Source organism: Humulus lupulus, chromosome 7 (assembly GCF_963169125.1).
Source record: "Humulus lupulus chromosome 7, drHumLupu1.1, whole genome shotgun sequence".
Taxonomy (NCBI): domain Eukaryota; kingdom Viridiplantae; phylum Streptophyta; class Magnoliopsida; order Rosales; family Cannabaceae; genus Humulus; species Humulus lupulus.
Window position 1 is genome coordinate 114,520,577 of NC_084799.1, and position 144,179 is coordinate 114,664,755.

At 40.6% G+C, this 144,179-nt stretch overlaps 1 protein-coding gene across 1 annotated transcript; it reads left to right on the forward strand.

Annotated features, from left to right (window-relative positions):
• Positions 1-50,418: 50,418 nt before the first annotated feature.
• On the forward strand, positions 50,419-97,867 carry LOC133792095 (uncharacterized). Its single transcript, XM_062230004.1, has 3 exons — positions 50,419-50,823; positions 96,940-97,527; positions 97,629-97,867. The coding sequence occupies exons 1-2, from the start codon at positions 50,419-50,421 to the stop codon at positions 97,390-97,392; spliced, it is 858 nt and encodes a 285-aa protein (XP_062085988.1). The 3' UTR covers positions 97,393-97,527; positions 97,629-97,867.
• Positions 97,868-144,179: the final 46,312 nt, after the last annotated feature.

Genomic DNA, 144,179 nt, shown 5'->3' on the forward strand with positions numbered 1-144,179 from the left:
AAATCTTTCCCAAACCCAAAAACAAACTTATCAACACCTCACACTCATCCCAAGCATCCCAAGAACCCATAACCCAAGCTCAAGCAACCCAAACCTCAAGATCTACCATAATGAACCTTAAACCCAAAAATTCAGTCAATCATCAAAGTTAAGGACTTAGAAATCATACCGTGGATGGAAATTCGACCTTGAGTTGAACCCTAGACCTCCTTAGCTTGATCCTTCTCAACCTTGGCCTGATTTCCCCAAAAATTCCCATCTATTTAGCTCAAATACACAGCTCAAACCAGTCAAGCCCTAAAACTGAAACTTCTAAAAACTTACCTCAAATTTCTGATGTGTTCTTGCTAATCCCTAGCCAATCTTCAAGTCTAGCTTAGGGTCCTTGATGCTCAGCTTACCCTAGCTCACCACTGAGATTAGCTCCAAGAAAATGAAGGGAAATGGTGGGAGAGCCACAAACCGATCCTTTGAAGAAAACCCACACTGTTTTTCTCTCTTTTCTTTTTCTTCCTTCTTCTTTCTTTTCTACATCCTTACCACTCTTTTCTACCAATTCCACTAAGTATAAAGATCCCTTTAACTTATCTCTAAAAATCCTAAAGACCAAAATGCCCTCCCTATTAATTCTAAACCTTTTTGTCCATGTAGGGCCATTTTAGTCATTTTACCCAATTCCCACTAATTCCTCGAGTGTCTCTAATAATTTCCCGCTTGCTACCCAATACCTGATTAATCACCAAATATACAATCCTCATCATCAAGATTAACCTCAATATATTTTTCAAATTTCCCATTTAAACTCCCCAGGCTTAACCCAAGTCGGGTATAAATTCCCGCTTTGACTTTTCCGCTAACCCGCTCATTCTAGGATCGTCTCGAGTCACAGATCACAGATATCAACACGGTCATGCCCAAAGTGGCCAAATTACAATTATGCTCTTTCTAAGACAATCAGGTCTACATGCATACTAATACACATAGTCATGCATCTCAAATAGTCAAATAGTCATATAACATGCATTAAATCATAATCATGCATTTAACTCATTAAAGTCACACACAAAATCCCATTATGCCCTCCAGGCACACTAATCAAGGCCCTTAAGCCTTATTAGCGATTTTGGGTCGTTACAGTTACACACAGAAAGAAAGGGTTGACTATGAAGAAACCTTTTCTCCTGTAGCCATGCTAAAATCCATTTGTATACTCTTGTCCATAGTTGCGTGCATGGATTATGAGATTTGGCAAATGAATGTCAAAACAACTTTTCTGAATGGCTACCTTGACGAAACCATTTACATGTCTCAACCAGAAGGGTTCGAGTTAAAAGGTCAAGAGCAAAAAGTTTGCAAGTTTCTTAGATCCATTTATGGACTCAAACAAGCTTCTAGATCTTGGAATCTTAGATTTGATGACACAATTAAAACGTTTGGTTTTGAACAAAATGTTGACGAACCTTGTGTTTATAAACAAATCAAAGATGGTGTAGTAGTATTCCTCGTTCTTTATGTTGATGGTATATTACTGATTGGAAATGACGTAGCATCATTATCAAAAGTAAAGAACTGGTTAGCTGAACAATTCCAAATGAAATATTTGGGAGAAGCAAAGTATGTTATGGGCATTAAGATTCTTAGAGATAGACAGAACAAAACTTTGGCATTGTCTCAAGCAACTTATATTGATAAGGTGCTAGAACGCTTTAGTATGCAAAACTCCAAAAAGGGTGATATGCCAACCCGTTCTGGAGTATTCCTTTCCAAAGAGCAGTGTCCCAAAACACCTCAGGAAGAGGAAGACATGAGACAATATCCCTATGCCTCAGCAGTGGGCAGTCTAATGTACGCCATGTTGTGTACAAGACCTAACATTTGTTATGTAGTAGGGATAGTCAGTCGTTGTCAATCCAATCCTAGATTGAGTCATTGGACTGCAGTAAAGAATATTCTCAAGTATCTTAGAAATACTAGAGATTATATACTTGTATACTCAGGTGGAGACCTGAACCCCACTGGTTACACTGATTCTGATTTTCAATCAGACAGAGATAGTCGGAAATCGACTTCTGGATCAATGTTTACTCTTGGAGGAGGAGCAGTAGTTTGGCGAAGTATTAAACAAACCAGCATTGCAGACTCCACCATGGAAGCCGAGTATATAGCGGCTTGTGAAGCAGCTAAGGAGGATGTGTTGCTCAAAAAGTTCTATTCCGATCTGGAAGTTGTACCAGATGTGGATAAGCCACTAGTCCTATAATGTGACAACAGTGGGGCAGTAGCTAACTCAAAGGAACCACGGAGTCACAAGAGGGGAAAGCACATCGAGAGGAAGTATCACTTGCTAAGAGAGATAGTTCATCGAGGAGATGTTGCAGTTATGAAGATAGCTTCAGAGCATAATCTTGCACATCCTTTCACAAAGACTTTATCTATAAAATCTTTTAAGGAGCATGTAAGAAACATGGGAATGAGAGAGATGCATCATTTACTTTAGGGCAAGTGGGAGATTGTTGGAAATGTGCCCTGAAAGCATATGTAGTAGACATTGTTTTTTTTTTGAAATAAATAAATAAATTGAATTTGTTAGGCATATATTTTATGGACTGTATTATTCTATGATAATATTATGTAAATATCAAGAAAATTCCTAAGTTCATGTATGTAATCTCAAACACGTATTAGTACGGGAGGATTGTGTTTGAGATAAATGCACTTGAATAGTTCGTAGTAAAATAAAGTTATGGAATCTTTAGATTAATTACTGCAAGTACGGTACACTAGTATTATGAATACATATGATCTAGATCCGGATCACTAGTTTGGTAGGACACTGTAGTGGAGGTGCTTTATATATTAGAGAATATATAGAACTGGACCAGATATGTTTATTAATACTTAGTTAAATACCGTTTCGAAGTATTAATTAAATATATCAACTGATGATCATATACAAATAGATCTTAATCCTGAAGTTACTATGAAATCCTGTTTATGTTATATGAGTTCTTTGATTCACTTGTTAGGGTCTGTCAGAATGATCAGGCTAGAAACTTTTGTTTTGGGAACTCATTAATATAGATGGCTGGGGGCATAGTATACAGATATGGAATCTATACCTTCTCGCAAGAGATTGAATAATGGTTCTCTTAAGGGTTGACTTTTGGGACTGAAAGGTTATTGAGCTCAAATTCATAATTTATTATGAATTAACCTTCACTAGTAAAGTCAATGGTACTTAAGGAAATAAGAGATAATTAAAAGGGTAAAACGATAATTTTATTCCTGATTAATTATGAATCATTATTAGAGGGTCAAGTTGTATGCAATGATTATATCAATGGACGCTTTATGATTATAAAGTACTCAGTAAATGAAATGTCTATAATTACAAGACTGCAGTCTCATATTTATAGTGGAATAATCATGAGATTAATAAATTAAGATTATTTGATTAAAGAGTTTAATTAATAATCTCAAAATTATTAGAGCTTGGAATTATAAGTCCATAGGTCCTCATAGCGGCTCTATCAACACTGTTCAAGGTAAGAGTTGCTATGAAGGGAAAATAGTTTAAAGACATATTTAAGAAGAAACTTGTTCTTCAGGCAAAATATGCAATTATATGATAATAGTGATTAATTAATTAATTACAAATCAGTTGTAGTTAACAAAATTAATTAATATTTAATTATTGTATAATTTTCGAAATTATATTAAATAATTAAATTAATTTTCAAATTTTAATTAAATAATTAATTATAATTTTCGAAATTATAATAAATTAAATATTTATTTTCAAAAATTTTGGATTTAATTAATTGGTAGAATTAATTAAATATATTTATTTGAGTGGGAGATAATGATCTGATAAGTTCAAATTGGATTTGAATTTAAAAGATTAATATTTATTCAAATAATTAATTATATTTGATAATTAATTAAAAATATAATTAATTTGAATTCAAATTTGAATTAGTTATCAGGTTGTTAGATCTTATTTGACAAAGTAATTTGAATAAATAATTAAATAAAACTTGAAAAACCAATATCCCTAGAAATTAGGAAGCTACACGTTCACACACAGTCCATAGACTGTGTGTGGCGTGTAGGGCATGCTTTTTTCAGGGATGGGATTTTCAATTTTATTTATTTAATTAATTAATTAATGGATAATTCAAAAATTGGTTTTTGGATTTTTTCATTAATGGAATAATTAAAAATTAAATTGTAAAATGGTTACAGATTTATTTTTTAAAATTTTGAATATTTTCTGTTAAGTATGACTGATCAGAAAATTATTCAGATAAGAGAAGTGAAGAGAGTGAGACTACTCTTAATATTCTCTCTGTGAAAAATAGAACGATAGTTTTCTCTCCCTGAAAATAAAGAACCAATTCTCAGGCCTATTCTCTTGATCTCATGAGTTGAGTACATCAAGTAGAATCACAAATAAACTATCATTCATTCTCTAAGTGCACACACATTTCTTGAGGTGTAGAGAACGCTTTGGAAGATCTTGGTGTGAGTACGTAGGAGCAGCTTGGATAGGAAGATCGTTCTAAATACGAAAAGATAGCAAGGACACTTGATAGGCTTCAAGAGGTATGAATTCTATCCTTACCTTGTTTATGATTAATGTATGTATATTAATGGATCTGCATATTTAAAGGTAGTTTAAATATGTTACAAAAATTTTGTTGTACACTAGGCCAACCACACCACCATTCCGCTGCGTATTAGGAAACTCGTTCCTAACAGAAACCATAGTAAAAAAACCACTTAAATCCTTAATTGAATAAAAAAAAGTAAATGGAATGCAAAATTATTGAGAAAAACTCAGTCAATTCAAAGTGGATCTAACTCTATGAGCTGGGGTTTCTCTGCTTCTTCTCATGCTTCTTCTCAGATAATAGGATTACAAAAGGCCCTCTTGGTTATGTAATTGATTCCTTGAGTGTGATAAATATTTTTTAAAAAAAAGATTAAATGATTATATACTAACAGTATAATAAAAATGAACCTGGTGGTATAAAGTGGTGGGTGAAGTATGAGCTTTTAGAACGAAGTACTTTCCAGCAGATGAACAAAAACGACCTCTGTAACAAGAGAAAATTAAAAAAAGGTCATGAACAAATACAAACCCCATAACACCAAATCATACTGAAACCCAAAACAACCAATACCAAACAAAAGATCAATACAAACTAAATTTAATATAATCGCTTTTCCCAAATAGTTGTGTTCCCTCTGCTCTTTCTCGATACCCACAATATAAAAAATTACAAACATATATATATATTGATCATATTCAAAAGGTTTTAATGATATTAAATTGAAATCTAAAAAAAAAAAGAAAAAATATATACCTGTGTATGTGTGTGTGAGAGAGAGAGAGAGGGCGAGATAGCCGAGAGACTGAGTGTAAGAGAGTGAGGCAGATGAGGGGTGCAATGGTTTAGACTTTAGGGATTAAGATGATGAGAAAAGAGAAAACCCTTCATTTTTGTTTTTATTTTTTCTTTAGCCTTCAAAAATTTCATTTGGCGCCTATAGTAATTCATTTGGCGCCATAAGCATTCTGTGTTTTCCACTTAAAAAAAATTGATTTATTTGCATAAATCAGTAAAGCTTTTTAAAATATGTAATATTTGACTGTAACATTTGGTCAAAATTGTTGTAGTGTTAAAGATTATTCTTCTATAATTGCAACTTTAGAAGAAATATAGGAGACTATAGATGATGAAGATGAATTACCAATAGCTATGAGATATTATTTTCTCATATATAGGTTCACCTCTAAGATGAAATTCCAATTCACTAATGAGCAAAAACATAGAATCTATATGAATCTTCCCTGAGGAAATTTTGAGGCTCAAGATAATGATACTTATGAGGAGATAGATGATGATATGTTAGATGAAGGGTCACATGTAGAAGATCTTGATTTTTAGATTAGTTTATTTCTTTATTTATTTATTATCTTTGCATTTATGATTGTACTTAGTGAAAGCCTTTTTCCAAATGAATACTATTGTTATTTTTGAATGACATGTATGAGTTTGATATTTTATACAATCATAATAAACTTAAATAAATAAATAATGACCAAGTTCGGTGAGGGTGGATACAAATCAATGGACCAGGTTTTATATCGACAGTTAGGGGGCCATAGTAGTGGGAACGATTTTACTGATCCCAACCCTCCCTTAATATGGTTAACTTTGGAACAACGACGAGTTTCAAGCCTAAGAATTAAGTCATGTAGGATGATTGGAAACAGACTTAGAAATAATAAAGATGACTTATTTTTCTAAGTATAGAAACGCACCGTAATAATAAAGAAGGCTTATATAATTCTTCATAAGAAATCATAATTAGTAGGTCTGAGTTATGTTTGCTTAGCCTAAGTTTTTTTTAGAGGCTATTAGGGTAAGTTCTAACATGTTTTTCACGATTGTTAGAACTCTGCTGAAGATGTCGCTCTGAAGGTCTGCACGCACCAATGCCAATGCCCCCAGCATCGCTCAAGAGACTAATGTAGCCCCTCCAGTTCATAGATTGGGAGCGCGTGCTACCACTGTTGCTGCAAACCAAAGTGTACCGCCACCACCGGTTGACAACACTGCAAAAATTGTCAGGCTACGAAAAAAAGTGGAGGAATTGCTGTAGCAACAGCAACAACAGGCCCAGCCACAGCCACAGACTTAGACTCAGCCTCAACCGCAGCCTCAGCAAATGGCACCGCAACAAGTAGATCCTTATGGGGGGTGGCCAATGGCGAACTATGTGCCCTACCCATCTCAGTACATGGAGCCAATCTACGAGCAGTTTCGTAAGCAACATGCTCCAAACTTTTAATGGACAACCGACCCCCTCGAGACAGAAGAATGGCTCAGAAATGTAGAACCGATCCTAGCACACATGAATCTCGGCAACGCGGACCGCATATCCTGCGTTTCGTCTCTGCTAAAGAAGGATGCTAGAATATGGCGGGACCTAGTACAGCAAACTCGCGATGTCACCACCATTACATGGACAAGATTTGTGGAGTTGTTCCACAAGAAGTTCTACAACTCGGCAGTCATCGCTACAAGGGTCGAGGAGTTCACTAGTCTGAAGCAGGGCAACTTGACGGTAGTAGAGTATGCTCGGTAGTTTGACCGACTAGCCAAGTTTGCACTAGAGTTGGTTCCAACTGACTTTCTAAGGGTTACCAAGTTCGTTAAAGGACTTAGACCAAATATTGAGCTAGGGGTTAAGCTAGCAAATCTTGGAACTACTACTTATGTCGATGTTCTAGAAACGGCTATAGAAGTAGAAAGGCTTTAGGCAAATGTTAGTAAGGAGGAGGCCAGTAAGCCTGAGCCTAAGTAGCAGAGTCAACCTCAGAATGGTCGGAACAACCACCACAATAGCCATCAGCCTAGAAACAATAATGGTCAGAAAAGAAGTCATCCTGACAATAAGCAATCCAACAATGATAAAAGAGCACAGACGAACAATGGAGGTAGTAGGTCGGGTTATGTAGAATACCTGCAATGATCTAAGTGCGAAAAGAAACATCCAGGTGAGTGTAATGCAAATGCCAAGGGGTGCTACAATTATGGTCTGGAGGGTCACCAAAAGAGAGAATGTCCCCAGCTCAAGCCAGAAGAGAGAAGGGACAACAAGATGGTTCCTGCCAGAGTCTTTGCCTTGACCCAGGGAGAAGGAGAAGCTGAAGCTAGTAACAAAGTGGTCACAGGTCAGATTCCTATCCTCAATAATGTATGTTTAGTATTATTTGATTCATAAGCCACTCACTCGTATATCTCATTAGGAATGATAGAGAAATTAGACAAACCTTGTGAAAGATTTAGAACTAGGTTTGTGAAAGAATTGCCTTCAGGTGAAATAGTCCTATCATCACGGATAGTAAGAGGCGTACTGATCAAATTGAGGACGTAGAACTAGAAGGAGACCTGATAGAGCTGGAGATTAAAGACTTTGATGTGATACTAGGCATGGATTGGCTAGCAAGGCATGGCGCAACCATCGACTGCAGACGTAAACAAGTGACATTCAAGACTCCTGATGGTCAGAGACTATGCTTTATGGGAAAGGTTTCAGGACTATGTACGTCGCTTATTTCGTCCCTCAAAGGTCAGAGGACAATAGAAAAAGGATGTCACACATTCTTAGCCAGCGTCACGGACGTGGTAAAGGAAACACCACTAAAGGTTGGAGACGTCCACAGTAAAAGGAATTACCAGAAGTATTTCCTGACGACTTACCAGGGTTGCCGCCGACTCGGGAAATTGACTTCATAATCGAGCTAGTATCGGGCACCAAGCCTATCTCCAAGGCACCATATCGGATGGCACCTACCAAACTCAAGGAGTTAAAGATGCAGCTACAAGAACTCTTAGACTTGGGTTTCATTAGACCAAGCCATTAGCCATGGGGAGCTCCAGTTCTATTTGTGAAGAAGAAGGACAGAAGCATCTGGATTTGTATAGATTATAGCGAGCTGAATAAGGTGACAATTAAGAATAAGTACCCGCTAACCCGTATTGACAACTTGTTTGATCAACTCCGAGGAGTGACCATATTTTCAAAGATTGATTTACGGTCCATTACCCGTATTTACCAGCTCAAAGTACGAGAAGAGGATATTCCCTAGACAGCTTTTAGAACTCATTATGGACATTACGAGTTTCTAGTTATGTATTTTGGTCTTACCAATGCTCCAGCCGCATTTATGGATTTAATGAATAAGGTCTTCAAAGATTACTTGGGCAAATTTTTGTAGTGTTCATCGATGATATTTTGGTGTATTCCAAGGATGAAGTTAAGCACGAGGAACATTTAAGAATGACAATGTTGCGACAAAAAGAGCATCAACTTTACGCCAAGTTCAAGAAGTGCAAATTTTGGCTTTCACAAGTAGCGTTCCTCGACCACATAGTATCCAAGGACGGAGTTTCTATAGACCCAACTAAGATAGAGGCTGTGAAGGATTGGCCAAGACCTAAGAATACGTTTGAGGTAAGAATTTTTCTTGGACTAGCAGGTTATTATCGGAGATATGTAGAAGGCTTCTCTAAGATAGCAAATGTTCAACTGGACAGATAAGTGTGAAGAGAGCTTCCAGTTGCTTAAGGATAAGCTATGCTCAACACCAGTACTTTGTGTACTGACACCCAACGACAAGTTTGTAGTGTACTATGATGCGTCGAAACAAGGTTTGGGTTGTGTACTGATGCAGAATGACAAAGTGATAGCCTACGCCTCAAGGCAGCTGAAGGAATACGAGCAATGCTATCCAACATACAATATGGAGTTGGCAGCGGTGGTCTTTGCATTGAAAATCTGGCGCCATTATCTTTATGGAGAACAGTGTAAGATTTATACTGATCACAAAAGCTTAAAGTATTTCTTCACGCTGAAGGAGCTCAACATGAGGCAGCGCAGGTGGTTAGAATTAGTAAAGGATTATGAATGGGAAATCCTACACCACCCGGGAAAAGCAAACGTAGTTGCTGATGCACTAAGCAGAAAGAGTTACGAGAATCTAGCTACAATATTCGAAATAGAAAAGTCGCTACAGTAAGAGCTGATCAATGCCGGAATAGAAATAGTCATTGGTCAACTGGCTAACTTGTCCATCCAACCAAGTATGTTAGAAGATATACGAATTGAGCAAGGGCATGATGGCATATTAGTATCTCACACAGCTGCAGTTAAAGAAGGCAAGGCCACATAATTCTCGATCTCAGGACAGGGGTTTTTTAGATATAAGGATCGGGTATGCGTGTCGAATGATCAAGGAATTAAGATCAAGATTTTAGGAGAAGCGTACAATACCCCATACTCAGTTCACCCAGGGTCGACTAAGATGACTCACGATCTTAAGGCATTGTATTGGTGGTTGGGAATGAAGAAGGATGTAGCGAAGTATGTGTCTAATTGTTTAGTATACCAGCAAGTGAAAGCAGAACATCAGTGACCTGCAGGCTTATTGCAACTGCTTAGTATTCTAGAATGGAAGTGGGAAGACATAGCCAGGGATTTCGTGATGAGTTTTCCACGAACAAATAAATAGCACGTCTCGGCTTGGGTAGTAGTAGATAGACTAACCAAGTCAGCTCACTTCCTGCCTGTCAAGACTACGTATACAACAGATCAGTACGCAGACGTGTATGCCAGAGAAATAGTAAGACTGCATGGAATCCCTAAAACCATAGTATCTGATATAGGATCGGTGTTTACATCAAGATGTTGGGGAAGCTTGCAGCAAGCTATGGGCACCAACTTAAGTCTTAGTACGACATTTCATCCACAGACCGATGGTCAGTCCGAGCGTACCATACCAATTTTAGAAGATATGTTGTGCGCTTGTGTACTTGATTTTGGAGGATCATGGAGTAAGTATTTGTCGCTGATAGAATTCTCCTACAACAATAGCTACCTGTCAACAATCGGGATGGCACCCTATGAGTTGCTTTATGGAAGGAGGTGTCGATCGCCGTTACATTGGGACGAGGTAGGAGAAAGGCAACTTCTTGTACCCGAATGTGTTAGAGAGGCTCAGGATGCAGTAGCACTGGTTAGAAAGCGTATGCTCGCTGCTCAGAGTCGACAGAACAGTTATGCGGATGCCAAGCAACATGATGTGGAATTCAATTTTGGAGATCAAGTCTTCTTAAAGAAATCTCCTATGAAAGGTGTGAAGCGGTTTGGGAAGAAAGTCAGGCTTAGTCCCCGGTTTATAGGTCCTTTTGAGATATTGGACAAGGTGGGAACAGTTGCATATAGATTAGCCCTACCGCCAACTCTAGCAGATAGTCACAATGTGTTCCACATCTCGATGCTGCTTAGATATGTGTCAAACCCATCTCACGTCCTCAAGTACGATATGATAACACTCCAGATTGACTTGAGTTACGAGGAACGACTGGTTAGCATCCTAGACAGAGGGATGAAGGAATTACGATCTAAGAGTACTCCAATAGTCAAGGTCCTATGGAGCAATAGTTCTGAACGGGAGGCAACGTGGGAGTTGGAGGAAGACATGTTAGCCCGGTATCCAGAATTGTTTGGTAAGTAAATTTCGGGGACGAAAATCTTTTAAGTAGGGGAGAATTTTAAAGTCCCAGAATATTTACTTAGCTAGCTAGATAGATAGTAGTAGTAGTTAGTATTAGTTAGTAGTATGTTAGTTACTGTGGATTTTGGTTCAAGTCGGGACTTAGTTGGAAACTCATAGCAACAGTTATGGATTTTATAAGTTTAACCTATAGTTTAAGAATATTAATTATATCATAAGGTTTGATTAATATTGCTGGTCGTAGAAATATATTTATTATAACCTAAGGTTTAGATAGAACCATTAAGAGCATGACACTTGTCATAATCACGTTTATTAAAGATTTAAGTATTTTGATGAATAGATTAATTAAAAGAAAGATCCAGAAGCTTTAGAACCTTCTTAAAACTGTAAGGATCGTACTATGACTCAGTCAAAGCTATTTTATCAATTCAAAATATGCTGAAAAAGTGCAAATACGTGTTAGATAAATCAACACATGCTGATATATCGCAACTACAGGGGTTGATATATTGCCTACGGAAGATACAGAAAACACTTCGATTTTGCACGAATGATTGAATGGAGATGTGGAATATAAGGGGAGGCGATATATCGCATATGGGGGGTGATATATTGGCTCCAAGATGTTTTTTTTTTAAAGTTTGGTTTTTAATTTTGAAAATTACCCTTAACCACTTAGACCTGCCTTTGAATGATTTTGACCGAGTTTTGGGCGTCAGTTGAACAAAAATTCAAATCTTTTTCATTTTATATTCATTTTTTTATTCAAATTAAAAGGGGTTAGTTTCACTCCTTGAACTCTATAAATAGGACCTAGTACTCAACGATTTTCTTCATTCTTCAAGAAGTCTTCAGAGCCTCCAAGTTGCTAGTGTTACTATAGAGAGATACACTTGGGTTTTGGGTTAAAGCTTTATCATTCTAAGCTTTTCTAAACACTTGGGAAGTGAGATATAGTGAGATTTTGGTATTGAGGTTTAGATCAATTCATAAGATTATTCAAGGTATTCTTATCCCTAAGTTCAGTTCTTTATGGTTATTTAGTTTTCTTTTATTCAGATCCTAACTCTTGTTTATGATTCTTGATTAGGTATTTAAGTTCTTGAAACTTAAGGTTCTTCTTGGTAAGTTTCTTCTTTGATGGCTTAGTGTTCTTTTCATCTCTTTTTCTTTAGATTCTCACCTTTTTTACTGTTGGTTTATAGGAGTGTTCTAATCCCGTTCTTGTTCCCAAAAATCGCAGCTTTTGGTAAGGAAAATAGGTTAGATTTTATGTGCTTATATGTTATGATATGTTTATGTTATGATATGTATATGTATAATATGTCTTGTAGTCCTTGGGCATATGACTTGTTTAGATAACATGCCCCAATAATATGTTTTATAGTCCTTGGGCATATGGCTTGTTTAGCTAGCAATCCCCAAGAATTTATGGGCATATGACTTGCTTAGCTAGCAAGCGCTTCAAATTTATGGGTCTATGACTTGCTTAGCTAACAAGCCCCAAGAATTTATGATGGTCGTTAATATTGTAGTCCTACATGATATATGTTTTTATAGTCATATGTTTTATGGTATATGTTTATGATATAGTCTTATGTTTATGATTTATGATGTATGTTTTATAGATTTTCCTTACTGGGCATTAGGCTCATTCCATTATTTTTAGTGTGAGATAGGAAATTGAGTATGGAAGGCAAAAGGATTCTTTTTAGCTTGGCTTGTGTGTTAAGGAGAATGGAATGAGTGGACTGCGTGTCGATCGAGGATGACGTTATTTAGTCTTTTGAAATTCCGCACTTAGTTTTTAAACAATTGAATTAAAGTTTATATTTTATGTTTTATAAACAATGGGATCCCATACCATAGCATATTTTATTTAATATTTTTATCTTATCTTGTATTTGATACAATATTTTGGGTTTTCAATAAAGATATGTTATTTCTTATGTTTGTATCCATATAGTAGTAGCTGTGTCTAGTAGTTTTAATGGTCCAAGGTCTTAGAAATAGTTGGGTCATTGCATCAACCTTGCTGTTCCTCCACAATACCTTAACCGAAGGTATTGTTTTATTCCCGAGGACCTTGTCCTTTCTGTTTATGTTCTGGATTGGATGTTCCTCATAGGAGAGATCTACCTCAAGCTCTAGATCTTCATAACTCAAAACATGAGTCATATCAAATACATAGCTCCGAAGACCTGAAATGTGAAATACGTTATGCACTGCCGAAAATGCCGATGGTAAGGCCATCCTGTAAGCCACCTGACCAATCCTCTCTAGGAACTGAAATGGACCTACAAATCTAGGGTTGAGCTTGCCCTTCTTCCCAAATCTTCTCACCCCTTTCCATGGAGAGACTCTAAGGAAAACATAGTCTCCCACTTGGAACTCCACGTTCCTGCGCTTGGGATCTGCATAAATTTTTTGCTTACTCTGAGAAGCGAGCATCCGAGCTTTAATATTCTCAATGGCCTCACTGTTCCTCTGAACTGCTTCAGGACCCAAGTATCTCCTTTCTCCTATGTCATCCCAATGAATGGGAGATCTGCATTTCCAACCATACAACATCTCATAAGGCGCACCCCAATGGTCGACTGATAACTGTTGTTGTAGGATAACTTTATCGAAGATAGACACTTACTCCAGGATCCACCAAAGTCCAGTACACATGCTCACAGCATGTCCTCAAATATCTTATTCGTGCTCTTAGATTGTCCATCTGCCTGAGGATGATAAGCAGTTGTTGACGGTGAGAACTTGTCAACTAAGTTAAGTTATAAAAATAGTAATGTAGGGATTATCAAAAGAAAAGCTTTAGAAATCTAAGTAGAAACTCCAAGAATAATTACAGAAGAAAAATGGTGAACTCAATTTGTATTGATTATGGTGCAATGCTACAGTAATTTTTCCAACCCCTTTCAATGTTGAAGAGGGGTTCCCTTTATAGGGGGCTCTAATGGCCCCAGATACATGGTGGTCCAGGGGACCAGATGGTACATGAGTACCCCAGCACGAGAGTAGCTTCAGAGGTAGTGGTGTCGACTCCTGTACATGATCAGAGTTAGTGGGAGCACTTCCCCTTTGGTACCTGATTGTACCTCGACTACTTGCCCAGTACGGGTGTCAGAAGAAGTCGCACTAGATGTAGTGGTGCAGGTGGTTGTGGTGTCGATCCTAACACATGGTTACCAACATACAGGCAGTGCCTTAACCATTGGTAGGAACTTGTACCACTTACACCTGTCTAGTACAGTCCCCAGAATCACGCCCTTGTACTCCCCCTGCCGTACGACCCGCTCCCATACACATGCTTTGTATTTGGAGGTCTCTCTCGTGTGTTCATGATATGCCCTTGCTCCAACCTCCTTTCACTTCGCAAAATATAAGTGAACTTGTAGCCTTGAGTATGCTAAGCAGAGGGGTGTTGTACCCCACTGGTGGCACCTTCCTAAGAAAGTAAAGATGGGTCTCCTCAGCGGGGCCTATGCTTATGTGGGAGCGGGGACACAGCTAAGGTGAGGCGAGTCCTCACGGACGGCCATGCGGAGGGGCCTCAATGAAGGCCTCGCGGATGGCCTCGCGGGCACAAGGGCACGCGGACGCGCACATGTGCGAGGCCGCACGGGCACACGGGCGCGTGGGCCCAAGGCGAGGGATGCACGGGGCTTGGCCTCGCGAAGGACCGTTCATGCAAGGAGCCTTGGGGTGTCGAGGGGGTCCACGAGGTGCTTTCCTCTTTGTGGCACAGACCCATGCATGCGAGGCGATGGATCGGTGGCCTCGCGAGGAGGTGGTGACCCGAGGGCGTCGCGGAGGCATATGCATATGAGGGCCTCGCATGGTACATGTGTGTACTTAGGCGTTTCTGGGACCTTAGTACGTATTTCGGGCCTGTCACAAGCATAGATATTTGAGCATCCACACTTGCCCCCTAGACTAGGAGAGGACCTTTAGGTGCTTTTGTAGACTCTTCTCTTTAATTCTTATAAATAGGCCCTCATGCCAGGTATACTAGTTACACTCAATCTTCTTAGCTTAGTGGTATTTAGACCTTTGCTCCTTTCAAGAGGTAAGGGGTTCAATCCCCCACAACCTCACTTTTATTATAGTTTCCTCTTTATATATATATATATATTTGGGATAATCTTTGGTATATCTATACCCCTTAATATATTTGGAGGCTAACACATCTTTTCTGTTTATTTTTGCAGACGCGTACTTTCGACCACTTAGCTCTTTTTGACTGTGACGGTACTTTTGGGCCTCAACCTCCTTTTGACCACGACAACGTCTAATTTCTACAGCTTGAGGTATATTCTCTTTTCCCTTGTTTTCATTGGGACAATATTAGCACCACTCGGGATGGGGTAAGTTGGTCTGAGTCTGTCGTGAGTTAGTTTTAAGGCATGCCCCTTTATTTATACCCTGTAATGGATCATTTAGGGTGTTTGCATCTAGAGGTTTTAAGCCCATTCCTTTGTGTTTTGTAGCAATCCTCTCATTTATACGTGAACCCCTTTTTGCTTTCGGGACGAGGTCTCATGGCCAGTGACGGTTCGTTCGGCATACCTCCGGGGGTTGAGTTTGTTGACTTGTCTTTAGACTCAGAGTCACCTGAGGAAAACCCTTACCAAGACTATGACTCCTTAAAGCAGGCCTGTATCCGTCATCTTGAGTACATGGCTGAACTTAGGCGTAAAATTTGGGTGGTGGAGAGTGAAATTGACTCGGTGTTGAGAGGAGACGAAGCACCTTTCACCCTAACCTTAGTGACCATGTAGCGAGCCTTAGGGTGACCCTTTTAGATTTGCAGGGGGAGTTGGAGTTTATGGAGGGACATCTTCCGCTTGAGCCCTCCAGCCCATCCTCGCCTGATGACTGTCATGGGGTCGCTTCTGCTTCTCTTTAGCTCTTATTTTCGATCTTCCCTAGCTTAGCGCTTCCGCAGCTGGTGCCCCGGTGGAAGACTCTTGCTAGGAAGAGAAAATGGAGGGTCAAGTGTTCTGTCTCTTCCTCACCTTTTTCTTTTGGTTTTGCAGATATGCCGAGGGCACAAAAATAGGTATCCACCAATGAACCGGATGATGCTCCTTTAATGGCATCCACCCTGGTGTCACATGTGTCAGAAAATAAACTGAGAGAAATTGTGAAGCACTACTGTGTTCCTCCAGAGTACGCCTTATACACTCCTTTGGAGATATGCCGGGCTGACTGCCCTAGTCCCGGCTTTGTGGCCCTTAGTGAGCACATCCTGAAGGCGGGTGGTACCATCCCGTTACACCCGTTCTTCGTTGCGGTCCTCAATTACTTTGACCTTGCTCCACTTCAGCTGGCACCCAATAGTTGGCTGATCTTGAGCTGCCTTTTTATTGCGTTTGCGGAACTTGTGAAACGTGCTCCTACGGCGCTAGAGGTGCAGTTCCTATGCAATCTCATGCCCTCCCCCAATTCCAAGGACTTCAATTACCTGCAAAAAGCCAATAACGAGGTCCCTTTGATAGAGGGCTCAGTGTCCAACCCGGGGTCCTGGAAGCAGGAATTTTTCTTCGTGAAAGGCCCCCTCTCTATTCGCGAGCACTTCCGTGCCACTCCCAGCAAGTACCCTAAGCCACATTTTCTCTCTTCTTCTTTTATTAATTTATTGTTTCATGACTTATGTTTGTGTCAACCATGGTGTGGATTATGCAGAGCAATTCGCCGAACCCGTAGTTATTGGGTCGGAAGCGAAAGCTGTGAAGAAGTTTATCAACGCTGACCCTGCTATGAAAAAGGCTGCGTACCTATTCACCGTGGAAAATATGAACCTCCACAAACTGTCCCCAGTCTTAGATCCTAGGTTGCTGTGGACCATCCCTGGGTCCAAGAAGATGAAGGCAGCATTGGCCGAGCCTTGCCCAGATAAAGGTGGGGCTGAGGATGTGCCAGAGGAAGCCTCCCTTGAACGTAGGGGACCTCACCAGCTGTCCTCATCTCTCGGGGGATGCCCTCCTTTTGTCTCTTTTGACCCGAACATGCCATTTTGGGGAGTTTTGTTTGCCCCGACCCTGAGGACTATGACGCTTTCACTTAGGCTCTCCTCGACCCTGGTCCATCGGGGGCTTACTTTGCCAATCTTCCTGCACCCCCTTTTGATCTACCGGGGCCTCACTTTTCCAATTTTCCTGCGCCGCCTCTCGTTTCAGCGAGCGGGTCGTCTGTCCTCACCCAGCCAGGTGCCCCTGGCCTGGATGGGGCGCCCTGGGTGAATCGTATGGCGACCTCTTACGAACGGCGGTACGTCTAAATCGCCTCAGACCTCCCCGAATCTGACTGGAACAGTCTTGGGAGTTTTGCTCTGTCGGACCTTGGGGAGACCTTGACGCACACTACCGCTTGGGTGAGTTCATGCATCTTGTGTCGGTCTTGTTATTATTGCGATTTTTTTTTTGTTACTTATCATTGTTGTTGTTATCTTTCTTGTGCAGGCTTATACTGTGGCTCAACGGTTTGTCGACTCGGCTAACAATCTCTCCACGTCGAGTACTGAGAGGGACCGTCTCACGGCTCGGGTCCAGGAGCTCGAGAGAGAGCTTGATGAAACCCAGACTAAGCTAAAAAGGGTTCAGACCAAACTTTCTATCTCATCAAAAAGGAAGCAGAAGGAGGTTGCCAAAGCCACGATGCTGCAGGACAAAGTTACTAGCCTAGAGGGCGAACTCCAAGGGGCCAAGGTTATTGCGGCTGCGTCGCAGGAGAGAGTTGCTTCTTTAGAGGTCGAACTTGAGGTTGCTAGGGCCGATGTACCCGCGTCGCAGGAGAGAGTCGCTTCCTTAGAGGTGGATAAGATAGCTATTGAGTACAGGTCCATAGAGCGTGCCCTTTACGGTGTGTGGAGGCAGGATCCCAACTTTGATTTTTCTTCTTTTGGCAAGCACGCCGTTGCTCGAGCAGCTGGGTGGAGCGCCCGTGGCAGGAGGCCCTGAAGTTGTTATTCCATAACTTCTGTCAGCTAGCCCGCTGTGGGTGTATGCTCATTTTGAGCCTTTGTAATATCATTATTATTACTTTTTTCTTGTAAATCTTGCCATGTTACCAAGACTCCTTTTTTAATATATACATGAGTGGTTATTTATCTCTTATCCCTCTGTGTTTGAGGTCTTTTTGAGCCTGCATGATGGGGTTTGGTAGGTTCCCCTCTTTTATTATCAGGCTAGAGGTCCTTTGGAGCCCATGTGAAAGGGTTCAATGGGTCCTTTTTTGGTGCCCCTTGACTATTTCTATAAGGATATTTTGACCCCTTGGGTTTGAGCTATCCTTTTATATATTTTTGTGCGCACTTATTATTTTTTGCGAGAAGCATCCTTCTCGTCATTATTCATAGTACTACTTTTGCAAGGGTCTCTTTTAGGACCCTTTTTGGCTAGACGGCTTGGTGGGCGCTCTAGGCTTATTGGTGGGTGCTCTCTCTAAGGTATTTCCTCTTGTGGGAGCATCTGCCTTTATTTGGAAGTGTGTTGTTGTTTTTTTTTTGTAAGACCTTTTGGCCTCCTTGATGTTCATAAGGGTAGCTAATCCTTGTGAACCCAAGAGATGCCTTGTAAGGTCCTCTCCCTGTTTATAAGGGTTCATCACACACTCTTTTATATATATATAAGGACTTCGTTTAAGGCCCTGATATAAGGGGTCCTTTTGGGATCCCCCTGTTAGAGGGTCCTTTTTAGGATCCTCCTGCTAGAGGGTCCTTTTTAGGATCCTCCTGCTTGCTGTGTGCTTTGCCCTCACGGGCCACTATTCCCCCCCAAGTGTCTGGTGAAGTTTATTTCGGCAGGCACTTTGATTGATGCCCACATAAAGTAGAAAAAATAGCGTGCGAAGATGTGACCAGTTTCATTCATAGAATTCAGGTTACAACCATACATATAAGACTTACATAAAAGAAAAAAAAGTTACACCTACTTGGGAGGTTATCTAAGTAACCTCTTTGATTTTTGTCTACCAAGCTAAGATAACATGCAACACGCTGAAAAACGATACTGCTTGCATTGGGTGCGGACGCCTCACTGGTAGTACTTCCTAAGGTGCTCTGCATTCCATGCTCGAGGTATGACAGTGTCGTCCATGTGCGCCACCTTATAAGTGTTTGGGGTATGCATTGAGTGACTTGGTAGGGCCCCTCCCAATTCGCCCCTAGCAACCCCGCCCCTGGGTCTCGCGTGTTGGGGAGTACTTTTCTCAGCACCAGGTCACCAACTCTGAAAGTTCTCTCTCACACCCTCGAGTTGTAATACCTTGCTGCGCGCTGCTGGTATACCGCCATTCTCATTTGTGCCTTTTCCCTTTTTTCTTCTAGCATGTCCAAGCTCTCAGCCAGAGCTACACGGTTGGCCTCGTCCCCGTACGCCTGTATTTTGAAGGAATTAACCCGCATCTCAACTGAGAGGACAGCCTCGCATCTGTATGCTAAGGAGAATGGGGACTCTCTAGTGGTCGTGCGCGGGGTGGTTCTGTAGGCCCATAGCACATTTGGCAGCTCCTCCACCCAGGCTCCCTTCATCTTCTCTAGCTTGGTTTTCAAGTTCTTTTTACTTGCCCATTGGCCTGTGGGTGCACAACTACTGAGAAACTTCTCCTTATCCCTCTTTCCCTACAATATTCCTCGAAGGCTCCTCCCTCGAACTGGGTGCCGTTGTCGGAAATAATTTTGTAGGGCACTCCGTATCTACAGACAATGAATTTGTTGACAAAAGAGGTGATATGCTTGGACGTTATCTTCACGAGGGGTTCCGCTTCAACCCACTTGGTGAAGTAGTCCACAGCCACCACCGCGTACTTCGCTCCTCCCCTACCCACAGGAAGGGCGCCGATCAAGTCTATCCCCCAGATAGCAAAGGGCCAGGGGCTGGTCATGCTAGTTAACTCATTTGGGGGCTTCTGAGTGTAGTTTGCGTGCCTCTGGAATTTGTCGCATTTCCTGGCAAAGTCATTTGCATCTTTCTCCATAGAGGGCCAGTAGTACCCTTGTCTCATGGCCTTCCTGGCCGTGGAGGGTCCACTCTCATGGTTGCCACACTCACCCTCAAGTATCTCATGCAGTACTCTCAGCGCCTCCTCCTCCTCTGCACATCGCAGAAGTGGCATCGAGAACCCTCTCTTGTATGGAACCCCGTCTACCAAGGTGTACCTAGCAGCCTTATACACCAACCTTCGAGCCTCTTTCTTGTCCACAGGCAAGGTTCCTTCCTCCAGGTATCTCTTAATCGGTTCAGCCCACGACTCCTTTGGAACACTAACCATGTGTATGTCTGCGTTTACGATGCTGGGTCTAGGTAAGTATTCCATAGGTATCGACTCCAGGATATCCCCATCCTTAGTGGAAGCCAGTTTTTCGAGGGCATCAGCATGGGAATTCCTCTCTCTTGGGATCTGCTCTATACTATATTCCACCAATCGTCCCAGATAGCCCTTCACCTTTTCCAAGTATGCAGCCATCTTGGGACCTCTCGCCTGATATTCACCTTTCACTTGGTACACCACCAATTGCGAGTCGCTAAAAATACGAAGGCGTGTCACCTTTAGCTCCTAGGCTAATTGCAAGCCTGCCAAGAGCGCTTTGTACTCCACCTCGTTGTTGGAGGCCTCAAACCCAAACTGGATTGCACAGTACATCTTCTGTCCTTCGGGTCCCGTCATCATGATACCTTCTCCAGACCCTCCTTCATTGGATGCCCCGTCCACATGCATGCTCCATTCCTCTTGACCCCTTTGCTCTTCCTCTATGACTGATCGCCCCCCTTCTTCACTTCTTCCTTCATTCGGCTGACTGGTGAACTCCACTATGAAGTCTGCCAGCACTTGTCCATTGATGGAAGCTCTTGGGGTATAAACGATATCGAATTGGCTCAACTCGATCGACCATTTCATCAGCCTTCCTGAGGTCTCAGGTTTATGTAAGACCTGTCTCAAAGGACTATCAGTGAGAACTTTGATTGCATGAGCATGGAAGTAGGGTCTCAACTTCCTTGAAGCCACAACTAATGCATATGCCAACTTTTCAATTTCTGGGTACCGATTCTCCGCATCCACCAACCGCTTGTTGATATAGTACACGGGTTGTTGATGTTTCTTGTCCCCTCTAACTAAGGCCAAGCTTATGGCATGTTCAGACACTACCAAGTATAAGTATAGCTTTTCACCTTTTTCAGGTTTTGCCAGCAAGGGTGGCTTCCCCAAGTGCTCCTTCAAGTTAATAAATGCCTCTTCACATTCCTCATCCCAAGCGAACCTTTTGCTCCCTTTTAGGATGTTAAAGAAGGGGAGGCACTTGTCAGTTGACCTCGAAATAAATCTGTTAAGGGCTTCAACCCTTGCCGTTAGGCATTGCACTTCCTTCTTGTTCTTGGGTGGGCTCATTTCTATCAGGGCCTTTATCTTATCAGGATTGGCCTCGATGCCTCTGGAGTTGACCATGAAGCCCAGGAATTTCCCCGAGGATACACCGAAAGTGCACTTGATGGGATTCAACTTCATTCAATACCTCCTGAGTATGTCAAACATCTCACCTAGGTCCTTGTTGAGTTCTGCGGCATTCTTGGTTTTCACCAGCATATCGTCAACATATACCTCCATGTTTCTCCCTATCTGGTTGGCGAACATCTTATTGACCAACCTTTGATAGGTGGCACCCGCGTTCTTCAACCCGAAGGGAATCACCTTATAGCAGTAGAGTCCTTTATCCATTATAAATGACGTATGCTCTTCATCAGCTGGGTTCATAGGAATCTGGTTGTATCGAAAGTAGGCATCCATGAAGCTGAGTAATTCATGCCCTGCCGTCGCATCCACCAATTGACCTATTCTCGGGAGCAGGAAACTATCCTTAGGACAAGCTTTATTCAGGTTTGAGAAGTCGACGCAAGTCCATTTTCCATTCGGTTTTGGGACTAGTACTGGATTCGACACCCATATAGGGTAAAATGACTCGCGGATAAACCCATTGGTCTTCAGCTTGTCAACCTCTTCCTTTAAGGCTGCGTACCTCTCCGGGTCCAGCGCCCGCCTCTTCTGCCTAACGGGCCTCGCTTCAGGGGAGATATTCAAATGGTGGCACATAACACTGGGATCTATACCCACCATATCTTCGTGACTCCACGCGAATACATCCAGATTATCCTTCAAAAACCTTATCAACTCCTCCTTCACGTCGCTCTGCAGGCTTTTTCCTACCTTCAGTTTTCTCAATGGTTCCTCCACTACTATAACCTCCTCTACTTCCTCCACAGGTTCTGCTCCTGACTCCTCCACGGTTCGGGGGTCTAGCTCCTGTGGGCTCCCCGCGGGCACACGTAGCGCCTCGTGTATCACCAAGGCCATTAGTTCCAGTGGTTTCACAGATGCACGGAGGGAGGTATTGTAACACTCCCTTGCTTCTCTCTGTTCTCCTTTCATACTAGCTACTACTCCTGGAATTGGGAACTTGAGGACCAAGTGATATATAGAAGTTATGGCTTTCAATTCTCTTAGGGATGGTCTCCCCAATACTGCATTGAAAGCTGAAACACAATATACCACGACGAAGTTAGCCATGACGGCAGTCTGCCGGGGTTGCTCCCCCATGGTGAGTGCCAACTCAATCATCCCTAGGGGTCGCACCGAGTTCCCCGTGAATCCATAAAGGGAAGATTGGCAGGGCTTCAGGTGGCGATGCCCAATGCCATATTTTCCAAGGCAGGGCGATACAAGATATCCACTGAGCTTCCATTGTCGACCAGGACCTGATGCACACGCATATTGGCCAACTGAACTATCAACACCAGTGGGTCGTTATGGAGAAAAGGCACCCCCCGTGCATCCTTCTCTGTGAATGTGATTGAGTCATTTTCTCCCTTGAAGCTTTTCGGGGGTCGTTGCTCCAAACTCATGACACAGGGTGGCGGACTTTGCCTGGCTTCCCTAGCATACCTGTCTCGTCCCTTTCGAGAATCTCCCCCAAACGCTAGACCTCCGAAAATGGTTTGGACTTCCCCCTGTATCTCTGGGGCTCGTCCTTGCACCTGGGACATCGCAGGCTCGTCCTTCAGCTTCGGCCTTTCTCTTCTGACGTATCAGCCTAGGTGCCCCCTGTGGATGAGCTCCTCAATTTCTTCCTTCAAATGGATGCACTCTGCTGTGGTGTGACCGATATCCTTGTGGTACTGGCAGTATCTACTGGGATCCCTTTTGGATCGGTCCTTTCTCATCGGTGGGGGCTTCTTGAAGGGAACTCGATCTTCGTTGGTGAGGTATATATGCTCCCTGGTATCTGTAAGGTTCGTATAGAAAGTGTAAGCCGTCTCCCTATGACCGCTCCCCCGTTTGGTCTTTCTCTGTTGATCATCCCTCGACCCTTCATACACCCTTTTCTTCTTTGCTCCATTCAACCCTTCATTAGTTGGGGGCTTTACGTTGGACTCCTCCTTTCCTGCCTTTAAGTTTGCATGGCCATCCTCCACACGAATGTACTTCTGCGCCCTCTCGTAGAATTCATCTAGGTCGGTGACTTCCCTCTTCAGCATATTATCCCACAATTTGCTTCTCGAGCGCACTCCGGCTGTAATGGCCATTTTTAACTCTCGGCGGGTCAGGCTCCCCACTTTAGCGGCCTCCATGTTGAACCTGTGAATGTAGCTCTTCAGACTCTCCTTTTCTCCTTGTTTCACATTGGCAAGACTGGTGCCTGGCATCGTGTAGTCCCGCATGGCGTGGTGCTGTTGGAGGAATTCATCAGAAAAATGTTGCCAGGACCTGATGGACCCTGGCCTAAGTCTTTTGAACCATTTGTATGTGGGTCCTTTCAATGTGACAGCAAAGCAGTTGCATCTGGCTCCGCTACTAATTCCCCTTAGTTTCATCAGATCGTTAAATGCGTCCAAATGGTACTTCGGATCTGTGTTTCCTTCGTAGGGGGTCATATAGGGCTCCTTAAAATTGGCAGGGAGCCAGATGGCTTGGATCTCCCTAACGAAGGGTGACTCATGGTCAAACTCTTCCTCAAAAGCTTGACCTCCAGAGGTGGTGACGATCTTGCTTCGCAGGCTCCTCATTTCTGTGTCTAGGTCCTGCCTCCTCTTGCTTAGGGAGTCCCTTAAAGCGGACGGGTTAAGATCCCCCTTTCCTTTGCCCTCTCGAGGCGCCATAGGGGGCGTGGTCCTTTTACCCGTCCTCTTCTTGTTGAGCTCCTCCCGTAAATCTGAGGGTGCTCTCTTTGAGGTGACCTCGTCATCGTTGCGAGGGGCAGCATTGGTCTTCGACTCTGGTTTCTGGGCCTGCTTCGGTGGTTCAGGATGTTCGCGTTGCTTCATTCGGGGGGTGTTACTAGTGGAGAGTCGAGTCCTCCCATCATCTACCGGAACGGTGGTCTCTGCCCCCTCCTGACCTTTCTCTTTTCTCTTGGGCAAGGTCACGCTTGACTTACCTTGCAATAGGCCATTCAGCACCTCTTGCATATTCTCCAGGGTGGTCTCCAACCTTTGGTTCTTACGGTGCAGCTCACGTATTTCCTCTTCATAGAACCGAGATTTAGAACTCGAGCTCACGGAATGGACCCGGGGATGCTTATCATATCTACACGTCGAGGGGCCCAGGTCCTGCCGGCCGGAGTTCGGTACTTGTGGTGGTTTAGGGAGCGGAAACTCTTTGGCGTTCCCGGGTAGTGCAGTGGTTGCCCTTGGAGGATTCTCACCAGGCGGGATGGCCGGTGATGAGACCTCCCTATCATCCTCGTGAACCTCAGGGTCCCTTGGGGGCTCCACATCTCAAGGTGGAGGAGGATCCTTCATGGAGGCCTTCAGCTGAACTCCGTTAAGGTGGACTTCCACCTCTCGTGGCTCCCTGAGTCGCTTTGAACGTCTCGGCATTTCTTCTTACTGGGAGTAGTGGTAGAACAGTAGCTTGGTACTTAGCTTCCCACAGACGGCGCCAAACTGTTGACGATGAGAACTCGTCAACTAAGTTAAGTTATAAAAATAGTAACGTAGGGATTATCAAAAGAAAAGATTTAGAAATCTAAGTAGAAACTCCAAGAATAATTGCAGAAGAAAAATGGTGAACTCAGTTTGTATTGATTATGGTGCAATGCTACAGTAATTTTTCCAACCCCTTTCAATGTTGAAGAGGGGTTCCCTTTATAGGGGGCTCTAATGGCCCCAGACACGTGGTGGTCCAGGGGACTAGATGGTACATGAGTACCCCAGGAGGAGAGTAGCTTCAGAGGTAGTGGTGTCGACTCCCGTACATGATCAGGGTTGGTGGGAGCACTTCCCCTTTGGTACCTGATCGTACCTCAACTACTTGCCCAGTACGGGTGTCAGAAGAAGTCGCACCAGATGTAGTGGTGCAGGTGGTTGTGGTGTCGATCCTGACACATGGTTACCAATGTACAGGCAGTGCCTTTGCCATTGGTAGGAACTTGTACCACCTACACCTGTCTAGTACGGTCTCCAGTATCACGTCCTTGCACTCCCCCTGCCGTACGACCCGCTCCCATACACAGGCTTCGTATTTGGAGGTCTCTCTCGTGTGTTCATGATATGCCCTTTCTTCAACCTCCTTTCACTTCGCGAAATATAAGTGCACTTGTAGCCTTGAGTATGCTAAGCAGAGGGGTGTTGTACCCCGCTGGTGACACCTTCCTAAGAAAGTAAAGATGGGCCTCCTCACCGAGGCCTATGCTTGTGTTGGAGCACGGACACAACTAAGGCGAGGCGAGGCCTCACGGACGGCCACGTGGAGGGGCCTCACTAAAGGCCTTGCGGGTGGCCTCGTGGAGGCATATGCATATGAGGGCCTCGCATGGTACATGTGTGTACTTAGGCGTTTCTGGGACCTTAGCACGTATTTCGGGCCTGTCACAAGCGTGGACATTTGAGCATCCACAGAAGTACTGAACTTCAACTGTGTTCTCATGGCCTTATGTAAACTCCCCACAGAACTTGGAAGTAAAAGTATGGTCCCGATCTGACACGATCGACCTCAGTGCTCCATGGAGGCGCACGATCTCTATGACATAGAGATCTACGTACTGATCAACTATATATATGTAGTCCTCACTGGTAAGAAGTGAGATGACTTGGTATAGCCATCCACAATAACCCATACTAAATCATGTTGACCAACAGTCTTGGGTAACCCCACCACGAAATCCATCATGATGTCCTCCCATTTCAACTCTGGGATATCCAGAGGCTGCAATATCCCTACCGGCCTCTAATGCTTAGCCTTGACCTATTGACATGTCAAGCACTTAGCCAAATATTCCACTACATCCTTCTTCATCCCCGTCCACCAATACAATGATCTCACATCCTGATACATCTTCGTGGTGCCTAGATGCAAAGAGTAAGGAGTAGTGTGAGATTCATCCAGAATCTCTCACCTCATAGCAGTGTCTAACAAAACACATATCCGACCCTTGTATCTCAATAAGCCTAAATCAGACACTGTATATTCTCTGGATACTCCATCCAAAACATCCTCTCTAATCTTGATCAATTGTGGATCACCCAACTGACCATCCTTTATTCTTTCCGACAATGTAGACTTTAGCGTAATATTGGCCGACTGGCCCACCAGCAACTCTATACTAGCTCTGGTCATATCATTTTCTAACTCTCTGGCTATCAGCCTCGCACTATAAATCTGTCGCGAACCCTTCCAACTGAAAGTATCAGCTACCACGTTGGCCTTTCCTGGGTGATGTAAAATCTCACAATCATAATCTTTTACTAACTCCATCCAACGCCTTTGTCTCATATTCAGGACTTTCTGGGTGAAGAAGTACTTCAGGCTCTTGTGGTCAGTGTAAATCTCACACTTCTCCCCATAAAGGTAATGCCTCCATTCCTTTAATGCAAAGACCACAGCTGCCAACTCTAAATCATGAGTGGGATATCTCTGTTCATACTCCTTTAGCTGACATGAGGCATAAGCAATCACCTTTCCTAACTACATCAAAACATAACCCAAACCTTGATGTGATGCATCACAGTATATCACAAACTTCTCCTGATATGTTGGGAGACTCAGAACTGGAGCTGCAATCAACCTTGGCTTTAGTTCCTGGAAGTTGTTCTCACACTTGTCTGACCACACAAACTTCTGATTCTTGCATGTTAGCTCTGTCAATGAAGTGGCAATCTTAAAGAACCCTTCCACAAAACATCTGTAATAACTGGCCAACCCAAGGAAACTTCTAACCTTAGAAGTATTCTTTGGCCTTGGCCAATCCCTGACTGCCTTAATCTTGGCTGGATCTACTTTAATCCCCTCCTTACTGACAATGTGCCCAAGGAAAGATACCTGAGATAACCAGAACTCACATTTCTTGAACTTTGCAAATAGTCTTTGCTCCCTCAATCTCTGTAGAATAAACCTTAGATGCTGCTCATGCTCTGACTCTGACTGAGAATAAACCAAAATATCATCAATGAAGACGATCACAAACTGGTCCAGATAATCCTTGAACATTCTATCCATTAAATCCATAAAAGCAGCTTGGGCATTAGTCAATCCAAAAGACATGACTAAGAACTCATAATGCCCATATCTAGTGTGAAAAGCCTATAATGACCCAACTATTTCTAAGACCTTGAACCATTAAATCTACTAGATATAACTACTATTTTGGGAAACATACATAAGAAATAACATAACTGTAATGCCCTACTTCCTTAGAGCCGTTACTAAGTGAGTTTTAAGACAAAACAGTGTGCAATGAACTCGCTAACCGAGGTTTTGAAACAAAAGTGTGACTAATTAAAAGCTAGGGCTGTAATCTTTGAAAATGCGACGTTTAATTAAAAAGCTTCTAGTATTAAACACTTGGGATCCCAAAATAAGGCCTGAAAACTATTTACATATTGAAATAAGTTTACAGTTGATTAATCATAAAAATCATAGATTATTACAGCCATTTTCGAATAAACCCCCAACCAAAGCAGTCGGGCAGGCCAAACATGTACGCGTCGCTTCACGCTCTCTGTACTCATGGTTGGTTGACTCAGCCTTTGCCCTTACCTGCAACACGAAGCACCCGTGAGCCGAAGCCCAGCAAGAAAACTCAAGCATTTCATAACATATGCAAAATATACTGTTAATCATATCAGATAATCCACAGATAAACAAGTCAACCATTAGACTAAGCAAACACTGCCCTGCCGCCCCAGAACCCTTACCGCAGCCTGGGGTCTCGGTCCTCACCGCAAGGATCTCACACATATCCTCTGGGTTCCGGGCCCTGCCCTGACCATAAGCATCCCATGTGCTTAGTGTTACTTCCGGCTCCGCTGCCGTACCCGGCCTACGCCGCACTCGGCCCTTGCCGTTCATTTCATTATAATCATATATAGCATAAATCAAGCAACATTCAAACAAATGCCAATTTATTTAAATCTGCACCCTAACATGTAATGCAATATAGGGCCATGCCCGACAATCATCTCATCATGCAACATGCAATATAGGGCCATGCCCGGCAATCACACTATGGGCCCACGCCCTATCCTACGGGTGTTATAGTTTTCTTACCTGTATTCCGAGCCTCCTGATGCACTAAAGCCGCGAGCACGGTCCTCTAGCACGAGCCTCACCAACAACCTAGTCACAACACACAAGAAACATCCCTCAATACTAATCAACCCAAAACCACTTCCCGGGACCAATCCCGCACTCTCGGGACCTCTAAAACCTTAAAACAACACCCCGGAGACATCCCCCGAACCCCGGGAGCAAAGGCCTAAAATTGCCAAAAATGTCATCTTGAAATTGGCCTTGTGCCGCGGCACCCATCAGTCAGGGGCTCCCTCGCCGCGGCACGAAAAACCTGTGCCGCGGCACGCCTTCGCAGACCCAGAATTCTGGGTTTTCCCTTCGCGTTTTCCCGAGCTTCAACCTCTCCAAATCACCCCAAACCAATACCTAAACCCCAAAACTCAAATCCAAACTTCATATGAACAATCTAACAACCTATAGACACTAGAAACAAGATCAAAACATCAACACACCCAAGATCCACACCTTTGATCTTAAATTTCAGCAACTAACCCAAAACTCAACAATGCTTAGCTTAGGCATTTAAATTCCTCAAATCAAAACGAAACCCAAACTTAAATAGGTATAAAACCCTTACCTCAAATGGAGAATCCACACAAAGCTTCCTTGATTTCCTCCTAGACTCCCACTTCTCCTTCTCTTCTTCTTCTTTTCTTTTTGCTTGCCCTAGCTCTTCTTTCTCCTTCTCTTCAATTTCTATCAAAGCCTCAAGTGAACCCAAATGCCCAAACCGTACCCCCTATATCCCAGCTGAGAATTTCATAATCCCCTTGCCAAAAGACCAAATTACCCCTTCCTACTAATCCTTCTTAGCTAAACCTTCAAGGGCACTTAAGTCTTTACACTTTCATTTCAATTCTACCACTTTCTATCTTAAAACTTGTTACCCACAGAAGTTACAAACGGTTACCCAGGTTACTCAATCACCAATAACCAATACCCGCTAAATCTCAACTTAGCCATAAAATTCCCGAGGTACCCCTAGGCTCCTCCCGAGCCGGCTAAAGAATTCCCGTTGTGACTCTTAAGTTAAATTTGCTCTCTAGGACCGTCTCGGCACGTGCATCACAATAATAACACCACACTCACGTGGTACAAATCACGGAATACAATTATCACATATATGTCCTCAGCGGGCTAAAATTACAATTATGCCCTTCAAACACAATCAGGGCCTACATGCATACTAATACACATAGACATGCATCTCAGATAAATAAATAGTCAAATAACATGCTTTAAGTCATAACCATGCATTTAACTCATAAAATCACACATAATTCCCATCGTGCCCTCCTGGCACGCTAATCAAGGCCCTTAAGCCTTATTAGCGAATTTGGGTCGTTACAATAACTTTATTGAAAACCCAAAATATTGTACCAATACAAAATAAGGTAAAAATATAAAATAAAATGTAATATGGTATGGTATGGTATGGGATCCCATTGTTTATAAAACATACAACATAAACTTTAATTCAATTGTTCAAAAACTAAGTGCGGAATTACAAAAGAAACATAATTCAAAAGACTAAATAACGTCATCCTCGATCGACATGCAGTCCATTCATTCAATTCATCCTTAACACACAAGCCAAGCTGCCAAGAATCCTTCCACCTTCCATAATCATTTTCCTACATCAAGCTAAAAATAAAGGAGTGAGCCTAATGCCCAACAAGGAAAATCTACTAAAAACATACATCATAAATCATAAACATAAGACTATATCATAAACATATGACTATAAAAACATATATCACAAAGGACTACAAAATTAATGGCCATTAACTCATTAACATGGCATGTGATAAACCATCTAGGTCATTTGTCTACTAATTGAGGTAGGTTATATCACATGGTAGTATATGATAACCCATCTAGGTCCTCTACTAGTCGAGGTAGGGTAAATCATAACTCTAACCCATGGAAATGATAAATAATCTTGGGGTTTTCTATCTAAGAAACTATAAGCCCCAAGCAACATAAAAACATTGAGGTTTGCTAGCTAAGCAACTATAAGCCCCAAGCAACATAAGAACATTGGGGTTGCTAGCTAAGCAACTATAAGCCCCAAAGACTACAAGACATATTCATACATAAATATACATATCATAACGTAAAACATATAATAACATAAACATAAAAGCACATATAATCTATCATGTATTCCTTACCAAAAGTCAGGATATTTGGGAACAAAAACGGGATTAGAACACTCCTATGGTGAGAATCTAAAGAAAAAGAGATGAAAATAACACTAAACCATCCAAGAAGAAACTTACCAAGAAGAACCTTAAGTTTCAAGAACTTAAATACCTAATCAAGAATCATAAACAAGAGTTAGGTTTTGAATAAAAGAAAAGTATAGAATCATAAAGAACTGAACTTAGGGATAAGAATATCTTGAATGATCTTATGAATTGATCTAAACCTCAATACCGAAATCTCACTATATCTCACTTCCCAAGTGTTTAGAAAATCTTAGAATGATAAAGCTTTTAGCCCAAAACCCAAGTGTTTCTCTCTATAGTAACACTAACAACTTGGAGGCTCTGAAGACTGCTTGAAGAATGAAGAAAATGACTAAGTACTAGGTCCTATTTATAGAGTTCAAGGAGTGAAACTAACCCCTTTTAATTTGAATAAATAAATGAATATAAAATGAAAAAGATTTGAATTTTCATTCAACAGACGCCCAGAACTCGGTCAAAATCATTCAAAGGCAGGTCTAAGTGGTTAAGGGTAATTTTCAAAATTTAAAACCAAACTTTCAAAAAACCCATCTTGGAGTCGATATATCGCCCCCCATAGGCGATATATTGCCTCCCCCTATATTCCTGAGCCCCGTTCGATCGTTCGTGCAAAGTTGACGTGTTTTCTGTATCTTCCGTAGGCGATATATCGACCCCTATGTTGCGATATATCGGCATACGTTGATATATCAAACATGTATTTGCAGTCTTTCAGCATAATTTGAATTGGATAAACAGCTATGACTGAGCCTAAACGTGATCCTAACAATTTCTGGAAGGTTCTAGAGCTTCTAGATCTTTCTTTTATTAAAACTATCCATAAAAAATACTTAATTCCTTAATAAACATAATTATGACAAGTGTCATGCTCTTAATGGTTCTATCTAAACCTTAGGTTATAATAAATAATATATCTAGAACCAGCAATATTAATCAAACCTTATGTTATAATTAATATTCTTAAATTATAGGTTAAACTTATAAAATCCAGAACTGTTGCTATGAGTTTCCAACTAAGTCCCAACTTGAACCAAAATCCACGGAATCTAAAAACTAATACTAACTACTACAACTATCTAGCTATCTAAGTAAAAATTATGGGACTCTACAATTCTCCCCTACTAAAAAGAATTTTGTCCTTGAAATTTACTTACCAAACAATTCTGGATACCGGGCTAACATGTCTTCCTCCAACTCCCACGTTGCCTCCTGTTTAGAACTATTACTCCATAGGACCTTGACTATCGAAATACTCTTAGATCGTAATTCCTTCATCCCTCTATCTAGGATGCTAACCGGTCGCTCCTCATAACTCAAGTCTTTCTAGAGTGCTATCGTATCGTACTTGAGGACGTGAGATGGGTCTGACACATGTCTACGCAGCATCAAGATGTGGAACACATCGTGGCTATTTCCTAAAGCTGGCGATAGAGCTAATCTATATGCAACTGTTCTCACCTTGTCCAATATCTCAAAAGGACCTATAAACCGGGGATGGAGCTTTCCTTTGTTCCCAAACTGCTTTACACCTTTCATAGGAGATATCTTTAAGAAGAGTTTATCTCCAACTTTGAATTCCACATCATGCCGCTTGGCATCCACATAACTTTTCTAATGGCTCTGAGCAGCGAACATACACTTTCTAATCAGTGCTACTGCATCCTGAGCCTCTCTAACAGCTTCTGGCCCAAGAAGTTTCCTTTCTCCTACCTCGTCCCAATGTAATGGCGATCGACACTGTAACGACCCGGATTTTCAAGACTCAATAATGCGGAAATATAAATGTTTTCATTTAACAAAATGTCTCAAAAACCCATAGAAAAAAAAAACTTTTTAAAAAGTCGTATGGCCATACTTAACATTTAGTTACAAACATGTTTTACAAAGATTAGAGTGAGCCTAGTTTAGGAAAATTACACAACATTTCCAAAAATAAAAAGGCTTCCCAAAAGGTCGGTCCACATGTACATTTGCAAGGAAGACTCCAGCGCTCACTGCTCTGCCTTGCCCTTGCTCTTACCTACAACATGAAACAACTAGGTAAGCGAAAACGCTTAGTAAGATCAACTTTCAAACAAAGCATGTAGAGAATTAGGGTTCCGGACCCATCCAGACCCTACACAATCAATTTCAAGAACGCTAAAGCGTCCTGGCAAACTTATGGTCATGCCTGATAACCAAGGATAAATTAATTCATAACTAGATAAAAATCCTGCACTCAGAAAAATCCCAGAACAAGCAGATATATTATATCACAACTATATCTTATCAACAAATATATCCCTGCACTCAGAAAATCCCATAGCAAGCAGATATATTATATCACAACTATATCTTATCAATAATTATATCCCTGCACTCAGAAAATCCCAGAGCAAGCATATATATTATATCACCATATAATTCGAGACCAACGCTCGACAATTTCCAACAATTCATGCGTAACGCGCCCTCCAACATAATTGCTAATCTGTAAAAGAGAACTGAGTCCCCACACTAAGATCTAGCCAATAAATATTCTCATCAAGGGTAACTATCGTGTTACCTAGGGCATCGCTACATATTCAAGAGTGTAATCCAATTTACACGATTTTATGGAGACTTCTATGTTAATCAGTGGTGCTGGTGAGCAGCTGCCCCTAGGGTGTTCAACCTCACTCTCTCTTGGCAACCCCTAGTATCTCTAGGCACTCTCACGGAATGGCCAATATTCACGGCTGCTATCCGGGAATAACTTATCAGAGCACTTGCTCGGATTTTAACCGTCCAATGATTAAGTAAGCATGAGGGCCCCTAGGTTTAACCAGCTTATCCTCATCTCATGGCCACTCGTCTCGGTAATGAACCGGACATAAATAAAATCAAGCAGTGTGACGGGGATCAACCGTCTAGGATATGACAGACTTCTACCGTTCATATTTTCTAAATCAGCACTCACTAGACTAACGTCTCTAAGCAACTTTCTATGACAGCCTATGTATATGCATGTATCCCTATACTAACATACAAGACAATAATCATTTCATGTTGCAGCCATACAATATAAGTTGACTTACTTGGAGTCCTTAGCGCTCAGCAAGTTTTCACCCTCCAACGTTCAGTCCAGTTACGCTTAGCCAATACTGTAGTTATCCATACAGTATACTCGGATTAATAATGGCACTAATAATTCATTATTATTATTTTGGGCAGTTTGGTCATTTTAATAAAAGTCATTTGTAAGGATTTACAATCCTTATTTGGTTTTAAACCTATTAAGGAAAGTTATACAAAATATTCGAGACTAAACCCTAAGTCTCGGGGAGACCTATCCTAAGGTCTCGATACCTAGGCTCGGGTATCACAATGGTATTTCCCACAATCCGCTAAAAATCATATTCTTTCCAGGTATCGCTATTAACCCGCACTTTCGACTAGTCGGTTAAAATATGTAAGATTTTAGCCGGTATTATATCCAGAAAATACAAATAAATTCCTTAATTATTTTTAAAGAAAATAAACTCTTTAAATTTTCCTTTTATTTTTCTTAAGGTTTTAATATCTAAAAACTGTTTTAAGAAAATTGCCTTATTTGTCTTAATTAGGAAAACCGTTATAAATTTCTCATCTTGACTAATTAATTTTCCAAAAGCAATTAATCAATTTTACTTAATAGGAAAATAATTTATTTAATTATTTTTCTCAAAATATAGGGTTTTAAACCCTCTTTTAATTTATTAACTATTAATAAATTAAATCTCTTATTTTTAAAAAGAATAAAAACTCTTTAATAAAAATAATTCATTTAAACTCAAAGGGATAATTTTAGTGAAAATATGATTTCAAGACTTACCAATTTATATCTTGAAATAAGCAAAATTTTACTTTTTACCTTATGTTCCAAAATCTCATTTTTACACTAAGTGTGAAAAACCTAAATTTCACATTTTTAACTACATACTTCGTTAGTTCATAACTTGAAATTTACTTACCCAATTGTTACCAAAATTTCCCAATTCCATTTTTGTTATGCCATTTAGCCCTTTGTAAAATCTTAGGTCAAAATGAGCATTTTTGATTGGTGAAATCATTTTCCAACAATGAGGTAAAAATGACCTTATTTTCAAGTCCTTATTTTTTCCAAACTTTGACAGTTAATAAATTTCAAACCGTTCAATATTTTCTTACCAAATTTTACAGTGGAATAATAGGTTATGCCAGTAATATTTCCACAAAATTGTAGAAAAAACTGGGTTCATTTGCCCTATACAGTGGCTGTCCAAACTTGGTTCCGAAAATAAGAATACGAAAAAACAGTTTTTTTACCTAATCTTTGAAATAGCATAACTTACTCATTTCTAAACATTTTTTTGTGTTTCAAAAGCTCAATTTTATGTACTCAATCTCAACAACATCACAGTACAATTTAATTTTACAAAAACAATATACAGTGGCTGCTTGACCCCTTGGATGTCACAGCTCAAAACATGTTTTGTTTTAGGGTATCCTACAAAACCCTTGGGGGTTTTGGTTCCCATTTTCAAAAATCAATACACATGCATCATAAAAATTATTAAACAACTACCATAACCTTATTACATCATCAACAAGAAACTCTAAGCATTAGATATACAAAATAATGCTTAAAACTAAAAACCCTACAACAAAATCATCAAAAGTAAACTTTTTACCTCTTTGGTGTTCTTGCTTAAGGTTTGGACCTTCCTATAAGCTTTGACTCCTTCAAAACCTTTCAAAAACCCTAACAAACTTCCCCCAACAACATAGTCAATTAGCTATTTGAAACTCTATGCTTAAAACTTTACAAAAGCCTAGATTAGTGAAAGTTTACCTTAGGGAAAACCCTTTCTAGACCAAGACTTAGCTTCCAAGTTTCTTTGGTGTTCTTGGGGTTGAAAATGGAGAGAACACTTGAGAGAGTCTTCAAAAATCAGATGAGAGTGAATGAGGGAGGGAGAGTGGTCGGATTTGGGGGTTAGAATGGCTCACACAACTCTTCAAAATATCACAAAACACTTGAGTGCTTTTCTACCCACTTGCCCACTTGACTTCTTAATTAAATGGGATTTGAATTTTATAAAATTGGGTTCACACCACTCTAAAATAGCACATGGCCAGCCACCCTTTTCCATATATGTGACCATTAATTTTTTTGATTTTTTGATTTTTTTATTTTTTATAAAGGTTAATAAAGGTTTATAAGAAGAAAAGTCCAAATTGACTTTTGACACCTTTTTTCACTCTTATTAAGTTTTAATCACCAAACTTAACATTAATTAATTAAATTAAATGTCTCTCACATTTAATTTAATTAATCACATAATAAAATTTAACCTAAGGTCCATTCATGGAATAAAATTCCCCATTTCGGCAAAATTAGGCATTTAACACAAAATGCCCTAAAATTTCCATTTTCTTTTAGGTTTATTATTTTTGACCAAACTTTAACTTTTATGAATGTATATTATGCCCAAAATATAATTTCCATGATTTTTCATTTTATTTTCCGAGATTTTTACCCGATCAGGGTTTTTGTGTCGGTCTAGGACCGAAAGTCTTGTCTTGACTTTTAAAATCACAAAATTCATATTTTGGCTAGCAATAACTCATGGAATACTTACAAACAAAATATAATATTATTTAAAATAATATTCTTAACCCGGGGGAAAAATACCGACCCGAGTCGTTTAAAGGTACCCAAAAACGTAGGACGTTACAGACACCTCCTTCAATAGAGCAACTCTTAGAGTGCCATCCCGATCGTTGACTGGTAGCTATTGTTGTAGGAGAATTCTATCAGCGGCAAATACTTACTCCATGATCCTCCGAAATCAAGTACACAAGCGTGCAACATATCCTCTAAAATATGTATGGTACGCTTGGACTGACCATCGGTTTGAGGATGTAATGTCGTACTAAGACTTAACTTGGTACCCATAGCTTGCTGCAAGCTTCCCCAAAATCTCGATGTAAACACCGACCCTCTATCGGATACTATGGTCTTAGGGATTCCATGCAGTCTTACTATTTCTCGAACATAAATGTCTCCATACCAATTTGCTGTGTGCGTAGTCTTGACAGGCAAGAAGTGAGCTGACTTACTTAGTCTATCTACTACTACCCCAGCCAAGTCGTGTTGCGTATTTGTTCGTGGTAGTCATTTCACGAAATCCATGGCTTTGTCTTGCCACTTCCATTCTAGGATACTAAGCGGTTGCAATAAGCCTACAGGTCACTGATGTTCTGATTTCACTTGCTGGCATACTAAGCATTTAGACACATACTCTGCTACGTCTTTCTCCATTCCTAGCCACCAATACAATGCCTTAAGGTTGTGATTCATCTTTGTCGACCCTGGGTGAACTGAGGATGGGGTATTGTGTGCTTCTTCAAAAATCTTCATCTTAATTCCATAATCATTCGGCATGCATACCCGGTCCTTATATCTCAAGAACCCTTGCCCTAATATAGAGAAATATGTGGCCTTGCCTTCTTTAACTACAGCTATGTGAGATACTAATGTGTCATCATGCCCTAGCCTGATCAGTATATCTTCTAACAGAGTTGACTGGATGGAAAAGTTAGCTAGTTGACTAATGACTACTTCTATTCTGGCATTGATCAGTTCTTGCTGAAGTGGCTTTTTTTCCGGATATTGCTGCTAGATTCCCGTAACTCTTTCTGCTTAGCGCATCAGCAACTACGTTTGCTTTTTCCTGAGTGGTATAGGATTTCGAAGTCATAATCCTTTACTAATTCTAACCACCTACGCTGCCTCATGTTGAGCTCCTTTTGAGTGAAGAAATACTTTAAACTTTTGTGATCCGTATAAATCTCACACCGTTCTCCATAAAGATAATGGCGCCAGATTTTCAATGCAAAGACCACCGCTGCCAATTCCATATCGTGCGTTGGATAGCGATTCTCGTATTCCTTCAGCTGCCTTGAGGCGTAGGCTATCACTTTGTCATTCTGCATTAGCACACAACCCAAACCCTGCTTCAGCACATCACAGTAGACTACAAACTTTTCGTTGGGTGTCGGTACACAAAATACTGGTGCTGAGCATAGCTTATCCTTAAGCAACTGGAAACTTTCTTCACACTAATCTGTCCAGTTGAACCTTTGTTGTTTCTGGGTCAGCTTGGTAAGTGGAGTGGCTATCATAGAAAATCCTTCTACAAACCTCCGATAATATCCTGCTAGCCCCAGAAAACTTCTTACCTCTAACGTGTTCTTCAGTCTTGGCCAATCCTTCATAGCCTCTACCCTAGTTGGGTCTACAGAAACTCCGTCCTTGGATACTATGTGGCCGAGGAACACTACCTGTGAAAGCCAAATTCACACTTCTTGAACTTGGCGTATAGTTGATGATCTTTTAGTCGCAACATGGTCAATCTTAAATGTTCCTCGTGTTTGATTTCGTCCTTTGAATACACCAAAATATATTCGATGAACACTACGAAGAATTTGTCCAAGTAATCCTTGAAGACCCTATTCATTAAATCCATAAATGTGGCTGGAGCATTGGTAAGACCAAAAGACATAACTAGAAACTCGTAGTGTCCATAACGAGTTCTAAAAGTTGTCTTGGGAATATCCTATTCTCATACTTTGAGCTAGTGATACCTAGCCCGTAAATCATTCTTTGAAAACACGGTCGCGCCTCGGAGTTGATCAGATAAGTCGTCAATCTGGGGTAGTGGGTACTCATTCTTAATTGTCACCTTATTCAGCTCGCGGTAATCTATACACATCTGCATGCTTCTGTCCTTCTTCTTCACAAATAGAACTGGTGCTCCCCATGGCGAATGGCTCGATCTAATGAATCCCAAGTCTATGAGTTCTTGTAGTTGTGTCTTTAACTCCTTGAGTTCGGTCGGTGCCATCCAGTATGGTGCCTTTGAGATAGGCTCGGTGTCCAGTACTAGTTCGATTGTGAATTCAATTTCCCGAGTCGACGGCAACCCTGGTAAGTCGTTAGGAAATACTTCTGGGAATTCCTTTATAATGCGGACATCTCCAACCTTTAGTGGTGTTTCCTTTACCACATCCATGACGCTGGCTAAGAATGCGTGACATCATTTTTCTATCATCCTCTGAGCTTTGAGGGACGAAATAAGCGGCGTATGTAATCCTGAAACCTTTCCCATAAAGTATAGTCTCTGACCATCAAGAGTCTCGAACGTCACTTTCTTGTGTCTACAGTCGATGGTTGCACCATGCCTTGCTAGCCAGTCCATGCCCAGTATCACGTCGAAGTCTTTGATCTCTAGTTCTATCAGGTCTCCTTGTAGTTCTATGTCCTCAATTTTGATCGGAACGCCTCGTACTATCCGTGATGAAAGGCTATTTCACCCGAAGGCAATTCCATTACCAACCTAGTTCTAAATCTTTCACAAGGTTTGTCTAATTTCTCTATCATTCCTAGCGAGATATACAAGTGTGTGGCTCCTGAATCAAATAATACTGAACATACATTATTGAGGATAGGAATCTGACCTATGACCACTTTGTTACTAGCTTTAGCTTCTCCCTGGGTCAAGGCAAAGACTCTGGGAGGAACCATCTTGTTGTCTCTTTTCTCGTCTTGCTTGAGCTATGGACTTTCTTTCTTCCGGTGACCCTCCTGATCACAATTGTAACATCCTTTGGTGTTTGCACGACACTCACCAGGATGTTTCTTTTGGCACTTAGAACACTGCGGGTATTCTACATAACCCAGCTTACTACCTCCATTGTTTGTCCGTGCTCTTTTATCGTTGTCAGACTGCTTATTGTCAGGATGCCTTCTCTTTTGACCATTATTGTTGCTAAGCTTATGGTTGTTGTTATTCTGACCATTCTGATGTTGACTCTGTTGTTTAGGGCCAGGCTTACTGGCCGTCTCCTTACTAACATTCGCCTGAAGCCATTCTACTTCTATTGTCATTTCTAGAGCATCGGCATAAGTAGTAGTTCCAGGGTTTGCTGGCTTAACGCCTAGCTCAAACTTTGGTCTGAGTCCTCTTACAAACTTGGTAACCCTCAGAAAATCGGTTGGGTCCAGCTCTGGAGAAAACTTGGCTAGTCGATCAAATTGTTGAGCATACTCTGCTACCGATAAGTTACCCTGTTTCAGACTGGTGGACTCCTCGACCCTTGTAGCGATGATTGTCGAGTTATAATACTTCTTATGGAACAACTCCACACATCTTGTCCATGTCATGGTAGCGACGTCATGAGTCTGCTGAACAAGGTCCCATAATATTCTATGTAGAGTCCTAGAATATTTCCTTAGCTAGCTAGATAGTAGTAGTAGCAATAGTAGTTGGTAGTCTGTTAGTTACTGTGGATTTTGGTTCAAGTCGGGACTTAGTTGGAAACTCATAGCAGCAGTTATGGATTTTATAAGTTTAACCTATAGTTTAAGAACATTAATTATAACATAAGGTTTGATTAATATTGCTGGTCATAGAAATATATTTATTATAACCTAAGGTTTAGATAGAACCATTAAGAGCATGACACTTGTCATAGTCATGATTATTAAGGAATTAGATATTTTGATGAATAATTTTAATAAAAGAAAGATCTAGAAGCTATAGATCCTTCCAGCAGCTATTAGGATCGTATTATGATTCAGTCAAAGTTGCTTATCCAATTCAAATTATGCTGAAAAAGTACAAATACATGTTTAATATATCAACGTATGCCGATATATCGCAGCATAGGGGCCGATATATCGCCTACGGAAGATACGGAAAACACGTCGACTTTCCACAAACGATTGATCGAGGCTTGGGAATATAGGGGGAGGCGACATATTGCCTATGGGGGGTGATATATTAGCTCCATATGACTTTTTTTTGAAAAGTTTGGTTTTTCCATTTTGAAAATAGCTTTAACCACTTAGACATGCCTTTGAACGATTTTGACCGAGTTCTGGGCGTTAGTTGAATGAAAATTCAAATCTATTTCATTTCATAATCATTTATTTATTCAAATTAAAAAGGGTTAGTTTCACTCCTTGAACTCTATAAATAGGACCTAGTGCTCAGCCATTTTCTTCATTCTTCAAGCATTTGATCAGAGCCTCCAAGGAGCTAGTGTTACTATAGAGAGATACACTTGGGGAGTGAGAAATAGTGTGATTTTGGTATTGAGGTTTAGACCAATTCATATGGTCATTCAAGGTATTCCTATTCCTAAGCTCAGTTCTATATGGTTCTTTAGTTTTCTGTAGTTTCTTTTATTCAGATCCTAACTCTTGTTCATGATTCTTAATTAGGTATTTAAGTTCTTGAAACTTAAGGTCCTTCTTGGTAAGTTTCTTCTTGATGGTTTAGTTCTCATTTCATCTTTATTGTTTAGAGATTCTCACCATTTTACTGGTAGTTTATACGAGTTTCTAATCCCGTTCTTGTTCCCAAACATCCTGTCTTTTGGTAAGGAAAATAGGATAGATTTTATGTGCTTATATGTTATGATATGTTTATGCTATGATATGTATATGTATGATATGTTTTTAGTCGCTTGGGCATATGACTTGCTTAGATAGCAAGCCCCAAGATTATTTATCATTTCGTGGGTTAGAGTTATGATTTACCCTACCTCGACTAGTAGAGGATCTAGATGGGTTATCATATACTACCATGTGATCTACCTACCTCGATTAGTAGATAGAGGACCTAGATGGTTTATCACATGCCATGTTAATGAGTTAATGGCCATTAATATTGTAGTTCTATATGATATACATTTCTTTTATAATCATATGTTTTCTAGTATATGTTTATGATATAGTTTTATGCTTATATGTGTTAGTAGATTTTCCTTGCTGGGCATTAGGCTCACTCCTTTATTTTAGTGTGATACAGGAAAATAAATATGGAAAGCGAAAGGATTCTTGGCAGCTTGGCTTGTCTGTTAAGGTTGAATGGAATGAATGGACTGCGTGTCGATCGAGGATGATGTCATTTATTCTTTTGAATTATGTTTATTTTGTAATTATGCAAATAGTAGTTAAACAAATTTAAAGTTTATGTTTTATATTTTTATAAACAATGGGTACCCATACCATATTACATTTTATTTTATACTTTTATGTTATTGATACAATATTTATTTTGGATTTTCAATAAAGATATGTTATTTCTTATGTTGTATCAAAATAATAGTAGCTATGTCTAGTAGTTTTTAATGGTCCAAGATCTTAGAAATAGTTGGGTCATTACATTCTAGCATCTTTCTTTAAAAGAGATGAAACACAGGATATGCGGTCTGCGTTGCCTAGGTTCATGTGCACTAGGATCGGCTCTACATTTCTAAGCCATTCTTTTGCCTCGAAGGGGTCTGTTGTCCCTTCAAAGTTTGGAGCGTGTTGCTTACGAAACCGCTCATATATTGGCTCCATGTACTAAGCTGGGTAAGGAGCATAGTTCGCCATTGGCCATCCTCCATAAGTACCTACTTGTTGGGGTGCTTGAACCGCTGGTTAAGGCTGAGGCTGAGGCTGAGTCTGAGTTTGTGGCCGCGGCTGAGCCTGCTGTCGCTATTGCTACAACAATTCCTCCACTTATTGTCGTAGCCTGACAATTTCTGCGGTGTTGTCAATCGAAGGTGGAGGTGCACTTCTGTTAGCAGCAGTATTGGAAGCACACGTTCCCCTTCTGCAAACTGAAGGGGCTTCGTTAGTCTCATGAGCGACGCTTGAGCCATTAGCGTATGTGTGTGCAGACCTTCTGAGCGACATCTTCAGCGGAGTTCTAACAGTCGAGAAAAGCATGTTAGAACTTACCCTAATAGACTCTAAGGCAAAACTTAGGTTGAGCGAAGGTAACTCAGACCTATTAATTATGATTTCTTATGAAAAATTATGTAAGCCTTCTTTATAATTAGGGTGTGTTTCTATACTTAGAAAAATAAGCCATCTTTATTATTTTCTAAGTCTGTTTCTAATCATCCTATATGACTTAATTCTCAGGCTCGAAACTTGTCGTAGTTCCAAAGTTAACCATATTGAGGGAGGGTTGGGATCAGTAAAATCGTTCCCACTACTATGGCCCCCTAACTCTCACTATAGAACCCGGTCCATTGATTTGTATCCACCCATACCGAACTTGGTCATTATTTATTAAATTTATTATTTATTATGACTGTAAAAAAAATCAAACTCATACATGTTAAAAAAATAATAACAATAATATTCATTTGGAAAAAGGATTTCACTAGATACAATCATAAATACAAAAATAAATAAAGAAATAAACTAATCTAAAAATCAGGATCTTCTACATCTGCCCTTCATCTAACATATCTTCATCTATCTCCTCATAAGCATCATTATCTTGAGCCTCAAAATTTCCTCGAGGAAGGTTCGTAAAGATTCTATGTTTTTGCTCATTAGTGGATTGAAATTCCATCCTAGAGGTGAACCTAAGTATGAGAAAATAATATCTCATAGCTGCTGGTAATTCATCTCCATCATCTATAGTCTCCCATATTTCTTCTAAAGCTGAAATTACAGAAGGATAATCTTTAAAAAGCCTAATCACTAAAACATATTGCTCCTTAGCTCTTATCATGATTTGCTTAGTAGTTTGGAGGTGAACTATCTCCTTGTGGAATAAGAGTAATATCCAAGTAATTCTTTCTAACACTTTTACTGTATTCCTTAGCTCTTTAATCCTTTTTAATGCCTTAATGGCTCGAATATACCTGGAGGGGGAGTTGTCTCTTTGGTAGGAGTTGGTGCAGGAGGGTCCTTCGTTCGAGCCCTGTTTGTAGATGGGTCACTGCAGCCTTCTCCTAGCTGGCGCCTGTTCGATTTTTTCCCGCTCGCAGGAGTGGCGGTAGTAGGATTGGTGTATAGGTCGAAAGCTCTCTCGGCAGGCATATCTGCAAGGAAGGAAACATACGAAAAATCAGGAAATATAATTAGAGGTGTTGGCTAAATCAAAGAAATGAGAGCAAAGAAATTATGAGTAAAATACCCGAGCTACAACTATTGGTCGCTACATTATTTATTGTACTACTGCTACACTCACTCTCTGGCTTGAAGAAGTCTGAATTTAAATTAGGCGTGTATTCAAAGTTGTCATCCCCATCAAATAAATGACAAGGAATGGACAAACTATCTAAGAGTGAGAAGTCAGTACCGTTCTCATTTGAAGACTCTAGAGTAGGCTCGGGATGCTCAGAAGCCTTCTACTTGCCCTTTCCTGATGGAGCAGGGGCAGCAGCTGCTCGTGGGGTGTTGGAAGGTTCCTTGATAGTCACTCCCATTGTCCTCTTCCTCGGAGGTTATGACATATCTTGGTGCTGCTCGGGAACTTCTTCACCGGTAGCACTTCCCGCAGTTGACTCCCTCACATTCTGGTGAGGGGCCAAAAGGCCAACCAGCCTTAGATTATTCTCTGTGACCAGCTCTTTGATGCTTTTTTCTATATTTGTCATTCTAGCCAGGGATGCTGCTCGTATCTCCATCTCTGGAGTAGGAGCTAGTCGGTGCCATGGACCTGAATAACACCTTCAAAGGAGTGTGCAGAAAAGTTAAAGGAAATAATTGACCAGTGAATAAATAACTTACCTCCTTCAATGAAGGAAATATTGTTGGAGACCAAATCCGTTGTTAAAAAGTACTCTTGGAAGTACTTTCCCACATTGGACTTGTGGGTAATATCACTCAGGAAAGTGCGAGCAGATTCCTGATGATAGAAGTGAAAGAAACCAGTGTTGTTTTGGTTGGGGTTGGATTTTAGATCAAACAGATAATTGATCTTGTGTGGCGCCAAAATGGGCCACTTATTGTGATTGTAAAGAATATAGAGAGCAGAGAGCACTCTATATCCGTTTGGGGTGATTTTAAAGGGGGCGACCTCGAAATAGTTTGCCACCCCCTGGAAAAATGGATGAAGAGGCAAGGTTGCCCCTGCCTCAATATGATATCTCGACTAGGCGGCCCCAGGCAGGTTTTCCCGCTGGTCGATGGATGGTTTGATTAGGGTCACCCCACGAAGTCTGTACTTCTTGAGGTAATTCCCTACCATCCTAGCTGTAATATTGCTAGGAGGTGCAACGTACCATTCTAGCTCTTGTCAAAGGACATCTTGAAGGCGGGCTTTTATTTGGATTTCTAGCTGGGAGGTGCTTTCAGACTAAGGTCTGGACGATGGATTTTCAGCCCGAGGAGCAGGCTGCTCAGCAAGAGGAGTGGTTGTTTTCTTTCTCTTTTGAGCAATGGATTTTACTTGACCCATGTTTCTTGGACTATTTTTGGAATAACGTTGCTCATGTATAAAAGTTAAGCTTTCATACGACCAGCAGCATTATAAAAAAACATTAAATTCTATGCGAACAGTTTGGGAAACGGATTAAAAAACAGAAGTGAAAAGTTTTTAAGGAAAAACTTTTCGACTCTGGAAGGGCGGAAAAAACACAGTTTTTTCTACATGCTTAAAAATCGAATTCGATTTTACGTCCTAAATCAATAATCCTAACTCCCAAGCTAATTCCTGGGCCTCCTGTAGTGTTTTTTCCTTATCTAATTGTGCTCATATTTACATACCCATTTACCCCAAAACGGTTTTTTCCAAGAACATGCAAGAACTCAAAGGCCGAAACAGATATGAAACAAAAATGGTATTTCAGCGACTAAAAAGTTCGAGAAACTTACTTGAATAAAGATTGGAGCAAATTTCTGAAACGTTAAGTGGCTGGGCAGAAATTCCGTGAGTCGTCAAGATCGTCCGAGTTTCTGGGTTTTTTACGCTCTATTCTTCAGTGTTCTTGGGGAGAAAGTGAAAAGTAAAAAGTAAAAAATGATTTTGAGGAGTTATTTATATTGGTCGTAGTGCGGTTACCAAGGTAATAATGAGAGGTTATTTTTCGAGGCAAGGGAAAACGTGATAGCCGTCCTACACCTTTTTGGGAAACTGTAGTTATATGATTGGTTGCCTTTTTTGAGAAGGCATGGATGACTCTGACAGATTTGACAAGGCATACGAAAGGTCGGTTGTCTAAGTTTACTTTACGCTGGTCGCAGTAAAATAAACTTGGAGGGAAAATGTCTACCCAAAAATGGCTCCTGATGACATGACAGGATTGTCCTACACGTGGCAGGCACGTGACGACTTTAAGTGAATGAATCTTGTTCAACCATTAACCAGAAAGTCATTGATTTATCAAGCATCATGCTTAGGAGCGACCTGTCTGGTCGCATACTTTCATTTACTTCCTTTTCGATGTGCAATCTTGTAATATTTGCATTAATTGTAATTTATTTTATCACCTAGATACATGAGTCTTAATAGTAATTAAGGCCCATCGGCCCATGTAATCTTCTTGAGCCTATAAATAAGAATCAAAGGGCTCAAGGAAGGGGACTTTTTTTGGAACTTTTTGTCTTTGTACTCTGAGAGAAAAATATAGGGTGATTATCCACCGAAGTTATAATCTTCTCAAGGCTTGTGAAACTTGTGAACCCTAGTTCATTGATCACAGTGTTTGGATTCAACATCAATAACAACACTAAGTGGACGTAGGTCATTACCATCCAATTGGGGTCGAACCACTATAAATCGTTTGTGTCGTTTCCTTTCCATTTGATTTTCTTCTTATTTATCTCATTTTATATCATTTATCTCACTTCGTGTCATTGACCAATCTGAGGGTCAACATAAATGAACCGTTGCTCTGATACCAACTATAATGACTCAACTATTTATAAGACCTTGGACCATTAAATGTACTAGATATAACTACTAGTTTGGGAAACATACATAAGAAATAACATAATTTTATTGAAACCCCAAAATATTGTACCAATACAAAATAAGGTAAAAATATAAAATAAAATGTAATATGGTATGGTATTGTATCGTATGGTATGGTATGGGATCCCATTGTTTATAAAACATACAACATAAACTTTAATTCAATTGTTCAAAAACTAAGTGCGAAATTACAAAAGAAACATAATTCAAAATACTAAATAACGTCATCCTCGATCGACACACAGTCCATTCATTCCATTCATCCTTAACACACAAGCCAAGCTGCCAAGAATCCTTCCGCCTTACATAATCATTTTCTTGCGTCAAGCTAAAAATAAAGGAGTGAGCCTAATGCCCGGCAAGGAAAATCTACTAAAAACATACATCATAAATCATAAACATAAGACTATATCATAAACATATACTATAAAACATATGACTATTAAAACATATATCACGAAGGACTACAAAATTAATGGCCATTAACTCATTAACATGGAATGTGATAAACCATCTAGGTCCTATGTCTACTAATCGAGGTAGGTTATATCACATGGTAGTATATGATAACCCATCTAGGTCCTCTACTAGTCGAGGTAGGGTAAATCATAACTCTAACCCATGAAAATGATAAATAATCTTGGGGTTTGCTATCTAAGAAACTATAAGCTCCAAGCGACATAAAAACATTGAGGTTTGCTAGTTAAGTAACTATAAGCCCCAATAAAAATAAAAAGATTGGGGTTTGCTAACTAAGCAACTATAAGCCCCAAAGACTACAAGACATATTCATACATAAATATTGTTGACCCAGATTTTGGCCAACTGACACGGAGTCAAAATACGATTGACGTGGATAAAAACGTTGAAAAGAATGTGATGACGAAAATAATAAAGACACAAGATTTTATAGTGGTTCGGCCTCAGGATATGGTAATAACCTACGTCCACTTGAATTGTTATTGAAATAAGATCCAGAGGGGTGATCAAAGAACTGGGGTTCAATGAGTTTCACTAACCTCTGAAGAAGAAAATACAATTATTCTAGTGTAATCTCTCTCTAATCTCAAATGACCTCTTTTGCTCAAAAGAAAAAGATCGAATCCTCTTCCGTGAGCCATCCTTTTCTATTTATAAGCTCAGGGAAGATTTACATTGATTTGTTACAGATATTCTTTCCTAAATAATCGGATACTTAGGAAATCATGTGAGATAATTTCGCATTCCATCATAACTTCCTAAGATTTCCTCCGCGTATAATGTTCGTATGACCAGTCTGGTCGTATGAAGAAACCGATCGCATGATACTGGATGTCTTCCTGGTCAATAGTCGAACACAGATTCTGACAGGTGTCAGCCACGTGTAATTAATGCCTGCCATGTCATTCATTTCTAATTTTAGGGATAACATTTTCCCCCCAAGTTTGTTTAGTGCGACCAGCAATAAAGAAACTTAAAGGAACAACCGTTCACATTCCCACGATGTCTGTCAGAATCCCCGTGCATTTTCGAAAACTGTGACATAATTATGTCTAATCAAGCATTTTCAGTTTCCAAAAAGGCAATTTGACGGCTTATACACTTCCCCACGTTTTGAAAGTGGGAGGTGATGATTACTGCCTTTTGGCCATCCCTTCGATCCCTATAAGTAGGCTTTTCTTCCCCTTTAAGAAATTTTTACTCACCATCTTTGCCAAAATTTTCAAGAACTTGCACCAGAGTTTAGAGCTTCAAAAACCAGTCTGACGCTTAGCCGAAGGTCTTCCGGTTCGAGTTTTCATCTTCTTCCGAATCTCCATCTTCACCTAGGTAAGAACTTCGTTCCTTAAACTTTCTGCTACGCCATGCATGCCGTTTTTATGCTCTGCGACCTCTGTGTTCTTGAATAGGGTTTTTTGGTATAAACCGCGTATCGCTTGGTACGAGTGCATTTTTATGCTTTGTATAGGTCAGGACTATAGTTTGATAGTTAGGATCTCTGGTTTGGGACGTTAGGTATTCAACCTTTAAGCAAGGTGAAAAAATCGAAATTTTTTCCCGCCCTTCAGGAGTCGAAAAAGTTCTCTTTTAAGAAAATAGTTTACTTTCCTTTTTATTTTTATCTGTTTTTCAAACTACCCACGTTGAAATTAGCGTAGGATTAGGATGCTGCTGGTTATCTAGGCACGAGCAACATTATCCCAATCTTCCACACTACTTCGCGGATTGTCTGATCTCCTCCATTGTCTGTTTGTAGTTCATACGCAAGACCCTTGGGGGGGAGAAAGACCTATTGAAGACGAACTCTTGGCCCAACTGCTCGAAGGTGAAGAGAATCCACACACATTGATTCCAGAAATCCCCTTTTCACGTCCTAACCCAAATCCTCCACCAGTTCCCAACCAGAAAATGGCCAGAACTAAAACCAAAGCTAGAAAAAGATGCAACCTTAACTCTCCAAGTCAGCCTTCTGCTAATGCCCCCTCGAGCAGTGGTTGAGGTGAATTCCTTCCTGAAACCGAAGTTTAGAGGCGTGCCCGTCCTCGTCATACCGACCAACCGGCTGTCGAGTGGCACGTCGTTTCCCCAAGTTCGGTGACCATTCGTATGATCGCCAACTATTTAAACAAATACAATCTGACGGGGGTGACCCTGGTCAGACCTTCCATCGACCAGCGAGCCAACCTACCAGGGGGGGGCTGATAGCGCCTGGTCGAGGTACCATATCGAGGCGGGCGCCACCCTGCCTCTTCATTCGTTCTTTCAAGGGGTGGCAAACTACTTTGGGGTGGCCCCTTTTCAAATCACCGCAAATGGGTATAGGATGCTGACCGCGCTCTATATCCTCTATAAGCTCAAGAAATGGCCAGCTCCTTCTCCTCACGAGGTCAATTTTCTGTTCGACCTTAAGTCCAACCCCAACCAGGATGGTACGGGGTTCTTTCATTTCTACCACCAGGAGACCGGACGCACCTTTCTGTCTGATACCACTCATATCTCCAACGTGGGGAAGTACCATCAAGAGTACTTCCTTACGCGCGACATTGCCGCAGAAAACCCGGCCTTCACTTGAGGAGGTAAAGAGAATAATAATCCTTGAACCAGTAGTTTCCGTACTTTGATCTTTTCTTGTCATAATACTTCGTTGTTCCAATGTGTTCCAGGTCCATGGTTATGTCCGACCCCCACTCCAGGAATGGAGTCGAGGGCAGCACTCTTAGCCAGCATGCCAAGTGCTGCTAAGAGTGTTAAGAACTTAATTAATGAGGCTAACCTTAGGTTGGCTGGCCTTCAGGGCTCTAAACCTGCGACTAACGAACCCGCGAGGGGTGGTGTCAATGCCGATGTGGAACTTGAGCAGGGACCCGAGCAGCAACCTCAGGTATCCCCTCCTCGGAGGAGGCCAACTGGGGTTACAATCAGGGAACCTGCTGTTTCCCATCGAGCAGCGGAATCATCAGTCCCCAAGGGCAAGGGGAAACAAAAGGCTGCTGAGCCTACCGAACTATCTGACGACTCGTTGGATGTAAACGGTACATCATTCTCGTTTTTGAATAATCTGCCAATCCATTCTCATCTATTTGATGGGGATGGCAACTTTAGGAACGCCCCTTCTTTAAATTCAGATTTCTTCTAGAAACTAGGTAGTCTAGTAGATAATGTTACGACCAGTAGGTGTAGCTCGGGTACCTTTTGTAATCCTTCTACTCTAATCTCTGTTTTCTCGCGACCCTTTAATCTCATTGTTTGAATTGTTTCTCTTTGTGCAGGTATGGACTCCGGGGACTTCTTTGACCACTACCAAGTTGTCGTTGACTCTTCTGTCCTGAAGAAGGACAGTAAAAGGGCTCGAGGGGAAAGTAGCAAGACCCCTTCAAAGAAGGCCCGGACAGAAGATGCACCTGCCACAGCCCCTTCCAAGGAGGGCTTACCACCTCCGCCCCTCTCTGAGCAGACGACCCCCGCGCCCGTCAATCCACGGCCCTCGTCAAAGGCCGTAGACAAAGAGACTTTGGACCACTCGTCTGAAGGCTCCCTATCCAGCCACATAGTTGGCATGGCCAGGGAGAGAATATATCGGCTCTCGAAGCACAAACGCAGCCAGACCACCATCAATGACACTGCCACAATGCACATCGACCAGATCATTAATAGAGGGTTGAATGAGATAGCCAGCGTAAGTCGTCTTTTTCTGCTTTGTCGTTTATGCTAGACTTCCCTTCCTAACTCTCATTTTTTCTTCAGGGGTTTTTTTCTTTGACTGCTAGCTGGCACCGTGCTGGGGCAATGGTCTCTCGAGAGAATAACTTCGACTCCAGGCTTGCCCAGGCTAAGCAAGCGCTTGAGGCTGATAACAACAAGCTGCTCGTGGAGAACCAGGAGTTGTCTAAGCTGAACGAGCAACTTTGCGAGGACCAAGCCACTCTCACCTAGGAGCTTCAGGAGAGTCAAGGGGCCTTGAAGAAAGCCAACGAGGAGCGGAATAAATGGAGGGAAAGTGTTGTACTTAACACCCAAGAGTGTAAGCAGCTCAATCTTGATCTGATCCCCAGCAGATATGAGGCGAAGAGGCTCGAGGGACGAGTGCAGGAACTTGAGGGGCGCGTTCAGGAGCTTGAAGGGCGCACTCAGAAGCTCGAGGAGGATGGGGCCAGAAATCTGAAGAAGTACAAGGAAGCCACCTTCCTCAGTTTTTACGATTTTTGGAAGCACAACCGAGGGGCCAAAATTAACTATCTCTCCAAGTGGTTGCAAAGAATGCTGATGGCGCAGTGCACTGCTCGGCTGGAGGCAGAGGAGAGAGCTAAGGCCAAGGCCCCTACTGCTGATGCTAAGGCTGATCCTCCGGCTAACAAGAGCGCTCCTAATCCAGAAGACCCTCCTGCTCCCCAGTAATTTTCTTTTTATTTTTCACAGTTTTTATGGCCCACGGGCCTACTTGTAAAGACAATTTATCTTTCATTGCTGCGACTTTTTACTTATACTTGAACGATTACATCCGAGTAGTACTGCACGTGGTGTAAAAGGTTTTTTTTCCTTTTAATTTCATATTTACATCCGAGCACTAATGCTCGCGTTGTAAACGATTGCCTTGCTGATATTACAATAGTTCTTTTATTATAATACCTATTCGCATGACCGAACTTAGCATAGTACTTTGGTTTGATTTTTCAAAATATAAATTTTGAAAAATGCTCTAAGTACCGTAGCATGCTTTCACTTATTTTGTTCATGTGTTTACATACCTTATGGTACGCTTCGCTATCGATGTATCTTATATGCCCCCCAAGTGATCGAGGAGCTTTAGGTCCTTGGTCACTTGCCTTGACCACGACTTGTTCGAACATTGCTGCTCATAATAGAATTCAACACTTGTAATACAGCAAAACAACACACGTAATGAACAAATACTTGTAAAAATAAATTTACAAAGGTTGGCAAGAATGACTGGCTGCGCACAGTCCCTTATAATCTCGTATTAAAATGGACTAAACATGTCTGTACGAGGGATCTTAAAAAAGATCTTACACTTATAAGCGATTAGCCATACAACGTGGCTAACCCTTTTTCGAAACTTGTAAAAAGTAAGAATTAATACAAGCCAGTTCTTTAAGAAGGACTGTTCATTGGTAGTATTTGCGCAGGTGTTCTCCATTCCAGTAACGTGGAACGAGATCTCCATTTAAGCGTGCAAGTTTATAGGTGCCCGGGTGAAGGACTTCTTCGATCTAGTACGGTCCTTCCCAGTTTGGTCCGAGTACTCCAGCAGTGGGGTCACGGGTATTCAAGAAAACTCGTCGTAGCACTAGATCTCCGACGTTGAATTTTCTTTCTTTTACTTTTGAATTAAAGTACGGGGCGACTTTTTGCTGGTACGCAGCTACTCAGAGTTGGGCTTTCTCTCATTTTTCTTCAATTGAGTCGAGGGAATCCATCATCAATTGGTTGTTTTGACCCTGGTCGTATGTAATTCGTCGATGCGAGGGCGGATCTAACTCGACTGGCAACATGGCTTCATATCCGTATGTTAAGGAAAACGGAGTATGACCTGTCGCTGTTCGGTGAGAAGTTCTATATGACCACAGGACTTCAGGTAGCTATTCTAGCCACACTCCCTTAGCATCTTCAAGTCTTTTCTTTAGGGTGTCCTTAAGCCTTTTATTCACTGCTTCGACCTGCCCGTTCGCTTGTGGATGAGCAACTGAAGAAAAGCTTTTGATAATCCCGTGTCTTTCACAGAAGTCAGTGAACAGATCACTGTCAAATTGGGTGTCGTTGTCTGAGATGATTTTTTGAGGCAAACCATATCGGTAAACAATGTTCTTGATGACAAAGTCAAGAACTTTCTTGGTCGTTATGGTAGCGAGTGGTTCAGCTTCGGCCCATTTGGTGAAGTATTCAACTGCTACGACTGCATACTTTACTCCACCTTTCCCTGTTGGCAATGATCCAATCAAGTCTATTCCCCATACTGCAAAAGGCCAAGGACTCTGCATCTGTTTTAATTCATTTGGAGCTGCTCGTGGGATTTTGGAAAATCTTTGACACTTATCGCATTTCCGCACGTCCTCCACACAGTCTTCGTTCATAGTTGGCCAGAAATAGCCCTGCCTTAGGATCTTCTTCGCCAAACTTTGCCCCCCAGCATGTTCTCCGCAAAATCCCTCATGTACTTCCTTCATCAGTTCCTTAGCTTTCTCGGGCGTAATACATCTGAGTAGTGGCATGGAATATCCCCTTCGATACAAAACATCATCGACCAATATATATCTTGCAGCCTACCTTTGAAGAGTTCTGGCTTTGTTCCTATCTGTCGGTAGTGTACCGCTGGTTAGATACTCCAAGTAAGGTGCTATCCATGTGTCTTCCATCTGGACTTCCATGCTAGTCACATCTGCTCATATGCTCAGCTCGCTCAATCTTTCTACTGGCACAATGTTCAAAGCGTCAGCATCTTTTGTGCTTGCGAGTTTGGCTAAGGCATCTGCATTCGAATTTTGGTCTCGAGGTATCTGCTGGAGGGTATACTTCTGGAACTGTGCCAACAGATCTCTAGTTTTATTTAGGTAGGCTCCCATTTTGAGGCCCCGTGTTTGATATTCCCCTAGAACTTGATTCACTACCAGCTGTGAATCGCTGTAAATATCGAGCACTTTTATATCCATGTCTTTTGCCAATCGTAATCCAGCGAGAAGGGCCTCGTATTCGGCTTCGTTGTTCGAGGCTGCGAAGTCAAACCTAATGGCGCAGTGAAATCGATGCCCTTCTGGAATTATCAATATCACTCCTGCTCCTGCGTGAGATTCGTTTGACGACCAATCCATAAACAACTTCCATGAGGGAGTTTGATCATGAGGTTCAGGCGCATTAGATTTTTCGCATTGCTCGTCGTCCGGGAGTTCGGTAAACTCTGCAATGAGATCGACCAAGACTTGTCCCTTTACTGCTGCTCGCGGTGAATACATAATATCGAACTGCCCCAGTTCGACTGCCCATTTTAATAGACGCCCAGCTGCCTCTGGTTTTTGGAGGACTTGCCGAAGGGGCTGGTCAGTTAAAACTGTGATAGGATGGGCTTGGAAGTAAGGACGCAGCTTCCCAGAGGCCAAGATTAAGCAATATGCTAACCTTTCAATGGGCGGATACCTCAGTTCTGCTCCGATTAGCCTCTTGCTTACATAGTAAACCGCTTTTTGTACGCCTTCTTCCTCTCATACTAGTATCGCACTAGCAGCAACTTCAGTGATCGCCAGGTAATGAACAAAGTTTCTCCTTCGATTGGCTTAGATAAAATGGGAGGATGTGCCATATGGGCTTTCAAGGCCTGGAAAGCTTGCTCGCAATCTCCTGTCCTTTCAAATTTCTTGTTGCCCCTAAGTAAATTGAAGAAAGGGACACACTTGCCCGTTGATTTGGAAATAAATCTACTTAGGGCCGCAATTCTCCCAGTCAAACTTTGTACATCCTTGATCTTTTCTAGCGATTGCATATCGATCAAGGCTTTTATCTTGTCCGGATTGGCCTCGATTCCTCTTGAATTAACAATAAACCCCAAAAACTTCCCTGATCCAACTCCGAAGGAACATTTGAGAGGATTTAGTTTCATCTGGTACTTGTTCAATACATCGAAACATTCCTGCAAATCCTTCACATGTCCTTCCACTTTTTTCAACTTTACCAGCATGTCGTCTACGTATACCTCCATGTATACGCCGATCAACTCTTTAAACATGTGGTTAACTAGTTGCTGGTAAGTCGCACCTGCGTTTTTCAGTCCGAAGGGCATTACTTTATAACAGTATAATCCCGTATCGGTCCGAAAGCTGGTGTGATCCTCGTCAGGGGGATGCATTCTAATCTGATTGTAGCCCGAATATGCATCCATGAAAGAGAGAATCTCGTGTTCTGCAGTAGCATCGACCAACTGGTCGATCCTTAGGAGTGGGAAACAATCCTTCGGGCAGGCTTTATTGAGGTCTGTAAAATCCACACAGGTTCGCCACTTGCCGTTAGGCTTGGGAACCAGTACTGGATTGGAGACCCACGATGGATAAAATTCCACCCTGATGAACCCATTCTCCATTAATCTCTCTACTTTTTATTTTAAGGCTCTCGACCGATCCTTATCGAGAAGCCTTCTTTTCTGTTGCACGGGCGGGAAACTCTTGTTTATATTTAGGACATGGCTTATGACTGCAAGATCTATCCCAGCCATGTCTTTGTGTGACCAGGCAAAGACTTCCTGATTCTTCCGCAAAAATTCCACCAGTGCATGTTTCGTAGTGGGTTCTAAGTTTTTCCCGACCTTTACGACTTTTGTCGAATCCTTCTCATCAAGTTGGACCTCTTCCAGGTCCTCGACGGGTCCAACATTTTCCTCAAAACCCCCAAAGCGAGGATCTAAATCTCTATCCTCACTTTGGGCAACACCCTATTTGGTGACTCCTTCACCGAATTGGGCTTGCATATCAATTGCCATCTGCAACCTTTCAGAGGGAGGGCTTTTTGATGTTCCCTTCTTCGCCTTCGTGACCGAGGCGTTGTAGCACTCCCTGGCCTCCCTCTGGTTTCCCAGCACGCATCCTACCCCTACGTCTGTCGGGAATTTCATGGCTAGGTGCCATATGGAGTTAACGGCCCATAGGTCTAGCAGTATAGGTCTTCCAATGACGGCATTGTACGCCGAGGGACAATCAACCACTATGAAAGTAGCGAGTAATGTCCTGGTAGCAGGCGCTGTACCTACTGTCACTGGAAGTCTGATTGACCCTGCGGGGGTGAGTCCCTCGCCGAAGAAGCCGTATATTGTTTGGTTGCAAGGCTCTAAGTCCATAACGGACAACTTCATGCGTTCCAGAGAAGACTTGTACAGGATGTTCACCGAACTTCCTGTATCGACTAGCACTGTCTTTACCATCATATTGTCCATTTGGATGTCTACGACCAGTGGATCTGAGTGTGGGAACCGGACATGCTGGGCATCGCTATCAGAGAAGGCTATCTCGCCCTCTTCTGATCGAGCCTTTTTCGGCGCGCGGTCCTCCACAGCCATCATCTCGATGTCCTGGTCGTGGCGCAGGGTCCGAGCGTATCATTCCCTGGCCTTGCCGCTATTTCCTGCGAGGTGCGGGCCTCCGCAGATGGTTAATAGGGTGTCGGCTACGGGACCAGGCTGAAAAGGTGGCAAGCGTTGGCATGTGGGCACTTGCTCGTTGCCACCAGGAGCTTCTCGTTGGGAATTTCCCGAGGCCCGTACATATCTTTTCAAGTGTCCTTGTCTGATAAGGAACTCGATCTCATCCTTCAACTGGTTGCACTCATTGGTGTCATGCCCGTAGTCGTTGTGATAATGACAGAACTTGGTGGTGTCTCTCCTAGAAATGTCCTTACGAATGGGGGTAGGCTTCTTGTAAGGCACAATGGAGCTCGTGGCCTGATATACCTCTCCCCGAGATTCAATAAGGGTAGTATAGTTAGTGAACCAGGGTTCATAACGATTACCCTTGGTCCTTTTGCTGTCAGAGGTGGAAGGCTCGTTGTGTGGCCTTTTCCCACCATTCTTGCCATTGCCGTTGCCGTTCCCATTGCCGTTGCTGTTGCCGTTGGGTATCGACCCATTGGCGGCTTTGGCGGGTTCAGCTCTCTCCTTATCTCTGCCTGGGCATTTTCCTTGATTGGCAATAGCGTCTTCGAGCTTGATATAATGATCAGATCGATCTAGAAATTCCTGGGTCGTCCTAACCCCATGCTTTCTGAGGCTCTCCCAGAGACGGGTACGACGCTTAACTCCTGCCATTATGGCCATCATTTTGCCTTCATCACCCACCATTTTTGCTTTGGCGGCTGCTCGCATAAAACAATGAACGTAGTCTTTCAGCGATTCTCCATTTTGCTGGCGTATCTCGACCAGCTGATTTTCCTCGGTAGGGTGCACGCGACCCACATCGAACTGTCCGTAAAAATCCTTCATGAGCATTTCCCAGGAAATTATACTTGCAGGAGGGAATTTAAAAAACCACTCCTGTGCAGCGTCAGAAAGTGTTGCAGGGAAGATCCTGCACCGTGCGTCTTCGGACACCTTCTGAATGTCCATTTGTATCTCAAATTTTTGACATGAGATACCGGGTCACCATACCCGTCAAAGTTTGGAAGCGTAGGCATCTTAAACTTACTAGGAGTTTCCGCCATGGCTATCATCTAGATGAAAGGAGTACCTTTTCTCCTATCATGGTCGATATAAGATGTTCTTCCCCCGACCAGCTACTGCACTGCCTGGGTGAGGGCATCTATCTTGGCCTGCACAGCGCTAGGGATCGCCGTGGCCTCTGGTGCTGGGGGGATGTACTCGTCATGCTGCTCACGGCGATCATTGAGTATATCTCTTAAATCCTCATCTCTTCTCTGCTGCTAGCTAGCTCCGAGCCGGTTGAAAACATTATTTTGTCTTGGCTGCCCCCCAGCGTCCCGTCTGTCGGGTTGGTCACCCTGAGGTGGTTGGCTTCTGCCTCCACCTCTTTCTTCATCCCTCCGACCAGCATTCCCTTTGCCTGAGTCGGCTTCGTTATAACCATGACCATCTCTGAATCTTGATTGGCTATGGTGGGATCGGCTATTCCCTCGATGGCCCTCCCGGGCTGGAACCTCCCGAGCGTTAGAGGGTGGTCTGCATTGGTCGTTAGGTCCCCGTGCATTATCATGCCGTGGGGGGCCTCGGACCGCAGAGCCTAACTCTGAATTCCTCCTGTTACCAGGAGGATGATGTCCTCTATTCGGAAGATTTGGCTCATCGCCCCTATGGCGTCTAGGACTATGAGGCTGCTGCTCGTTCCTATTCTGCCTCTGCTGCGGGGGATTGCGGCGACCAGCTTGGGATGGAGGCTACTCCTCAGGGTCCATCAGTGGGACATCGTCATGGGGCACCTGTGGCTGCTCGGGCCATTGTGGGCTCGAGGGCTAAACAGGCGGGCTAGGATTGGGACCCCTGTGGGGTGGCCCATTTGGTTGATCAGGCTGTGAGGCAGGTGTAGCCTGACTCCTGGCCAATTGTAAGGCTGCCTCGAGGGCTGCCATGGGCTCCCTCTGGCGATGGTCCATCTGCGCCTGCCTTTCACTCAGCTCCAGGCGCTGCCGCTCAATTTCTTGTTGCTGCCGCGCCATGGTTTCGGCAGCACCTTCCTGGCTGGCCCTCAGATTGGCTAGCTCTTCATGCAGCGCCCCTAGGGTACTCTTCAGCATCGCATCGTCCATTTCTTCCTCATCAAAATCTAAATGTGGCTCATCCTCATCCACGTTTGCAGGAGGAGGAGGAGACGGGTTAGATGGTGCAGTGGCGGCCGCCTGTCCAGTTTTCCTAGTAGTTTTCGCCATTGGTTTTCTCAACGATGCTATATCAAGCTCTCAATGAAAGCACCAGAATGTTGCCCCAGATTTTGGCCAACTGACACGGAGTCAAAATATGCTTGACGTGGATAAAAACATTGAAAAGAATGTGATGACGAAAATAATAAAGACACAAGATTTTATAGTGGTTCAGCCCCAGGATATGGTAATAACCTACGTCCACTTGAATTGTTATTGAAATAAGATCTAGAGGGGTGATCAAAGAACTGGGGTTCAATGAGTTTCACTAACCTCTGAAGAAGAAAATACAATTATTCTAGTGTAATCTCTGTCTAATCTCAAATGACCTCTTTTGCTCAAAAGAAAAAGACCGGATCCTCTTCCCTGAGCCATCCTCTTCTATTTATAAGCTCAGGGAAGATTTACATTGATTTGTTACAGATATTCTTTCCTAAATAATCGGATACTCAGGAAATCATGGGAGATAATTTCGGATTCCATCATAACTGCCTAAGATTTCCTCCGCGTATAATGTTCGTATGACCAGTCTGGTCATATGAAGAAACCGATCGCATGATACTGGATGTCTTCCTGGTCGATAGTCGAACACAGATTCTGACAGGTGTCAGCCACGTGTAATTAATGCCTGCCATGTCATTCATTTCTTATTTTAGGGATAACAAATATACATATCATAACGTAAAACATATAATAACATAAACATAACGGCACATATAATATATCCTATTTTCCTTAACAAAAGTCGGGATATTTGGGAACAAGAAGGGGATTAGAACACTCCTATAAACAAACAGTAAAAATGGTGAGAATCTAAAGAAAAAGAGATGAAAAGAACACTAAACCATCTAAGAAGAAACTTACCAATAAGAACCTTAAGTTTCAAGAACTAAAATACCTAATCAAGAATCATAAACAAGAGTTAGGTTTTGAATAAAAGAAAACTATAGAATCATAAAGAAATGAACTTAGGGATAGAATAACTTGAATGATCTTATGAATTTATCTAAACCTCAATACCAAAATCTCACTATATCTCACTTCCCAAGTGTTTAGAAAAGATTAGAATGATAAATCTTTTAACCCAAAACCCAAGTGTTTCTCTCTATAGTAACACTAGCAACTTGGAGGCTCTGAAGACTGCTTGAAGAATGAAGAAAATGACTGAGTACTACGCCCTATTTATAGAGTTCAAGGAGTGAAACTAACCCCTTTTAATTTGAATAAATAAATGAATATAAAATGAAAAAGATTTGAATTTTTTTTCAACAGACGCCCAGAACTCGGTCAAAATCGTTCAAAGGCAGGTCTAAATGGTTAAGGGTAATTTTCAAAATTAAAAACCAAACTTTCAAAAAACCCATCTTGGAGCCGATATATTTCCCCCCATAGGCGATATATCATCTCCCCCTATATTCCCGAGCCCCGTTCGATCGTTCATGCAAAGTCGATGTGTTTTCTGTATCTTCCGTAGGCGATATATCGGCCCCTATGCTGCGATATATCGGCATAAGTTGATATATCAAACACGTATTTGCACTTTTTTAGCATAATTTGAATTGGATAAACAACTTTGACTGAGTCTAAGCGTGATCCTAACACTTTCTGGAAGGTTCTAGTGCTTCTAGATCTTTCTTTTATTAAAACTATCCATAAAAAATACTTAATTCCTTAATAAACATGATTATGACAAGTGTCATGCTCTTAATGGTTCTATCTAAACCTTAGGTTATAATAAATAATATATCTAGAACCAGCAATATTAATCAAACCTTATGTTATAATTAATATTCTTAAACTGTAGGTTAAACTTATAAAATCCATAACTATTGCTATGAGTTTCCAACTAAGTCCCGACTTCAACCAAAATCCACGGAATCTACAAACTAATACTAACTACTACAACTATCTAGCTAGCTAAGTAAAAATTACAGGACTCTACAAAGCCGTCTTTGGTATGTCTCCCTCCTTGACCCTCAACTGATGATAACCAGAACGAAGGTCTATCTTTGAGAATACCCTTTTACCTTGCAACTGATCAAACAAATCATCTATCTTTGGAGGAGGATACTTATTCTTAATTGTTAACTTATTCAGTTCTCTGTAATCGATACTCATCCTTAGAGAACCATCTTTCTTCTTCACAAACAGAATTGGTGCACCCCAAGGTGAAAAACTAGGTCTGATAAAACCCAAATCTAACAGCTCTTGCAACTGTACTTTCAATTCTTTCAACTCAGCTGGGGCCATTCTGTAAGGTGTTCTAGACACTGGCTCCGTCCCTGTTGCCAATTCTATCACAAAATCAATCTCTCTTTGTGGTGGAAATCTTGGTAAATTTTCTGGAAACACATCTAGAAATTCACAGGCTAGTCTGGTCTCTTCTGGTCTCACTGGCATGACCTAAGTGGTGTCAACCACACTAGCTAAGAATCCAATGCAACCTCCTTGCAATAGATCTCTAGCCCTCAAAACAGGAATCATAGGTATACGGGGTCCATGCACAGTACCAACAAATACAAAAGGATCCTCACCTTCAAGCTCAAAGGTTACCATCTTCCTTTTGCAATCTATGGTTGCCCCATACTTCACTAACTATTCCATACCCAAAATCATGTCAAAGTCAGTCATAACTAACTCTATCAAATCCACTGACAACTCTCTGCCCTCCATTGTCACTGGCAAAGCTCTGACCCATCTCCTGGATACTACTAATTCCCAGTGGATAACAAGGTCCCAAACCCCACAACATATAATCACATGGTCTACACAATCTATAATTAATTCTACTAGCAACAAAAGAATTTGTAGCTCTAGAATCAATCAAAAAAGTATAAGGGATTCCAGCACTAAGAAGTTGACCTATAACTACTGAGGGTGAAGCCTCAGCTTCTGCTTGTGTCAATGTGAACACTCGAGCTGGGGTCGAGCTGTCCTCTTTTCTGGATTCTTCCTTTCTTGCTTTTGGGCAGTCTTTCTTGAAATGACCCATTGTCCCACATAAGAAGCAGGCATTTTCCCTACACTCTCCAAATGGCGCCTCTTGCACCTAGAGCACTCTAGATAAGTCTTCCAGGCCTTACTGCCACCCTGACGACCCATTGTAATACCTCGTGGTCGCCTATCAGGACCTGTAGCTTGGAAGGTATCAGGAACCTTCCTCTTCTGATCACTGGGGCCTCTTCCCCTACCTGAACCCACAAATGGAAGACATGTCCTCCTCAACTCTCTTTTGGTTGCATTGTCCTGCCAGATCTTGTTCTTTGCACTCTCAACCATGAACGCCTTTTCCACCACCTGTGTATAAGTAGTAACTTCTGCCACAATGGTAATACGAACATCCCGGGCTAATCTAGGTTGTAGCCCCTGGAGAAACCTCTCCCTTATGGTCCCATCAGTGGGCACCAGCTTCATGGCAAACTTTGCCAATTTATCAAACTTCAGAGCATATTCAGTGACTGATAGACTCCCCTGAAGTAATTTGATGAACTCTTTAGCTTTAGTAACCTTGATGGCATCATTGTAATACTTTTCGTTGAACAGAGTCTGAAACTCTCTCAATTGAGGGCATTAATGTTTCTAGTCTGGGATATAACTTCCTACCAAATTCGGGCATCCTCCCGAAACATATATGTGGTACAAGCCATCCTCTCATTACCAGACACCCTCATGAAGTCAAGGATGGTGGTAATCATACTCATCCATTGCTCTGCTTTAGCAGGATCTACCGTTCCCTCAAATACTGGACGTTGCTACTTCCTGAACCTTTCATAAAGACGCTCCCATTTGCTACCAACCTCAAGCAGCTGCTCAATAGTTGGCACAGATACAATTGATGCCTTTGGTACACTAGTCCCTGCAGAAACCTATTGTTGTCTTAGGAGGCGTATTTCTTCTTCCTGCCTCAAATACTCTGGCCTGCAAGTCATTAAACAACTGCTGCCACTTATCAAGAGTTGGCTGTGGAATCTGACTCTAGTCATTCTCTTGACCCTACCTTTTATTATGGCCTTGATCTTCCTGGCCAGCTGATGAATCTGTCTGTCTTAAAATCATTCTATCAACTTAAACCTTGTTGCAATAGTCAATGCAGCCAGTTAGGCAGTGATAACTAAACCTCTTGCTGCCTCACAGTCCAAGATCAACAAATAATCACCATATTCCACAATTATACAGATATACAAATGGATACATGATCATAACATTTAACATTTAACATGTATCAATTGATAATTCACAATGAACAATACTAATAAGTATATTCTAGCAATACCTGTACTAATAAGCACGTTCTTACTCATGATGCAGTAGTCAAGGCCCAGCCTTATCAATGTATTTCATGTAGACAGGTACAACATTTATACTTTATTTAAGCAATTAAATATATAACCACATAAATAGTTACAAAACCATGAGTCGAGCTTGTCTTCAGTGGCGAGTCTACATGCCCAGCCAGTCTATAGGAACCCTTGGCATGCTCTGATACCAAGTTGTAATGCCCTGGTTACTCCAAGATCGTTACTGTGAACTTTAAATCGTGCTTAACTCGCTCGCTGAGTCATTTGGTTATAAACGTGCATCTAGGTGTTATTAATAGGCTAAGGTGAAAAATATCAATCAAAAGGAAACGATATATTTTATTTAAAACATAAAACTATACATGGGCCCATAAAAGGGTTTACAAGTTATTTACAATCCAGAATGGTCATTACCGTGTAAAAATTACAACCCGCCGACCTAAGCGGCAAAAATAGGGTTAACCCCTAGCTCCCATGAGAAACACCTTGGCCGTAGTGGTCAAGCGACCGCATATGTACACATCGCCACCTAAGCTCTCCACTCAAGGCTGGGTGAGTTTTTCTTTCCCTTTACCTGCACCACATAGCACCCGTGAGCCAAGGCTCAGTGAGAAAACTCATTACTGCATGTATATAATTTCAGATGATGATTATGATAATCATCCAGAGCTTATAGCTCTAAGCAAATGAGTGACTATTGTGTAAGTCACTAATGTGGGTTCCACACCCTTAGCGAATGAGTGACCATGGAGTCACAAGCTTAAACCAGATGAGTGACTAATGAGTGAGTCACTAATGTAAACCAAATGAGTGGCCATGGAGTCACTAATGTGGGTTTCGCACCCTTATCCATGTGACGATGCAGTCACCTGGGCCTTCTGGCCCTGGCTCTAAGTGACTAGCCATTAGACTAGACAAGCGATTTTAGTTTTCATCGAACTTGAGGTCGGTCAAGCATTAATGCTCATGATGAGTCATTCAATGCTTATGTCGATTAGATCTAATATTTTCGGCTTGCGTTAAACACGCTAAAACCGTTCTTGACCCTTATGCCAATACCATATGACCGGTGCTCAGTACTACTGCCGAACTTGACTAGTAAGTCAAAGCTTCACAGTTAATACTAACACCATTGCCGATTCTGACTAATAAGTTAGTGCCATTCCTAAGTAAGCAAGATTTTCTAAGCATTTGATATGCAATCAATGTCCACATTTAAACACTCAACATGCCTCATGAATAACCATGCATGTCACACATGGGGTGCATTTTTCTTACCTCTGGTTCGAGCGTGAAATAATAAAAGGATGACCCTTGAGAACGATCGATCCTTTGATCCTTTAACGGTCACCTAATCATAACCAAGTATGGAATTTCATCAATAAAAGGTTTATAATATAAAACCTCACTCCTGGAACCAATCCCGTGCTCTCGGGACTCCCAATCCACCCAAACGGGGTAGAATAACCATTGCCCGAGCCCTCAAAGTCATCCTGAGCTCTAAAAATAGGCCTTGCTGGAAATGACCTAGCACTGGGGCGCTGCTAGGTAGCGCTCAAGTCAGAGAGAACCCCAATTTCCCCTCTGCCTAGCGTTGGGGCGCCACTGACAGACCATATTTTTTTTTTGGTCTTCTCCCCTGCAATTTCCCCTAAAAACCAAGCTTCAAAAGCAATCCCAAACATCATCCAAACCTATAATTTAACCCCAAAACTTCACCCATACCTCAACCTCATCAAAACCCAAGAAAACTTACTCAAAAACCTCCATGAATTCTCAACTAACCACTCCAAAATTCTCAGCTGAAAACTAAATAGAAAAACAGAGTATAACCAAAGTTTCATGGCTGAATTCTTACCTCAAACTTGAATTGAGTCCTCTTCAATGGTGGAACACAACCCTAAGCCCTCAAGACTCACTTCGCTAGCTTGGTTCTTCAAATTAAGCTAAAAAACTCAAAGAAAAAAGGAAGGAAAATGGTGTACGGGAGAAGAAGATGCATGCTCTATTTTACTTAAGCTTATATAGCCTTCAAATGGCTATATCTATCCTTAGAGTGAAAAGACTATATTTCCCCTAGGTCATTTAAAGTCTTTTAAAGGCTTCCAAGGGTAAAACCATCATTTCCCGCCTATCTAGTTAATCATAATTAACGCCCTCAAATTCTCGTTATGTCCAAAATTCTCAAGTACCAATAAATCATATCCCATTACCCTTTTTATTCTCGGTAATGTTCTAATCATCAAATTACCCCGAGACTCACCCCGAGCCCCGAAATCAACCCCGTTATGACCAAACCGCTAACTTGCATTCGAAGATCGTCTCATGCCGAATAACTCAACCAAATCCACATTATAATGTGGCCTCATCAATATTTCACCAACATGCATGAAAATATAAAAATATGTCCTCAATAGGCCAAATTACCAAAATTCCCTTAAAATGAAATGTGGGCCCACATGCATGCATTTATCATCATATAATAATATAATTCACATAAACATGCATATAATCATTTAATAGCATAATAAATCAATTATGGTCCTCCCGGCCTACTAATCAGACCATTAAACCTCATTAAGGATTTTGGGGCATTACAAAACTTTTGGATCATAACAGAATTCAATAGAAAAACATCAATTGAAACCCTTACCTTTCTGAGAATTCAATCCTGAGCTAATCCCCAAGCACTTCAAACCTCAAGTTCTTCAATTCCCCTAAGCTTCAATCAATTTTCCAAAGAATTCCTCAAGGTTCCCACATACACCAATGGGAAGAAAGAGAGAGCAAGAGAACGTGGGAGAGAGAGAAAGAGAGATAAGGCTGAGGGGTTCTCTTTTCCTGTTTCTCCTTAGTTCTAGAGTATTGGTTGACTCTATCCTCAGCTGCCTAAGTCCAAAAATGCCTATCCTTAACCGTTTAATGCCACCAAGGGCAATCCCATCATTTGCAATATCCCACTGATTCCTCAAGTGTTCCTATAATTCCCCATTGAATCCTGACATACCCAAATGATCGCTACCTGTTACCCAGTAAATCCTGAACACATACTATGTTCCCAAAATACTCCTAGGCTCACCCCGAGCTGGCTATTCGACCCCGTTGTGACTATTTCGCTATTCCGCTCCCTAGGACCGTCTCGGATTACACATCACAAATATATCACCACAATCTTGTGGTACCAAGCACAACACACATATAATTCACATTTATGCCCTCAACGAGGAAAAATTACAATTATGCCCCTACTGACCAAAGTGGGCCCTCATGCATATTTAATTCACCTAACATGCATTTCTAATCACATAATCATTTAATCCACGTATTAACTTAATTAAATCAATTATTGCCCTCCCAGCATGCTAATCAAGGCACTAAGCCTTATTAGAAAATTTGGGACGTTACAAATGTGCTCCTAATTAGGCCTAACCATATCGATCAGCGCTCAGCACGCCATTGCTGCCCTTGCTTATGAGCCAAGGCCTTTCAATCAAATAATGCGAACAAGCATACATCTTTTAACAGTTATCCCAAAACAGAACTTTCATGAATGCTTAATCAATTAATCATAGACATAATCATAATCATGATCATTCTCAAGGGCCTGAGCCCTATTCATAATCACACTAAACAACTAGATAACCAGTTACTGAATACTTCAGATAATACAATTATGCATACATATTAATCATACATCTCATCTAATCAAATAAAAGCATAGTGATGAACATGTTCATTAATGGGGTCAAGCCCTAACCACACAGATAATCACATTTAACATGTACTGGGTGCAGTTTTCTTACCTCAGGTCCGAGTGCAACGACCCCTACAAGTGTCGCGGCTCAAAATGGATTTCAACACCTGCTTCTCCTTGCGTTCATGAGAGTCGCGGCGCCTCAAGAACAAGGTCGCGACTCAACATGAAAATCCAGATTTTTCCCTCGTTTCTTCAAGCCAAATCTCACCAAAAACCTATCCAAACATAGCCAAACCCCAAAAACAAAGTTCCCAATCAAATCAGCACCTCAATACCCACAAAACCCAAGCTAAAACTTGTCCAAAACCTCACCAAACCTTCAACTCAGAATTTAGTTTTCAAAACTCCACAACTTAACTAAAACTAGAGAAAACACAGGGAATTAAGGCTAGAAATCGTCACCTCTGCTGCCCAACACGATGCCAAGCTTTTCCCTGAACAATCCCGAGCCTATGATAGCCTTGATTCCCCTTAGATAAAAAAAGAATTCAAAGAATTGATAGAGAGAGAGAGAGAGAGAGAAAGTGAGTGGTGAGTGAACGTGTTCTTTCGTAATGTGATGTAACTTAGAGTTCAAGTAACTCTAAGTAAATCTCGAGGCTCGGGGTACCAAAAATGTCCCTGAGAGTAAAATGGTCAAAATCCCATAAATTCCCTCCTAATCTCACTAACCCCTACTATATCTTCAAATATTTATTCCCATTACCTGATATCCTAGTAATACACTAAATTCTCAAAATACCCCCTTGACTTACCCCAAGTCAGATATTCGACCCCGTTGTGACTTTCTCGCTAACTTGCTCCCTAGGATCACCTTGTTCCAAGTAACCCAAATATATCCACATAATAATGTGGTCTCACACATATATGCACATATATTCCAAATATACCTGTAACAGGCCAAATTACAAAAATTTCCCTTCTAATAAGAAACAGACCCGCATTTTAATATACCTAAACATGCATATCTAGTCATATTATAGTATAACTCGCGTAATCATATAATGATACACATATATATCACATTAACACATATTTCATAATTAAATCACATAATTTTCCATCCTGGCCCCCTAATCAAGGCCCTAAGCATTATTAGGTAATTTGGGATGTTACAACTATCTCCTCCTTACAGAAATTTTGTCCTCAAAATTTACCTAAACAGCTCGGGATACTGATTCTGTATATCTGACTCCAGCTCCCAGGTCGCTTCCTCGACCTGGTTGTTCCTCCATAATACCGTAACCAAAGGTATTGTCTTGTTCCTCAGGACCTTGTCCTTCCTGTCTAAAATCTGAACTGGCTGCTCCTCGTAGGATAAATCTATCTCCAGTTCCAGATCCTCATAACTCAATACATGAGTCTCATCTGATACATACTTCCTCAACATGGAAATATGAAACACATTGTGCACACTAGACAGTGTCGGGGGTAAGGCCAACCTATAGGCCACCTGACCGATCCTCTCTAATATCTCAAATGGTCCAACAAACCTAGGGCTCAGCTTGCCCTTCATCCTGAATCTCTTCACCCCTCTCAGTGGTGAAACCCTAAAGAAGACATAGTCTCCCGCTTGGAACTCCACGTTCCTCTGCTTTGGGTCTGAATAACTCTTTTGTCTACTCTGAGACGCAAGCATCCGAGCTCTAATCTTCTTAATAGCCTCAGTGGTCCTCTGAACCGCCTTGGAACCCAAATATTTCCTCTCACCCATCTCATCCCAGTAAATAGGTGATCTACACTTCCTACCATACAACATCTCATAAGGTGCCACTCCAATAGTCGACTGGTAGCTATTATTATAGGAAAAATCCATCAGAGGAAAATATTTACTTCAAGATCCTTCAAATTCCAATACACATGCTCTTAGCTTGTCCTCTAATATCTAGATAGTCCTCTCAGACTGATCTTCAGTCTGAGGATGATAAGTTGTACTAAACTTCAGTTGTGTACCCATTGCCTTCTTTAAACTTCCCCAAAACTTGGAAGTAAAGATATGGTCCCTATCTAACATGATAGACCTTGGAGTCCCATGAAGACGTACTATCTCTCTTACATAGAGATCTGCATATTATCAACCGTTTAGTTTGTCTTCACTGGTAAATAGTGAGCTGACTTTGTATACCAGTCCACGATGACCCAGACTGAATCGTTCTGGCCCACTGTCCTAGGAAATCCCACCACGAAATCCATCGTGATGTCCTCCCATTTCCACTCTGGGATATCCAGATGCTGTAATAGCCCTGCCGGTCTCTAATGCTCTGCCTTGACCTGCTGACAAGTCAGGCACTTTGTCACGTACTCAGTCATGTCCCTCTTCATCCAAGGCCACCAATATAAAGCTTTCAGATACTGGTACATCTTCGTGGTGCCTAGGTGTACAGAATAAGGGGTAGATGAGATTCATTCAGATTATCCCATCTTATCCCAGTGTCCATCGGAACACAAATCTGATCCTTGTAACTCAATGAACCCATGTCTGACACTGTATAGTCCTTAGCCACTCAAGCTATCACGTCCCCTCTAATCTTTCCTAATTTTCGGTCACTCAACTATATCTCCTTGATCCTCTCTAAAATAGTATACTGCATGGTGACATTGGCTAATTAGCCCACCACTAACTCAATACCTTCTCTAGTCATATCCTCTACCAACTCCTTAGATATATATCTCGCACCGTACAACTATCCCAGATCCTTCTGGATTAAGGCATCTGCCACCACGTTGGCTTTCCCAGGGTGATAAAGGATCCCACAATCATAATCATTCATCAGCTCTAACAAACATCTTTTCCCCATGTTCAAGTCCTTTTGGGTGAAGAAGTATTTCAAACTCTTGTGATATGTGTATATCTCACACTTCTCACCATACAGGTAGTGCTACCACACTTTCAGTGCAAAAACCACTGTTCCAAGTTCTAGATCATGTGTTGGGTACCTTTGCTCATACTCCTTTAGCTATCGTGATGCATAGGCAATCACATTTTTTGTCTACATAAGGACACAACCTAGGCCTTTCCTTGAGGCATCACAATAACCAACAAACTTATTCTGATATGTAAGAAGACTCGGAACTAGAGCGGTGATCAGATTCTTCTTCAGTCTCTAGAAGCTTTCCTCACACCTATCTAATCATATGAACCTCTTATTCTTGCTTGTCAAATTTTTCTGTGATGATGCAATATTGAAAAACCCCTCCACAAAGCGTTTGATCTCTAAAGCATTCTTCAGCCTTGGCAAATCTCTGACCGCCTCAATCTTCGCTGGATCCACCATAATTCCATCCTTACTGACTATGTGACCTAAGAAAGACACTTGTTGCAACCAGAACTCACACTTCTTGAATTTCACATACAGCTTGTGCTCTCTCAGCCTCTAAAGTACTAATATGAGATGTTGCTCGTGCTCTGTGTTTGACTGAGAGTAAACCAGTATATCATCAATAAAGATGATCACGAACCAATCCAGGTAATCTTTGAACACTATGTTCATTAGATCCATAAATGTTAATGGGGCATTAGTCAATCCAAATGACATTACCGAAAACTCATAATGCCCATACCTGGTGCAAAAAGTTATCTTCGGTATATCCTCCTCCCTGATCTTCAGCTGGTGAGAACCAGATCGAAGATCTTTCTTGGAGAATGTCGTCGTACCCCATAACTGATCAAACAGATCATCAATCCGTGGCAGAGGATTCATGTTCTTGATAGTCAACTTGTTCAGTTCTTTGTAATCGATATACATCCTTAGAGAACCATCTTTCTTCTTCACGAAGAGAATTGGTGTGCCCCATGGCAAGAACCTGGGCCTAATAAAACCCCAAGTCTAGTAATTCTTGTAACTGAAACTTTAGTTCCTTCAGCAGAGCTGAAGCCATTCTATACGGTTCCATTGACACTAGCTTTGTCCCTGGTGCCAATTCAATCACAAACTCTATCTCCCTATGGGGAGGTAGCCCTGGCAGATCCTCTAGAAATACGTCCAAAAACTCACACACCAAACTGGTTTGTCTTGGTCCCACTGGCACGACCTGGGTATTATCCACCACACTAGCTAAGAATCTTATGCATCCCCCGTGCAATAGGCCTCTAGACCTAAGTACAAATATTATAGATATACGATGTCCATGCATGGTGCAAACAAATACAAGGGGATCCTCACCCTCAGGCCTAAAGGTTACTGTGGATGCTCAAATTCCACCAAGGGAAAATATAGAAGTATACCCTCATTAGCCTCAGACAGTTCAAGCAACCTGATATTTTTCCCTCAATCCATGTCTCAAAGGAGGCCTTAATAAAAATGCATCAGGAGATCCAAGGGGTCACGCGAGGCTCCTCTGCGTGCCATGCGCAAAGCCCCCGCCTCGCTCCGCCGCACTCCCACGCGAGGCCCCCACCTCGCTCCGCGGTGCGCCCAAGCGAGCCCCGCCTCGCTCCAGGGCGCGCCCACGTGAAGCCCCCACCTTGCTCCATGGCGCGCCTACGAGAGCCCCGCCTTGCTCCATGGTGCACCCACACGAGGCCCCCGCCTCACTCCACGGTGAGCCCATGCGAGCCCCGCCTCACCCCGCGGCGCGCCCATGCGAGCCGTGCCTCGCTCCGCAGCATGCCCACGCGAGGCCCCCGCCTCGCTCCACAGCACGCCTACATGCCAGTCGCGCCAGGGAGTCGCGAGGTCGACACAACGCCGCGCCAAGGGCTCGCGAGGCCAGCGCCTCGCCCGCGAACAAGCTGCACCAGGGGCTCGCGAGAGACACCCCCACCGTCTGAAAGGGAATGACCAAGTATGATTCAGAAAGGTAATGCTAGTATAATCTTGTACGGGGTACGACTTTTAGGACCCCGTACACCTGACCATAGCACTCATGTTAGACAAGTAGTTGGAGTACTAGGAGAGAGGACTTGGCCTGCGTGCTCCCAGCTAGATGTCAGAGCTGACACCACTACCACCTGCACCACTCCTCTGACATCCGTACGGTCGAGTAGTGGGGATATCCTCATGGTGCCTGGCCATGTACTAGTGTCAGCACCCCTACCTCTGAAACCACTCTCCTGATAGTGTACCTGTGTACGAATTGGTCCCCTGGACCACCATGTATCCAAGGCCATTAGAGCCTACTATAAAATGAACCCTGATTCCACATGGGAGGGGGTTGGAAAAACTACTGTAGCAGTGGACCTTAGTGAATACAAACTGATTTCACCATTGTTCTTCTGCCATTGTTCTTGGAGTTTAACTTAGATTTCTAAAGCTTTTCTTTTGATAATCTCTACTTTGCAATTTTTCTAACTTAACTTAGTTGACGAGTTCTCACCGTCAACAGTTTGGCGCCGTCTATGGGAATCTAAGAATCAAGCTACTGCTCTACCATTACTTCCGGCAAGGAGAAATACCGAGACATTCAAAGAGACTCAGGGAACCACGAGAGGTGGAGGTCCACCTTAACAGAGTCCAGTTGAAGGCCTCCAGGAAGGACCCTCCTCCACCCAGAGAAGTGGAGCCCTCAAGGGACCCTGAAGTTCACGAGGGTGACAGAGAGGTCACGTCACCGGCCGTCCCGCCCGAAGAGAGTCTTCCAAGGGCACCGTCGGGGAATGCCAACGGGTTTCTGCCTCCTAAACCACCACAAGTACCGAACTTCGGCCGGCAGGACCCGGGCCCCTCAAGGCATAGACATGATAAGCATCCCCGGGTCCATTCCGTGAGCTCGAGTTCTAAGTCTCGATTCTATGAAGAAGAAATACGTGAGCTGCACCATAAGAACCAAAGGTTGGAAACAACCCTGGAGAATATGCAAGAGGTGTTGAATGGCTTGTAGCAAGGTAAGTCAAGCGTGACCTTGCCCAAGAGAAAAGAGAAGGGTCGCGAGGGGGCAGAGACCACCGTTCCAGTAAACGATGGGAGGACTCGACACTCCGCCAGTAACACCCCCCGAACGAAGCAACGTGAACATCCTGGGCAACCGAAGTAGGCCCAGAAACCGGAGCCGAAGACCAACGTGGCCCATCGCAACGAGGACGAGGTCACCTCTAAGAGAGGGAGGAGCTTAACAAAAAGAGGGTGAGTAAAAGGACCACTCCCCCTATGGCGCCTTGAGAGGGCAAAGGAAAGGGGGACCTTAACCCGCCCGCTTTAAGGGACTCCCTAAGCAAGAGGAGACAAGACCTGGACACAGAAATGAAGAGCCTACGAAGCAAGATCATCACCGCCTCTGGAGGTCAAGGTGTTGAGGAAGAGTTTGACCATGAGTCACCCTTCGTTAGGGAGATCCAAGCCATCCAGCTCCCTGCCAATTTTAAGGAGCCCCATATAACCCCCTACAAAGGAAACACAGATCCAAAATACCATCTACATTTAATGACCTAATGAAGCTGAGGGGAATCGGCAGCGGAGCCAGATGCCACTGCTTTGCTGTCACCTTAAGAGGACCTGCATACAAATGGTTCAAAAGACTTAGATCGGGGTCCATCAGATCTTGGCAACAGCTTTCTGATGAATTCCTCCAGCAGCACCACGCCGTGGGAGACTACACGATGCCAGGTACCAGCCTCGCGAATGTGAAGCAAGGAGAAAACGAGAGTCTGAAGAGCTATATTCACAGGTTTAATATGGAGGCAGCTAAAGTAGGGAGCCTGACCCGCCGAGAGCTGAAAATGGCCATCACAGCTGGAGTACGCCCAGGAAGCAAGCTATGGGATAACATGCTCAAGAGGGAGGTCACAAACTTGGATGATTTCTATGAGTGGGCACAAAAATACATTCGCATGGAGGATGGTCACGAGAACCTCAAGGCCGGGAAAGGTCCGTTGCCCCCGAAACCTTCAGCCAGGGAGAACCCAAGCGGTGCAAAGAAGAAGGGGGTCTATGAGGGAACGAGAGATGATCGACCCCGGAAGCATCAACGCTCTGAGGAGCGCCTACAGGGCCCCTACACCTTTTACACTGACCTCACCTATGCAAGAGAGCATATTTTCGTTGTGAACGAAAACCAGGTCCCTTTCAAAAGGCCCCCGCCAATGAAAAAAGAACGGTCCAAAAGAGACCCCAGCAGGTATTGCCAGTATCACAAGGATGTCGACCACACCACCGCGGAATGCAACCATTTGAAGGTGGAAATCGAAGAGCTCATTTGCAGGGGACATTTGGGCAGGTACGTGCGCAAGTAGAACCAAAGGCCAGAAGAAGGAGCGTCCCCGCCGCGGGCGCGAGAGGTGGCCCCAGAAGTACAGGGATAGGTCAGGACCATATTTGGAGGACCAGGATTTGGAGGCGATTCAAGGAAGGGATGAGACAAATACGCCAAGGAGGCCAGACGAAGTCCACCAGCATGCATTTTAAGTTTGGAGCAACGACCCCCGAAGAGTTTCAAGGGCGAGAATAACTCAATAACTTTCACTGAAGAAGACGCGCAGGGGGTGCATTTCCCTCATAATGACCCCCTGGTGCTAACTGTCCAGCTTGCGAACATGAGAGTACATCGAGTCCTAGTGGATAATGGAAGCTCTGTGGACATCTTGCATCGCCCCACTTTGGAGAAGATGGGATTGAGCGTCCGACACTTGAAACCCTGCAAATCCTCCCTTTACGGGTTCACAGGGGACTCGATACAGCCCCTAGGTGTGATTGAAATAGCCTTCACCATGGGGGAACAACCCAAGCAAACCACTATAATGGCAAACATTGTCGTGGTGGATTGCGCCTCAGCCTTCAACGCGGTATTAGGGAAACCCTCTCTGAGAGAATAGAAGGCAATAACTTCTGTGTATCACCTGGCTATGAAATTCCCAACCCCTGGGGGAGTAGCATGCATGAAAGGGGAGCAGAAGGAAGCGAGGGAATGCTATAACATGTTCCTCCGCACAGCCACAAAACCATCAGTGCCGATGGCAATCGTTGTGTATGAAGGCGCGATCCATGCGAGTTGGACCCACGAGTTGCAGAAAACCTCAAGAAATGCTACCAGTGGGGCTTCTACCCCCGGTGCACAGAGGACCTATGTTTAGTTGGTTCCTGGTTATGTTATGATAGTGTGTAAGAATCAAAGAGGCTACCTAGGTAACCTCCTAATTAGATGTAACCCTTCTTTAAATATGCCTTTGTAAACCACATGCTATGAATGAAACTGTTTGCAACTTCGCGTGTTATTTTTCTTCTCTATGCGAGCATCAGCCAAAGTGCCTGCCGAAATAAATTTCACCAAACACTTGGGGGGCAGGACAGGAGGCAACGACAAAAAAAAAAGGGACCCTAGAACAGGAGGATCCTAAAAAAAGGACCCTCTAACAGGAGGATCCTAAAAAAAAAGGAACCCTCTAACTAGAGAATCCCAAAAAAAAAAAAAAAAAGGACCCTCTAACAAGAGGAGCCTAAAAAGGACCCCCCAGCAAACAGGAGGATCCAAAAAAGGACCCTATGCACCAGGAGAATCCTAAAAAGGACCCTCTATCAGGAGGACCTTAAAAGGGACCATGATCCCAAAAGGAACCCTTGTATCAGGGCCTTAAGCGAAGTCCTTATATTTATAAAACAGGGAGAGGACCTTACAAGGCATCCCTTGGGTTCACATGGATTAGCTACCCTTGTGAACATCAAGGAGGCCAAAGGGTCTTACAACCAAAAAAAAAGTATAGTAACAACAATAATAAGCCTAGAGCGGCCACCAAGCCGTCTAGCCAAAAAGGGTCCTAAAAGAGACCCTTGCAAAAATAGTACTATGAATAACGACGAGAAGGACGCTTCTCGCAAAAAATAATAAGCGCGCACAAGAACATATAAAAGGATAGCTAGAACCCAAGGGGTCAAAATATCCTTATAAAAGTAATCAAGAGGCACCAAGAGAGGTCCCGTTGAACCCTTTCACATGGGCTCCGAAGGACCTCCAGCCTGGTAAATAAAAGAGAGGAACCCGCCAAACCCCATCATACAGGCTCAAAAGGGCCTCAAATGCAGTGGAATAAGAGATAAATAACCACACGTGTATATATACATTAAAAAAGGGAGTCTTGAGGACATGACAAGATTTACAAAAGAAAAATAGTAATAACAATAATATTACAACGGCTCAAACGAGCATACATCGACAACGGGCTGGCTGGCAGAGGTAATGAAATAGAAACCTCAGGGCCTCCTGCCCCAGGCGCTCCACCCAGCCGCCCGGGCCACGGCATACTCGCCAAAGGAGGAGAAGTCGAAGTTGGGGTCCTGCCTCCATACGCCATAGAGGGCGCGCTCTATGGACCTATGCTCAGTAGTCGCCCTCTCTACTTCTAAAGAGGCAACCCTCTCCTGCGACGCAGCAACCTCGGCTCTAGCAGCTTCAAGATCGGTCTCTAGGGAAGAGACCCTCACCTGCGCAGCAGCCGCGGTAGCCTGGGCACCCTGGAGCTCGTTCTCTAGCTTGGTAACCATGTCCTGCAGCTTCGAGGCCTTGGAAACCGCTTTCTTCCTCTTTTTAACGAGTTGGCACGTTTGGTCCGAGCCCTTGTCAACTTATCCTTGGTTTCATTAAGCTCTCTCTCGAGCTCCTGAGCCCGTGCTGCAAGACGGTCCCTCTCGGTGCATGACGCGGAGAGATTGTTGGTCGAGTCAGCAAACCGCTGAGCCACAACATGGGCCTGCACAAGAAAGTTAATAACACAAATAATAAGTAACAAAACAAAATGTGTGTATGCACATCTATATGTATAATAGGGCCGACATAAGATGCATGAACTCACCCAAGCAGTGGTGTGCCTTAGAGTTTCCCCAAGGTCTGACAGAGCAAAACTCCCAAGACTGTGCCAGTCGGGTTCAGGGAGGTCCGAGGTGAGTTGGATGAATCGCCGCTCGTAAGTGGTCGCCATACGATTCACCCAAGGCGCCCCATCCAGGCCAAGGTCACATGGCTGGGTAAGGACCGACGACCCGCTCACTGAAACGAGAGGGGGCGCAGAAAAAGTGGAAAAGTGAGGCCCTAGTAAATCAGAGGGGGGTGCTGAGAGATTGGCAAAATAAGGCCCCGATGGTCCAGGGTCGAGAGGAGCCTGAGTGAAAGCGTCATAGCCCTCAGGGTCAGGGCAAACAAAGCACCCCGGTGCGGCATGGTGGTCCTGAGATTGGGAGGCTATGTCCTGGTCATGAAAGACATAAGGGGGACGTCCCCCAGGGGACAAGGATCAATGGTGAGGTCCCCCGCATTCAAGGGGGGCTTCCCCCGGCTCATCCTCAACTTCACCTTCCTCTAGGCAAGGCTCAACCGATGCAGCCGTAGTCTTCTTTAACCCAGAGATCGACCACAGTAACTTGGGGTCCGAAACTGGGGACAACTGGTGGAGGTTGAGATTTTCAACGGTGAATAAGAATGCCGCCTTCTTCGGGGCGGGGTCGGCATTAATGAGGTCCATCACGACGTCTGCCTCTGACCCAATGACCACGGGAACGGCAAATTACTCTGCATGATCCACGCCATTGTCAATGCAAACATAAGTATAAGACTGTAAGTTCCAACAAAAAGGAAAGGAGGCCCAGGGTACTTACTGGGGGTGGCGCAGAAGTGCTCGCGGACAGAGAGAGGGCCATCTACAATGAAAAATTCACATTTCCAAGACCCCGTATTGGACACTGAGCCCTCTATCAATGAGAGCTCGTTATTGGCCTTTTGCAAATAGTAGAAGCCCTTGGATTTGGGAGAGGGCATGAGGTTATACAGGAAGTGCACCTCTTGCATTGTAGGAGCACGTTTGGCAATTACCGCAAATGCCACAAATAGGCAGCTCAGGGTCAACCAACTGTTGGGTGATAGCTGAAGGGGGTCTAGGTCGAAATAGTTAAGAACCGCTAAGAAAAATGGGTGAAATGGGATGGTACCACCCGCCTTCAGAATGTGTGCACTAAGGGCCACGAGGCCAGTCCTGGGGCGGTCGGCCCGGCATGCCTCCAAAGGAGCATATAAGGCATACTCTGGGGGGAACATGATAGTGCTTCACAATTTCTCTCAATTTATTCTCTAACACATGCGACACCAGCTCGGATGCCAGTAAAGGAGCGTCGTCCAGCTCTTGGGTAGATACCTGTTGTCGTGCCCTCAGCATATCTGCAAAATCAAAAGAAAAAGGTGAGGAAGAGACAGAATACTTGACCCTCCATTTTCTCCTCCTAGCAAGAGTCTTCCATCAGGGCACCGGCCGCGGAAGCGCTAAGCTAGGAAAGATCGAAATTAAGGGCTGAGGGGAAGCAAGAGCGGCCCCATGACAGTCATAAGGTGAGGATGGGCTGGAGGGCTCAGGCGGGAGGTGCCCCTCCATAAACTCCAGCTCCCTCTACAACTCTAAAAGGGTCACCCTAAGGCCCGCTACATGGTCACTAAGGTCAGGGGGGAAGGGTGTTCCGTCTACTCTTAACGTCGAGTCGATTTCACTCTCCACCACCCAAATTTTACGGCTAAGTTCAGCCATGTGCTCAAGGTGACGGATACGGGCCTGCCTTAAGGAGTCATAGTCTTGGTAAGGGTTTTCCTCAGGGGACTCTGAGTATGAGGACAGGTCAACAAACTCAGCTCCCGGAGGTATGTCGAACGGACCGTCACTGGCCATGAGACCTCGTCCCGAAAGCAAAAAGGGCTTCACGTATAAATGAGGGGATGGCTACAAAACACAAAGGAATGGGCTTAAAACCTCTAGATGCAAACACCCTAAATGACCAACTACAGGGTATAAAAAAGAGGGGCATGCAAATGGGCAAACTCACTGCAAACTCAGGCCAAGGTACCACATCCCGAGTAATGCTAATTTTTACCCAATGAACGTGAGGGAAAAAGAAAATATACCTCAAGCAGGTGAAATGGAGCGCTGTCGAGGTCGAGGGCCAAAGGCACCAAATGGTCGAAAATGCGCATCTGTAAAGATAGACAAAAAGGATGTGTTAGCCTCCAAATAGACATACCAAAAAATTTAGCTCATATGTATAAAAAAAAATGAAATTAAAAGAAAAAAATGAAATTAAAAGAAAAAAATGAAATGAAAAAATAAAATGAAGGAAACTATGGAAAAAATGAGGATGAGGGGGATTGAACCCCTTACCTCTTGAAAGAGGAAGGATTCTCAAAACCACTAAACCAATGGAATAAGGTGTAAATAATAAGCCTTGCATGAGGACCTATTTATAAGAATTAAAGAGAAGAGTCTACAAGAGCACCTAAAGGTCCTCTCCTAGACTGGGGGGCAAGTGTGGATGCTGAAATTCCACCAAGGGAAATGTTGACAGTCAGAACTCGTCAACTAAGTTAAGTTAGAAAAACTGCAAAGTAAAGATTATCAAAAGAAAAGCTTTAGAAATCTAAGTTTAAACTCCAAAAACAATTGCAGAAGAACAATGGTGAAATCAGTTTGTATTCACTAAGGTCCACTGCTACAGTAATTTTTCCAACCCCCTCCCATGTCAAAGGGCTTTTACTATTTACAAAAAGTCAACGGAGAAGCCTCTATGATAGAGGGCTCGGTGTCCAACCCAGGGTCCTGGAAGTAGGACTTTTTCTTTGTGCAAGGTCCTCTCTCTGTCCGCGAGCATTTCCGAGCCACTCCCAGTAAGTACCCTAAGCATCACTTTCTCTCTTTTCCTTTTTTGCAACTTATTGTTTCGTGACTTACGTTCATGTTGACCGTGACGTGTATTATGCAGAGCAATTCACTGAACCCACAGTCGTCGGGTCGGAAGCGAAGGATATGAGGAAGTTCCTCAGCGCTGACCCCGCTATGAAAAAGGCGGTGCACCTATTCACCATGAGGAATCTGAACCTCCATAAACTGTCCCCTGTCTCTGACCCCAGGTTGTTTTGGACCATCTCTAGGTCCAAGAAGATGAAGGGGGTATCGGCCGAGCCTTGCCCAGACGACGACGAGGCTGAGGAAGAGCTGGAGGAAGACCCCCCTTGAACGCGGGGGACCTCACCAGCTGCCTTCATCTCCTGGGGGATGCCCTCCATGTGCCTCTTATGATCTGGACATAGCCTCTCATTCTTAAGACCAGCAGGCTATTCTGGGGTGTTTTGTCTGCCTCGACCCTGGACCATCGAGAGCTTATTTTGCCGATCTTCCGGAGCCTCCCTCTGATCTACTGGGGCCTCACTTTTCCACTTTCACCGCGCCCCCTTTCGTTTCAGCGAGCGAGTCATCTGTCCTCATCCAGCCAAGTGCCCCTAGTGTGGATGGGGAGCCCTAGGTGACTCGGGTGGCGACGTCTTACGGGCAGCGACACGTCCAACTTGCCTCAGACCTCCTTGTATCTGTCTGGAACGGTCTTGGGAATGTTGCTCTGTCGGACCTTGGGGAAAACCTAAGGCGCACCATGGCTTGGGTGAGATCCTACACCTCGCGTCGGCCCTATTATGTATAGATGTACGTGCATATTTTTTTTTGTTACTTATTGTTGTTGTTGTTAACTTTCTTGTGCAGGCCTATACCGTGGCTCTGTGGTTTGCCGACTCGTCTAGCAACCTCTCCGCGTCCAGTACTGAGAGGGACTTTCTCACGGCCCGGGTCCAGGAGCTCAAGAAAGAGCTTGAGGAAGCCCAGACTGATCTAAAGAAGGTTCGGACCAAACTTGTTGCCTCATCAAAAAGGAAGCTGAATGCGGTTGCCAAAGCCATGAAGCTGCAGAGCCAAGTTACCAGCCTGAAGAGCAAACTCCAGGTGACCAAGGCTATCGCGGCAGTGTCCGAGGAGAGGGTTACTTATTTAGAGAACAAAGTCGAGGCTACCAGGGCCAAACTCCAGGCTGCTAAGGCCGATGTCGCCTCGTTACAGGAGAGAAATGCTTCCTTGGAGGCAGAGAAGACTGCCATTGAGTACAGGTCCATAGACCGCGCCCTTTACAGCGTGTGGAGGCAGGATCCCAATTTTGAGTTTTCTTCTTTCGGTGAGCATGTCGTTGCTCAAGAGGCCGTGTGGAGTGCCCGTGGCAGGAAGCCCTGAAGTTGTTATTTCATAACTTTTGTCAGCTAGCCCGCTATGGGTGTATGCTCCCTTTTTTAATGTATATATACATGTGTGGGTACTTATCTCTTATTCCACTGCATTTGAGGCCCTTTTGAGCCTGTATGATGGGGTTTTGGTAGGTTCCCCTTTTTTCTTTATCAGGCTAGAGGTCCTTTGGAGCCCATGTGAAAGGGTTCACTGGGACCTTTTTTGGTGCCTCTTGATTACTTCTATAAGAATATTTTGACCCTTTGGGTTCTAGCTATCCTTTTATATATTCTTGCGCACGCTTATTATTTTTTGCGAGAAGCGTCCTTTCGTCGTTATTCATAGTACTATTTTTGCAAGGGTCTCTTTTAGGACCCTTTTTGGCTAGACGGCTTGGTGGCCGCTCTAGGCTTATTGGTGGGTGCTCTCTCTGAGGTCTTTCCTCTTGTGGGAGCATCTGCCTTTATTTAGAAGGGTGTTGTTGTTTTTTTTTTTTGCAAGACATTTTGGCCTCCTTGATGTTCACAAGGGTAGCTAATCCTTGTGATCCCAAGAGACGCCTTGTAAGGTCCTCTCCCTCTTTATAAGGCTTCACCGCAAATTGCATTCCTCTTTTAAAAAATTTTGTTTAAGGCTCCGGTGCAAGGGGTCCTTTTTAGGATCCTCCTGATAGAGGGCCCTTTTTAGGATCCTGGTGCACGGGGTCTTTTTTAGGATCCTCCTGTTGCAAGGGGTCCTTTTTAGGATCCTCTTGTTAAAGGGTCTTTTTTAGGTTCCTCCTGATAGGGGGTCCTTTTTTAGGATCCTCCTGTTAGAGGGTCCTTTTTTGCTTGCTGTATGTCTTTACCTCCTGTCCTGCCCCCCAAGTGTTTGGTAAAATTTATTTCGGCAAGCACTTTGGCCGATGCTCGCATAGAGAAGAAAAATAACACGTGAAGTTGCAAACAGTTTCATTCATAGCGTGCAGTTTACAATGACATATTTAAAGAAGGGTTACATCTAACTAGGAGGTTACCTAGGTAGCCTCTTTGGTTCATACTTGCTATGCTAACATAACAAGGAACAAACTAAACATAGGTCCTCTGTGCACTAGGGGCCGAAGCCCCACTGGTAGCATTTCTCGAGGTGTTCTGTAACTCATCCGTCCAACTCGTGTGGGTCGCACCTTCATACACAACCATTGCCATCGGCGCCGATGGTTTTGTGGCTATGCGGAGGGACATGTTATAGCATTCCCTCGCTTCCTTCTGCTCCCCTTTCATGCAGGCTACTCCCCCAGGGGTTGGGAATTTCATAGCAAGGTGATACACAGAAGTTATCGCCTTCAATTCTCTCAGAGAGGGTCTCCCTAATACCGCGTTGAAGGCTGAGGCACAATCCACCACGACAAAGTTTGCCATTATGGTGGTTTTCTTGGGTTGTTCCCCCATGGTGAGGGCTAATCCAATCGCACCTATGGGTTGTATCGAGTCCCCTGTGAACCCGTAAAGGGAGGAATTGCAGGGTTTCAAGTGCCAGATGATCAGTCCCATCTTCTCCAAAGCGAGATGATGCAGGATGTCCATAGAGCTTCCATTATCCACCAGGACTCGATGTACTCTCATGTTCGCAAGCTGGAAAGTTAGCACCAAGGGGTCATTATGAGGGAAATGCACCCCCTGCGCGTCTTCTTCAGTGAAAGTTATTGAGTTATTCTCTCCCTTGAAACTCTTCGGGGGGCGTTGCTCCAGACTTAAAACGCACGGTGGTGGACTTCGTCTGGCCTCCTTGGCGTATTTGTCTCGTCCCTTCCTTGAATCGCCTCCGAATCCTGATCCTCCAAATATGGTCCTGACCTCTCCCTATACTTCTGGGGCCACCCCTCGCGCCCACGGCGGGGACGCTCCTTCTTCTGGCCTTTGGTTCTCCTTGCACACGTATCTGCACAAATGTCCCATGCGGATGAGCTCCTCGATTTCCACCTTCAAATGGTTGCATTCTGCGGTGGTGTGGCCGACATCCTTGTGATACTGGCAATACCTGCTGGGGTCTCTTTTAGATCGGTCTTTTTTCATTGGAGGGGGACTTTTGAAAGGGACTTGGTTTTCGTTCGCAACGAAAATATGCTCCCTCGCATGGGTGAGGTCAATGTAAAAGGTGTAGGGACCCTGTAGGCGCTCCTCAGAGCGTTGATGCTTTCGGGGTCGATCATCTCTTGTTCCCTCATCAACCCCCCTCTTCTTTGCACCGCTTGGGTTTTCTTGGACTGAAGGTTTCGGGGGCGACAGCCCTTTTCCAGCTTTGAGGTTCTCGTGACCATCCTCCACGCGAATATATTTTTGTTCCCGCTCATAGAAATCATCCAAGTCTGTTTCCTCCCTCTTGAGCATGTTATCCCATAACTTGCTTCATGGGCGTACTCCAGCTGTGATGGCCATTTTCAGCTCTCGGTGGGTCAGGCTCCCTACTTTAGCTGCCTCCATATTGAACCTGTGAATATAGCTCTTCAGACTCTCGTTTTCTCCTTGCTTCACATTCGCGAGGCTGGTGCCTGGCATCGTGTAGTCTCGCACGGCGTGGTGGTGCTGGAGGAATTCATCAGAAAGCTGTTGCCAAGATCTGATGGACCCCGGTCTAGGTCTTTTGAGCCACTTGTACGCAGGTCCTCTTAAGGTGACAGCAAAGTAGTGGCATCTAGCTCCGCTGCCAATTACCCTCAGCTTCATCAGGTCGTTAAATATATCTAGATGGTATTTTGGATCTGTGCTTCCTTCATAGGGAGTCATATGGGGCTCCTTAAAATTGGCAGGGAGCTATATGGCTTGGATCTCATTAATGAAGGGTGACTCATGGTCGAACTCTTCCTCAGCAGCTTGACCTCCAGAGGCGATGATGATCTTGCTTCGCAGGCTCCTCATTTCTGTGTCCAGGTCTTGTCTCCTCTTGCTTAGGGAGTCCCTTAAAGCGGACGGGTTAAGATCCCCCTTTCCTTTGCCCTCTCGAGGCGCCATAGGGGGCGTGATCCTTTTACCCGCCCTCTTTTTGTTGAGCTCCTCCCGTAAATCTGAGGGTGCTCTCTTAGAGGTGACCTCGTCCTCGTTGCGATGGGCCGCGTTGGTCTTCGGCTCTAGTTTCTGGGCCTGCTTCGGTGGCTCAGGATGTTCACGTTGCTTCATTCGGGGGGTGTTACTGGTGGAGTGTCGAGTCCTCCCATCATCTACTGGAACGGTGGTCTCTGCCCCCTCGCGACCTTTCTCTTTTTTCTTGGGCAAGGTCACGCTTGACTTACCTTGCAATAGACCATTCAGCACCTCTTGCATATCCTCCAGGGTAGTCTCCAACCTTTGGTTCTTACGGTGCAGCTCACGTATTTCTTCTTCATAGAATCGAGAATTTGAACTAGAGCTCGCAGAATAGACCCGGGGATGCTTATCATGTCTATGCGTTGAGGGGCCCAGGTCCTGCCGGCCGGAGTTCGGTACTTGTGGCGATTTAGGAGGCGAAAACTCGTTGGCATTTCCCGACGGTGCCCTTGGAAGACTCTCTCCAGGCGGGACGGCCGGTGTCGTGACCTCTCTATCATCCTCGTGAACTTCAGGGTCCCTTGGGGGCTCCACATCTCTAGGTGGAGGAGGGTCCTTCATGGAGGCCTTCAGCTGGACTCTGTTAAGGTGGACTCCACCTCTTGTGGTTCCCTGAGTTGCTTTGAACATCTCAGCATTTCTCCTTACCAGAAGTAATGGTAGAACAGTAGCTTGGTACTTAGATTCCCACAGACGGCACCAAACTATTGACGGTGAGAACTCGTCAACTAAGTTAAGTCAAAAAAACTGCAAAGTAAAGATTGTCAAAAGAAAAGCTTTAGAAATCTAAGTTTAAACTCCAAGAACAATTGCAGAAGAACAATGGTGAAATCAGTTTGTATTCACTAAGGTCCACTGCTACAATAATTTTTCCAGCACCCTCCCATGTGGAATTGGGGTTCATTATATAGTGGGCTCTAATGGCCCTAGATACACTGTGGTCCAGGGGACCAGGTAGTACATAAGTACACTGTCAGGAGAGTGGTTTCAGAGGTAGTGGTCTTGCAGCCAATACAGGGACAGGTGCCAGATGGATGTCTCCACTACTTGACCGTACGAATGTCAGAGGAGTGGTGCAGGTGGTAGTGGTGTCAACTCTGGCATCTGGTTGGGAGCATGCAGGCCATGTCCTCTCTCCTAGTGCTCCAACTACTTTTCTAACATGAGTGCTATGGTCAGGCATACGGGGTCCTAAAAGCCATACCCCGTACAAGATTACACTAGCATATCCTTTCTGAATCATACTTGGTCATTCCCTTTCATACAGTGGGGGTGTCTCTCGCGAGCACCTGGTACAACTTGTATGCGGGCGAGGCGCTGGCCTCGCGAGCCCTTGGCACAGCGAGTGCACGGGAGTGGTGTCGACCTCGCAACCCCTCGGCGCGGCTGACCTGTGGGCGTGTTGTGGAGCAAGACGGGCGCCTCACGTGGGTGTGCTGCGGAGCGAGGCGGGGCTCGCGTGGGTGCGCCATGGAGCAAGGTGGGGGCTTCGCGTGGGTGCGCCGCGGAGTGAGGTGGGGCTCGCATGGGCGCACGGTGGAGCGAAGCGGGGCCCTCGCGTGGGCGTATCGCGGAGCGAGGCGAGACTCGCGTGGGAACACCATGGAGCGAGGCGGGGCCTTCGCGTGGGCGTGCCACGGAGCAAGGCGGGGCTCGCATGGGCGCACCATGGAGTGAGGCGAGGCCTTCGCATGGGCGCGCAGCGGAGCGAGGGGGGGCTCGCGTGGGCGCACCGTGGAGCGAGGCGGGGGCCTCGCGTGGGCGTGCCGCGGAGCAAGGCGGGGCTTGCGTGGGTGCACCATGGAGCGAGGCAGGGCTTTCGTAGGCGCATCGTGGAGCGTGGCGGGGGCTTCGCGCGAGGCACGTGGAGTAGCCTCGCATGACTCCTCTGATCTCCTGATGCATTTTTATTAAGGCCTCCTATGAGACATGGGTTGAGGGAAAAATATCGGGATGCTTGAACTGTCTGAGGCTAATAAGGGTCGACCTCCATATTTTCCCTTGGTGGAATTTGAGCATCCACAGGAAAATATAGAAGTCTACCCTCATTAGCCTCAGATAGTTCAAGCAACCCGATATTTTTCCGTCAACCCATGTCTCAAAGGAGGCCTTAATAAAAATGAATCAAGAGATCTGAGGGGTCACGCGAGGCCCCCGCCTCGCTCCATGGTGCGCCAACGCGAGCCCCACCTCGCTCCGCGGTGCGCCCACGCGAACCCCCGCCTCACTCCACGGGGCGCCTACGAGAGCGTCGCCTCGCTCCACGGTGCACCCACGTGAGGCCCCTGCCTCGCTCCACGGTGTGCCCACGTGAGCCCTACCTCACTCCGCGGCGTGCCCACATGAAACCCCCGCCTCACTCCATGGTGCACCCACGCGAGCCCTGCCTCGCTCCGTGGCACGCCCACGCGAGGCCCCCGCCTCTCTCCACGGTGTGCCCACGTGAGGCCCCCGCCTCATTCCACAGCACGCCCACATGGCAGACGCGCCGGGGGGTCGAGAGGCCGACACCACGCCTGTGCACCCGCTGCACCAAGGGCTTGCGAGGCCAGCGCCTCGCCCGCGTACAAGCTGCACCAGGGGCTCGCGAGAGACACCCCCATCGTCTGAAAGGGAATGGCCAAGTATGATTCAAAAAGGTCATGCTAGTATAATCTTGTGCGGGGTACGCCTTTTAGGACCCCGTACTCCTGACCATAGCACTCATGTTAGACAAGTGGTTGGAGCACTAGGAGAGAGGACATGACCTACATGCTCCCAACCAGATGTTAGAGTTGACACCACTACCATCTGCACCACTCCTCTGACATCTGTATGGTCGAGTAGTGGGGATATCCTCGTGGTGCCTGGCCATGTACTAGTGTCAGCACCCCTACCTCTGAAACCACTCTCCTGACAGTGTACCTGTGTACGAATTGGTCCCCTAGACCACCATGTATCTAGGGCCATTAGAGCCTACTATAAAATGAACCCTGATTCCACATGGGAGGGGGTTGGAAAAATTACTGTTGCAGTGGACCTTAGTGAATACAAACTGATTTCACCATTGTTCTTCTACAATTGTTCTTGGAGTTTAAACTTAGATTTCTAAAGCTTTTCTTTTGATAATCTCTACTTTGCAATTTTTCTAACTTAACTTAGTTGACGAGTTCTCACCATCAATAGTTACAATCTTATTCTTGTAATCTATCGTTGCCCATACTTGGCTAACCAATCCATACCCAATATCATATTAAATTCGGTCATAACCAACTTTATTGAGTCAACTGATGAATCTTTTCCCACAATAATCTAGCCCATCTCTTAAGAAGGTTACCAGTTCCTTGGTAGGTGACAAGGTTCCAAATTATCTTCGCAACGTAATCTACATACTAATTCTATGCCTTTACTAGATGCAACAAAACAAATAAAAGCATGGTACCAGATTCAATCAACATAACATAAGAATCATTTCTAGGAGGCTAACCTTTCACTACTGAGGAACCTGCCTCAGCCTCTAACTGCTTCGGATCAAACACTCGAGCTAAAGTTAAGTTGTCTGCCCCCTTTGATTCTTTCTTCCTCAGCCTTGGGAAATCCCTCCTGAGGTTCCCAACACTCCCACATAAGAAACATGCCCTTTCTTGGCATTCTCCCAGATGGCGCCTCCTGCACCGAGTGCATTCTGGGTAGATTTTCTATTCTTCGCCCTCGCTCTGCTAGCCTATCTAAGCATTTCAGAACCTCTCGTCTAGCTTAGGGGTACTGAATATATCGGTAGCCTTTCCTTTCTGATCTCTGGGGCCTCTGCCCCTACCTGATCCAATAAACGGGGGTATCATTGTCTGAGCTCCACACTCTCTGACGCTCTCCCTCCATATCTCGTTTCCTATGCCCTCAACGACAAGGGCCCTCCCTACCACTTGAGCATAGGTAAAGATTTCATGTACTGGGTGATCCTAACGCCCTGGGCTATCCCGGAATTCAATCCTCGATAAATCTCTTTTTCTGAGCCACGTCCGTGGGTACCATATGAAAAGCAAACTTGGCCAACCCATCAAAATTGTTAACATATTCTGCTAGAGTCGTATTTCCTTGAACCAGATTCTGAAACTCATTTGTCTTTGCGATCTTGACCATGTCACTATAATATCTATCATTAAACAATTGCTTAAATTCTTCCCAGTTCATCATAGTTGTATCTTGCATCTGGGATACTACTTCCCACCAAGTCCAGGCATCCTCCCGTAACACATACATAGCATAGATCACCCTATCGTGACCTACCACCCCCATAAAATCGAGGATGGTGCTAACCATGCCCATCCATTGTTCAACTTTGAATGGATCTAGGCCTCCCTAAAAAACTGGAGGGTAATGTTTATGAAACCTCTCATATATTGATTCCCACCTATTCTCAACCCTAGGCTGAGCCAAAACTAGTGCCACTCCTGGCATAACAAAAGAAGAATTGTTCCTGGCAGTACCTGCTGCTCCAACCACCTGATCTTTTCCTCTTGTCTCTGCAATCTTGCTTTCATGTCTGTAAACACCTGCTGCCAATTCTGAGGGGTAGGTGGAGGGCTCTGGCCCTGGCTAAAACTTTCAGCCTCAACATAAACACTGTTAGGTCTCATTGACTGCCTTGAGTACATAACCTCTGAGTTCTTCTGCAGTCAATGACTTGTCCCATTAGGCATGATGATCACATCCAAAATCCTTCCCACGGGTAAAACAAAACAACACCCGCATTCATATACAGCAGTAGTACTTATTATATTATTCTATAATGTAATGTTTGATTAATTAAATAAATGTTACAAACTATATGTCACTAGAGAAGTGACATTTAATCTAGTGTGGGAATTTTATATTATTTTACATATAATATAATATTTTGATCAAATGAATTATGTGTTGGGAAAAATTTATACAGGATCTTTATTTATTTTAATGTTGATCTAATATTAAACAAATTAATATGAGATAACCTAGAACATGTTCATAAAATTTAATTCAAAGAGAAACAACGATAATAATACTTACAGTATATGCAGCAGAATGAGTGAGTCCTTCCTTCAGTTTCTCTAACCCTTGTATCCTTTCTGTCGCAGAGTATTATCAAGAAACTGAACCGATCTTCAATTTTCTTCAGTCATCCAAAGTATCCTTAGAATCACCTAGACTAGAGTGGGCAATTCTCAACACATGATATAGATACAGAGAGAAGAAGAGAAAATAACAAAGAGGCTTAGAAAAGGACTTGTGTTTAGAAAGAATCTAAAACTATCAGAAAACTAGTGATTAAACTTATCTGTCGTCTGTGTTTGACTTCTCTCTAAGCACCCCTTTTATAGACTCAATTAGGTCATTTAATTTAATTAAAAAATCAATAAAATAATAGCCAATTTGAAGCCCTAGGTCGAAATTATCATCAGCTTTAGGCCCATAAAATTTCCCATTTGATTATAAGCATATTAGACTTAAAATCAAGGCCTGTATTATTTTCTATTGATTTAATTAATTAAATAATTATTTAAATCATTTATCAAATTAATTATTTATAATTTGAACCTCGATTTAAACTTATTTATTAACTTAGATACCAATTTATCTTAATTAATAAATCTGCCCTAATTTATCTTTTTTTCTCAAAATTACATAACTCTGTGAAACTATCCAAAATTGACCTGGTCAACTTTGATAATTCTAATTGATAATTAAATCAATTAATTGAGACTATCTAGATGATTTTATACAAGGTACAATAGGGACCATGGGCCTATGAAATCAAGCTCCAATAAGTTATCATAAATCTAACAAATAAATTTACTAACTTATTAATTCATCGTGACTCCACTATAGACTCGGAATTGCACTCTTGAATTCATAGAACGCTCTATAACAAATATAGATACGCTATTAATTATCCATTGTTACAACCATAATTGTCACTCAATCCTCTATAGACAGTCTACAATGAGATGGGACTAAAATATTGTTTTACCCATCATTGTATTTTATCCTTAAAACACTTAGTTCCTTGTAAATGATACTTCAGTAAACTAATTTAATTACTGAAATGAGATCTCTATCTTTAAACACCTTGAACCAAACTAAAAGAAAACCATCGTTTCACTTCTTCATCAGAAGCTATAGATGTTCATATCTATGATTAACACTCCCACTCAATTATACTACCGAGTTCCAAAGATGTAAGTATGGGCCAGTCCATAGGGTAAGCTAGTAACGAACAAGTCAAAGAAGTCAAATAATACAGTCAGTTAGAATACTAACCACTCAGAATTGAGATTGAATTGACCTATGGTCAACTATATGATATGACTAGAATAGATAATAACGGTATGTTTACTTATCTTATCAACTGTCAATATCAGTCTTGTCTGGTGTAACAAATACATCCGATCTTATCTACTTTGCTAATGTTCTGGAGAGAACATAACACTACAATGTGTAAGTAGATCATATCGTAGATTGGAAAGTCAGTGTAAATCATGTGCACTGACTAATCTTAGGACTAACTTATTTTGAAAACATAATCATATTTATATTCCACTGTGATTACGTCACTATAAATACGATTAGCTATATGCTCAGGATTTAATAGAATTTTATATTAAACAAATAATCATGAAATAAAACATGTGAGAAAAGTGATTGACCAAGTCAAAAAAATGATTTCTATTCTTGTATTGATAGTAAAATGAGATTACAAAGAATTTGGGTTTTAATTAGGGCATAAAACCCCGACATTATGTGAAAAATATTATTTTGTCAAATGTAACATATATTTTGGAGTTACAATTTGAGAAATGATGATCATGATAAGTTTTTGTAACATATAGAGTAAGTTACCATTCTTAAGAAATGATGATCATAAGTTTTGTAACTCTCACAAAAAAATGTGTAAAAAGAGTTACACATCTTGCATTTGATTTTCATTAGATATAATATTTTATAGTTGTTGTGTGCATGCTTTCTAACCCCAAGAAGGGTTTGATGGCATTAGAAAATCAAATGGTGGATGAGAACTCTATAAATAAAAACCATCTTGCTCACTTGGATGTAATGTGTGAATGTGAAAAACACACTACATAGTTTAGAACACTTGTGATGACATGCTGATCTTTAGAACACTGTGATGTGTATGAGAGAAGGCTTGATAAATCCTTAGAAGCATTTATAGAGAGTATTCCCAAAGTGTTCTTATGAGGGAGGAAATAGCTTTGAGGATAAAGGTTTTGAACCTTGTTTAAGCCTTGTGTTGCTCTTGAGATCTTCATCTTTAACATTCTACTCTTATGATAATTGTCATAAGTTATGTAATCTCTTCTCTTCTCATCTTTTTCTTTTACTTATGTAATATTATTAATTAATATTATATATATATATGTATATATTTTGTGTTCATTTTGATGTAATCATCTTCATTGTTAATATACTCTAACAATCTAAAAGCTATTTTTCTTGGAAGGTGATACACTCAAAGTTTCTATTGGAGGAGGATCAATGTGATACTCTTGACACATCACAAGAAAGGAGATGAAGAACATTCATTTTATGGTATAAAGTTAGATCTCAAAGTTTAAACCACTTAATGGGTAATCATGGTGGTTTAAACTCTACAATACACCATTTTATATAATAGTGTGGTGATATATATTCACATATTTGGGTATATATATGTGTGTAATTTTGTGATTTGAAACATATGTAATCTATGTCATGACAGGCTAATTATTTTATAAGAAAAGTATTTGATATGTTATCATAATCTTGAAATTGTGAATTTCCTATATCGTAATTTGTCATATTTTGTGGTAATAGGACTTTATTTGGATGTAAATTGGTGATTTAAGTTGACATGTTTTATTGATTTAAGTTGAATCATTATAAATTAAAACATGTATATATGTAAATCATTATATGTATATATGTGATTTATATCTATATGAATGGAAAAGCATAATAGTATGATAAATCACATGTGTTGGCAATTGAGATATAATCATGCTAATATTTGTTAAATTAAAAGTATATTTATATGGGAATATACATGTGAATTATTATGGTGTGTTATATAATATGATAATTAAGGTGATAGAAATAGGTTTTATCCTACTACTGTTGGAATGTGATGAGTTACTATTTAATTGGTGAATAAAGATAATTATTTGAGAATTTAAATTTTCTCATTTAAGTGTTGAGCATCTCAATTATGAGATAAGAAATTATGAACCTAAGGGGGTTACATCTTATGATAAGTGTGTCTTGTTATTGCAAGAATGGATCAAAGTGGATCCAAAATTATAGGATGGCATATTGATCTATAGCCTTGGAGTCTAAAGTGTTGTAAAAAAATTGAGAATTATTTAGTGACAATAATTCTTAAATATTCAATGTCTCAATGATGAGACATTACAAAATTGGAGAAGCAATTTTGAATCTTAAAACAAAAAATAGTGAATGAATTGATGAGAATTTTGTTCATTTTGGTTAAAGATAGTGATATGTTTAAATTGATTTCAATGAGGAGATAATTTTAAACTAAAGCAAGAGGAAGTGTTATTTAAATCAATGAGGGTTAATTTTCTTTGATTAAGTGTTAAAATTGAAATCTTCAAATTTGATTTTGATGAGAAAATCAAGGGCTGTCAAAGTGGTATTTTCAAAAGAATCTCAAAGAGACTCTTAGAAAATGCACAAAAGTTGTTTAAGTAATTTTGATATTATTTAGACAATTAAAAATAAACATTAGTGATTATTTGTTTGAGAAATTTTCACATTGTATTTGTGTTTACTTATTTCATCATGTGAAATGTGAAAAGAAAGAAAACCAAGTGAATGTTACTTTCAAATGGATGTGTCTTGCTTTTTTACAAGTAAATGAGTCAAAATAAATTAACATTGAGGTGTTGTTTACTTTGACTTATTGTGAAATTATCAGGCGGTTTAAGGACTCATGATGAATTTTGGGAATCATAAGTCTATTATTATCTTGGAGGATAATGTAAAGGACTTAATAGAAATGAAGAGATTTATATTTTAAATTGACATTTTATCATTTATGAGAAATGTGGGGGTGATGCTCCAAAATTAGTCAATTTATTTTGAGAAATGATTGATTAATTTGTTCATCTTATTAAAATGTATATATACAAGTTATATGATCTTGAATTCCACATTCTAAATTATTTTAAGCTTTATGTATATAATATGAGTGATATTGACATGCTTGATGTCTAAGGTTAGTTTGTGAGATTGGTTCAATAAAGAATCAATATATAACATAAAAAGAGTAATAGAAAGAAGAAAAATAAAAGGTTTCTAGAATCAATACTCAAGAAAGTGTGCTTATCTTGAGTATTGAAGTGTAAAAAATAGTAGGGGTGTTGACTTGGGTCAAACTCACTGTTTTGATAAATTAAATGTGTAAATATTTTATTCAAACTATATCTAGCACAAAGTCTGAATAAAATAATGAGAGAGTGATGACTCATTAAGTATGCATACATGAGAAAAGAAAATGATTCAAAATGGAATCAAAATTTTGAGAAGTTAAGTGAAAACTTGACAAATGACTAAATCTTTTACAAAAGATTTAGTACATCTCGAGGGATGGGACTAAAACTCCCTAAAGAGATTCACGGTTGATGGTAACATATCTTAATATTAGTTACTCAAACTAGTGTTAGGTTCAATACGTAATAACAAGTCAACTAAGTGAATGTGTATAGTACCTAAAATTGTCTTGTCTAAGATATAAGTACTAAGTGTTACTAATTGTAGGGTTAAAACCAAAAGGTTTTTTAATGGAACTTAGTCTTGAGATGACAAGTATCTTAAGAGTAACAAGGTACTATAAATGTTCCACCTATATGGACTTAGAAGTGGTGCCGGCTCTCATGAGAATTTGGAGTTCATTCTCAAGAAAAGTCCATGAATGGATTTGTGCACATGGCCATTAACAGTACAAAAGCGAGCCATGAGGTTCTCAAGTGAACATAGCAAAAGTGTGTGCATTATCACTGGTTTGTTATCAAGGAATAGTGGTTCAATGCTTGAGCAACCAAAATTCCAACAAACTTTATGATAATTACACTAAGGTAAAATTCAAGTCGAAAGACATTTTACTTTATGCACTAATGCATTGGTTTCTATAGAGAGTTGAATTATTTAATCAAGTGGGGAATATTATATTATTCTATAATATAATGTTTGATTGATTAAATAAATGTTACAAACTATTTGTCACTAGAGAAGTGTCATTTAATCTAGTGCAAGAATGTTATATTATTTTACATATAATATAATATTTTGATCAAATGAATTATGTGACAAATGTTATTTTGTCAAATGTAACATATATTGTGGAGTTACAATTTGAGAAATGATGATCATAATAAGTTTTTGTAACATATAGAGTAAGTTACAATTCTTATGAAATGATGATCATAAGTTTTGTAACTCTAACATCTTGAATTTGATTTTCATTAGCTATAATAATTTATAGTTGTTGTGTGCATGTTTTCTAACCCCCAAAAAGGGTTTGATGGCATTAGAAAATCAAATGGTGGATTAGAACTCTATAAATAGAAATCATCTTACTCCACTTGGATGTAATGTGTGAATCTGAAAAACACACTACATAGTTTAGAACACTTGTGTGGCATGTTGATCTTTAGAACACTATGATGAGTATGAGTGAAGGCTTGATAAATCCTTAGAAGCATTTCTAGAGATTATTCCCAAAGTGTTCTGATGAGGGAGGAAATAGCTTTGATGACAAAAATTTTGAACCTTGTTTAAGCCTTGTGTTGCTCTTGAGATCTTCATCTTTAACCTTCTACTCTTATGATAATTGTCATAAGTTATGTAATCTCTTCTCATCTTTTTCTTTTACTTATGTAATATTATTAACTAATATTATATATATTTTTTGTGTTCATTTTGATTATAATCATCTTCATTGTTAATATTCTCTAACAGTACTAAAATACATGCCCATAAAGCTCATGCATCAATTAATAACCCCTACTCTTACAAACATAAATATCATGCTCTCTTCTCTAGCATGCAGGTAAAACATTTATTTATCAATTGAGCAGGAAAGCACATAACCTTATCAATAGTCAAGGGCCAGTCCCTATTAGAATATCTCATGCTTCCTAATAAGGCGTGCAGATAAGGCATTTATATCCTATTTAAGCAGTTAAACACATAACCACATAAATAGTTACCAAACCTTGAGTCGAGCTTGTCTTTAGTGGCAAGTGTACATGCCCGACCAGTCTTTAGGAACCCTTAACCTTGCCTCACTCCGATACCAAGTTGTAATGTCCTCCTAATCTAGAACCATTACACTGTGTACTTTAAATAGTGCTAGAATTGTTAATCAAGTCCCTTGGTTATAAACTCGTAACTAAGGTTAGTGACAAGGGTTAGGGTTAAAAAATTTGGTCAAAGGGAAACGTTGACATTTTACTAAAAATATTTGCATTCATACATGGGATCCCAAAATAACATAAATAGATGTTTGAAAGGTCTACTACAATTCAAAAGTTACAACCAACCAACCTAGGCGGAAAAATAAGGGATTACAACCCTAGTTCCTCTAAGATACCCTCGGTTGTGGTGGTCAAGCAGCCGCATATGTACACGCCGCCACAGAAGCTCTCCAACTCATGACTGGTCCAACTTCATTTTCCCCTTACCTGCACCACATAGCACCCGTGAGCCAAGGCTCAGCAAGAAAACTTAAGCATGTGCATGAACAGTGAATATAGATTCCAGATGCATATCTAGCATGCCCAACAGTGATAACCTACTCATGCATACATACAATTACATATAAATGACTACCATGTCATAACGAGGCTCGTTGCCCAAAATAAATGATTAATAAGTCATACTGGGGCCCAGCGCCCTAGGATATGGGACAAATGAGTCACCCCGGGGGCCTGTGCCCTATCCTCTGTATATACCAGTCGTAGTGCTGGCCTAGCATACCTGACGCTCTAATTTTCCATGACCATTGGATCGGACAAGCGTATAATGCGATCCAGATTAGGCCTAACCATATCGACCAGCACTCAGCACTATTGCCGCCCTTGACTTATGAACCAAAGCTTTTCAATCAAATAATGCAAACAAGCTTACATCTTTTAATAGATATCCCAAAATAGAGCATTCACGCATGCTTAATCAATTAATCACAGACATAATCATATTCATGTTCATTCTCAGGGGCCTGAGCCCTATTCATAATCAAATTAAACAACCAGATAACCAGTTAGTGATAAGCATACTTTAGATAATACAAGTATGCATACATATTAATCATACATCTCAGCCAATTAAATACAAACACAGTAATGACCATGTTTCTTAATGGGGTCGAACCCTAACCACACAGATAATCACATTTAACATGTATTGGGTGTAATTTTCTTATCTCAAGTCCGAGTGCAATGTATATTAAGAACGACCCTCAAGCACGATCCCGGTTCTGAGCCCCTAGTGATAACCTAGTCACAACCACAATATAGAATCTCGTGAATAGCGAGGGAATAAAGGCTTTCAGACCGAGTCCTAGCCTCCGGGACATTGAATTCTACTAAACGGGGTAGTAGAATCAATCTCAAGCCCTTAGGTTTGAGTTCCCGTACTCAAAACCTTCTCGAGGCTAAAAATATCTTCAAGCGTCGCGGCCCAAGGCAAAAGAGTCGTGACCCACCTCAAGTCAGAGAGCCCAAGGGCTCTCCACTGGACCACACACGTCACGACGTGCCCCTACAAGCGTTGCGGCTCAAAAGGGATTTTAGCACCTGCTTCTCTGTGCGTTCATGAGAGCCACAACGCCTCAAGAACAGGGTCGCGGCTCAACATGAAAAACCAGATTTTCCCCTTGTTTGTTCAAGCCAAATCTCACCAAAAACCTATCCCAACATAGCTCATTCCCAAAAGTAAAGTTCCCATTACCCATTATCCTGCTAATACACTAAATACCCAAAATACCCCCTTGACTTACCCCGAGTCGGGTATTTGGCCCTGTTGTGACTTTCCTGCTAATGTGCTCCCTAGGATCGCCTCGTGCCGAGTAACCCACACTACACCAAATACCCCTTTCCATAACATATGAATATAATAGTATTGAAAAAGTATTATGATACATCAAATAATAAAATAATAGGTGGGAACAAAATTGGCGGTACCAAAATTGGCGGTACCAAAATTTTGGAGCCCACGTATTAGTAAATTATCTTCTACTTTTACTTTTTTATTTGCCTCTACTTTTTTATTTGCAACCCTCTAAACAGTTTTCTAACACACTTCTGACCATCCCTCAAGCGATACCCAGTTAGGGTTTTAGTATTAGCCACCGTCTTCCTCTTCTTCTTCTAATAACAATGGTGATCCCGATCCTGAAACTTCTGATCTCAGTCATGGGGCGGTCGAGAAGGAGAAGGAAGAGGAGGTAAGCAGAGTTTCTATTCATCAGGAGCTTGCGAGGTTGGAATTGAAGGAGAACGAGGAAGAGCCAATTCTGAAACCGGATTTGGAGGAGAAGAAAGAAGAAAAAGAAGAAGAGAAGGATGAGGATAGGTATTTGAGTGGAGAAGAAATGGGGAGCCGAAATGGAAGTGACGATGGAAATGAGAATGTGAATGAGGATGGGTATGGGAATGGGAGTGAGAACGAGAATGAAAATGAGGATGAGGATGAAGATGAAGATGAGGAAAGGAAGAGAGAAGTAGAAGAGAATGATGGTGAAGATGGTGGAGTGAGAGAGAATAAGAGTGGAATGAGACTGAAAATGGCAGTGAAGTAAATAATGGTAGCGGTGAGATGGATAAGAAGCTTTGATTATCTCTGCAAGTCTCTTATCGTAAAAGAGAAACAAAGTGACTCTGGCCGAACTTGATGCTGGGCTTCTTCTCGGTGGATTGCCATTATCCTTTGCTAGGTATGCTTCTCTCTTTACTTTAATTGTTTTAATGTGTTTTAATCTTTTTTGGAATTACTGAGCTTGTTTTTTTTTTCTTTTTTGTTTCTTGTTGTTTCCAGTTTTATGGTGCAACAACATTTTTCATTCATAGATCAAACATCAGTGTCTCCTTGATTATGCTTTATATGAAGGTAAGAGCTTAATGGCTCTTTATTTGGAAATAAATTTTAGTACTTGAAATTTTTGTTAGTACTTTCTTTAAAATTACTAAAGAGATGTCAAATGAAAATATGAAATGAATAGTGTGGCACTAGAATATTGAAGTGCTAGTGTGGTAGTGAACAACTAGCAGAACATGTTTAACTAATTTCTCTGTACTTGTTTTCAGTAACACTCTCTATTAGTACCAAGGCACTCAAAGTACTAAGTCATTTGCTCTAGAATGTTTAATTGCTCTGTACTCATTTTGAAAAAATACATAATCTACCAGGGAAAAGTATAAGATATAGAAACAGGGGACAATTTTGAATATTGAGATGAACCAATAGAGGGAAATTTAAAATCTGTAAAGTAAACAGTCCAACATTAAAATGTTTGACAACCAAACCCAATATGTTGTTCATTCACGTCTGCAGTATGAGAGACAAGCAGTGGTTCTAATAGCGGTACTACTCATTGAAACCCCAAGGCATCCCATACCTACATTCAAAGTAATAGCAGTCAGATCGATGTAAAGGACATATTGTTGAACTTTATTTAGTAAATGAAAAACCATAAAATATATATATACAGATCGATTATCTTTAACATAAATTATAAGCTAGTGTGTATCATTACCTAACATCAATGGCTTCTGAACTTTTCATCAGTCTGATGCGTTTGCATGATTCTGTGAACATTCTGCCCCATATTGATAACATAAAATTAAAATAGAAATCTAAATTATGTGGAGGTCATGTCAAGTTAGATAATGCCTACTAGCAAATCTTAGCTAGTTTGGTATGGTCTCATTCCATGGCAACTAATTTCCAAAACCAAAATGATGAAAGTATAATAAATTATTTAATGGCTATAGAATAGAGAGAATGGGGGATTACACTCTTATATTTTTTTTAGTGGACAAATCTTAATGAATAGAAATCTAAATTTACAATTATATGCTTCACTTTTGTCCCACTACTTGAAAATTAGCAAAAAATGTGTACTTTGAAGACTGAATATCTTTATTCACTTTTAATAAATCAAAATTTAATAAACGCCTCTTTTTGAGCTATTTTTTCTTGTTGGTTTCAGTTCTTTCAAAAAAAAATTCCAACTTTTGACTTATGTTAAGGGTGAGAGGGTTGTGGTATGGTTTTTTTAGTGCAACATAATTGAAATTTATGAGTTTCGTACTGTTTCTATTATTCAGTTGTTTTAAATTTAAGAAAAAAATAATGGCTAACCTTAGTATCTAATTAATTAATAAGCATGGATCTTATTATTGTAATTGGGATTCAAAATAAATTTGGGCATCTCTATTATTTGGACCATATTTGTAATTTATTTACATACTATAGCAAATTAATTTTTTGGAACATATTTGGGTTGTATTGAAATTATAAATTTGGAAACTGTAATCTCAATAAGTTTTCTTATAATGTGGGTAAGCTATTTTGGAGAATGAGTCCCAGATGAGTTATTATGCTAGTATATTTATTCTATTTATATGGAGTATTTTTTGGTCTTCTTTTTAGTCAATATTATATGGGTTAATTTTAATTTGATGGTTGTTTCATTGCATTGACTATCAGTTTCAAAGTTTATGTTTTGGAAGTGAGAGATAGATTACTTTCATTTATTAGTAAGATAATGTTATTTGGATTTATTTGATATGCTATGTTTGTATCTATTTATCTGTAAAAAAATTAGTCTGACTACTTAAGAAAATCTTTTTTGAAGAATATATTACTAAGCTTTGCTCAAATAATGCATAAAACTATTTGATGGAATGATTCTATTGATTCTCAACCCTGTATCCTTTCTTAATTTGGCATATTCTTTAAGAGATAAAGATTGTAAATGTTAGAGTAAACCATTATTTCTATAGCATTGGAATATTTTTTTGTAAATTATTTGGCTATCCTAGAATTTATTTTGAGGACCTTAGCTTATGATTTTATGTGTTGAAGATACCCATTTCCATAACACATGAATATAATACTAATAAAAAAGTATTATGAAAAAGTATTATATGTGGCAAAGTATTGTTTCTATGTACTTGTTGTTTTTGTGATACTCATGGTGACTTATGCTCTGGTTTCGAACAGTGTTGGGGTTAGGAGATTGGGTTCATATGAGGCCTTGGCCACTGCTACTCCACTTGACCATAATCACATTCAGATGAAGTCCATGGCTGGCACCCAAGCTTAGCCTTGGCCCCAGAAGTTGAAGAAGAAATCTTAGAACTTTTTGTTCAGTTCAAGTCAGTAAATAAGCTTCTTTTCCAAATTCTTTTCCTTTAGAACTCAAATTTTGTATATAATATAGATTTAGCATTTGCCTATGTTTTTGTCTTAGTTTTGAGTTAATAGATTTTGGATGATGATAGAAAATTGGCTGAGATTTCTGAACTTTCCATTTGCTATAGAACTCAATTTTTGTATATATATTTATATATTGGCTGAGATTTCTGAACATTCCATTTACTTTTGGTTCGAGCCATAGATCTATGATAAATAAAGTTATAAAGGGCCATCGATTGTAAGAACAAATCTGAGTTTATAATCATTTCTCAATGCTATGAACTAATGAACAATTTATACATTATATATAGATTACAGTTTATGCAATCAGGGTGTTGTTTATTATGTGTGTGATATATTGTTTTTTTTTCTTCATTATTTATATATTTGCATAAATTTATTTGTAAGACATGATGTTTATTAATGAAATCAAAGCAATTAAGTCTTGGGTGTAGGTTGTATGCAATTAAATTCAAGTTAAATTTATGTCTCATGTCATATATAGGCTATTCCATATACTCTGTAGTTTCATTGAGTGAGGTATTTGCTCTTCAAGTTTGTTGATTTTGTTTACTTTTGAAACCCGCATCTTGCTTTCCATCCCCAAAATCAAGATACACATTCAATTAATGCCAATGTTTCTATAACTTTCATGGTTTTCATCACTTGTTTTAATAGGGTTTATGTGTATTGAGCTCCACTAAATACAATTCCAGATAATGATGTAGCGGAGTTGCAAAGAAAACCCTTGTTTTTGGTGGGAAAACTGGAGTTTATTCACAAGTTGATTGCCCAATTTGCACAAGCTTGATGTACCCCAATTCATCAGGCGTGTTGACAATTTGTAGTTTTGGCTCACAATTCTTAAATCTTGTTTATTTTTCTTTTACTAGTGATCTGAATAGAGATAGTTATTTTATCAGTTTATTGGAATTTAATAAAGCACTAATACAAATTAGGAAGCTTTTCTTGGTTGCAGAATACTTAAGCACAACCACCATGAGAGCTTGGACAGATGAGAGTCGTATAAGTTCAGAATGGGAACCCAGGTTAGCAAGAATATATACAGAAAATTCAGATTGTATTTTACTGTTCAGAACATATATATTTCACATGGAAAAAGGAAACTATTTCTTACTTTTGAACTTGGGAGTGGTACAAAAATACACACATATGTTTAGACTGAGATGTCTGAGTATCAATGAGAGCATTTTCCTTTTTTTTCAATATAGAGAAGCCCCTCTCCAGAGACTACTCTTTCACATATGCCTGTCCACCAGGTATTTTTCTCATTCCTTATAGTTTGCATTTTATGGTTAATGTCTATACTTGATCTATCATGGTCCAAACTAGTACTATTTCTGACATGGTACTTTAATTCAAGAGAAGTAAAAATTTAATACTTTTCCATGAAAACATGAATAAGTGCCATCAACAGTGAAGAAGAAGAGGTTTAGTCGATAGTTAATTAATATTGTACCTGTTTTATTTGTCTTTGCTAAAATAGAAGCAGGTTCTTCATATTCTCTGGTTCCATTGGAGTATATAGCACAATTTGTAGAGACGTTGATATGTTGCATTGAGTTTTTTTATGCACTTGGGTTGCACAGAGTTTGTTCTGCATTATGCCAATAATATGCTATTGGGGTTGCTTTTTCTGTGAAAATACATTAAGATATGTGGGATTGTGGCCTCTGTTTCAATGTGCAACATAAAGCTTCCTGCTCATATGTGCTAGAGATTATGAGCTCTTGATAATTGTTACTATAGTAGTAGATGAGTATTTTTCTTTATTTTGTCGCTGTTAAAAAAGTTGAGAGGCAACCAGACCATGTGAATAATAGTTTTACTATACAGGGAATAACTAAAAATTAATCATTTTCCTCTTGTTCATTTTTTTAGGATGGTTCATGCAATGGGCTACAACATTATGCTGCCCTGGGAAGGGACAAGGTACCCAACATCTCTTTTATTCGAGTTAAATAAAAACGCAGAGTGCAAAAGCTGTAATATAAAGGCTGTTTTCTTGGAATTTGTGAATCCTTCTTGTCTACCTAATTTGCAGCATGTTCTTCTTATTTTTTATTTTTGTACGAAAAATTATATTGAATATAATGCATCAAAGGAATCTTGACTCACTAAAATCGCATCTTATAAAAAAAAATTCCTATTAACTAAAAGTTGTCTTTTATTTGTCATTTTTCAGTTAGGAGCAGCTGCAGTAAATCTTGTTGCAGGAGACAAACCTGCTGATGTCTACTCAGGAATAGCTCCTAGGTATCTACTACTTTCTCTGATTGTAATAACTATTTACAAGTTAGAGCTAATGATCTCCAACTTATAGTTGTCCCTATGATAAGGCAAGTGATCCTCCAAGAACAATCATGAGCTGAAGAACAAACAAGCAAACATATATAAGAATTTAACTTAGATCATTGTGTTTGATTTAAATTAGGTTATATTTTTGTTGTTGTTTGTCTTCTTTGAGTCTCGTTAACGAAGATGTAGATAGATTTTTTTTCTTTCAAATAACAACTTATTGTTGTCAATCACAACTGAATTGATATGTTGCTCCTTTTAAACATAAAACTTTCTTTCTAAAATTTGGTTGCTGAGAGCTGTGTTTAAAATGAAAGGAAAATTTTATTCACTGTTGTTGTGATATTTTAGGGAATCACATATTTTGGATACCCTTTTGGTTAATATCAATGTTATAGTTGGTAACTAATTATTTGAAATGATAAATCATTTTGGAGATTTGGGTTGAGCATTTTATTTTATTTTATTATAGTAAACACTGAATTTGATCACCAACACTCTTGATATTTGAGTCTCATAACTTAAATCATACCAATGTATAATTTGACTCTGATTCTAGTAGTGTCATCATGCCAATGCATGATTTGATTTTGATTATAGCTTTATAGAACTAGTAGTAGCCACTTTCATGGCTCATATTCTGAGGGATATTTTTTAAGAGCTTTGCTTTCCTTTTAGTCATTACAGAGATAGCAAAACTAGGAAAGTTTAAAGATTGTTGAGATGTGCAAAGTATTTCCAAATTTTTTAAGAGATTATGTGTTTGCTACTAGTCTTCATGTCTAAATTTTATTAAGTCATTTCTCTTGTACATGTGTTTCTGTGTATAAAATAAAAATCTATAGTTCTTGCTAGTTCTAGAGCCAAAGTTCTGTGTAATTTTTTATTGTCAAACTCTATTACTGGAAAAGAAAACATGAATTCTAATATAAGAACCAATACGAGTTTTTTTCTCTGAAATAGTTTAGTATATGGGCTTCTCTGTTGGCATTCTTAGGGATGAGGCTGCATTTTATTGCCTTTAGTATGGCCTTTTAACAAATTTAGCCCATAATCATTTCCTGCTTGCACTTGAAAAGAAAGAAAAAAACTATGATTTGCCAATAATTATGAGATCAAGTAGAATCCATATCATCATCATCATCTTCATAGATTTTCCCCCTTTTTAGATATTGTCTCCGTCTGTAGATTGTTGTAAAGTTTTAAATTGATCAATTATTTGGAAAAGGGGCATCAAATTTAATTCTGGAGATTTTTTATGAAAGAACTACTGGAGCAGTTAATTTTTTTTTAGCTAAATGTCATTGTTAATAGTACATGCATATGAAATATGTAATCAATTACACGCACACATATCGAATTTTATTTGTCTAGTAAAGAAGTTTGTCATTTTTGCAAGTATGCTTAGTTCTTATTACTTGAGTTACATTACTTAGATGTCATCATCTTTGCAAGTACCTATATTTTTCTGTAAAATTGTATTTTTTTTAGTACTCATTATTTTCCTAGATAAATGGTAATCTGGGTATGGAGAAGTTTCTGCATTCAATTGATGTTAGATTTTCTTTCCACCTCTGTCAACCTAACTTCATGGATCCTTCAACTATTATTTTATTGAAACTTTGCATTGTTGATAGTTCTTTAATTGTTAAGATTTTTCTATTATAAAATGACTACGAAGGTGGAGATCTTGATTTATGACTCCTTATCTATTTTTAATCTCTGCAGATAGTGGTCTTGAGATATCTTTAGCAGTCTGACGGGTCAGATGTTCTTCCTACAAAAAAAGCATTGTTTTTCATTTTCTTACTCCAATATGTTCCCAGATTGCTTCGAGTGTTACCGTTAACTTCATAATTGAATCGAACAGCCGGTGTATTTGCTGAAACTGCTTGGGCAGGTGCTGCATACTATCTGCTATTATACATGCTAGCCAGTCATGTGAGTACCCATTTAGTTTTGTAGCCTCTGCTTTTCTCTTTGAATTTATTTTGATTCTTCAATTCCTTGTTTACTTTTAATCTGATACTTGTGTTTCTTATGTTTTGGGCATGAAAACTATGGTGTTTCCCTTTTTTGGGTCCTACACTCATGTTACAGGAAATTCAATGTATATAAGGTCCAAACTCCAATTTAGTTGGGTCCTTTTTTTTCCTAGTTATTTTTCTACGCACATGAAGAGAGAAACATGCAAAAAACAGATATCAACAGGTGAAAGATGACTTTTCTTATAAATTATAATGAACAGTATTTGAGCTGCTTTTAAAGGTTGTAGTTATGTTTCTAATGGTCCCCTAATTGTGATTTCATTGATAGTTATTTAATTTTACTTGCTTTTCATTTCCTTCTTGACTTTTTCTCAAACACCTTCTCAAACACCATAGGTGTTTGATGATTTCAACATGTGAATAACAAAAAAAAAAAGAAAGGAAAAAAAAAAGCTTAGTTTTAGCTTCAGAAAAACAGAAAGAAGTGGTCACTTACTTAGAGTGCAATTCCCAGAAAATGAAGACCACTGTTTTGGCCAATGATGGTTCTTGTAGAAATACATTGAATAAGAAAGTTGGGCAGACCCACATACCATTTTTGGTCTCACTATTGCCCACATCCCATTTTCTATCTTTTTTTCCATTTCATTGTCTGGGTACTGTTTGATTAAACTTTGGGAGTTTCCTATGTAATTCTGAACCATTCTTTATGTTCCCTCCTCCACTCTATACCATAAAAAGAACCTTTGTTTTTGACATAAACCACCCTCTTTGCAAAAACTAATTGTTTTAATGCCCCAGTATTTAGCACCATGAATATTAATTGTTTTAATGCTCAATATTACAGATATCACACAAGTATAGTTTGATCTACGTAATCACCAAGCTTGAGTTGCTATTCGTTTACGACTTGGAGACGGCTACTGCAGTTTACAGAAATAGAATCAATCCACAAGTATAATTTTGAAGGCTTTGTGTTGGGCAGCTGTAGAATATTTTGTGCTGAAAGTAGTAACTTTTCAATATGTTGAATATTTAAGACTACTTGAATACTTAAAGAACATTTCGTTGTTGATGACAGTGTTGAATGTTTTAAACTAATTTGTGGATTGTTAATACAATGTTGAATGTTTTTACTTTTTGTTATTTGAAAATCAAGTTCATTTGATGATGCTAGTATATATTAGAAAGCTAATTTTAATTATATAAATAAAAAAAATATAATAGAATAAATTAGTGTTATATAAATGAATATATAATGAGAATTTAAACTTATCTAAATATTAAAATAATATGATAAATGTGTTATAATATCTATTACAATAACACTTTTTATAAGTAAAGAATTTTGTTGCGCAAACTTCTTTATATAACATAAAAAATGTGTTATACTAAAGTGTAGTATAACACAAATTTATAAGTATTGAAATGTGTTATATAATCGACTATAAATAATATAATTAAACATTTATCTATTTATTAAAATAACACAGAAAGTGTGTTATCGTTGATAGTATAATAACACATCTATATAAAAATGATAAATTGTTATGTAAAGTACCCTGACCTACGATAACATAGTTGGTCTTAACACGTCAAAAAGTGTTATGGTATGTTTTGATAACACATTTTTGGTCTTATTAAAAGCATTTTTTCTTGTAGTGCCAAATATATCTACATAATAATGTTATCTTACACATATATGCACCTATATTCCAAATATATCCGTAACGGACCAAATTATGAAAATTGCCCTTCTAATAAGAAACAAACCCACATGCATATTTAATACGCCTAAACATGCATATCTAGTCATATTATAATATAACTCACATAATCATATAATGATTCACATATATATATATCATATAAACACATATTTCATATTTAAATGACATAATTTTCCATCCTGGCCCCCCAATCAAGGCACTAAGCCTTATTAGGTAATTTGAGACGTTACATAAAAATATTCCTATTTTTCCTATTCAACGATCACCAAATCCTTCAAGAGGATTGTTGATGATGGACCGAGCAAAGGAAAGAAGGCTAATACTACCAAACATGCTCAAGGAGAAGCTTCCTTAAGCTTTTTCTTCGAAGAGAAAATGAGGAAGAAATTCAAATAAAAGAACAAGAAGACCACTGGAAAGGCATCAATTCCTGCAAAGCATCTTGGAGCAAGGCCCAATTATAGTACACTAAAGGGGAGTGTTTCCAACTGGAAGGAGACTGGAATTGAGACAAGATTGCCTGGTACTCAAGGCATATGGAACCCAAGATAATGAAATATTTGTCTTGGAAGCATGTGATTTTAGAGGATGATTCTTCAGTTTTAGATCGTTGAATCAGGATCTACTAAACATGCATGTACGTTTTTACAACTTTTTAGCATTGGGAAAGCTGTGAAGGATGAAAAGTTAAAGCTTGGAATCCGACAAGGGTTGTTCATATGAGACAAGGCAAAAGGGTAAGTTTGAGTGAATTTTAGAAATAAATATTTTGTATTAAGACAATGTTTATTTTATTCCGATTTTCATTGGAAATTTTAATTTTAGTTTTCCTTCTTACATCAACAACAATTTGTAGTAACTTTCACAAGTAATAAAATCTTATTTCTTTAAATGGATGTGAATTGTTGGGTGGATGTATGGAAAACAGGCTATTCCTATTGCAACCAAATTATAACCCACCAATTTTTTTTATTATTTATTTAAATTGTGTGCTATATTTGAATTTATAATTGTTAAGTGTTAATTATATTTAAATTATTTCATAGAAAATATGTGATTGTATTTGTTAATTGATTTATTTAATTAATTGTTAAATGTGAGTTCTTGAGATTTGGTAGTGTGCACCAAGGTGCATAGTTAGTAAAAATACACCCTAGCACTTGTTTGTGTGCATGTGCATGTATGCATGGTGAGCATGCATTGGTTTTCCCAAGCATTAGGTGATTTCCTTTTAAAATTAAATGTTTTATGATTTGAAGGAATTAAAATATTAAAGGGAAAAGAAATTCTAGAATATTTCTATTCACACAAGTATAGAGTGTATTAGAAAGGAAGAGTAAGCGTGTAATGTGAATGGGCAAGATTTGGGAGAGTGCAACTTTCCTTTTTCCTCTTTTTGACATCTTTTTATTTATTACAGAAATAAAGAGAAAAATAAGTCTAATACTAAATGGTGATGATAGGATTTTTATTGGTTGTCTTGAGTCATTTTTGGGTAAGTGTGAGTTAATAGGAGGAGTGAGTTAGATGGTGTAACGCCCTACTTCCTTAGAGCCGTTACCAAGTGAGTTTTAAGACAAAACAGTGTGCAACGAACTCGCTAACCGAAATTTTTAAAACGAAAGTGTGACTAATCAAAAGTTAAGGCTGTAATCTTTGAAAATGCGTTGTTTCATTAAAAACTTCTAATATTAAACATTTGGGATCCCAAAATAAGGTTTGAAAACTATTTGCATCTTAAAATAAGTTTACAGTTGATTAGCTATAAAATCATAGATTATTACAGCCATTCTCGAATAAACCCCCAACCAAAGTAGTCGGGCAGGCCAAACATGTACGCGTCGCTTCATGCTCTCCGTACTCATGGCTGGTTGACTCAATCTTTGCCCTTACCTGCAACACAGAGCACCCGTGAGCCGAAGCCCAGCAAGAAAACTCATCCAGTACATAACATATGTCAATTATACAGTTAATCATATTAGATAGTCTACAGATAAACAGGTCATCCATCAGACTAAGCAAACACGGCCATGCCGCCCCAGAAGCCTTACCAACGCATGGGGTCTCGGTTCTCACCGTAAGGATATCTCATGTATCCATTGGGTCCTACCCTGACTATAAGCATCCCATGTGCTAAGTGTTACTTCCGGCCTCGCTGTCGTTCTCGGCCTTTCGCCGTTCTCGGCTCCTTTGCCGTTCTCGGCCTTGCCGCTCTCGGCCTTAGCCGTTCATTGCACTATAATCACACATATAATACATTTCGAAATAATCATTCAAACATATAATAATTCATTTAAGGTTATACATTAGCACATAATACAATCTAGGGCCATGCCCTGTAATAACACTATGGGCCCATGCCCTATTCTCGGGTGCTACAGTTTTCTTACCTGTCAATTTGAAAGCTTACAACACCTGACTCCTTGAGCACGATCCCACTCGAGCCTTAGCGCACACCTAAGCACAACACATGGGTCAAAGTCAACACCAAACCTCGAGTCCAAAACCTCGCCTCAGGGCCAATCCCGAGCCCCCCGGGAAGTCCTAGATCCACAAAACAAGGTGGTGGAATCGAGCCCCGAACCCTAGGTCAAAATCCCTCAACAAAAGCCCAAAAACCCCTTTCTGTGAACAATGCAGCGCTACAGCGCTCAAAAGAGGGCGCTGTAGCGCTACAAGCAGAACCACACATCCCCAAAAACAGGGCCTAGCGCTACAGCGCCCAAAGACTAGCGCTGTAGCGCTAGTTGCAGGCAGGCAAAACCCAAATTCCATTTCTGCGATTTCTTTGAGCCAATCTCAACCCAAACTTCCCCAAATCTTTACCAAACTCAAAATCAAGCTTATAATCACTCTCCACTCATCCCAAGCATCCCAAATCCTCAAAACCCAAGCACATTCAACCCAAATCTCAAAATTCACCATGATCAACCCTAAACCCATAAATTCAGTCAAACAACAAAGTTAAAGGCTTAGAATTCATACCGTTGGTGCAATTTCGACCTTGAGTCATTTCCTAGACCTTCATAGCTTGCTCTTCCTCAAAGCTTGCCCAGAAATTCCCTAAAATTCCCATCATCTCAGCTCAAAACATAGCTCAAACCAGCCAAACCCTTAAAACTGAAAACTCTAAAAACTTACCTCAAAAGTTGATGTGTTCATGCTAATCCTTGCCAAATCTTCAAGTATAACCTTAAGATCCTTGATGCTCAACCTATCCTAGCTCTCCATTGAGCTTTGCCCCAAGAAATTTGAAGAGAGACGGTGCTAGAATCCTCAAACCGCCCCTTTGGAAAACCCTCTGTTTTTCTCTCTTTTCTTTTCTTCCTTTTTCTTTCCTTTCCTTCAGATTTCTCACACTCTCTAACAATCCCACTCACTATATAAAGCCTCATAAATCAATCTCTAAAAGCCAATTGACCAAAATGCCCTCCCTATTAATTCTAAACCCTTTTTGTCCAAGTAGGGCCATTTTAGTCATTTTACCCAATTCCCGCTAATCCTCAAGTGTCTCTAATATTTTCCCGCTTGCTTCCCAATACCTGAAAAGTCACCAAATAATATTCCTCGATATCAAAATAAACCCCAATATACTCATCAGATTCCTATTTATACCCCAGGCTCGCCTCGAGCCGGGTATAAATTCTCGCCTGGACTTTCCGCTAGTCTGCTCACTGGGATCGTCTCGAGTCACAACTCACAGATACATCCACATACCAATGTGGTCTCAACAATCATCTCATATCAATCAATTATGCCCAAAATGGCCAAAATTACAATTATGCCCTTCTAACACAATCAGGCCCTACATGCATACTAATTCACATAGTCATGCATCTCAAATAGTCATATAACATGCTTTAAATCATAACCATGCATTTAACTCATTAAAGTCACACACAAATCCCATCATGCCCTCCTGGCACACTAATCAAGGCCCTTAAGCCTTATTAGCAAATTTGGGTCATTACAGATGGCCTCACTTGGTCGTGTATGAGAGAGAAGGAGAGGGAGAGAGGGTGTCGTTCAAGTTAAGAGAGAGAGAGTGAGTGGTTTCCATTTTTGGGTTAGTTGACTAGCACTTTATTCCAATGAGATTTCTAGGCAAGGATTAAGGGAAATGAATTTTGGGTATCTACCATTTCCCATTAGCATAGGGTTTTGGTCATTAGGGCCTTATATAGAAAAGATATGAGAGCTTGAAAGCTCTTAGTGTTGGTCGACTACAGCATAGAGAGAAGGGGGGGGAGAGAGAGCTCGTGAGCTAGAGAGAGAAAGTGTAATGACCGAACTATTTTCTAAGACCTTGGACAATTAAAACTACTAGACATAGCCACTATTTTTTAGAAAACATACATAAGGAATATTCATAACTTTATTAAAAACTCCAAAGTAAATACTGAAATACATAAATGAGCGATATGGGATCTCATTGTTTTAAAATAAAACATAACTTTAAATTAAATGAAGTTGTTTACAAAACTAAATGCGGAAAATACATAAAAACATAATTTAAAGAGACTAAATAAAAATAACGTCGTCCTTAAATCGTAATGCAGTCCATCGAATCCCTTCATCCTTAATACACAAGTCAAGCTACCAAGAATCCTTACGCCACCATATCTATTTTCCTGCATCACATAAAAAAAATAAAGGACTAAGCCTAATACCCAGCAAGGAAAATCTACTAATACATATAAGCATAAAATTATACTATAAACATATTCTATAAAACATATGACTATAAATAAAAACAAGTATTACAATGGCAATCATACTTCTTGGGGCTTGCTAGCTAGGCAATCATATGTCCATAAATTTACGGGGTTAGTTATCTAAACAAGTCATATAAATTTATGGGGCTTGTTATCTAAACAAATCATATGCCCAAGGAATATATTATTGGGACTTGTTATCTAAACAAGTTATATGTTTGTTATCTAAACAAATTATATGCTTGTTGGCTAAACAATTATATGCTTGTTATCTAAACAAATCATATACTCAAGAACTAAAAACATATCATATATAAACATATCAAAACATTGACATATCAAAACAGAATAGCACATAAAATCTATCCTATTTTCCTTACCAACACCAGGATATTTGAGAACAAGGACGGGATTTGGAACACTCCTAAAACCAACAATAAGAATGGTGAGTATTTCTAAGGAAAAGAGATGATAAAGAAGAGAACTAAACCACCAAGAAGAAGCTTACTGAAAAGAAATCTTAAGTTCAAAGAACTTAAATACCTAACCAAGAATCGAAAACAACGAGTTAGGATTTGAGTAAAGAAAACTAAAGAACCATACAGAAATGAACTTAAGAATAAGAATACCTTTGGATGTACTAGAACCGATCTACACCTTGATATTGAAAACACACTCTATATCTCACTTCCCAAGTGTTTATAAAGCTTAAGATGATAAATCTTTTATCCCAAACCCAACTGTATCACTCTATAGTAACCCTAGCAGCTTGAAGGCTCTGAACACAACTTGAAGAATGAGAGAAATGGTTGAGTACTAGGTCTTATTTATAGAGTTCAAGTTGTGAAAATATCTCCTTTTAGCTTGAATAAAATAATGAATATTAATTGAAAAATATTTGAACATTCATTCAATAGATTCTTAAGACTCAATCAAAAACGTTCAGAGGCAAGTCAAGAGGTTAAGGGATGAATCAAGCTCGGTTTCTACAACGTTTAAAAATGTGGTTCTAGGGACGATATATTGCCCACCTTAGGTGATATATCACCTGGCCCTATGTCCCGAGTGCTCGTGGTTTCGTTTGTACGAAGTTAACATGTTTTTTGTATCTCCCGTGTGGCGATATATTGCCCCTATAGCTGCGATATATCAGCATACGTTGAAATATTAGACACGTAATTGCACTTTATCAGCTTAATTTGAATTTTCAACATTTAGTTTTATAAACAACTTCATTTAATTTAAAGAGACTAAATAAAAATAAAGTCGTCCTCAAATCACTCCCTTCATCCTTAATACACAAGCCAAGCTACCAAGAATCATTCTGCCACCATATCTATTTTCCTGCATCACATAAAAAAATAAAGGACTGAGCGTAATGCCTAGCAAGGAAAATCTACTAATACATATAAGCATAAAACTATACTATAAACATATTCTATAAAACATATGACTATAAATAAAAACAAGTATTGCAATTGCCATCATACTTCTTAGGGCTTGCTAGCTAGGCAATCATATGCCCATAAATTTATGGGGCTAGTTATCTAAACAAGTCATATAAATTTATGGGGCTCATTATCTAAACAAATCATATGCCCAAGGAATATATTATTGGGACTTGTTATCTAAACAAGTTATATGTTTGTTATCTAAACAAATTATATGCTTGTTGGCTAAACAATTATATGATTGTTATCTAAACAAATCATATACTCAAGAACTAAAAACATATCATATATAAACATATCAAAACATAATAGCACATAAAATCTATCATATTTTCCTTACCAACACCGGGATATTTGAGAAGAAGGACGGCATTTGGAACACTCCTAAAACCAACAATAAGAATGGTGAGTATTTCTAAAGAAAAGAGATGATAAAGAAGAAAACTAAACCACCAAGAAGAAGCTTACTGAAAAGAAATCTTAAGTTCAAAGATGTAAAGAACGCCCTAGACTAATACTTACAAAACATTCGCATAACATAGTTTATAAAAGAATAACATTCGTTATCAAAGTCTCAGGGCGACTTGTTTAAAACCATGCAAGTTTGCGCCATAAGTTTTAAAATAAAACATAGATTTTTATGCAAAGTTCAAAGAAACCAAAAATTAAATAACTGAGTCCCACTGATAATTTAGGAAAGTCTCTTAAAAACAAAACATAATTTAAATGGCGTTCTACGTTGATCGTTTTTCCATCCATAGGATTACCCCACGCCATACACCCCATGATGAAAGAACTCCTCACGTCACCACGCGTGCCATACAGAAATCCTATTTGCTACCTGGAAGGAAAGTAAGGGGGTGAGCTAAAAGCCCAGTAAGGAAGTGCAAACAAATAAGCAAGTAAGAATACAACAAAAACAAACACTAACGTTCATCTAAAACATCATGGTATATCATAACATAATCGTAACATATCATCATATCATAACATAATCGTAACATATCATCATATCATAACATAATCATAACATATCATCATATCATAACATAATCGTGACATATCATCATATCACAAACATACAACATACATGATGAGCATGGATCGCTAGTTGTCCATGTCACCCTATGAGGTAAACAGGAGATCACTGGTCCTTGAATAACCTCGGCGCATCCGCCCTAGGAGTTACGTCTCAATGTCCTTAGTAACTCGTTCGATGTATCTGACATCATAATCTGTTTTATGTATCAAACATCGTAATCTGTTTGATGTATCTGACATCGTAACTGGTTTGATGTATCTAACATCCATACACATATCACATTCAACATATCATCACGTTATGGCATTCATAATTCATAACAATTCATTCATACAACAATCTTACCATTCATAGCATAAAATCATAGAATCTATCTAACTTCCTTACCTCAGGTCCAAGCTAAGAAATTTCACAATCTTTCAACGAGCCTATATCATAATCAAAATAACATTTCTTAGGTTCATAAAATTACTATTTTGCCCTTCCACACAACTTATGTGTGCATGGGCCATGCACACGTAATAACAGTTACACAAAACATGCAATTATCGCCATAAAAGAATAATGCTCGTTTTACCCATTTTACTAGCATGATCGTTTTATAAAAACCACATAGTTGAATAATAAACATAATTTTGGATGTAAAAGTGGATTTGCATGTAACATGCATACGTGGGAACATTGCGTAATAGAGACGTTTTCAAAAATGATAATTCTACATTTCTTACTTTTATTATTTTAAAATCAATAGACATATTACATGTTTTATTTTTCTTAAAATTTCTAAGTTGATTAAATTTCTCAAAACATTATTTTATTTTATAAAATTATTTTATTTTAGCTTAAAAATAAAATATGTGACAATTTCATTTATAAATCTCAAATTACAAAGAATTAACCAAAAAGCTTGGATTTAATTAAAATGCCTATTTTTAATATGTTTCTTTAGAAAAATAAATTTTATCATTGTGTTACATAAATGATTTGAAAAATATATTTTTAAGTGTGGAAAATATATTCTATTTAAATTATTTAAGACTTAGTTTTATGTAACAAAAATCCATATGTGACAATTAAATAACAATTTTTAACCTTTTTAAAACAAACTTTCAGCAACCATTTATTTTCTTCAAAAATCACAAATAAATAGAATCTAAATATTTTTTTCTCAATCAAAACAAAGGAAAAATCATAACTTATCAAAATATGCATTCATACCATTAAAAATACCATTTTTTAATATTACCATAACTTAGGAAAAATAATTTGTTCCAAAAAAAACTCATCACATTCATTTTAGTGAAACTCACTTCATATTTTCTTACAAAAATTCCAGCAACTATTTTTATCATTAAAAATCACCATATTCAATTTAAAAGCTCATATTTTCTCAAAAAATCAATAAAAATTCTGTAGATAATTATTTGAGTAAAATACCATTTTAATGAGACTTAAAATCCCTTTTTTAATTTCATAAAATTAACATAACATCAAGGACATTACTTATGCATGAAAATCATTTTTTATCAAACTTTTACCCAATTATTTACAAAAATCAGCAAGCTTAATTCCTCATGAAACTCATCTTTTATCCCAAAAATTTCACATAAAATCATACATGTCCAAAATCTCATCATACTCTTATTATATACATGATTCTAATATTACTAACATATTCACATGAAATCTTATAAAACCATCTTTTTTCTATTCCATTGAATCTACACATGAAATCCAACAACAATAACCATAACGGTAACATACATTAATTCATAAGCACCATATTCACATATGCCTTCATATTAACCTAACATGTTTCTATCATTATTTTCATGCATCTTATAATTTATTCATTCACAATATAACATGCATCCTATCAAAATTTCATGGATCCAAATATCAAGATTGCCAACCCATATTACATAGGTCCTAAAACATGGATCTAATATATTGAAAATCATACAACATCAAACAAAATATCAAGAAAATCCTTAGGTATGCCTAGGCCGAAACCCCATATTTGCATTCATAAATTACCACTAATCATTATACATAGAAAAAATCAACATCATAACCCTTTTTAAACAAATCATATTCTCAAAAATATACAAATCATAATCATCAATCCTACAATAATCAACCATTAGCATCACCATCAAAAACCTCAAAGATAAACCCATCAAAACCAATATATAGGCTAAGAAAGACCATTACCTCTCTTGATTGTAAAATCAAGAACACTTTAGCAAGAAAACCTTGTCACCTATAGAGGATTTCCAAACACCATATACCCAAAGAAAGAAACCACAAAATTAACCTTAGATTAGAGAAGAGGAGAAGATCCAAATGCACATATGTGAAACACTAGATGATAGATTCTTACCTAGGGTTCGAAACCCTCTTCTTCTTCTCCTTCTCTTTCTTTTCTTCTTCTTCTTCTTTAGAAAAATATGGCAGCCCTTGCTTTCCCTCTCTCTAGCTCGCCTCCCTCTCTCTCTATCTCCTCTCTAGGTCACGGCCAAATGGCCTAATCTCTTCTTAATCCCCTTTTTAAATTCTCATTCCCATAAAGCCACTATCAAGAGGAAATGGTAAGTTTCCTTTCTTCCCCATTTTCCTTTAATTCCCTTTCATTTTTATTTTATTATAATAGATATAAAATAATAAAGGGTGATCACATTCCTATCCCAAAATAACTAGTGTCTTCAAATTTTGATTTTATTACTTAAAAAGAAATAATCCTTTTCCCACTACACACCACACACTACACGTCCACACTAGCCATTTCCTTTATTTATTTTTATTTTTTTATTAACTAAAATAAATCCCATAAAGGAAAGAGTGTGTAGAAAATCTACACATGTGCACCTCATTACCATGTACTAGCACACACTAAAACACTAGAGTGCATTACTATCTACCATGCACCTTAGTGCATTCAACCAAATCTCACATAATTACCTGAATTGTCACATTTATTTAAAATGTAACACTAATAGTAAAATAACACATGTTACACACTATTCACTTATTAAATTAATTAACCAAACAAACAATTAACAAATTTAAATTCTAAAGATTATACCAAACAATTCTAACAATTAAATAAAATAATAAGCAATCAAATAAAACAAATAATCAACTAAATAAAATAACAACACTTAAATAAAACAATCCATCACACTTAACATTTAAATAAAATAAATCACAAAATTTAAATAATCTAAAAAAAAAAATTTGGTGCGCTACAAAAGAACTTAAATACCTAACCAAGAATCGAAAACAACGAGTTAGGATTTGAGTAAAGAAAACTAAAGAACCATACAGAAATGAACTTAAGAATAAGAATACCTGTGGATGTACTAGAACCGATCTACACCTCGATATTGAAAACACACTCTATATCTCACTTCCCAAGTGTTTATAAAGCTTAAGATGACAAAGATTTTATCCCAAACCCAACTATATCACTCTATAGTAACCCTAGCAGCTTGAAGGCTCTGAACACAACTTGAAGAATGAGAGAAATGGTTGGGTAATAGGTCCTATTTATAGAGTTCAAGTTGTGAAAATATCTCCTTTTAGCTTGAATAAAATAATGAATATTAATTGAAAAATATTTGAATATTCGTTCAATAGATGCTTAAGACTCGGTCAAAAACGTTCAGAGGCAAGTCAAGAGGTTAAGGGATGAATCAAGCTCGGTTTCTATAACGTTTGAAAATGTGGTTCTTGTAACGCCCCAACTCCAGGGACCGCTACAGTGCACGTTGCAAACAGTGCTAAATTCGCTAATCGAGTCATTTGGCCATAAACGTGTAACTAAGTATGATTAGCGGTTTAGGGATTAAAATTTTTGGTAAAGATATAACGTTTCATTAGAACGTCTACTATTTACATTGGGATCCCAAAAATATAATTTCAGAGTCTATTACAAGAAAATATTTACAACAAGCCGTTCTAAGCGGCAAAACAGGGTTTAACCCTAGTTCCTCTTTCAAACCTCACCCAAGTATTGGTCGAGCAGCTACATATGTACACATCATCACCTAAGCTCTCCAACTCAAGGATGGTCCAGCTTTCTTTTGCCTTTACCTGCACCACAAAGCACCCGTGAGCCGAAGCCCAGCAAGAAAACTCATATGCTCATGAATAGTCATATCATGATATCAAATCATATCTGGCATGCCTAGCAAACATAGCTTTATTCAAGCATGCAAATGAATTCAAACCAATGCTGGGGTATCCAGGATAAGAAATCCTGCCCTTCTGATTGGAAAACTATCAAGTCAATCCTAATCAGATGAGTGTCTCAACACTTGAGGTTCTGGTAAATTATGCTGAGTGACCAACAAGCAAGTCACTATGGGGCTCAGCACCCAAAGCCATGCATATGATGATCAAAATGATCATACAGAGCTCATAGCTCTGATCAGATGAGTGAATATCACTTGAGGTTCTGGTAAACCCTACTAAGTGACTGACAAACAAGTCACTAGGGCCTCAGTGCCCATAGCCGGGTAACCACACCGTTACCAGGGCTCTCCTGCAATGGCTCTTATCAGATGAGTGACTGACAAGCATGTCACTGTGGGGCTGGTGCCCATATCCATGTGACATAACAGTCACGGGGCTCGCTGGCCCTGGCTCTAAATGGCTAGCCCTTGGCTAGACAAGCGCTTTTTAGTATTCATCGACCTTGAGGTCGGTCCGGCATTAATGCTCATTTGAGTCATTCAATGCAGAAAGTCGATTAGATCTAATCTTTGTTGGCTTGCATGAAACATGCTAAGGCTGTCCTGACTAATGAGTCAGCACTATGTGACCAGTGGCCAGTACCACTGCCGAACCTGACTAATGAGTCACAGCTTCACAGTTGATACTAACACCTTTGCCAATTCTGACTAATGAGTCAGCACCATGCACAAGTAAGCATTGCTACCAAACATATATCATATGTCACACACCCAAAGATGAGGCATTCAACATGCTTACTTAACAATTGCGAGCATAATAATGATCATGCACAAACACAGAGACTCAAGCTCTGACCAATCTCATATTCATCATTCATGGCATGCCCTAATCTCATGTTTCTCGTGCTTCACATGCATCACACTTAATCATTCAGCATGCCTCAATAATAATCATATGAAAATGGGCAAAATTGCCAAGCATTCATTATGCTATCAATGTTTACATTTAAACATCCAACATGCATCAAACATAACCATGCATGTCACATATGGGGTGCAGTTTTCTTACCTTCGGTCCAAGCACAGGTTACCAACAAATGAGCCACAAGCACGATCCCAATTCCAAGCCCCTAGTGATAACCTAGTCACAACCATAATATAAAACCTCATCAAAATGAGTAAATAAATACTTCCAAGCCCAACCCAAGCCTCCGGGACAACAAATCCCACTCAACTAGGTAGTGGGATCGATCCCAGGCCCTTAGAGTTAAGTTCCCATGCTCAAAACATTAATTTCCCCAAAAATGACAACAAGCGCCGCGGCCCTCCTAGCAAGCGTCGCGGCCCTTAGGCAAAACAGAACCTCCACCTGTTTCTTCAAGCCTGGGCCACGGCCCTACCTCGAACCAACCATCTTTCCTCGTTTTCTACCTTTTAAAACCTCCCAAAACCATATCCAAACATCTCCAAACTCAAAAATCAAAGTTCCCAAACATCCCCATCATCCAAAACCAACAAAACCCAAGTCTCAAATCACCCAAAAACTCATCAAAACACAAAGTCTAATTCAAGCTTAAAAACTTTAAAAACTTAGAACGTAAAACTTGAATTACCTCTGATTGAGTTGTTTCTAACTAAATCCTCCGGCTAATAAGCTTCTAATTTTCCTTAGGATTGCTATGCCTCGATCCTTGCTTGAATCCGAGTCCTAGAACTCAAGTTATCTTTGAAAACGCGATCGGGAGACGAAAAGGAAACTTTTAAGGAGAGAGAACGTACAGAACGTTCATTTTATTTCTTAAAAGGTTACTTCAAGCTTAAGTAGCTTCCAATAAAACCTAATGCTCGAGGTCCCGAAAACACCCCCGGGGATATTATAGTCAAAACTTCTAGTATTTCCCCCTGATCTTACCAACTCCCAATCTATCACCAAATATTAATTCCCATTACCCAATAACCCAGTAATGCTCTAAATACCCCTTGACTTACTCCAAGTCAAGCTTAAATCCCGTTGTGACTTTCCCACTAGCTTACCTCCTAGGATCGTCTTGCACTGGGTAACCCTTGCATAACCAAGTAATAACAAAGCACCACGCCCATTTCACATATATGCCAAAAATGCCCGAAATGGCCAAAATATGAAAATCGCCCAATTAATCACAAATGGGTTCACATGCATATTTAATACACCTAAACATGCATATTATCATTAAATAGCATAATAAAGAAATTATGGCCCTTCCGGCCTCCTCATCAAGGTCCTAAACCTTACTAGGAAATTTGGGGCATTACAGTTCTAGGGACGATATATCGCCCACCTTAGGTGATATATCGCCTGGTCCTATGTCCCGAGTGCTCGTGGTTTCATTTGTGCAAAGTTGACGTGTTTTTTGTATCTCTCGTGTGGCGATATATTGCCCCTATAGCTGCGATATATCAGCATACGTTCAAATATTAGACACGTAATTGCACTTTATCAGCTTAATTTGAATTTTCCACATTTAGTTTTGTAAACAACTTCATTTATTTTAAAGAGACTAAATAAAAATAACGTCGTCCTCAAATCACTCCCTTCATCCTTAATACACAAGCCAAGCTACCAAGAATCCTTCCGCCACCATATCTATTTTCTTGCATCACATAAAAAAATAAAGGACTGAGCCTAATGCCTAGCAAGGAAAATCTACTAATACATATAAGCATAAAACTATACTATAAACATATTCTATAAAACATATGACTATAAATAAAAACAAGTATTACAATGGCCATCATACATCTTGGGGCTTGCCAGCTAGGCAATTATATGCCCATAAATTTACGGGGCTAGTTATCTAAACAAGTCATATAAATTTATGGGGCTCGTTATTTAAACAAATCATATGCCCAAGGAATATATTATTGGGACTTGTTATCTAAACAAGTTATATGTTTGTTATCTAAACAAATTATATGCTTGTTGGCTAAACAATTATATGATTGTTATCTAAACAAATCATATACTCAAGAACTAAAAACATATCATACATAAAACTATCAAAACATAATAGCACATAAAATCTATCCTAATTTCCTTACCAACACCGGGATATTTGAGAAGAAGGACGGGATTTGGAACACTCCTAAAACCAACAATAAGAATGGTGAGTATTTCTAAAGAAAATAGATGATAAAGAAGAGAACTAAACCACTAAGAAGAAGCAGTTCAAAGAACTTAAATACCTAACCAAGAATCGAAAACAACGAGTTAGGATTTGAGTAAAGAAAACTAAAGAACCATACAAAAATGCACTTGAGAATAAAAATACCTTTGGATGTACTAGAACCGATCTACACCTCGATATTGAAAACACACTATATATCTCACTTCCCAAGTGTTTATAAAGCTTAAGATGATAAAGCTTTTATCCCAAACCCAAGTGTATCACGCTATAGTAACCCTAGCAGCTTGAAGGCTCTGAACACAACTTGAAGAATGAGAGAAATGGTTGGGTACTAGGTCCTATTTATAGAGTTCAAGGTGTGAAAATATCACATTTTAGCTTGAATAAAATAATTAATATTAATTGAAAAATATTTGAATATTCGTTCAACAGATGCTTAAGACTCGGTCAAAAACGTTTAGAGGCAAGTCAAGAGGTTAAGGGATTAATCAAGCTCGGTTTCTACAATGTTTGAAAATGTGGCTCTAGGGCCGATATACCACCCACCCTAGGCGATATATCACCTGGCCCTATGTCCCGAGTGCTCGTGGTTTCGTTTGTGTGAAGTTGACATGTTTTTTCGTATCTTCCATGTGGCGATATATCGGCTTACATTGAAATATTAGACACGTAATTGTACTTTTTCAGCTTAATTTGAATTGGATAAACTGCTTTGACTGAGTCATAATATGATTTTTAAAGTTGCTGGAAGGTTCTAGAGCTTCTAGATCTTTCTTTTATTAAAACTATTCATCAAAAATACTTAATTCGTTAATATTCATATTTATGACAAGTGTCATGGTCTTATTAGTTCTATCTAAACCTTATAGTATAATAAATGACATCTTTATAATCAGCTATATTAATCAAACCTTATGTTATAATTAACATTCTTAAACTATAGGTTAAACTTATAAAATCTATAAGTGTTGCTACGAGTGTTTGACTAAGTCCCGACTTGAACCAAAAACCACAGTAACTATCATACTATAAGTACTACTAGCTACTACTACTACTACTACTACTACTACTACTACTACTACTACTACTACTACTACTACTACTACTACTACTACTACTACTACTACTACTACTACTAGTATCTAACTAGCTAAGTAAAGTTATGGGACTCTATAGAAAAGGAAAAAGAAAGAAAGAAATAGAGGGAGAGAAATCGTGGAGGAGAAGGAAGAAAGAAGAAAAGAGGAAGGGAATTCCAAATCTAGGTTTGTGTTCTTGACCTTAAGTGATTTGAATCATCTAAGTTCTTTCCCTCATTTTATTGATGCTAAGGAGTATTTTATTTTCTTCTTTTTCTATGTGGTGTTCGAAAAACTAGGTGCCCAGGTTGTCTTTTGGTCTTTGTGTTCTTATGGAAAAATCAAGAGGTAATGGAAATCTCTAGCCTAATGTTGTTTTGATGATTATACATGTTTTTGGTTGATGTTTTGGGTTTTTGTTTGTCAAAGCATGATTGTAATATATGGGGATCTTAATGCTTGGTTACTTTGATGTTGTTATGTTTTTGGTTCTTGTTTGAACATTGGATTCTTGAAAAGACATATTTGAATGGTGGTGGTTATTTTAAAAGAAGAGTATATTTCTTTGGTTAATAAGATCTATGAGAATATTGGGGAGATTATGAGTTTGATGAGATTTATGTGGGGATCTTATATTTATAATGTCATTGGTATTTTGATTCTAATGATTTATTTATGAGTATGCAAAGTTGATGATAGACACATGCTAGGGATTTAGTTTTGAATTTGTTGTTGTTTGAGCATGATGGTTTCGGCCTAGGGCCTTATTATTCTTTAATATGTTTTAATTTTTTTATCTTGTTGTCACTTGTGATCTTAGAAAAATGCTAGGTTGTTTAAGATTTGAAATGGGTATAAGTTTCTTTAAAAATGTTAATTTGGCTTTGTATGTAAAAGGTTAGATTCTTGATGTATAATTAGAACTGTTTCTTGGAATGCATGAAGTGTAGAAACATGCTAGATGATGGTTGTAACATGATTAAATGTGTATTTTAAATAAATATTGCTTGTTGTATTTTTCTCATCTTTGTTGTGATAATTAACCAATGATTTTGAAAATGCACAAGTTATGCCTCAAAATTATATTTTAGAACATTTATAAACAAAAGAAATTTTATTTCACATTTAATGAGATTTTTTTATGTAAACACATGCAGTTTTTTCATATATATAGTTTGTGAAAGAAAATATGTTTTTGTCAAATTATGTGATTTTAAAAAAAAAAAAATGCTTGCTAGAATTTTTAATTTATTGGAAGAAAATGTCTTTTAAATAAAATATGTAAAGTTAATAAATTTAGCCTTAGACTTTTTGCACGAAAATTGTAATTTTACCTACTTTAAATTATGGAATATTTTAACTAAAATAGTGTAGTTTTTATTTGTAAAATAATTAACTAAATGGTATTATTTTATGAGGCTAAGAATTTTATTTGAATAAAAGGATGGAATAAAGAAACTTTTTCAACAAAATTAAAATTATGATATTTATGAAAATGTGGTAACATTGAGTATTATTTTTTTTAACAAAGTTAAATGGATAATTTTTATTTAACCATTTGGTAAAAGGAGTGAGTACCAAAGATTGTTTTATCTTAAATAATTATGTTCAATTATTTACTAATAATTAACTTTGGATAAATTAATTATTTTTGTGAGAAAAGAAATAGAAAAAGGGATACTATACTTTTGTTTTATCTTATTTTAATTTAAACTGGTAAATGGGACTAATACTTGGTAAATGACAACTAAATGAAATAAATCTTTTAGTTATATTTTGAGTACGAATTTAGTATAGCCTTGCGGTATAAATCAAGTTGGTAAAATATTTATGTTTTATAAAATCTTACGCGATATCTAAGAATTAAAGGGACTAAAATCTACCAACCTCTATGCACGTTTTAAAGACTTTCCCATGTACACATGTCGCGTGCTCAGTATTACCCTTGAAATACGTCTTTTAATTGAGTGAATGATGATTGTTTGGCATTCGTTAAGATTATGATTGTAAGTTTGAGAATTATCCTTCTATGTTTTTATGTGTGAGTTTGTGATGTAACATGTGCCACGTATGCATGGCCCATGCACATGTGGGGTATGTTTGTTGGGCATGCATAGTCTTAATTGATGTTGAGACAAATGTTTGGTTGTGATTCTAGGCTTTTTGTGAAGCACGCCGCTATTTATTTTACTTATGCTTGGACTTAAGGTAAGGAAGTTAGCTAGAATTTCTATGAATTACATGATGAAATGTATAAGCTATTATGTTATGAAAAGTGCAAGTTGTTATGTTATGAAAAGTATAAGTTGTTATGTTATGAAATGTATAAGCTATTATGTTATGAAATGAATGAGCTATCACGTTATGAGATGAATAATTTATTATGCTATGAGATGAGTTGTTTGTATATGTGCTTGTATGTTGTATGAAAAGCAGTATGTTGTTAGCGTGCTGAATGCGACACAGCAAAGGAGTTACTAAGGATATGACGTAACTCATAGGGCGGACGTGCCGAGGATATTCGAGGACCAGAGTTCCTGTTTACCTCATAGAGGAGGATTTATTGGTTTATGCTTTACCAGTTGGCTCCTATAACTTGCTTCCTTTATTTGTGATGATGATATATTCAGATAAAGTACAGTTGTGATATGATTATGATCTAATATGATAAGTTACGAGCTTACGTTATGAAGTAGGTTGTAAGGTGTTTTCTTGTAATTGTTGTATTTTATTTGTACTTCCTTACTGGGCTTTTATCTCATCCCCCTTACTTTCCCCCTTTCAGGTAGGCAATAGGATTTCTTCTTGGCACACACAGTGATGTGGGGAGCTCCAACGTCTAAGCATGTATGTCGTAGGGCATCCATGAGCGATAAAACAATCTAGATAAACGCCAAGAATGTTTATTAAATTTTATGTTATGGTTTATGTTTTTATTACGCTACAGTGGAACTTTATATTTTATTTTCAAGATTTCATAAAGACACTATATTTTTATTTTAAACTATTGGGCCTAAATTGCATGTTTTGACAAGGCCCCATTGAACTTTTCCCAAAAATGGTATTTTTCTAATAGATGTGAACTGAGTGAGTTTTTTTGCTAAGAGTATAATAGGGCGTTGTTACACAAACGAACCATAAGTACTAAATAATGAGTTGTTTAAGATAGCTAAACCTAGTATCGTTAAACAACAAAAGATCAATAACGTTAGAAATGACGTACCTTTGGCATCTTCGCTTAGGTCATATTTCCTATCATAGGATTCAAAGACTAACAAAGGTTGGGCCTTTGAGGGAACTCACCTTGGGTGACCTATCTGTTTGTGAATCTAGTCTCGAGGGAAACATGACAAAGCATCAATTCTCTGCTACAGGAGAAAGGGCCAAAGAACCACTAGGGCTAGTATATTCAGATGTTTGGGGACAAATGAATGTTCAAGCGAGGGGTGGTTATGAGTATTTCATCACCTTCATTGAGGATTGCTCTAGAGACTCATGTAAGTACCTAAAGCATAGGAATTCTAAGAATTTTTTAAGAAGTTCAAAGAATTCATTGCTATGGATTTAAAATCAAATTAGGTAAAACGTTAAAGATCTTGCAATCTGATTGAGGTGGAGGATATTTGGATAATCAAAACCAAGACCATTTAATTGAACTTGGAGAATTTTCTAAAGCAACTACCCCAGGGACTCCGCAACAGAACGATGTTGCAGAGTGGCGTGAATCGCGCGTTTATGAAAATGTGTGTTCAATGATAAGCTATTCAACTCTACTGACTTCTTACCCAGATCTTTTTTGGAGACATACTACCTAGACCACATGTGACATTTTTTAAATGTTGTGTCGTCTCAAAGTTGTCTCCAAGACACCACTGGAATTATGGAATTGTCTAGAACCTGGTTTACACCATTATGGAATCTGGGGGTGTCCTGTTCATGTCTTGAGGAAAAAGGTAGGAAATCTAGAATAGCGAACTGAGGTTTACTTGTTTGTTGGCTATCCTAATGGTACTTAGGGTGGTCTATTTTATAGTCTAGTAAACAAGAAAGTGTTTGTCTCTACAAACGCTATTTTTCTAGATAATGAGTATATAATTAATGTCAAGTCTCATAACAAAATAGTATTTGATGAAAAATGATAAACTAGTGTACCATCTTAATTGATGCAAGTCGATGAAAATAAGGTAGATTTAGAAACCACTAATCCAATTCAAAAAGTTATTATTCCTTCCCGTAGTGGGAGGGTTTCTCAGAACCCAGTACCTATGAGATGGATAGTGAAACCCATAAGCTGGTTGGGGACACTAGTAACAATGACCAGTTTGCCTTTAAACAAGAAATGGGTAGGTCTAAAAGGGATCTTTGGCTCGAAGCCAAGTACCAGGAAATTGATTCAAGTACTCTAAATTTATCTGAGATCTTGTAGATAGGCCATTGGACTTTAGGCCCATGGGGTACAAGTGGATCTATAAAGAAGAATAGAGGAGCTGATGGAAAGGTCGAGATATTTGAGGCTCAACACGTGGCTGAGAGAGAAAGTTGACTTAGAGAAAAAAATTTCTCCAGTAGCCATGTTAAAATTCATAGCCACAACTCTTGATTAAGAGATAAGGCAAATGGAATTTTAATGGCTATCTTGATGAGACCATTAACATAGATCAATCAGAAGGATTTACAGAGCTGGACAGGAAAGTCAACAATCTGAGTTAGTCAATCTGTGGACTTAAACAAGCTTCGCACTCCTGAAACTTAAGTTTTAATGGAAACATTAAGACCTATGGTTTTGAACAAAATTTAGTTGAGCCTTGTGTTTAACAAACTCAGGGAAAAAGACATTGTGGTGTTCTTAATCCTTTATGTAGATGATACCTTACTCATTGGAAACAATGTCAAGAAATTATCAGACTTAAAGAACTGGATGGAAACTAAATTTTAGATTTCGTTGTAGCAAGTTGTGTTCTTGGTATCTAGATCATCAGGGAAAGAAAGAACTCAATTTTGCCTCTAACTCAAGTGGCATACTTAGGTGAGGTGCTCAGGCTTTACTCTATTACAAATTCTAAGAAAAGATGTTTAGCGTCTTGACATGGAATTTATCTTTCTAAGCATCAGTATCCACAGACTCCTCAAGAGAAAGAAAAGATTAAACAAATTACTTATGCATTTGCAATTAGAAGTCTAATTCATGCTATGTTGTGTGTTGTGACTGGAGATCTGCTATGTAGTGGGAGTGGTGAGCAAGTGCCAGTGAAACCTTAGAAATGAACAATAGATAGCGGTCAGTATCTTAGGCGGACTAGAGACTATATGTTAGTCTGTTTGGGTAGATCTTTGAACTTGTTAGGCTACACAGATTCATATTTTAGACTGATGTTGATGACAGGAAGTCTACTTTTGAAAAATGTGTTTACTCTTGGCGGTGGAGCTATGATTTGGAGAAGTGATAGGTTGTCTGCCATCTTAGTAGCTGTGATTTGGAAAAGTGTTAGGCTATCTGTCGTTTCAGATTTCACCTTGGAGGCTGAGTACATAGCTGTGTCTATGGCGGCTAAGGAAATATCCAGGCTGAGGAAGTTCTATATGGATTTCGGTGTTATTCAAAAAATGAATAAATCACTCATTTTTTTCTAGTGACATATAGAGAGAAAGTAACATATTATCGGGGATGTATGGTGAAGGTGCGATGTGAAGGTGATGAAGATATAATTGGAAGGAAATCTTTCATATCCCTTTACAAAGATATAAGAAGAGAGCAATTTGTGAAGCATGTAGAATTAATGGTTTTGAGAAACATGTCCCATTTGTTTTAAAAGGACAAGTGAGAGCTTGTTGGGTTGTATGCCCTTATAATACCATGTCGAACAAGTAATGCTATTTTATATTGTCAGTAAAAGTAGTAGAAATCTTTTAGTTTGACAACTGTATTGCTTGCTTGTTTTACTACATGATTATTGGAATAATGCAAACAGTTATAAGATCTCAGACATATAAATCGTTACAATTATAGTGACTAGGTCACAGTGGATTATGATTGTAATTATATGTTCAAATAAATAAGTCCTAAGATTAGATTAGTGCATTAGTTTTTCACTTTTTTGGTAATCTACAATATGATCTCCTTACACATTCGGGGTGTGATATCTTATCCAAGGCATTGACCAAGTAGAAAAGATTGGATGTATATGGGTACATCGGACTAGGACCGATATAGATTATTGATAGATAAATAAGTATCGTTGTTATCGAATCTAATCAATGTCACAACCTTGACCAAAGGTCAAGCCGATCTTAATTTTGAGTGATACTATTTTGCTAATTATATTATTTAAATCTTTTGACTTTTTCGTTACCAGCTTACCCTATGGTCTATCCCATACCTACATCTTGGAGATTTAGTAGTGTAATTGAGTGGGAGTATTATTCATAGATATGAAATCTATAACTTCTGTATGAGAAGTGAAAATATGATTTCCTTAATTGATTGGTTCAAAATGTTAAATGATTGAGATCTCATTTATGTGATTAAGTTCACGAAAATATCATTTACAAGGAACTTAGTGGGAGTTAAGGATAAAATGTTGATGAGGGGTAAAACGGTAATTTACACTCAGCTCGTTAGTAAGTCATCGATAGAGGATTGACTAACTGTAATTGTAATGACCCAAAATTGATAATAAGGCTTAAGGGCCTTGATTAGTGTGCTGGGAGGGCATAATCGGTATTTATGTGAATAAATGATTTAATGCATGATTATGTAGCATGCATGATTATATGATTAAATGCATGTTTATGAGTGTTAAATATGCATGTGGGCCTTGTTTAGCTTGGTAGGGCATATTTGTAATTTTGACCCGTTTAGGGCATAAATGTAATTATATGTGATAAATTGTTGAGAACACATTATTATGTGGATATATTTGCAGCATATGGCTCGAGACGGTCCTAGTGAGCGGATTGGCAAAATAGTCACGGTGGGGATTAATACCTGGCTCGGGGGAGCCTAGGGGTATTTTCGGGAATTTAGAAAATATAGCGGGGGTTATTAGACATTGGGTAAATAATTGGTGATTAATTGGAAGACGGTATTGAAGTGGTAAATATTAGGAACACTCGAGGAATTAATGGAAATTGGGAACAATGACTATTCAACCCCTAGATGGAGTTAAGCGTTAGTCTTATTTGGAAGGGTAAAATGGTCTTTTTGTTATTAAAGGATATAACCAGGTTTTATTTTAGATTATAGGGAAAGGTTGTAGAAATATTGATGAAAGAAACAGAAAGCTCTCTCTCTCTAGCGATTTCTCCTCACTCTCTCTCCCTTGTGGACTTGAAGCTAAGAATCCAAGAGGAGCTTAGGCTAAAGCTTTGGGGCTGTGATCTTTGAGGAAATTGAAGGAAAATTAAGCTTGAATTGTGGCTATAAATCAAAGGAAAAGTCAGAGTTTTGGAGCTGAGTTAGTGTGAAGATTCAACTGGAAATTGAGCTCCCAAAGTGAGGTAAGAATTTGGACATTAATCCCTAAATTTTAATACAAGTAGTAAAAGGGGTTCGTAGTGAAAGTGATTGAGCTCATCATATGAGAGCCTTGATATGAGCTGGAGTGGGAGCTAATTTGTTAGATAAGGGAAAACCATGGATTGTAAGGGACATCACTTGAAGTTTATTAGTTGGACTGAATGGAAACTGAGTTATTCAGAAGGGATTCAGATGGGTGTGTAAGAAGTTGTTGGGTACGCTTCAGGATTTGGCTAAGGACAGATTTGGTATCAGGGACATTATGAAAAATGGTATTCATTTGGCAAAAAGAATTACTGGTTCAGTTGAAGATGTATTTGACTTAGGGATGAATTGGATTAAGCATCGTATCGTGGGATTTGTTGTCATCGCCTGTTAAGGATGAAGAGTTGAAATGCCCGGTTACAAGACAGGACAATGTCTTCAGGAATTGATCTTTGATCTGGTTATTACCAACTAAGGATCAAGGAAAGAGACATTTCAGGAATTATTACTTGTACCAAGTGGGGTGTGATGGATTAGTTGAAATGCCCGGTTACAAGACAAGACGATGTCTTCAGGAATTGATCTTCGATTTGGTTATTACCAGCTAAGGATCAAGGAAAGAGACATTTCAGGAATTATTACTTGTACCAAGTGGGGTGTGATGGATTATTAGTAAAGGTTCTTAACTTACTTATGTTTCAACAAACATAGGTAAGTTCGATAAGCAGAGAGTATAAGAGAAATATGGATGAGGCACATCCAGGTTCGTTAGGGATGTGTAGATCTACTCCCCAGTTAGAAGCAAAATGTGGACGACTACTACATTGATGACACTAATACTGAAGAAGCAAGGTCACAAGTAAGGCTCCAGAAGGTATCAGCTTTGTTTTCTCCAAGGGTATTCAAGGTCACGCTACAAGAAGAGAAGGGATCAAGTATGGAGAAATCCAGTCAGAAGCCACAAAGAAATTATTGAAGAACGCCTGAGGGATAACAAGCACAATGAGACTGGTGAACATGTCATCTACTACCTGAAGTATCTTCGAAGACAACTACACCAGATATTAGGATGGCGAAAGAACTTAAAGTTAGACTGAATGGACAACTTTGTATTAGATTTTCAGAAGACAGAATAAGGATTGGTTAGCACCCTGTGGTATAGGAATCTGTGTGTAATGGATGGATACGGAAGAGTAATGTGGAGGACCTTGTTTTTGTTTAAAACATGAACTATAAGTGGTGCGTCAAAGGCTGAGACACGCTCGGATATAGACTAAAAGGATGATGGTTGTGCCTCATGGTAGGTGGAAGAATGAGAACATGGCCGGTATATGGAACATTAAGTTAATGGCGGATGCCTAGCGTAAGGGATTTGAGCGCTTGGTCATTTGAAAAGAAATAATCCTGAGACCAAGATCCAATGAGAATTAATGGATGATTCATGTTAGAAACCCTTGACTGCACAAGGGGGAAAATTTATTTGGAAGCTGACCTCCTAACTTGGGAAGATCTATGCCGGTTTGATAGGACGCCACGGATTACAGTAAGGTCAGAAGAGGTAACAATTTATAGTGTTATAGTACCTACAATAGGTGGTGGACGGATATATCCCTATGGACCATGAAATCCAGAAAGAGGATCTTGTGGAAGTGGTGAAGAACCCTACCACCATAATATGAATTAAGGTATGAAGATCGGATGAGTGATCTGACGGAACCTGCATTGAGATGGAGATCCTAGATGAACATTGTACTACATCCTTAAGCATATTGTAACCAGGAAGGTAAATGGATGATAAGGTTTAAAATTTGTATATTGAAAGGTAAAATGGTATAGTGGTGGATTGTGGGAATGGACCACATTATACTACAAGTGAGATGATTGGACATGGAAGGTTGCAACTCAGTAGATTGAGTTAACACATTTTGGTTCGTGTGAACGGGTGACGTGGCATGGTAATTGATAGTGCCAGGTTGAGACCCTTTAATTTTCCAAGTTCTAGAAAAGAAAATAGAGAACAAAGGGAATAAGGTTGGAACCTAGAATTAGTGGTTGTCTACAAATAGAATGGCAATCTGAAGAATTAATGGTTATTTTAAAGAATTATCCATTGAATGTGCAAGTGTTTGGGATATTTAGAAAAATATAGTCCCTTGATGATACAGTCATAATGATGAATGTTGGATTACGGCTAAGGTGACACGGCATAAGATATGGTAAGATAGAAAGCAAGAGGTATTGGTTCTAAGTAAAGAAATGAAAGACAGTGAGTATCATGCCTCAGTATTGGTTTTGGGGGGCGGGGGGGGGGGGGGGGGGGGACCAATGAAGTTGTTAGAATTATTAGGGCAGGAGTATCTGCCTATCTGAAAGGACATAAGAATCAATCACCACTGATGAGGTAAAGAGACCCTGGAGTTTCAGCAGAATTATTGTGCAAGGAAGGACTAATGAAATTATAGTTATAAGATAAGATTTTAAGGAACAAGATTGTCACTCTAGTAAGAGTATTATTGATGAATTAAAGGTAAAGAACAGGACTCTAGAGTTATGGTAAGAGGTATGAGAGTTATTACCTGATGTGTTCGAATAAATTTCGAGGACAAAATTGTTATAAGGAGAGGATGGTTGTAACGACCCAAAATTGCTAATAAGGCTTAAGGGCCTCGATTAGTGTGTCGGGAAGGCATAATTGGTATTTATGTGAATAAATGATTTAATGCATGATTATGTAGCATGCATGATTATATGATTATATGGATGTGATTAAATTCATGTTTAGGAGTGTTAAATATGCATGTGGGCCATGTTTAGCTTGGAAGGGCATATTTGTAATTTTGGCCCATTTAGGGCATAAATGTAATTATATGTGATAAATTGTTGAGACCACATTATTATGTGGATATATTTGTAGCACATGGCTCGAGACGGTCCTAGTGAACGGATTGGCAAATTAGTCACGGTGGGGATTAATACCCGGCTCGGGGGAGCCTGGGGGTATTTTCGAGAATTTAGAAAATATATCAGGGGTTATTAGACATTGGGTAAATAATTGGTGATTAATTGGATGACGATATTTAAGTGGTAAATATTAGGAACACTCAAGGAATTAGTGGAAATTGGGAACAATGACTATTCTACCCCTAGATGGAGCTAAGGGTTAGTTTTATTTGGAGGGGTAAAATGGTCTTTTTGTTATTATAGGATATAACCAGGTTTTATTTTAGAATATAGGGGAAGGCTGTAGAAATATTGAAGAAAGAAATAGAAAGCTCTCTCTCTCTCTCTCTAACGATTTCTCCTCACTCTCTATCCCTTGTGGACTTGAAGCTAAGAATCCAAGAGGAGCTTAGGCTAAAGCTTTGGGGCTATGATCTTTGAGGAAATTGAAGGAAAATTAAGCTTGAATTGTGGCTGGAAATCAGAGGAAAAGTCATAGTTTTGGAGCTAAGTTAGTGTGAAGATTCATCTGGAGATTGAGCTCCCAAAGTGAGGTAAGAATTTGGACCTTAATCCCTGAATTTTAATGGATTGTTTTAGGTGAACTATAGATTCTTGAGTATGAGAAATTATGTTGTGTTAGACTAAATTTATGGAGTAATTATGGATAGGGAATTAGGATATGTATTCTGTATAATTACTAAGTTTTATTTGGGTGATTAAAATGTGTAGTTTAGTCTGAGTTTGTAGCTGAAATTAGTGTTGAATTGAAGGATAAGTGGGGAAAATTCTAGGCAAGGTTTGAATGTTCTTGGCTGGGAAAAGGAGGAGAAAACCCAAGTTTTCTCTGGGTTCGTAGGGCACGTTGCGACCCAGCCTTGGGGCACCGCGGCGCATGTGGCCTTTCTGGCCTGGGATGCTCGATGACTTGAGGCAAGTTGTGACTTTCTGAGCCAAGTCGTGACCCACCTGGGAATTTTGGCCTTGGAAGTCTTTCAAGAATTGTTAGGGCTCAGGGGTTCATACCTAGGTGCTCGGGACAATTTCTACTACTCGTATTAGTAGAAATTGAGGACCCAGAGGATAGTTTCTAACTTTTAGGTATTTTATTTTGACTGGAAGTTGATGGATACCAATGGCCCTTGTGATTAGGTTTATCACCAAGGCTCAGGGTTGAGGATCGTGCTCGAGACCGCTCTGTTACCTCCTCTCGGAGTTCAAGGTAAGAAAACTGCACCCTTTGCATGGTTGTGTTGGGACTGAGATTCCCTATATTTGAATAAAAATATTGTATGATTATAATATGCCATGTGAGCATGATATAAACGACCTAAGAGTGTCGGGACTGATATTTGTGCACAGGACGCGGCTCAGCCACTTGTAGCTGAGGTTAGTTAAATAATCACTTAGCTCAGCCTAAGCGAGCCGGAGTCAGTGGGTTGAGCACTGGGCTCGGCCTAAGTGAGCCGGAGACAATGGGTTAAACAGAGGGTGCGGCCTAAGGGCGTCAACCTTGAGTATTGTATGATGATTGTGATAAACTGTCGAATATGAATGTGTTTACTTTTGATTAATCTGGTGTTTATGGTTTGTTCAATTACCTAAATGATAGATTGATGATTCCTTGATTATTATCATTGATTATGTGTTCGCAATGACCTGCTGAATATCTGGTCAATGTTTTATGAATTATTTGGTTATCGATATTGATCATGGTATGATGTTATGGTTTTCTTGTTGGGCCTCGGCTCACGGGTGCCACGTAGTGCAGGTAAAGGCAAGGGTAAGATGAATCAACCATGGGTTGGAGAGCTCTGGGGGCAAGGTGTACATTGTCAGATGCTCGGCCGCCACGGTCGAGGTATTGTACAGGGGCAGAAACCTAAAATGTATATTTTTCCATTAGAGTGGCCTTGATTGTATATAACTTTTGGTATTTTGTGAATTTTTCCTTTAAACCCTGTTTTTGGGATCTCGTGTACTAAACATTTATTTTAACGAAAGTTATCCGTTTATGACCAAAATCTTTTAAACCTAATTAGTTTATGACTTTAGGATCACATTTTCATTTAAATGACTTGCTTAGCTCTTGCACTATTTTAAATACACAGTGTAACGGTCTTGGTCATCCAGGGTGTTACAGTAATGGTTATAACAATGGATAACGTATTTGTGGTTTGGAAAATATGTTCTATGAATTCAAGAGTTCAATTTCAAGTCTATAGTGCAGTCACGAGGAATTAATAATGTAGTGAAATTAATCGTAAATAAATTCGTGGTAACTCATTTGAGCTTGATTTCATGGATCCATGGTCCCAGCATTACCTTTGAGTAAATCATCTAGAATGTCTCAATTAATTGATTTAATTATCAATTAGGATTTTTAAAGTTGACTAGGTCAATTTTGAAAATTTTTACAGAGATGCGAGATTTAGAGAATAAAAGGGAATCTTTGGGCAAATTTATTAATATTGATAAATTAGTGTCAATATAAATAAATAATATTAAATCAAGTTTCAAATTATAATTAGTTAATTTTAATAAGGATTTAATTAAGTAATTAAAAGATAAATAAATGAAAAAGTTTTGAATTTAGGTCCAATTGGGATTTAAATTCAAAACAAAGAGATTGGGTCCATGTCCATTTGTGTGAGCCCAAGGCTTTGATTTTTTGTTTATTATTTTTAATTAATTTGTATTTAAATAAAGCTCATTAAGTTGCCTATACAGTCTAATGCTTTCTTGGCCAACACCAAGACTGCCAAGGAGATTTGGGAGGCCTTGGGTTTTCATAAGTTATTCTCAGTTGATTCATTGGGTAAGTGAAAACCTGGATAGTCTAATGCTTTCTTGGCCACTCACACTAGTTCTCTTCTAGATCTCTATCTCATGTGTTGAAAACCAGCTCACACTAGTTCTAAGTTGATCAAAGGCTTGGTGAGAAAGACTATATTGTTGATCTAGTTCAATCTACTGATAATACTCTAGCACAACTAGGAATTAAGAGTTAGAGAGATTGAATGAAGGAGTTGTTCCAGTTCCCACGCGTATATGTAAGTTTCTATACTTTACTCTATTTTGTATCAATTTCATAGAATCATGTTCTAGGAATTTACATGTGTGTTTGATAATATGTAAATTATATGAAAATATACAAATATCATGTAATATGCATTTTCCTACATTATCTCACTCTCCCCCAACATTCTAATACTCTATAATCTGAGATAGCATATCACTGAAGAATCTAACTCATTTTAGGCATTGAAATTCATGACTCAAGACTTTGTAAGATTGGATAGGTTTGATGGGACTAACTTTGTTCATTGGCAAGACAAGATTAGATTGTTGCTCACCACTTTAAAGGTTTTCTACATCTTGGATAAAGACTTAAAAGCCTTGGGAGAGCCCAAAGAAGATGATACTCAAGAAGTTGTCAAAGAATGGAAGAAGCGCAAAGAAGATGAATTGATATGTAGGGGTCACATCCTCAATGCTCTTTCGAATAGGCTCTATGATCCCTACACCAACACTAAGACCGCCAAGGAGATTTGGGAGGCCTTGGAAAAGAAGTACAAAGCGGAATAAGAAGAAAGTACAAAGAATTTCCTTATTACTCCTGTAGACGCGGTTCTTCGCCAACAGGTAATTAAGAGAATGAGAGAAAAAGATTAGTGCTAAATGTGAACCAAAATAGATGTATGATCTTTGGGGACGAATGGGGTGACTCAAGACACGGTTTTTAAGTGGTTCAAAGGTTAAAATCCTTCTACTCCACTAGTCAATATTATTGATCTATATCCAGTATTTGGTTACAAAGTATTTCTTATAAGGGATTATTTTTCCAACCCTTATCAACTCCCAGGGTCTCCATATTTATAGGAGAAGGCACCTGGAAGTTGGTAAGGAGGTCATCCCGTGACCTTCTTATTTTTCCTATCAACTCTATGACATTCATGATTAATTCCTAAACCTGACACATAAGTGTGGTCAAATTGATAGGTAAGGAGATAATGGGTCGCACGGCCCAATCCAGCCGTGGGTGTCTGAACACGCACGTTCCTGCTGCGTGTCCGAGAAGTCAGGGAGATATCGGACACGTGATGTCATCTATATGCACATTTATCTTGCGTGTGTTGACTTTACAAAGGGTCATAGCCTCCATATCTAGCTCGTACCACGAGCTGCGTATTCGACCCGACCTTCGGCCTTTCGATTCCTTGCCCCAGTCCTGGCGAGTCTTGGCAAGCCCTTGAGGATTCCTTGAGCTAAGGGGGGTACGACCTCAAGACAGGAGCTCCGGTCTGGGGGATGTTTATGGACTAACCATGATTAGTCCAAAGCTCGGCCTGCTAATCAGCCCGTGGGAAATTCAGGGCGTACATCTGCCCCCCAAGCTCCTGCTCGTGGTATATGATGTCGCATATGGGACCACAGTAGGGGCTTTTAGACTTCCCTACAAACTCTTCGCATTCCACTCTTTATGCAAGCGCCTGATACGTGGAACACTGTGGGTGGTGACGATACGTCTTACGAGAACCGCATTTAATGGCCTAGCCTATGCCCAGCCGTCGTTTCGTATTTCGAGTGGAGGGCCTTGGATCCCTCATCAGGGCCATCCAAGAGCCTTCTACACGTGATCCTTCACGCATATAAAAGGGGGGTGGCCACCCTACGCACGGGCCACCCTTCCATTCGAAATTTTCCAAACCTCTTTTCCTCTTTCCTCTCCATATTTCCGAAGAACGAAACCCTCGACTTTATTGCTGCCATTTTCATCGTTCAAGAAGCTTAGGCGTACAGATTTCTCCGAAGCTTTGGAAGCTACTACACCGACAAAGGTCCTACCAACGCAACACTCTCGTCTACCTCCCAGCCATACACTGTAAGTTTCCTGACCATGTGTGCTTTGAAAACATGCTACTGTAGCTTAGGGAAAAAAAAATTACTGTAGCCGCATGCAAGGGTTTTCTGGGTTTTGTGGATATGGAGGGTGATAGCCTTTTTAGGTTAGGGTATATTTGTTGTAGGAAATCGCTTTAGAATATGGGTTTCAGGATGCCTTTCCTGGGAAAATTTCTGGGTAGGAGTTTTGGGAATTTTTGGGTGCAAAACCGGGTAGCTTAGGGAACACGCCTCACAAGCGGTTTTTCAATTTTCTGCCTACTGAAATTTTCCCCCCAAGGAAAATTCTATTCTGAACCTCCTGACACACGAATTCCGAGTAATCAGGGATTTGTTGGGAGTACGAGCGCGTGTTCACTGAACCGCGTGGCTCCACTCTCCACGAGCTGGGCTTACCTCAGCTCGTGCAAGTAATAATTGCTTCTTCCTCCTGCTTGGGTCGCCTTTTCTAAAGTGTTTTCTTTTGTTCGTTAGGCGACCAGATGGCTCCAAAAAAGAATCTCCCCTAGAAGAACGTTGGAAGCTCGGTCCCCCAGCAGGAGAAAGGAAAGGTGGTGATGCCTAGCTCCCCGATCCCCCGTTTCGGGCGGGCAGTGGAGAAGGAGTTCGAGGTGGCCCCTGACGCATTCTTTGAGGCGGAGAGAATTGTCTTAAAGATAACCGATCAGACGAAGATTAACAAACTCTTCCTCACTCACAACATCACGCTGGGGAAAGCCTCCATTATTACTCGATCTGCCTCGGATGGCGAGCGGAGCTGCGCGCCGCTCGACGAATTGTTCGCGGCCTGGAGCGGTGAACACTTTAAGGCACGGGCCTTCCTTCCCCTGGATCAGTACTTTGCTGATTTCCTGAACTACGTGGGGTTGGCCCCATTTCAGCTCCCCCCCCCCCCCCCAACTCCTACCGTCTGCTGGCAGGGTTGAGGTACCTGTTCCAGAAGCAAGAGTGGGAGGTCCCCACTCCTGCAGATATTTTATATTTCTTTTGCCTCAAAGCCAGCCCGGACCAGTGGGGGTGAGGCGACGGGTTTTACTATTTAACATGTTTTCCCAACACGGCGGCGGTCATCGAGCTGCCCAGCCACCCCAATGATTTCAAGGATCAGTTCTTCATGTCAACTGGGTTCCGGAACTGCGAGCACCACTACTTCAATCGTCCTCGTAAGTGCTCTCTGACCCTAGCCCGTGTGTTTAAATATCACTTTAGCTCCTCCTGCACCCCTTTCTAACTTAAACTCATTACGCAGCCATCTTCGCGAGGACAGAGAAATCTGTGACCCTCGGGGCACAGTATGAAACACTGGCGGGCTTGCCCCCCAGTGAGAAGGATTATCGCGTGCTCGTGACGGACGAGACGATGGTGGCTTGCAAATTGATTTTTCCGAATCAAACCCTGAACCTAAAGAGGCCCCAGGGGCCGCCTCCAGCTCGGGACACCAGACCTATCAACGTGGAGGAGGTCGCGGAAGATGAAGACGAGGAGGACGAGGGCAACGAAGTTCCGCTCGTGAGGAGCAGGAAGAGGACTTTGGAGGTCGCCCAGACGACGGGCGAGGAGAGGATCCAATCCGGAGCAGCCGCGGGTCCTTCTAGCCAAGGTAACCCTTACTTGTTTAGGAGTCTAGATAGGGCCGCTGCAGATCCCCGGCTAGCTAGGTTCAATCCTAGGCAGCTCGTCCATCGTCACAGGAGCAATCCGGACCTGAACACGCTCCTGCTCCATTGTGTCGACCGGCTCGTGCTGGACCACCAGGAGAGCCAGCCTAGGGGTACCGTAGTAGTAGATAACACCTTATCCTTTAGGTCGATCCTTTTCCAGGAGTATGGGACAAACCTACGCACATGGTCATCACTCCAAAGGGGTATCTATGCTCTGGGGCTTAGGCAGTATGTAGGAGAATCTAGCCCCGAATCGGACCCGGAGCCAGAACCTGTGCCAGTTCGGGAAATAATCGTCTTAGGTTCTTCCAGCTCGGGGGGTAGGGCTCCCTTAGTATTCGTATATTTTTTAGCTTTAACCTTTTGTCTTTATCTCTACATGATTGTTAACTTGTAATAACCATGTTTTTTGTTTGACAGAAGAGATGTCTCAGCCCGAGGGGAGCTTGCGAGGCGCAGTCTTCGGGGGAAACCCCTCAGCCGGCCCAAGACTGAAAAGGCTCCGGGGGTCCAGGAGCACTGCTGGGACCTCCACCAAGTCCCCGGCAAAGGAGATGGAGAAAACCCCGTCAACCCAGGACGCGGGAGCGATTCTTCCCGCTGCCGGAGCAGGCCAAATGCCTCCACCACCTCAGCGAACTCCAACCATCACCCAGGACGCAGGGACGGAGCTCGGGGCTCTGGCAGTGGTGGCCTCCGATGTGCGCATTCCAGTCAACCCTCAGAACCTGGAGAAGATCCCTGAGGCCTTCCGGGGAACGGTGTACAAATCGGCGAACTACGTCGTTGACCATATCTATAAGTTCACCGAGAAGGAGCTCCGGGCTATTGAGATAATGAGCCCGGTTGACGTAATGGAGTCTTCAATGGGCATGACTCTAACGGTAAGCTGCCCCCTCCTTTTTCCTTTGTCTTAGGCCTTTGCCATTATACTTTGCCCTACTTTTCCTCTAAGGCAATTTATCTTTCATTTCCCGCAGGGCGTCGTTGCTCTTCACTGGAGCATCGCCAGGGCCAAAACTCAGCTCGAGGATATGAGGACCGAGCACCAGGCCATCCTTCAGGAGGTCAAGGTGACTAAAGATGCCCTGACGACCTCGAAGGCCGAGTTGGAGAAGACCCACTTGAAGGTCCAAGAGCTCGAGACCTCCCTTGCCGCCTTGCGGAAAGACCTCGAGGCTGCGAAGACTGGGCTCCAGGTCGCCCTGGAGGCCAAACGGGCCACATCGGAGCAGTCCCTGCAGGATCTGTTCTATCACTGCTGAGCTTTCAACCTGGAGGCTGACTTCTCCTTCATGTCACCGAGCCTTTGGGGGAGCTTGCTGGTGAAGTTTCAAGCTCGCCTTGAGAAAGAGGCGCCACCTTCGGAAACTGGGGAAGCCTCTGGCGCGGCGGAGCAGGGTGAAACAGCGACCTCCAAAGGGCTAACTGACAGAGTCTAGGGCGCTTTTTCTCTTTTTGCCTTTGAATATTTTTTTAAGTTTTTTGTATGTAACCTTTGCATGAGGTGTTTTCACCTCGAGACAATTTGCCTTGACGCCTTTCACTTACATTTTTTTTTATATGCCTTTGGCTACGATCTATATATATCATTTTGATATACTTAGTCCGCGTTAACCGTTATCTATATTTCGAGCTCTTTAAAAAGAACAACGATAAATAGACTTACATCAACCTCTAAGTTTTATGACCCGGTCAAAACCAGGAGCTTATTTAGAAAACTTAGTTCGTGTTAACTTTTATCCATATCTTAAGCTCTTTAAGAAGAACAACGAGAAATAGATTTAAATCAACTTCTAAGTTTTATGACCCGGTTAAAACCAGGAGCTTATTTAGAAAACTTAGTTCGTGTTAACTTTTATCCATATCTCAAGCTCTTTAAGAAGAACAACGAGAAATAGATTTAAATCAACTTCTAAGTTTTATGACCCGGTTAAGACTAGGAGCTTATTTAGAAAACTTAGTTCGTGTTAACTTTTATCCATATCTCAAGCTCTTTAAGAAGAACAACGAGAAATAGATTTAAATCAACTTCTAAGTTTTATGACCCGGTTAAGACCAGGATAGGACTTAGTTAGTGTTAACCCTTATCCATATTTCGAGCTCTTTAAGAAGAGCAACGATCCATAGATAAGGATCAACATCTAAGTCTTTAAGGAGACCTGGTTATATTTAGGTACCATATGCCCCCCAAGTAACTGGGAAAGGGTCTTTCGTGGTTACTTTAAGATTACACTTGCAAATATGCGTAAAAAGCTGATTTTTATTAATACATAGAAAGTGGCTTTCCAAGCCTTACAAGTGGATCATTGATAATATTTCTTTAAGTGGATGGCGTTCCAAGTCCGTGGGACGGCCCCTCCATCAAGTCGAGCTAACTTATAAGTTCCCACCCTGATGACTTCGATGACCTGGTAGGGTCCTTCCCAGTTTGGTCCCAAGACTCCCTCTTTAGGATCTTTCCCGGCAAGGAAGACTCTCCTTAGGACCAAGTCGTGTTTTCTGACTTTGGTGTTAAAGTAGCGAGCGATCTTCTGCTGATAATGGGCGAGCTGGAGTTGCGAATCCTCTCGCCTTTCATCAACTAGGTCTAGGGAATGGCATAGGAGCTCATGGTTCCGACCTTGGTTGTAGGGCTGGACTCTATGTGACAGAACCTTAACTTCCATGGGGAGGACTGCTTCACTCCCGAAGGTTAGGGAGAAAGGAGTATGACCCGTAGGAGTCCGATGCGAGGTCCGATATGCCCATAGGACCTGGGGGAGCTGTTCCGGCCAGACTCCCTTCGCTTCATCTAATCTTTTCTTGAGGCTCGCCTTTAGAATCTTGTTGACAGCCTCGACCTGGTCGTTCGCCTGAGGATAGGCCACGGAGGAGAAGCTTTTCACAATTCCGTGCCTTTCACAAAACTCGGTGAACAGGTCGCTGTCAAACTGAGTGCCGTTATCGGAGACGATCTTCTTGGGCAGGCCGAATCGACAGATGATGCTTTTAATCACAAAGTCAAGCACCTTTTTAGACGTGATCGTTGCCAACGGCTCTGCCTCGGCCCACTTAGTGAAGTAGTCGATGGCGACCACGGCGTAACGGACCCCGCCCTTTCCAGTGGGCAGGGCGCCTACTAAGTCTATTCCCCAAACGGCAAACGGCCAAGGGGCCGAGTTCATTTTTAGGTCGACTGGAGGAGCTCGGGTAACCGTAGCGAATCGCTGGCACTTGTCGCAGCTCTTCACGTATGAAATCGAGTCTTTGGACAGAGTCAGCCAATAATAACCTTGCCTGAGAACCTTTAAGCCCAAGCTTTGCCCTCCAGTGTGGTCTCTGCAGAATCCTTCGTGAATTTCCTGCAGGATGGCCTTCGCTTCACTTGGAAGAACGCACCGGAGGAGAGGTAAGGAGTGCCCACGTCGGTACAACACTCCATCGACTATCGTATATCTCGGAGCTTGATATAGGACTTTCCGCGCATCGTTACGTCCCTCAGGTAGCTTTCCCTCGACGAGATATTCAAGAATGGGGGTCATCCAGGTTGGCCTGGCGTCGATCATCTCGACCTCTGCCCGATATCCTTCTATACTTGGTTTTTCCAAGAATTCTATTGGCACCAACCCCAGGGTCTCTGTCTCTCCCGAGGTGGCGAGCTTGGCAAGAGCATCTGCATTGGTGTTTTGTTCTCGAGGTATCTGTTCGATTGATCCTCGCTCAAACGCAGAAAGCTCGGCTTTTACCTTCACCAGATAGGTGGCCATCTTGGGTCCTCGTGCTTGATACTCCCCCAGGACCTGGTTCACCACGAGCTGGGAGTCACTGAAGCACTGGACGGAGCTCGCCTTTAATTCCCTGGCTATCCTTAGGCTGGCCAACAAAGCTTCGTATTCCACCTCATTGTTGGAGGCCTTGAACCTGAACCTTAGCGCCGAGTGGAACCTATGTCCTTCAGGGGATATCAGAATGATTCCGGCCCCGGAGCCATTTTCGTTGGATGAACCATCTACAAAGATCTTCCACAACGATTGGGGCAAGGTGAGCGGAGATGAGTCCTCCGCTGGATTCTCCTGGAATCCCGTGCACTCTGCCACAAAGTCGGCCAAGGCCTGACTTTTTATGGCAGTTCGTGGAGTATAGAAAATCTCGAACTGACTGAGTTCGACTGCCCACTTTAACAAACGTCTCGATGCTTCAGGCTTTTGAAAAACCTGCCTTAGAGGTTGATCGGTCATGACGTGTACCGAGTGAGATTGGAAGTACGGCCTGAGCTTTCGCGAGGCCGTGATTATGCAGAATGCCAATTTTTCCATTAGTGGGTATCGTGATTCTGCCCCGAGGAGTCTCTTGCTGATGTAATAGACTGGCTTCTGAACTTGGTCCTCTTCTCGTACTAGTACGGCGCTAGCCGCGTCCTCAGTGACGGCCAGGTAGAGGAAAAGAGGCCCTCCTGCCTTGGGCTTGGATAGCACGGGCGGTTCAGCCAGATGTGCCTTCAGGTCAAGGAATGCGCTTTCACATTCTACTTTCCATTCAAACTTCTTGTTTCCTCGGAGCAGGTTGTAGAAGGGCAAACACTTATCGGTTGACTTGGAAATAAACCGGTTCAGTGCGGCCACTCTCCCTGTCAAGCCCTGGACATCTTTCCGCGACCTAGGCGAAGGAAGCTCGAGCAGTGACCTGATCTTGTCGGGGTTTGCTTCGATTCCTCGGGTATTAACTATGAATCCTAGGAATTTCCCAGATGCGACACCAAAAGTGCATTTCTGGGGATTGAGCTTCATGCCATATTCTCGTAGTATTTTAAAACATTCTTCCAGGTCGGAAACATGGTTGTCGGCAGTCTTTGACTTGACGAGCATGTCATCAACATACACTTCCATGTTTTTTCCGATCTGGTCCGCGAACATTCTGTTTACTAGCCTTTGGTAGGTAGCTCCGGCGTTCTTCAGACTGAACGGCATGACCTTGTAGCAATAAACATTAGTCAGGGTCATGAAGCTGGTGTGTTCCTGGTCCGCCGAATTCATCGCGATCTGATTGTATCCTGAGTACGCGTCCATAAAGGACATGAGCTCGTGTCCTGCCGTGGCATCCACCAGCTGATCGATCCTTGGCAATGGAAAACAATCCTTGGGACAGGCTTTATTCAGATCGGAGAAGTCAATGCAGGTCCGCCATTTCTCGTTGGGCTTTGGAACTAGCACGGGGTTGGCGACCCAAATTGGAAATTTGGCTTCGCAGATAAAGCCACATTTTTTGAGTCAGGTCACTTCTTCTTCTAGGGCTTCAGCTCGGGTTATTCCTAAACGTCTTTGCTTCTGAGACTTGGCAGGAACGCTTTTGTCCAGATGGAGCGTGTGCATGATGACACTCGGGCTAATTCCCACCATGTCCTCGTGGGACTAGGCAAATACGTCTAAGTTAGCCCGCAGAAACGTAATCAGCTCCGTCTTCCTCTTGCTACAGAGGTTTTTCCCGAGCTTGACC

Bases quoted from the DNA above. Each gene is read 5' to 3' on its own strand.
- LOC133792095 (XM_062230004.1), top strand. From the start codon at position 50,419: ATGGACTCCGGGGACTTCTTTGACCACTACCAAGTTGTCGTTGACTCT. The intron at 50,824-96,939 runs GTAAGTCGTCTT...TTTTAGTATTAG, and splicing joins GGTTGAATGAGATAGCCAGC to CCACCGTCTTCCTCTTCTTC.